This window comes from Cricetulus griseus, chromosome X (genome assembly GCF_003668045.3).
Source record: "Cricetulus griseus strain 17A/GY chromosome X, alternate assembly CriGri-PICRH-1.0, whole genome shotgun sequence".
Lineage (NCBI taxonomy): Eukaryota > Metazoa > Chordata > Mammalia > Rodentia > Cricetidae > Cricetulus > Cricetulus griseus.
This window is the reverse complement of record NC_048604.1, coordinates 125893721-126026651: the sequence shown is the minus strand read 5'-3', so window position 1 is coordinate 126026651 and position 132931 is coordinate 125893721. Positions and strand designations below refer to the sequence as shown.

At 39.4% G+C, this 132931-nt stretch overlaps 3 protein-coding genes and 1 pseudogene across 41 annotated transcripts; 3 read left to right on the top strand and 1 right to left on the bottom strand.

The window, feature by feature from the left end:
* The first annotated feature begins 19107 nt into the window (after positions 1-19107).
* Positions 19108-20458, top strand: LOC107979307 (annotated as a pseudogene).
* Positions 20459-42804: 22346 nt separating this feature from the next.
* Positions 42805-57731, top strand: LOC100765065 (zinc finger protein OZF). Of its 10 annotated transcripts, none has more exons than XR_004771404.1 (8): positions 42805-43338; positions 43786-43844; positions 49140-49266; positions 49472-49564; positions 50273-50397; positions 53756-53843; positions 54668-54798; positions 55689-57731. XR_004771404.1 is itself a non-coding variant. In XM_027432358.2 (7 exons), the coding sequence occupies exons 4-7, from the start codon at positions 48801-48803 to the stop codon at positions 51976-51978; spliced, it is 1929 nt and encodes a 642-aa protein (XP_027288159.1). In that variant the 5' UTR covers positions 42814-43338; positions 43786-43844; positions 47062-47094; positions 48682-48800; the 3' UTR covers positions 51979-53567. The 10 variants fall into 10 exon arrangements, 8 of the variants coding, with proteins under 8 accessions (XP_027288155.1, XP_027288159.1, XP_027288161.1 ...); XR_004771403.1 differs by having other exon boundaries at positions 53963-54798; XM_027432358.2 differs by lacking the exons at positions 53756-53843; positions 54668-54798; positions 55689-57731 and adding exons at positions 47062-47094; positions 48682-48803 and having other exon boundaries at positions 42814-43338; positions 50273-53567.
* Spaca5 (sperm acrosome associated 5) lies at positions 53930-56838 on the bottom strand. Its single transcript, XM_027432361.2, has 4 exons — positions 56694-56838; positions 56145-56303; positions 54134-54212; positions 53930-54029 (listed from the first exon to the last, which is right to left on the bottom strand). The coding sequence occupies exons 1-4, from the start codon at positions 56836-56838 to the stop codon at positions 53930-53932; spliced, it is 483 nt and encodes a 160-aa protein (XP_027288162.1).
* A 2148-nt stretch (positions 57732-59879) lies between the features above and the next one.
* Znf182 (zinc finger protein 182) lies at positions 59880-132705 on the top strand. Of its 30 annotated transcripts, none has more exons than XM_035449960.1 (10): positions 59902-60012; positions 60239-60366; positions 61247-61301; positions 73382-73469; positions 94835-94934; positions 97143-97212; positions 97843-98070; positions 115975-116101; positions 116273-116404; positions 128744-132705. In XM_035449960.1, exons 5-10 carry the CDS (start codon positions 94855-94857, stop codon positions 130351-130353), a joined length of 2247 nt encoding a protein of 748 aa, XP_035305851.1. In that variant the 5' UTR covers positions 59902-60012; positions 60239-60366; positions 61247-61301; positions 73382-73469; positions 94835-94854; the 3' UTR covers positions 130354-132705. The 30 variants fall into 30 exon arrangements, with proteins under 30 accessions (XP_035305857.1, XP_027288133.1, XP_027288121.1 ...); XM_035449961.1 differs by having other exon boundaries at positions 59914-60007; positions 60261-60366; XM_027432320.2 differs by lacking the exon at positions 73382-73469 and having other exon boundaries at positions 59882-60007.
* Positions 132706-132931: the final 226 nt, after the last annotated feature.

Here is a 132931-nt window from a genome sequence, read left to right as displayed (position 1 = left end):
CTATGTGATTTTTGTCTCTTCTTTCAGACAGAGAAAAAACTAATTTCCATAACTAATTACCATAGTTCATTTCTGGAAATTTTTCATTTCAAAAAGAGATAATAGAAAGAATCCCAATGGATAATTCATTATATTGATTATCAGCTAGATAAATATCAAGAATACCAAGAAAGAGTGTTGAGGTCAGTCATTGTCATTAGACATAACACATTAAAGAAGGGTACAAGACTCCAAGCATAATATTTGTGGGTAAATATTTAATGAGTACACACACTTTAACCATTAATCTTTAAAAAATATATTAATATAAAAAACTTGAAATCTAATTCTGATTTGATAAATGTATATTTATTAGAAACATAATTTAATAACATTGCGATGGGAACAATGTAAGAAAGGCTTCCATTGACATATTTGAATGTGAAGGGCCTCCTACCAATAGTGTATTATGTTCTACGCCTGAGAATGAATGTGCCATTCAGACTGAAATGAAGTTTAATGGAGATCGTCCATGTAATGAAGTTCTCCACCATAAACTTAAGAAATTTCAATATAAGACCCAATGTTTATAGTATTATAGAAAGAGTTTTATCATGAAAATAACTTATTATACATCAGAGAATCTATACTAGAGAGAAACCATCTGTATGTAGAAATTGTGGGAAACCTTCAATGAGAAATCACACCTCATCATGCATAAAAGGATCCATACTGTGAAGAAACTCTGTGAATGTACAGAGGGCAGGAGGCCTTCTCTTAGAAGTCATCCTTCAGTATTCATCAGACAGTACCTCTGGATAGAAACTTTGTGAGTGTTTTGGGTGTCCAAAAGCCTTCTTACAGAAAGCACACCTCACTACCCATCAGTGAGCTCACAGCAAAGATAGGCTCTTCATGTGTGGTGAATTATGAAAGCTTTCTATGCAAAATCTCATTTTTTACATACCCTTTAACACACACTGGGGAGAAATTTTATGAATGTGCGGAATGTAAGAAGACCTTTCCTCAGAAGATACAATTCACCATACATCACAGAAAACACATAGGAGAGAATCCCTATAAATGTAGTGAATGTGGAAAGATATTCTTCAATCAGTCTCCCCTCATAGGACACCAGACAACTCATACAGGAAAGAAACAATATGTGTTTTCTGACTGTGGGAATGTCTTTTCTCAGAAATCTCATCTCACTGATCATCAAAGATTTCATACTGGGGAGAAAACATGTATGTGTATTGAATTCAGGAAAGTGTTCTCTCAGAAATCACAGAAATTATATGTCAGAAAATTGATATGGGAGAGAAACCTATGAATGTCTTCAATGTGAGAAGGACTTTTCCTTGAGGTTGCATCTCATTATATATCAGAGATTTCACATTGAAGAAAAGCCATATGAATGTCATGAGTGTGGGAAGGCCTTCTGCAAGAAATCTCTACACTTTCTACATTAGAAAATGAACACTGGAGAGCAAACTTCTGAGTATGCTGAGTATGGATTAACCTTTTCCTAGACATAACAGACAAGACCAATGACATGGAATGAGGACAAGTCTTCCAAGTGCAAGGACTATGGGAAGGCCTTCAACCATGTACATTTCCCTGGACTTCCGAGTCTACATAGGAGAGGAACTACATATAGGTAGCGACCATAGGAAATTAGATCTCATTTCACATGGAAAAGCTCACACTAAACAAATATTTTAGAAATGAGAAAACATGTCCTTTCTTCAAATGTATAACATACATGCACATTCATGAGTGCAGCAGAACTTCATCATATGATGACAAACATTGGAGAGATGGCAAACAGATGAACAGGTTGATGAAATGATCAGGGAAGTAGCTACTGTTGGTGACAGTCAAGAGTTAGTAAAAATGATGATAGCAAAGTGAAGACATTATACAGAATGTTTTAATTATCTTGCACAAATATTACATTTGCCTTTTCTTTGCAAGTTATATGTAAATCTTTTCCCCCATTGTCAAAAAATATGCCGGCATTGTAATTAAGACTTCATTCCTCCACGTTTTCTTCCCTTATGTCATCATCCTTAAACTTTATTTTAGAAAATTATTCAAACAACATGTTTCATGTGGTTTACTCTGGATATATCTAAGCCCTTCTGCTCATCTAAACTTGGAGTTTGTCAAATGATGGAATATCTAGGTTATGCCTTTTTAAAAGTAGTTTTAGAAACTTTAAGCATGTTGTTGTTGAAGTGTGGAATTATAACTTCGTGTGGACTATGGAAAGTAAACAATATGTACTTGAAAGATGCACAATGGCAGAATGTGTGTTTTATCCAGGAACATATTTTTTGTGCTCCTGGTATTGTACCAGAAATGAGTTATTTGTCATTACTTGCTTTTTTATTTTTCAGATTGTAATATACAATGTAATTACATCATTTCTCCCTAATCTTCCCACCTTCAAACTCTTCTATATGCCCCTCCTTGCCCTCTTTAAAATTCATGGTCTCCTTTTTCACTGTTATTGCATGTATATTTGTATTTGTGTATACGTACATATTCCTAACTATAGCCTACTGAGTCTGTATAGTGTTCCTTGTATGTATGTTTTCAGGACTGACCATTTGGTGTTGGATAATCAAACAGTACGCTTCTTCCTGACAAAGGCTATTTCTCCTGCACTCAGCATTCCTTAGTTATCTGTAGTTCTTTGAGAAAGGAACTCTCTGTAGACCAAGATTTCCTAAAATTCATGACAATTCTCCTTCATCAGCATATCAACTGCTGATATGACAATTCTAACCAGCCATGTCTGGTTTCTGAATCATTGAACATATAAATAAATTAATATTATTCCTTGTTCATTTATTGCAGGTGTATTTTGGAATAGAAATTTTAACTTTGAGCATGACTTTGGCCATTTATTGTCCAGTCGAAGAAAGTTCTGTTTTGCTTGTTAAGCCCTACTTGTAGAACAACTGCTTGTTTGTTTTCTAAGTACTTGAGATATTTAGCCCAGTCTGTAAGTACAAAAAAATCTATTTTTTCTTTGGTCTTTCAGAATGTTTCCTATTCCTCATCCTTTTGTCACGTCCTTTAACCTTTTAACACATGGTCCTGATTACCTTTGTACTCTTGTGGATGTGTTCTTTCTGTTTTATGGAACAACAAAAGCAGAGGGTCTTCCAAATGTGTTCAGGAATTGAGCATAATTTCAATATCCATAATACCTGAGACAGTATTTTATTCTCATTTTAGATTTTTATTATTTGAAAAACTGTGCACTAATATACATTAATTAAATACATTCATAGAGTTCAGTTAGTATTTTCAACTGTGGTGGTCTGAATAAGAAAAGCCCCATACGTTAATATACTGAATGAACAGTCAATAGGGAGTGGCACTATTTGAAAAGATTAGAAGAATAGGAACTGTGGCCTTGCTCTCTCTCTCTCTCTCTCTCCTCTCTCTCTCTCTCTCTCTCTCTCTCTCTCTCTGCTGCCTATGGACTGGGATGTAGCTTTCAGCTATGTTCCAGCACCTAACTGCATGTCACCATGCTCCCTGCCATGATAATAATGGACTAAACCTGTGAAATTGTAAGCAAGCCCTCAATAAACGCTTTCTTTTATAAGAGATGCCTTGGTAATGGTGTCTCTTCATAGCAATAAAATAGTATCTAAGACATCATCCAAGCATACAGTTTGCATTGATCAAATCCAATCTACATTTTGCCCACCCTTCCTCTCCACAACCTTCCCAATCTCTAGCAATAATTATTTCTATTTTCAAGTAGACATTTTAAATCACAGAGTTTTTAATTAGTTTGCACTAATCACGAGCACCCTTGTTGTAATGCTAACCATATGCTATCTCCGAGCATGCCTTAAATGGCAATCCATAAGTGTAACCCATTACTAGATTTGTGGTACTATGGGAATGCTGTTTTCTCAGAATGGCATTATCATTGCTCTCTTTAATTCTTAGCATCTATAATTACCCCCACAAGATCTGTAAAAGATTAGGCCTATTTATGATCCATCAAGGAGTGGGGAGAAGGTCATGAGAGGCTTCTCCAATGACTTATAAGCAACTAATGGTTGCCAGGGTAGAGGAGACTGAGGGAATATAGACAGTTAAGAGAGAAAATTTTTGTATTAACTAAATTTGTTCCTTGTTAATTTCATACATGTATATAATGCATTCTGATTACTCTTTATTATCTTTACTATCTCCCTCCCATCCCTGTCAACCCTCACTCTCCCTTACAAGTCCCTTTCCTACATTCATGTCTTTTTGTTATACTTTGAGATCCACTATTTTAACCAGGGCTGTCAATGTGACCATGGGATTGGAACTGTCCATTGCAGCTTGGTAGGCTCACTTTTGGCTATACAACTGAAGATAATGGCTGTTCTTCATGCAAAACCCAACAGTATCCAATAGTTCAGCAAGGAGGGGTAGGGATCTTGTGAGCCCTAGAAAGAACTAGTTTTTTTCAGTAGTATAGTCATTCATAAGTTGCCCTTGCTCCAGTAAGGAACCTCTCACACATGCTCCTGTAAATAGCCCTAATTAAACTCATTGGTTCACTGAGCTAGACTTGAGTAGAATCATTTTGTTACTCTGTTATCGGCACCCTATCTGGAGTGAATACCTATTTGTGTGTCTCCCCTGGAAAAGTTCATCAGCAGATATCACTGGTTAATGCTAGTCAGATTTTTTTTCTGATGTATGGACAGAATTGTCCCACAGGACTTACAAGGCACCTGTGCGTCACAGGCTTAGCATTGGGTTGAAGTATAATGGGTGTGGCTGTGATTGCATAGCTAGGAGAAAGAATAAAGAACTCAACGTTGGTGTCTTATCAAGTTAATTGTCTAATGACACCGGGCGTTGTTGGCACACGCCTTTAATCACAGCACTTGGGAGGCAGAAGCAGGCAGGTCTCCATGAGCTTGAGGCCAGCCTGGTCTACAGAGCAAGTTCCAGGACAAAAAAACTAAAAAAAAATAGGCAAATGACAACCCAGATATCCATTAATATATATCTTTCTGTCCCAAATCTACTGCACGTTCTGCATTGCACTGAACTACTTATTTGGCATGGCATTTCCAGACAAACTTTGTCAGAAGTAAAGTATAAATAACCAGGACTATGAGAGACTGATTGACTTTGGTCACCACTGTTAGGAGCTTTTCAGGCAAGGAGAGTTAAGCCACAAAGGGGGGCTTAAAGATACATGTCATCTGTGCATGGCATTAGGAACCTAGTTGTTCCTTGGGTGTTATCTGGGACTGGTAAGATAGTTCCCTCTCCTGGGTATGAAGCATACATCCAGCTATGATTCACAGAGCCTTGAGTGGAGCCACAGTGTGTAGGTGAAAGTATCTCTGAAGACAATGTGGGTGGTTTTCTTGACCTATACTGGGTGACATGAGGATAGTTCCAGACATGGTGTTTCATGTTGAGTGCACATCAGGAGCAAGAGGACGTGTTTGTGCTTTGGATTCTCTGTGAGATAGGAGGGAAAGATGAAGAATATAAGATGTTCCTTTGCTCTGGATATCAACGTCTGAACTCCATTGTCCACAAAAAGTGATATAGTGATATAGTGCTCCGTGTGTGTGTGTGTGTGTGTGTGTGTGTGTGTGTGTGTGTGTGTGTGTGTGATACATTTGCCTGTTAGGAGATCACTTTCCTACAAATTCCTCAATAGTCCATATTCCAGGGCAGCATCAGATCATAGTAAGATCCTCTCTCTCTCTCTCTCTCTCTCTCTCTCTCTCTCTCTCTCTCTCTCTCTCTCACACACACACACACACACACACACACACACACACACACACACAAAGAGTGGAGAGGGGAGGGAAAAATAACTATTTTGTTTGGAAAATGCTGATAATTTTCCTTTTAGTCTCCAATGTGCCAAAGTACAGGCATTTCTGGAATTCTGGATGAATTACCTCCTTGAGCAGGACAAATGAGCAGAGCCATTTCCTTATGGGTTTTCAACAAGCCCGTGTAGATTGATCCTATAAATACCATTCCCATATTCATAAGTAGGCATTTGTGGCTGACCTGAGGCTAATTCTGTTTTATGTGTCATTGTAGAATCTTATGTTCAGGGTCATAGGCTCTGTTCCAGTGGAGGCTTCAGTTTCCTAAATGACTATCTCCAGGCCAACAGACACCTGTCTTTGGACAAAGGCCTTCAGGCAGAGTCTTGGAAGCACTTATGGCTGCCTGTCTATTTGGTCCAGAAACTTCTGGAAGGCAATTGGCATGGTGGAAAGTTCTAATTACATGTCTTTTCCTCAAGGCACTCACAAGAGAAGCCAATGCCTGTTGCTTGGGTCCACATTGAAAAGTGAAACATTTATAGGTGATGTGAAAGATATAGACAGGCAGGCAGGCAGGGAGGGAGGCAGGCAGACTCAGCAGTATTCAGAAATGAGGACAAGATAATAAAGCTGACTTATTGTCAGGGCATGGAGCAGCCTCCTGTCTGTAAAGTCCATGTACAGTTGCTGAACTATAGAGGTCCCTAACCCAGTGATTAGGAAATGTGAATTATAAAGCTCCAAAGACAGAGAAAATAATAATGTGCCTTTTTGTGATATTTCTCACTGAGTAGAATACATCAACCAAGTCTATTTCTCCACACCATCTCCCCCAGACTGTATTGAATGTTGTAGGTTTGGTGGTGTCTGGTAAAGGAAGTAGTTGTGTTTCCCATTCAGTCATTAAACATTGTTATAACTGGGAACTGCAAATAACGTGATAGGAATTTTCCCCATACTTTCATATACTTTAATCTATGCCTAAGATGGTGCTATGTTTATTTCCATGCACCATGGAAGGTAGGGTGACAGGTTCCTCCAGGTAGTGCCACCAGTAGTGAAAGGATCTCAAGATTACTACATGAAGCAACCTCCAGAGCAAGGGACATTCATTCCAGTGATAGGAAAAGAGACAACTTGGAGGGTAACAACTAGGACAGAAACATCTTTCAGCAAATCTGGACTAGTTGTAATAGCTAAGTGAATGATTCTCCCTGTGAATCCCCTATGTTTGTTACCTCATGGGGTGGTCCCTTTAATGCATGAATTTTTCCTGTAATGAGATTTAATCACTTAGGGACAACAGCATCAGCCAGTAGTATTTATTATCAGGAGCTCAGACCACAGTTAATATGGTAGACAGATGGCTATTTTCCAGAACAGCTCGCTTCTGTGAACTGGTCCCTGAAACAGGCAGGGATCAGGAATAAGGGCAGAAAGAGAGGCTTCCTCTGAAGAGGGAGTATTCTAGGCATGTGTATTCCAATTATTGGACAAAGAATATTCAATTTGATATATTGTTCCTTGGGGTTCAATATAACCTCTAATGGTAGTTTGTTAACATTATTGGGCCATAGGGAAACCAGGAATTTTGTTAAACTCTATTCTTCTGGATGTGTCTAAGGGGGGGCGGGTTATGATGAAGCTAATAGGTCACCATGTCACATACCATCTGTCACTCAATAAGCCCTCTCTGACCTTCCCAAATGAAATAAGAAATCTTTGATATCAGCTAGCATTTTCTATTGGCAGAATTACCAGGAAGTTATGAGGTCTCATGTAAACTGGTAAACCCTTAAACATACATAAATCCCATTCAGGGTAAAATGGCCTGTAATGATAAATCTTTCTGCCAAGCCACCCGAGCCGCGCTGCCACATGGGCAGCCAAAATAACACACAGAGACTTACATTGGATACAATGCTGCTGGCCAATGAGTAGGATTTCTTAATCTATATATTTTATAAAGACTTATCTGATCGGACACCAGCAGCAGGCGTCTTCTCTTGCCGGGATCACAGGGCTGCTCCAGAGCAGAGAGCAGGAGGAAGAGTGCCACTTCCTGCTTGCCCCTGCTTATATTCTGAGTCTGACAGCTATGTCACTTCCTGCCTGGATCACAAGACTTTACTACATTTCCCAGAATCCTCCTTGACTACTAGTCCCACCTAACTTGCTGCCTCATTGGCCAAACAGTGCTTTATTCAACAACCAATAAGATAAACATACAAAGAAGGACATCCCCCATCATCTCCTCTTTTCTGTCTAAATAAAAAGAAGGGTTTTAACATTAACATAGTAAAATATATAACAAAACAGTTATCAAGTAAGAACTATAGTTACGGTATTTAGTTCATTAACATTTAGCAAGATTTAAAGAAAATATTCTATCATCTATCGTATCTTTGTGAGTCTAAGTTCTTATATGTATCTTATCTTTTATAATAACTAAAGAAAACTATAACCAAAACTATCTGTCTTCAACTCCATCAAAGACAACAGAAGGATAATATATAAACTCTAGAACTGAGAGAGACATCTCACTACCTGGACAGTCACCCAAAGTTCTTCTGTAAAGTTGGGGCATCCATCTTCAGCCTATAGGCCACAGTGTGTCTGGAAGACTTCTCAGTGAAGCAGGAATCCTTCAGGACTGTTCATCTTGTTTTTGTAAGTTCAGCAGTCACTTTCTTGTGGGTCCTACATGTCCAGTTTATACAGCAACAAACAGCCAGGGAAGAGCAGTTTCTTGCCCAAATGGTTAATCTTGCCATGTTGAAAGTAAACTCCATAATGAGTTTCTTCGATGCCCATCTTCCTTTCAGACATAATTGGTGTGCCAGGAGCAGTTGTTCACTGCCAAGAAAAACCCTAAACCATTTAAATGCCATATATTCTGTAGGTCTTTGAAAGGTTTGAAGAATATCTATCCATCTCAAATACATCTCTGTATATCTAGAAAACCTAACTAACCTAACTGTAAGTTCTGACTATTATATGTGATTATATAATATGTATTTAATGATGCATTACATTTTCAAAGATCTGTATAAACACAATACTTAAATAAGAGGAGAAATATACATATCACAAAATTAACCTTAAATTTATATCACTAAATAAAAATCCATACTAATGTATTCATTTCTATATCCTATTTCCCTTTTTTCCTTTAAAAAGAGATTGACTGTGATCATTACCATTTATAACCAACCCCATTTAAATGAAAACAAACATTTATAAACAATATTTGGGAAGTTGGGTGTTGTTCATTCCAAACTGCTTCCTGTTTGTCCCTGTTTATATTCTGAGTCTGACAGCTATGTCACTTCCTGCCTGGATCACAAGACTTTACTGTATTTCCCAGAATCCTCCTTGACTCCCAGTCCCACCTAACTTGCTGCCTCATTGGCTGAACAGTGCTTTATTCAACAACCAATAAGATAAACATACACAGAAGGACGTCCCCCATCAGTGGCCTACAGTCAAAATAATCCCGTGGTTGTCTTTCTAGTTTCCACACTGATTGTACAAAACATGTACATCATTGCTCAATCCTACAATTAGGGAAGACCTGTGTTACATCAGTCCCTCACAGGCAGTCAGACATCCCCTTCTCATTTAGTTCCTGGTCCATGACCTGAAAATAACACTAGGCCCCAGGGGAAGAAAGACAATGTCTCCTCCTTCACATGAGAAGTTGAGTCTTCTGTGTGAACCCCTACTTTTGACTTTTCCAGTTTGTAGGTAGCTACAGCAAAGGAGCACCACTATCACAGTGGTATTGTGTCATCTGTTTCTCCAGAAAGTTCCAGTATTCCTTCTATCTGGTAATTGGGAAGGTTGGGTTCTCAGTAAAAAAAGTAACAGTGAACTACGCTGGTTTGTACTGAGTAAAACAACTTTTATACATAGATAGACAGAGATATGTGCTTCCAATTATTTGGGTGTTTGAGATGGAAACCAAGGCTTCATACATGGTATGCAAGCTCAACTTTGTTAATTTGTCCTTAGGAATTTAAATAAGCATTAGCCATCCCATCCAAACTCTGAGTTCTTGATGTGTCTCTGGAGAGGAACTAGATCACACACAGCAGATCCAAGTGCAACAACCACAGGATCATGCTATTGACAAAAATGTCTCCTTCTGGTGCTGGCCAGATGACTCAATAGGTAAAGGCATTGGCTTTGCTGTCAAAGCTTATGAACTGAGTTCAATCCCTGGAACACACATAGTGGAAAGGTAGAGGTGACTCCCAAAAGTTGTCTTTTGACCTCCACGTGTGTGCCATGAGGTATGCATGTGCAGACAGACAGATAGAGAGGGGGGATAATTAGAATGATTTTCTAAAGGCCTCCTCCACTTCTTTTAGACATTCAGTCTCAGAAAGGTGTCTCTGCCTTGCAATCTTCTTTACCAGTCACACGTTTTCAGGGTTCCTCAACTCAGCAGCCACATATGGAATACCTCCCACTATAGCCTAGGGGATCAAGGTAGTCCACACATGCTTCAGGGCCAAATTGCTTCCCTCTTAATGTTCAGGTGCACAAGACACACAGTGTCTCGCATCTGGCTATTGAGTACACAGATGTGTGACTTACCTGTGCTTTAGAGTAGTTTCCCCAGAATTAAAACAGTCCTTCCAGGAGGAGAAGCTCATAAGACTTTGGAGGCAAAAGAATTTCATATGTCTCAGAAAGCTGAAACTTCCAAGAGTTAGGAGAAAGTTCCTCTACAGAGTTATGGAAGCGCTAAACAACAACAATGGTTGTAGAAAGAGATTCTGACCATCTGGGAGGAGGTTTCTTGAACTTACTGATTTGCTTTTGTGTAGCACACATTCTTGTTAGTCTTTTTTTTTTTCTTTTTGGTTTTTCGAGACAGGGTTTCTCTGTGGCTTTGGAGGCTGTCCTGGAGCTATCTCTCGTAGACCAGGCTGGTCTTGAACTCACAGAGATCGGCCTGCCTCTGCCTCCCAAGTGCTGGGATTAAAGGCGTGCACCACCACCACCTGGCCAAAGATTTATTTATTATGTTTACAGTGTTCTGCCTGCATGCCAGCAGAGGGCACCAGATCTCATTCAAGGTGGCTGTGAGCCACCATGTGGTTGCTGGGAATTGAACTCAGGACTTCTGGAATAATAGTCAGTGCTCTTAACCGCTGAGCCATCTCGCCAGCCCCTCTTGTTAGTCTTAATAATAAAAACCCAGAGACAGATATTAAGATTAATGCTGAAGATCAGTGAAGCAAAGTGGCTAGCCACTAGAAAGTTCTTACCCCTACCAAGACTCAGTCCAAAAGGGGCAATCCTGTCCTCAGACCACCTCTTCAGACTGCATCTGTCTCCAGCAAACCTCAGACTGCACTGAGTTCCTGTCTCCTCCCACCCTATATTACTCTCTAGTGCTGGGATTAAAGGTATGGGATCCCAAGTGCTGAGATCATTTTTGTCTGAGCTCTGATTCACTTTTAGACTGGAACAATTTCATGTAGTTCAGGGTAGCTTTGAACTAACAGAGATACATCTGCCTCTGTCTCCCAAGTGCTGGGATTAAAAATGTGTACCACCAACACTGCCTGACCTCTATGGCTAACTAGTGTGGCTGCTGGGATTAAAGGTGTATGCCATCACTGCCTGGCCTCTATGGCTAACTAGTGTGGCTAGCTTTGCACTCTGATCTTTAGGCAAGTTTTATTTGTTAGATCATAAACAAAATATTACATTTTCCCTTTTTTGTCTAAAATAAAATGGTATAACTAATATAAGGAAAAACTATATACAAAAAGCACATACAAATAAATACATCAATAAATACAATGCAATTTGTCTATTTGTATTTGAAAACTTCAGAGAAAATCCTCCATTATCTATCCCAACTTTGTGGGTCCAAAAGATTGTATCTAATTTAATTTATATTCTAATTTGCATTAGCAAATTATCTCTTAATGTCTGTCAACCTTATATACTTTACACCCCTTTAGTGCATTTCTTTTTGTAGTCTTGTAAACAAGGAAATCTATAACTATCTGATCTTCAACTCCCTCAGAGACCCGAGAAGGAAATAATATTACTTGAGCAAACAGGAAGTAGGAGGAAGCGAATTCCAAAAAAAAAATGTGAGAAATGACAAAAACAGCTGGCGGCCAGGATAGTCAGCCAAGGTTCTTCTGCAACATTTGGGATCCATCTTTTGCCTACAGGCCTAGCATCTCTGACAGATGTTTCTGTGAAGCAGGATATTCTGAAGGGCTGTCCTACCTTGCCTTGGCAAAGTTCAGCAGTCCTTTCTTTTGTGTCCTGCTTGTCCAATTAAGACAGCATACTGTCAGCAGTTGAGGCAAGGGCACTTTCTTGCCCAGTGTCTTACATTTGCCACAAAGAAAGTAAACTCCATGTGGAGTTTCTTAGACTCCCGTCATCTTCTCTGAAGTAGTTTGGTGCTGCAAGGGGCAGACATGTCCCATTGTCATAAAAAAAAGAAGCTGTGTTATTAAAGCATCTTAAGTTTCACATTCTGTAGTTCTCTGAAGTGTTTGAAGATGACCTATCTACCTAAACTATATCTCTTTTGACCTTGAAAACATACCTAATATGACTACAAATGTAATAGGTGACTAATTACTAACCAGCATTTCCTTATTATCCTAAACAATAATAATAACTTTCAAGAACTAGAAATTTGCACTACATTGTCAATGAGCTGTTTAGGTATAATACCTTGAACTAAAATCATGTGTACATATGTTTTAGCAAAATTAATCTCAATACACGAAATTTGTGGACAATATACAATAGTCTAATTCAATGTAAAATATTTAAAACTAGTAGGTACTTTTTAAATTAGATTCAATAATCCACCTTTTATCTTATCATACCTATATCCTTCCTTTTTTCTTTTCAGAGTAGATTCAATAATCTACCCTTTTATCCTATCTATCCTATCATATCTATATTCCCATTTTTTCTTTTCAAAACAAGAACCCTGACACTAATCTCATTTGTTAAGCTTTTTTCCTGACCATTACCAATAACAACTTGTAACCAACCCCCTGAAAATGACAAATATCCATAACCCAATAAAAGACCAAAAACCACCCAACCCACCTCTTGGGAATGTAGGCATTATGGTTTTAAATTTACTTCCTGCTATCTGGGGGAAATGGCATCTTTGGGGGATGCTGAAAAGAAAAATTTGGGTTAATTGTCAAGTCATGGGAGAGGTAGCTGTATCATTAGTTGTCCAGTCTCTGCATAATGGGATAGCGCAGGCCTGCCTCAAGCCCTGGCTAGAGTAGTATGTGAGGCTGGATCATCTCAGCAAGCCACCTCGAAATTGTTCTGAGCAGTTTGTAGTCCAAAGATGATCTTTAGTTGGTGTTTTTCAGCTTAGTGGTGTTATCATAGTCCTGGTGTAATCATCATTGTGGGATTCCATCATCTTTTTAGAGACTTCAGAGACCACATCAGGTCAGATTATTCCTTTTCTTGGTAATTTTTTCCATGTAGTTCTCCCTTCTTCTTTGGATGTTTATTTGTCCAATGGTTTTAAATTCCTCAAAATGCTTGGTTTTCTTTTCCTGAAAAGACAAAAACAAATCCCTTTCCCAAACCTAACTTTGGGGAGGTTCCTAATCTAATAATTATCAATTTTGTTTTATGGCTTCTCCTGAATTTTTTGTTTTGTCTCCTAAAGCTCTTCTATCATCCAGAGCAGTATGGTTTTTTACAATAGGCATTAGGTTCTTTAATTGCTCTTGGAGTTTCCTCTACAATGACAGGAAACAACTGAGCCAAATTTGGCATGGGGGCCTATAAGAGGACCCTCAGGAGTTTCCCAATGTCAAAGGGTTACCTTGAATGTCCCTTGTTGATTTACATTCATTAGTCCAATGTCTGCCTTTCCACACCTTCTGCATAATCCAGAAGGAAGGGGCATTCTGTTTGGATTATGCTTAGAAAGAATATTGTTTCTAGGAACATCCTGTTTACAATCCCTTTTAAAGTGACCATGTTTGCCACAACTGAAACAGTTGACATTTTAATTTTTCTTCAACCTCTGAAAGTCACCTCTCCTATCCAAGCATCATCATGGTCATGCGATTCAATATTGATTCTACCTCAGATCTTTCCTACAAGGGGGCTGACCTTGCCTTAACAGCCTAACTGCCATTCTGCATTGTGCATTAACATTTTCAAAAGCTAGAGATTCAAGTATTATTTTTCTATCTTGTAAATTTGGCATCATTATATTTACTGCTGAAGTCAATCTTTGCAAGAAATCCATGAAGGCTTCCTTTGGGCCCTGTATAACTTTAGTAAATGACTCAATTTTCTTTCCTACTTCTCCAATTCTGTCCCAAGCATTCAAAGCTGCTGCATAGCATAAAGCCAAGAGGTGGTCACTGTATAGACATTGCCTTTCTATACCAGCATAATCTCCTTCTCCATGAAGTTGATATTGGGAGATATCCATACCTCTAGCTCTACTCCATAGTTCAATGGTCTTAGCCTCTTCTCTGAACCAGGTACTCTATTGTAATTGAGGACCAGGCTCTAAAAGAGCTTTAACCAGGTCTTTCCAGTCTCTAGGGATAATTCTACTACAAGTAGAATGAGTTTAACATCTGCTTCACAAATGGTGAATGCATGCCATATGAGACTATTACTTCCTTGACTCTCCTTAAATCTAACATTGCCACAGGAGTCCATTCAGCTCTTATAATTTGGAAATTCCTGTAAGGCTACTAGATATATCAAGGTTGGCTGTTTGATAACCTTAAACTGTTCCTCTCTAACCTTATAATACAATGCTGAAATTAGTTCTCCTTTAAATCACTCTCTCTGGATTTGAATATCTCTATGATCTGTTTTATTAAGTTTTTCTAAGGCCTGTATCTTGGCACTCATACCAAACAATTTTTGAAAAGCTAGACCAAGAACTATCAAAATTACAAAAAGGATTATCAAGTGATAATTAACATTATGTCAATCCCAGTTAAGTCAATTATCTCATCATTTAATTGTTCCATTTTAAATCAAGCATTACCTAATCATAGAAAGACCTAATTTTCTCTATCATAATTGTGTTTCCTAATTCTTAATGTGGGAAAAAACTCTCTTTAAACTAACTCCTCCCTTTAAAAATTCCCAATTGTCTCACCAAATCTGCTGAAAATGACGATGAAGATGTGAGGTTGACTGATGCTATGTAGAACAGTAAAAACCTGACCGGATTTTAAGGGAGCTACCTAGTTTGGCAGCAGCCTGAAAATGAGGTCCAAGGAAAACCCACCATGAGAGAAGAAAGGAAAACCTGGCCAGCAGGGCAGTAACTCCAGCTGCATGTAGCTCCAGCCTATGCCGGTGGCTGCAAAGCCACAGGCAAACAGCTGTTTTGTGAATTCATACCTCAGAAGTTAGGCACCAGATGTACCATGAATTCTAGATAGTCTTAATAATAAAAACCCAGAGACAGATATTGGGGTTAAAGCTGAAGATCAGAGAAGCAAAGCAGCCAGGCACTAGAGAATTCACACATCTACCAATGTTCAGACCAAAAGGGTGATCCTGTCCTCAGACTGTATATCCAGAATGCATATGTCTCCACCAAATCTCAGACTTACTGAGCTCCTGTCTTCTCCCACCCTATACTCCTCTCTAGTGCTGGGATTAAAGGTATGGGATCCCAAGTGCTGAGATCATCTTCATGTAGTTCAGGGTAGCCTTGAACTAACAGAGACACATCTGCCTCTGTCTCCCAAGTGCTGGGATTAAGTGTATACCATCACTGACTGGCCTCTATGGCTAACTGGTATGGCTAGCTTTGCACTCTGATCTTTAGGCAAGCTTTATTTGTTATATCATAAACAAAATATCACCACACTTTTGAATGTAGTAGTTTTATGAAAATGGCCCCATGATAGAGACTGTTACTATTAGGACCTATGGCCTTGTTGGAGTAACTGTGGTCTTGTTGGAAGAAGTGTGCCCTTGTTGGAGGAAATGTGTCATTGGAGGCAGGCTTGGAGGTCTCAGAAGCTCAAGCCAAGCCTAGTGTGTCTCGAACTCTTCCTGCTGCTTGTAGATTCAAATGTAGAACACGCAGCTCCTTCTTCAGCACCATGTCTGCCTGCAAACCACGCTTCCCACCATAATGAAAAGTGATTAAACCTATGAAACCGTAAGCCAGCCCCAATTTAATGTTGTTTTCCTTTATAGTGTCTCTTCACAGCAATAGAAACACTGAGACAGAAGTTAATTCCAGGGACTAGGGTATTGCTGTGATAGGCCTGACCATGCTTTTGTTTGGAGGAATGTGGACTTTGGGACCTTGGATTAAAAAAGCAGTGGAGCCGGGAGTTGGTGGTGCATGTCTTTAATCCCAGCACTCGGGAGGCAGAGGCAGGTGGATCTCTGTGAGTTCGAGGCCAGCCTGGTCTACAGAGTGAGTGCCAGGATAGGCTCCAAAGCAATATAGAGAAACCCTGTCTAGAAAAACAAAAACAAAACAAAACAAAAAAAAAGCAGTGGAATGCTTTAAGGGTAGTTTAATGGGCCATCCTAGTGGGGAAGAAGGAAGACAGTGGTGTTGTAGATGATTTGAACTGCAGGGGCCTGGCTCAATAGGTTTCAAAGGAGAATCATAGAATGAATTCTAACTAGTTTTAATAATAAAAACCCAGAGTCAGATGTTGGGTTTAATGCTAGAAGATCAGAAGAGCAGCTAGCCACTAGTTCTTACCTCTACCGAATCCTCAGACCAAAGGGGCGATCCTGTCCCTACAAATCCTCAGACTAAATACAATGAGCTCCTGTCTTCTATAATGATGCTGATACATGCAACCAAGGTTAAAGTAAAGTATTAATGGGAGTCAATAGAGGAAATCCCAGTGGGACTGCCTTCCTCTGTGTGATTCGAAGTGGCATGCCTTCTTTTAAGAGTGCATTTCATGCCATGACTAGCGAGATTCCCTAAATAGTATCAAGGGTTTATAACAAATTTGTGGTCCACAGAAGTAGCACATAAGGGCAAACAGTATCAGAAAACTGCCATAGAAGTTGGCAAGCTGCTACTATGTATGCCAAGAAATGAATCTAAGTCTAAGATGCTTCTCAGAGGGGAAATTGCTTGTGTAAGAGAAGATGGAATGGAGGCGCTGTCTTGTTCTTTCTTATGATTGACAGGATATGCAGAAAGAGAGTACAAGTTATATCTGTCCTAAAAAGCCCCTCCTGGGATCCACAATTTGGAAGAACTAGACAGCAAAACCGGAGAAAGTGGGGTAATAGTGATAGTAAAGAAACTGGGGATAAGAAAAGTGGTGTTTTCTTCCCAGTTCCCCAGGCCAAGTAAAACTATGTTAATAAAAGAGGTTTTAATAAAGTTGATTCTGCAGGAACCTCAAGACTAGTGTGGAGCTTTATAGGCTTTGTTAAGTCCCATGGTAGAATGTAATATTCACGGAGTAGAAGTTTTGGCAGACCTGAATGATCTAGAACAGTTTATGAATTGAATCCTTAAGGTGGTAAAGCACTTGAGAAATAAGGAAAGGAGTAAATGTAATGGGTTCTGCCCATGTTACTCCAAGGCAAATGTGGCAATATTTGTAGAGCTGGATTTCCTAGGGAAATTTTTGATTAAAAAACAACAACAACAACAACAAAATCTGTGCTTGAGAGTCTTTTAAAGAAATTAAAGCCTGATGAAAAGCTCACCAAAAGTTTAAAAGGGGTTGAACACAGGGAGTTACATGTCACCCCACTGCACCTTCTATTAGAGGAATAAGATGTTTTGGATCAAGAACCATCCCAACTGATCCTCTGATGTGGCTGCTAAGTTTTTCTTGATGTGAGTGCCATACATTGTAACCAGAGGACTTGTGTTAATTATATCTTCATTGATTGCCTACTAATGTTCAAAATACTTGGGCTTTAATGAATACTGGAACAGAATGGAATTTAATTTATGGGAATCCCCAAAACCATCAGGGTTAATGAGCAACAGTAGGAGAATATGAAAATATAGGGCTACGCAAATAAAGGGACCAAGCTTATCCTAAGGTTGTGAAATTATACCCCTGAAGAGTATATGGTATGTTTGTCTCCACTGAAAGGGAGTAGACTGGTGGGTGGACATATTCCTGGGCACATCCTACATACCAACATTGGAGAGTTTTACATGAGAACACAGAGAGCAAAAGAGACTATGAATGGCTGAACAAAACGGGGACATGTAAAATTTCCTACCCCAAGTAGTATGGTGAATATCTGTGGTGGTTTAAATAAAAATGTCCCCCATAGTCCCAAAAGGAGTAGCACTATTAGGAGGTATATTCTTGCTTTAATGGGTGTGGCCTTGTTGGAGGGTGCATGTCACTGGGTGGTGGGCCTTATGGTTTCAGATGCTCAAGCCAGGCCCAATGGCTCACTTGCTCTTCCTGCTGCCAACTGATCCAGATGGAGAGCTCTTGGCTCCTTCTCCAGTACCATGTCTGCCTGTGCATTATCAAGCTTCCCACAATGACAAACATGGACTAAGCAAGCCCCAATCAAATGTTTTTCTTTCTAAGAGTTGCCGTGGTCATGGTGTCTTTTCACAGCAATAGAAACCCTAACTAAGACAATATAAAACAAGACAGACTGTCTGGAGGCTATGATGAAGTTACAGAAAAAGAATAAATTATTTATGCAGCACACAGCACTCTAAAGATCCCAATGGGGCCTGTAAAGAAGCAAGGTGGGCCCTGGAGAATAATTGTGGGTTATAGGAATTTAAATAAGTCTCACACCCCCATCCATGCCTCTGAGTCTAACATTACTCTTTTGGCTGAATAACTGATGCAGTTGATGTTTTCTCATGCTGTAGTGGACCTTGCTAGTACATTCTTTATTATTTCCTTAGCTGCTGAATCCAAAGACCAATTTTGTAGTCACTGGAAATAGTAATGGAGTATTCTTCCAGAGTATTCTTTCAAGGTTACTTTCATACTCCCACTGTCATGGGATGGTGGCACAGGACCTTGTTTTATTATCCTGTCTGACCCTCTGTGAAAATGTTTCATTATATAGATGACATAATGCTAACCTCTGAGTATTTCACAGGCTTAGAGAATCATCTACGAGTAGCAGTGGCACTGAGTCCTGTGTGCAGGTGCTCCCAGCAGTGCAATTTCTCAAGCAGTGGCTGCTCTCGCCACAATATCAAGACATGTCTCATGCCTGTGTGCATCCAGAGATATCTTTCTCATTTGACTCAGCTACAGAAAATTGGACTGAAATGACTACATTCACGATGGAGAGAGAAAAGGAATAGTTCTATAAACTATTAGTGGCTTAAGCTTTGAAACCACAGAAGAAATTTTGGAGAAACTACTGCAAGCAATAGGGAAAATTCAGAGTGTTATTATGAAGGATCCTGAAACCAAAAGATAAAGAGAAATTAGTTTTATAACTTTCTCATCCATGGCCAACGTTGAGGCTGTCATGGCTACAAGACCTCATTCCATTGATGGGAGGGTAGTTAAGCCACAATGTGCTGTAGCAAGAGTGAAGTCAGGCAAAAGTTGCTACATGACTGTGAAAAGTTGTTTGTTGGTAGAATTAAGATACTAAGGAACACTATCTTAGAGATTACTTTGAAGAATATGGTAAAATTGATACTATTGAAATAATTACTGATAGTCTGGAAAGAAAAGAGGTTTTGACTTTGTTACTTCTGATTACTATGATCCTGTGGATAAAGTTGTATTGCAAAAATATCACACCATCAATAGTCACAATGCAGAAGTTAGAAAGGCATTGTCAAGACAAGAAATGCAGGAGATCCAGAGTGAAGAGCCCCCAGGCACAGAACGTACCCAGACACCAAATTCTCAGCACAAAAGGAAATTTTATTTACATGAGAGGGAACAAGCAGAAGTAGGGGTGAAGTGGGGGCTGCTTCTAGATGGGGCAAAGACAGCAATGGCACATGGCCATTTTAAGGGTTCTAGCTCAGGGAAAGAAAGAAAGGGAATGCTCCCATCTCGAGAGGGTTGGGGTGGCTGTCTCTGATTGGCAAGAAGGAGAATAAGAGATGAGGTGGTGGACTATGCTCATGTAGCTCACTGCTATTTTATGAGGTAGACTGGTGAGTTGAGAGACTGTATCAGGACCAACACAAAGTTATAAGAGTGGAGGAGAAAGAAACATTGGTTTGGGGGATTCTCAAAGTGGCGGTGGCAATTTTGGAGCAGGATCAGGAAGCAACTTTAGGAGGCAAATATCTAACAGATATGGAAGTGGACATGGATTTACGGATGGCTATAATGGGTACTGAGGTAGATCTGGAGGTGGCCATTTTTGGAGGCAGCCCTGGTTATTGGGGAAGAAAAGGAGAATATGGTGGGTGAGGACCCATGTATGGCAATCAGGGTTGGGGCTATAGAGGTGGTTATGACAACTATGAAGGAGGAATTTACATAAGTAGAAATTACAATGATTTTGGAAATCATAACCACCAGCCTTCTAACTATGATACAATGAAGGGTGGAAACTCTGATGGTAGCAGGAACATGGGAAGACAATATGGTGGAGGAGACTATGGTTCCAGAGGAAGTGGAGAAAGTGGGCACTATGGTGGGAGGATGGGAGCCCAGAGGTAAAAGAACAGCTTCAGGGTATCTAAATATGCAGTGACATTGCAGAAAAAACCAGAGCAGATGCAGAAAGCCATTTTGTGAATGGATTGGATTATTTAATAACATTACTTTACTGGGGAAGAAGGATTATAAAAATTCTTTGAGACAGTTTCTTATCTTTCTAATGGTTGCTTCTTTCTAGTGGTCTGCATAAGAGTGTAGAAGCTTTCCTTCTTTGATGTTAATTTTTTAAATTTCAGGTGGCATGTGAAACAGTTTTTAAGATTTTTCTCAAAAATTTTGAAATGCTATTAGCCAGGATCTTGGTGTAACAAGACATACCCTTTTCCTTGAAAAACTTAGGTGCATGTGTAGGGTTAAGAAGCTATTGTACATTTTTATTTAATAAAATAATTCTAAAGGAAAAAATCATCTAAAAGATCTGCAGGTAAATGAATGAAGATGTGAGATGAACCCCACACAAGGTGTAAGAGCCAGCTACAGCTATTAAATTCCTAGTACAATGGCCTAGTCAGATGTATACAATAACTGACAATGCTATCAAGAAAAATCCTGTAACAACCCATACTGTAAATGTAAAGGAGCTGTAGAAATGCTTGGGGCTCCAGGATATTAGAGGGGTTTTCATATCACTCCTTGCCCAAATTTCTCATCTCCTGTATAACTTGATAAAGCGGGCTATTATTTATATAAGATGCAACAGAAAGGATCAAGAGGCTTCCAGGCAGGCTCAGATTCTTAGAGAACAATTTAACATGCTGTGTGCCCCATTATCCCAGTGTCCCTTTGTGTTACAAGTCACTAGAAGCTCAGAAGGCTATAGATGGGAGCTAACACAAAAACAACTTGAGCAAACTATTCCAATAGGGCAGTGGTTCTTAACCTTCCTAATGCTGCAACACTTTAATATACTTCCTCGTGTTGTAGTGACCCTTAACCATAAAATTATTTTTGTTGCTATTTCATAACTGTAATTTTGCTACTGATATGAATCATAATGTAAAATTTTGTTTTCCACGAATTTTGTTTTCTGGTGGTCTTAGGTGGCCCCTGTAAAAGGACGGAGAGGCTCATTCAATAACTGAACCAACAGCTAAGCCAGATGAAATGTTAAAGGGACACCACACATCCCTATAGATATCTGGTACATAGATTATGAATAGGAGGAAGACCAGACATGAATGAGCAGCTAGAGCAATACAAATGCACACAGATGAGTTAGGCTACCTACAAACCTTTTCTTTCTCTATCCCCATAGACCCAACGCCTCTCAGTCTCATCCCTAGTGCTACAACAGACCACCAGCTGCAGCCTACCTTCTCCCTGACCATATCTCCTATGGATTTCACAGACCACCTACCCATAGCCTCCCTCCCCTGCTAATCATTGTATCCCAACCCTCAACTCAAACAGGTGCCACCTGCTTAACCACATGCCATGTCTGCCCCTCTCCTATCTCTCTGTTTCCCAAGACCCAATCCTTCAGTTTCAACCCCAGCACTGCAACAGACAACCAGCTACAGATTTCCTTCCCCATGACCACATCTCCTGTGGATCCCAGACCCTCCTAACCTTCCTCCCCCAACACATCATTGTATCCAAGCCTCCAAAGACACCAGGCATTCCCTGTGAACACACGAGCTGAACAAGTCAATAAAACAGGCACACACAGCCATCACACTCTCTGAAAGCCCAAAGAGGAGACAGAAACCAAGGAATAAAATACCCAGCCAACGAAGACAAAATCAGAAATCAGCACCTAGACCTATATTCATCCCAAATCCAGGTGCTTAGACACGAGTATAAGCACACAGTCAATAACCGTCAGCACAATATGTCTCCAATATCACCCAGCTATCTTATCACAGCAGGCTCTGAATATTCCAACATTGTTGAAGCACAAGAAACAAGACCTTAAAACTAGCTATATTAAGATGATAGAAGCCCTTAAAGAGAAAATGAAATCCAGGAAAACACAAGCAAACAACTGGAGGAAAGGAAAAAATCCTTTAAAGAAATCCAAGAAAACAAACAATTGAAAGAAATTATAAATCCCTTAAGGAAAGCCGAGAAAATGCAAACAGATAAAGGAAATGAATAAAACTATTCAAGATCTGAAATTGGATATAGAACCATTAAAGAAAACACAAACTGAGGGAATTGAGGAAATAAATTTTAGGAATTCAGACAGGAACTACAGAGGCAACTTTGACCAAGAAAATACACGAGATGGAAGAAAGGATTTCAAGGATTGAATATTTGATAGAAAATGACTACAACAGTCAAAGAAAATGTTAAATCTAAAATATTCCTGACATAAAACATGCAGGAAATCTGGGACATTATGAAAAGTCCAAATCTAAGAATAATAGGAATAGAGAAAGGAGAATAATCCCATCTCAAAGGCTCAGAAATATTTTCCTTTTTCTTTAAAAATGATTTTTCATTTTACATACAACCCCAGTTCCCCCTCCCTCCCCCTTCTCCCAACCCTCCCACCGTTCCCACCCTCCTCATCCATTCCTTAGAGTGGGTAAGACCTTCCTTGGTGAGTCAACCAAGTCTGGCATACTGAAATCAGTCTTAATTGATGCATAAACTATTTTCAACAAAATCACGGATGAAAATTTCCTAACCTAAAGAAGGGGGAACAAGAATCTTTCAGAATGCCAAATTGATTGAATCAGAAAAAAGTCTCCTTCTCACTTAATAATCAAAACACTAAACATAAAGAACAATGAAAGAATATTGAAAGCTATAACGGAAAATGAACTAGGAAAATACAAAAGCAAACTTATTAGAATTACACCTGACTTCCTGAAATGACTCTAAAAGCCAGAGGACCTGGACTGATGTACTTCAGACTACTATACCCAGCAAAACTTTCCATGACTATAGATAGAGAAAATAAGATGATAAAATCAAATTTAAAAAATGGTTATCCATAAATACAGCCCTAAGAAAGTGCAAGAATAAAAACTCCAAACTAAGGAGGTTAACTACACCCATGAAAACACAGGAAATAAACAATATCACACAAGCAAAACCAATAGAAGGGACAGAAATGCACAACAACAAAAACAGCAAAACAATAGGAATCAACAATCATGGGCCACTGATACCTCTCAATATCAATGATCTCAATTTCCTAATAAAAAGACACAGACTAACAGAATGAATGTGAAAATGGAATCTATCCTTCTGCTGCAGCCAAGAAATACACTTCAACATCAAAGATAGACATTACCTCAAGGTAAAGGGTTGGGAAAAGATATACCAAGCAAATGGATCTAAGAAGCAAGCTGGCATAGTTATTTTAGTATCTAAAAGAACACAATTCAAACCAAAACTAATCAAGAGATAGGGATGTGCTCTTGTGTGGTGCAGCAGGGCATCTGCGAGCCAGGAGCACCTGTGGAGAGAGGGTGCTTTCCCAGCGTAGGCCCACAGTCCCGGTGGGACCCACAGGCTGTTCCAAATGGAGTCAAGATCCCGCTCCTGACACCAGATAAAATGGGAAATTACCAATACGGAGTCAGGTAGAAATACAAGAGTATTTAATAGGGAAAAGCCTTACTTACAGAGCGACCTAGCCAGCTGGCATGGCAGCAGTCTGTAAAGCAAGGCGAAAAGTGAAACCGAAAGTGAAACCCAGCCACCTGAACCTCTCACTCTACATCACCCTGACCACGCCCTCGAAGGTGTGGCTACAGCTACAGGGCTGTGCCCTACATACTCACCAAAGGAAAACTCAATGGAAATGGCATTTCAATTCATAACATCTATGCCCCAAACACAAGGGCACCCAAGTTTGTAAAAGAAACACTATTACAGGTTAAATTACATACAGACCTTCACACACTGATAGCTGGGGACCTCAATATCCCACTCTTACCAATGGGCAGGTTATGCAGACAAAAACTTAACAGAGAAATACTGAAGCTAATAGACATTATGACCCACATAGACCAAACACATAGTTACAGAAGACTTCAAACAAACACAAAAAGAATGTACCTTCATCTCAGTACCTCATGTAAGTTTCTTCAAAATTGACTATACACTCAGACACAAAGCTAGTCTCAACAGATACAAGGAAATTGAAATAACTCTCTGCATCCTATCTGACTACCAGAGACTAAAGCTGGATTTCAACAACATCAAGTTTATAAACTCATGGAAACTGAATAACTCGCTACTGAATAAAAAATAAGTCAAAACAGAAGTAAAGAAAAAAGTAAAGACTTTCTATAAGTCAATGAAAATTAATACATATCTAAACTTATGGGACACAATGAAAGCAGTGCAAAGAAGGAAGTTCATAGCACTAAGTGCCTACATTTAAAAATAAAGAGATCTCATACTAGCAACTTGACGGCACACCAGAAAGCTCTAGAACAAAAAAAAATCAAACACACACAAGAGGAATGGACACCAAGAAACAATCAAACTGAGGACTGAAATCAATAAAATAGAAACAGAGTAATATGAAGAATCAATGAAACAAAGAGTTGGTTTTTTCAGAAAAATCAACAAAATAGGCAAACACTTATCCAAACTAAAAGACAGAAAGATAATATCCAAATTAAAATCAGAAACAATAGGGACATAACAGACATAAAGGAAATCCAAAGAAACATTAGGCCATTGCGATGGCTATCTCTGGAATGAGCTACAATCCAGAAATGAAGGGCATAGTTGTGGTCTGGATCTTGAGCAGGAAGACAATATGGCTTTAATCCTGATCATGAGGCAGGAAGGCACACCTTTAATCTACACAACACATTCTGCTGGAAGCCTATATAAGGACAATGGAAGAAGAAAGGGATTGTTCATTCTTTACCTCTTGCCCTTGCCTTGTCAGCACACCAATTCCTTTGCTGACACTGGAGCCTACATTTTTGGTATTCCAAAATATACAGAAGACCAACTAGACCAGAAGCCACAGACTCATGGGACTGAGCAACTATTGGTTTCTTGGACTTTCCATTCACAGCTAGCCATTGCTGGAATATAGCCTGTAGTCATTCCAATTGTACATACATACATACACGGAGAGAGAGATTCATTCTATAAATTCTATGACTCTAAAGAATCCTGATGGATGCAGTTATACTTTAAAAACCTGCACTACACCTAACTGGAAAATCTAAGAGAAATGAGTCATTTTCTCAACAGGAAACACTTACCAAAGTTAAATCAAGAGCAGATAAACAATTTAAATAGACCTATAGCTATTGAAAACATTTGAGGGCCTGCCTCAAAAGCTTTCACTCAAGGTACAAAAAGAGATGCCACAATAAGCGTAGGATCTAAGTCTGAGGGCTATAGAAGAGAATCTTCTCACTCACATTCTTACTATTCATGTGCTTCTTATTGTTTCCTCTTTATTGTTCTCTATTCTAAGTTTTGTGTCCTAAAATTCTATAATTTCTGAGCTCTAATTCTCTGTCTCAATTCTCATTCCAATTCTGATTCTCTGCTTCATTCTTTCCTTTATTTTCCTACATACTTATTTTTATTAATTCTTATCCTTTTACATTTCTACTAACGTCTACCAGCTTCTTCCTCCAGCTACTATCTCTCTGTCACCTCTCTCCCAATCTCTCCAGGCCTAGCCCCATGCAGGGCTAGAGTTTTTTAGGGTCATAGAAACAGATAAAAGTTTTACACAAAGCAGTAACTGTCAAGTTTTCTCTATGGCTCAGAGTGGAATGACTTAAGCTTTTAAGAACTTCTTAAAGAAAGTTAACTAAGAGAGAAAGTAAGTCATTAAGAAAATCTAAGAAGGGTGACTAGATAATAGACCAAGGTAAAAATAAGTACAAAGAGTTAAAGATTTGCTTTAAGGTTATTATGAGGTTAGCTTGGGACAGCACTTCCCTATCTGCTGGCAGAGTGAATGCAAGACATTCTTGTTCTCTATCTCTCTGAGTGCTATGGCTCAACAACATTAGACATGCCATAATTCTTGTCCTGGGGCATCTGTGAATGTCTCAATTGAGTTCACTTTTGCCTGGACACTAACACTGACCAACTGTCCACCAAGGAAGATAACTGCAGGGGGCAGACTTCCAAGTTTCCACAATGACCTGGTTGAGAGAGTAAGGGTATTGATTATTGTGATTACTTTATTTCCAGAATCATGCATTGCCTAGGGAGTCATCCAATATACCAATGCATAGGGGAATTGTGCCTAGTAAATGATTAACATACTGTAGTGCTGTGGGAATAATCCCCAAGCTGTAATGTGAAGTAAAGATCTCTTCACACAAGAAATTTGCAATAGGGACAGCTTTCACATTCACAAGGCAATATTCCTTATCAACTTAGAGATAGAGTAAATGAGCTGTGCATCTCTGGTCACAATATTCCTTATCACCTTTCTAAATGGGGTGTACCCTCCATGAGATATGTATCTCTGATGAGTTGACACCTGAAGTATGTGCTGAATTCCCACTGAATAATTCTGCAGTCCATAGTATATAACTCCTAGTGATACAGAAGCAATCATTAAAAGCACCCCCACCAAAAAAGAGACACCTTGACCACAGCAACTCTTACAAAGAAAAACATTTCATTAGGTATAGCTTATAGTTTCAGAAGTTTAGTCCATTATCACCAAGGCAGGACATGTGGGCATGCAGTCAAGCTTTGGTGCTGGAGAAGGAGCTGAGAATTTTCTACATCTTGATCCACAGGCAACAGAAGGAATTATGTATACTGGGTGTAGCTTGAGCATATAAGATCTCAAATCCAGTCCCTATCATGACATACTTCCTCCAACCAGGCCACATCTACTCCAACAATGCCAAGCCTGCTAATAGTGCCATTCACTACAGGGTCTATTTTCTTTCAAACCACCACATTCCACTCCTTGGCCCCCATAAACTTATAGCCATATCATAATGCAAAAATACTTTCAGTCCAACTTCAAACATCAACAGTCTCAAATTATTTAAAAGTCTAAAGTTCAAAGTCTCTTCTGAGATTAATGTGTTCTCATAACTGTGATCCCCTGTAAAACGAAAATCAAGACGCAGATCATATATTTCCAACATATATAGGATATATATTACTGTTCCAAAAAATAGGAAAGGAGACATAGTAAGGAAATACTGGACTAAAGAAAGACCAAAAAGAGGCTGAGCAAACTCCAAACTCTGCATGCCCAGAGTCAAAACACTCTTCAGAACTCAACTATTTTCAGCTTTGTTGACTACAACACACTTCTTTCCCTTAAGTTGGGTACTCTCCCTCTTAGAAGCTCTTCTTAACAGGTATCCCAGGGCTCTGGCATCTCCAAAATCTTGAGGTATCCAAGTCAATTCAAGCTTCAACTCCACAGCTTCACACAATGGACTCTCTAGGCTTCCATTCAGGGACACCTCTGACACATACCTAGCCAGGTTTTCCTTAGTAATGGAGGAAAATTCCATAACCCCTTTCCTGTAACCTTGACTCTAAAGCCAGAACTACATGGCCAAAGCTGCTCCTTGGTGGGGCTTGAACATGCCCCTTCATTCAAATACATTTTCACCAGCTTTTTGTTTTCCGTGGTTTCCTTCACTGCTTAAGTTTGGTTGTCCTGAGACAGGATCTATAGACCTGGTCAAGCTCCCTTATAAACACAAATGCAAAAATACTCAAAATACTACTGGCAAAGAAAATCCAAAAACACAGCAAAAAGATCGTCCACCATGATCAAGTAGGCTTTATCCCAGAGATATGGGAATGGTTCAATGAACAAAAAATCAATAAATGTAATCTACAACATAAACTGAAAGAACAACTACAAAAAAATGACCATCTCATTGGATGTAGAAAAGCCCCCCCACAAAATCCAACACTTCTTTGTGATAAAAGTTCCAGAGGGATTGGAGATTCAAATGACATACCTCAACATAATAAGGCAGCTAAGAGACAGCCCATAGCAAACATCAACTTAAATGGAGATAAACTCAAAGCAAGTCCACTAAAATCAGGAACAAAACAGGGCTGTCCACTCTCTTCATACCTATTCAATAGAGTGCTTAAGATATTAGCTAGAGCAATAAGAAAACTAACAGAAATCAAGAGGATACAAATTGGAAAGGAAGAAATAAAAGTATCATTATGTATACATAAAATGATAGTATACACAAAGGAACCCAAAGATTATACCAGAGAACTCCGACATTTGATAAACACTTTCAGCAAAGTGGCAGTACACAAGATTAACTCACAAAAATCAGTAGTTCTCCTATATATAAATGACAAATGGACTAGGAAAGAAATCAGGGAAAGACCTTTTACAATAGCCTCAAATAACATAAAATATCTTGGGGTAACTCTAACCAAATAAGTGAAAGATTTTTATGATAAAAACTTTAAGTCTTAAAAAGGAATTGAAGATGTTATTAAATGATGGAAAGATCTCCCATGTTCATGGATCAGTAACATTAACACAGTAAAAATGGCCATCCTTCTAAAAGCAATGTACAGATCCAATGAAACCCCCATTAAAATCCCAACTCAATTCTTTACAGACCTTGAAAGTACAAATCTCAACTTCATACAGAAAAACTATAACAGCAACAAAAACCAAGAATAGCTAAAGCAACCCTGAAGTGCTAGAGGTAACACCATTCCTGTTTTTGAGTTGTACTACAGAGGTATAGTAATAAAGACTGATTGGTATTGGCATAAAAACAGACACCATGTTCAATAGAATCAAATTGAAGACCCACACATAAATACAAACACATATGGACACATAACTTTTGATGAAGTTGCCTTAAATACACACCAGAAGAAAACATCTTTAAAAAAAATGGTGCTGGTCAAATTGGACACCTACATTATAAGAATGTAAATAGAACAATATTGATGCCCTGCACAAAGCTCAAGTTCAAGTGTATTAAACCTCAACAACAGCAACAACAAAAAAACAAATACACTGAACCTGATAAAAGAGAAAATGGTAAATAGCCTTGAAGACATTTTCTAAGCAGAACATCAAAATGGTAGACACTAAGCTCATCAGTTAATAAATGGGACCTCATGAAACTGAAAAGCTTATGCAAGGCAAAGGACACCACCAATCAGACAAAATGGCAGCCTACAGAATGGAAAAAGATCTTCACCAACCCTACATCAAATAGAGGGCTAATATATAAGATATATAAAGAACTCCACAAGCTAGGTATTAAAAAATCAAATAATTAAAAATAAGGTGCATGCATAAACAGAGAATTCTCAATAGAGGAATCTCAAATGCTGAGAAATGCTTAAAGAAATGTTCAGCATTCTTAGCCATCATGGAAATGCACATCAAAACTACTTTGAGATTCCATCTTACATCTGTCAAAATCACTAAGATCAATAACACAAGTGACAACTCATGCTGGAGAGGATATGGAGCAAAAGGAATACTCCTTCATTGCTGGTGGGAGTACACATTGTTCAGCCACTATGGAAATCAATATGGCAGTTTCTCAGAAAATTGGGAATCAAACTAACTCCAGACCCACTCTTGGGCATATACCCAAAGAATTCTTCATTCTACCACAAAGGCACTTACTTGCTCAATCATGTTCATTGTGGCTTTACTCATAATACCCAGACAATGGAAATAACCTAGATGTTACTCAACAAAAGAATGGATCCAGACTACTATACCCAGAAAACTCTCAATCACTATAGATAGGGAAAACAAGATATTCCATGACAAAACCAGATTTTCACAATACATATCCATAAATCCAGCCCTAGAGAAATTACTGGAAGGAAAACCCCAACCCAAGGAAGTTAACTACACTCACAAAAATGTACGCAATAGATAATCCCATTTTACCAAAGCCAGAAAATGGGGGAAAATTGACACACAAATACCACCACCAAAAACAAATTCAAATCAAACAAGAATCAATAATAAATGGTCATTAATATCCCTCAACATTAATGGTCTTAATTCACCTATAAAAAGACAAAGGCTAACAGAATGGATACAAAAAAAGAATCCATCCTTCAGCTGCATACAAGAAACATACCTCAATTTTAAAGACAGACATTACCTCAGAGTTAAGGGATTGGAAAAGACTTTGCACTAAGATGGCCCTAACCAGCAAGCTAGTGTAGCTATCCTAACATCTAACAAATCAGACTTCAAACAAAAATTGATCAAAAGAGATGAAGAAGGACATTTCATATTCATCATAGGAAAAATTCATCAAGATGAACTCTCAATTGTGAACATCTATGCACCAAATAAAAAGACACCAACATTCATAAAGGAAATATTACTAAAATTCAAATCACACATTAAACACCACACACTTATAGTGAGAGACTTCAACACCCCTCTCTCACCAACAGACAAGACCACCAGACAGAAACTAAACAAAGAAACAAAGGAAGCCGGATGGTGATGGCACATGCCTTTAATCCCAGCACTCAGGAAGCAGAGGCACACGGATCTCTGTGAGTTCGAGATCAGCCTGGTCTACAAGAGCTAGTTACAGGACAGCCTCCAAAGCCACAGAAAAACCCTGTCACGAAAAACCAAAAAGGAAGGAAGGAAAGAAGGAAGGAAGGAAGGAAGGAAGGAAGGAAGGAAGGAAGGAAGGAAGGAAAAAAGAAAGGAACTAACAGAATTTGTGACCCAATTGGTTTTAACAGACATCTATAGAACACTCCATCCACATGCAAAACTATATACCTTCTTCTCAGCACCACATGGAACCTTCTAAAATCAACCAAATCCTCATCAATAAAACAAACATCAACAGATAAAAAAAAACACGAAAGATTGGAATATCCCCCTGTATCTCATTGGACCAACATGGCTTAAAATTAGAATTCAACGACAACACAAATTGCAGAAAGCCTACAAACTCATGGAAATTGAACAATGCTCAACTGCATCAATCCTGGGTAAAGGAAGAAATAAAGGAAGAAATCAAAGACTTCCTAGAATTCAATGGAAATGAAGATACAACATACCTAAAATTATGGGACACCTTGAAAGCAGTGCAAACAGGAAAGCACTAAGTGCCCACATGAAGAAACTAAAGAATAGCCACACTAGAGAATTAATAGCACACCAGAAAGCTCTAGAACAAAAAGTAGCAAACTCACCCAGGAGGAGCAGATGCCAGGAAATAATCAAATTGAGAGCTGAAATCAATAAAGTAGAAACAAAGAAAACAATACAAAGAATCAATGAAACAAAGACTTGGTTCTTTGAGACAATCAACAAGATAGACAAACCTCTATCCAAACTAACCAAAAGGCAGAGAGAGAACATGCAAATTAACAAAATCAAAAATGAAATGGGGGACATAACAACAAGCACTGGAGAAATCCAGAGAATCATCAGGTCATACTTTGAAATCCTGTATTCCAAAAAGATTGTAAAATTTAAAGGAAACGGACAATTTTCTGGATAAGGTATCACTTACCAAAATTAAATCAAGAGCAGATAAGCAATTTAACTAGACCTATAACCCCTAATAAAATACAAGCAGTTATCAAAATCTCCCAACCACAAAAAGTACAGGGCCAGATGGTTTCAGTGCAGAATTCTACCAGAACTTCAAATAACAGCTAATATCAATTCTTCTCAAAGTATTCCACACAATAGAAGCAGAAGGGTCACTACCAAACCCTTTTTATGAGGCTTCAATAACATGGTACAAAAGCCACACAAATATACAACTAAGAAAGAGAACTACAGACCAATATGCCTCATGAACATTGATGCAAAAGTACTCAATAAAATACTGTCAAACTGAATCCAAGAACACATCAGAGAAATCAACCACCATGATGAAGTAGGCTTCATCCCAGGATGCAAGGCTGGTTCAACATATGAAAATATATCAATGTAATCTACCATATAAACAAACTGAGAAAGAAAAACCACATGATCATCTCACTAGATGCTCAAAAAGCCTTTAATAAAATCCAATACCCCTTCATGATAAAGATCATGGAGAGATAGGGATAACAGGAACATACTTAAACATAATAAAAGCAAAATACAGCAAGGTGACAGCCAACATCAAACTAAATGAAGAGAAAATCAACACAATACCTCTAAAATCAGGAACAAGACAAGGTCATCCACTCTCTCCATACCTCTTCAATATTGTCTTTGAAGTTCTAGCCAGAGCAATAAGACAACAAAAGGAGACCAAGGGGGTATAAATTGGAAAGGAAGAAGTCAAACTTTCACTATTTGCAGATGATATAATAGTTTACATAAGTGACCTAAAAACTCTACCAGGGAACACCTACAGCTGATAAACACCTTCAGAAAAGTGGCAGGATACAAGTTTAACTCAAAAAATCAGTAGCCCTCCTATATATAGACAATACATGGGCTGACAAAGAAATCAGAGAAACATAACCCTTTACAATTGACAAACAACATAAAATACCTTGGGGTAATGGTAACCAATCAAGTGATAGACCTGTATTGCAAGAAGTTCGAGCCTTTAAAGAAAGAAATTAAAGAAGATACCAGAAAATGGAAAGATCTCCCATGTTCTTGGATAGGATACTATTTCAACATAGTAAAAATGGCAATCTTGCCAAAAGCAACCTATAGATTCAATGCAATCCTAATCAATATCCCAGCACAATTCTTCACAGACCTTGAAACAACAATTCTCAACTTTATATGGTAAAACAAAAGACACAGGATAGTCAAAACAACCCTTACAATAAAGGATCTTCCAGAGGTATCACCATCCCTGACTTCAAGCTCTATTATAGAGCTATAGTCTTGAAAACAGCTTGGTATTGGCACAAAAGTAGACAGATAGACCAAGAGAATCAATTGAAATCCCTGATATTTACCCACACACGCATTTTGACAAAGAAGCTAAATTATACAATGGAAAAAAGAAAGCATCTTCAACAAATGGTGCTAGCCTAACTGGATGCTGGCATGTAGAAGACTGCAGATAGATTTATATCTATCACCATGCACAAAACTTAAGTCTAAATGGATCAAAGACCTCAACATAAATCCAGCCACAGTGAACCTCCTAGAAGAGAAGGTAGGTGGTACCCTCCAACAAATTGGTACAGGAGACCACTTCCTGAACATAACACCAGTAGCACAGACACTGAGAAGGACAATTAATAAATGGGACCTCCTGAAACTGACAAGTTTTTGTAAGGCATTGGACACAGTCAAGAAGATAAAACGACCACCCACAGAATGGGAAAAGGTCTTTACCAACCCCACATCTGAGAGAGAGCTCATTTCCAAAATACACAAAGAACTCAAAAAGCTAGTCACTAAAACACCAAATAATCCAATAAAAAAGTGGGATACAGAGAATTCTCAACAGAGGAATTGAAAATGGCTGAAAGACACATAAGAAAGTGCTCAACATCCTTAGCCACCAGGGAAATGCAAATCAAAACAACTCTGAGATACCATCTTATATCCATCAGAATGGCTAAAATCAAAAACACCAATGACAGTTTATGCTAGAGACAATGTGGAGAAAAGGGATCACTCCTCTACTGCTGGTGTGAGTGCCAACTCATACAGCCACTTTGGAAATCAATATGGCGGTTCCTCAGGAAAATGGGAATCAGTCTACCACAAGATCCAGAAATTCCAGTCTTAGGCATATACTCAAAAGATGCACATTCATACAAGGACATCTGATCAACCATGTTCATTTCAGCATTATTTGTAATAGCCAGGACTTGTAAGCAACCTAGATGCCCTCAACTTAAGAATGGATGAAGAAAATGTGGTACATTAACACAATGGAGTACTACTCAGCAGAAAAAAATAATGGAATCTTGAAACCCACAGGCAAATGGGATGCAACTAGAAGAAACCATCCAGCTTGAGGTAACCTACTCACAAAATAACAAAAATGGAATGTACTCACTCATATTTGGATTTTAGACCTAGAGAAAAGTAGTAGCCTACAATCCACACTTCCAGAGAAGCTAGGAAACAAAGAGAACCCTAAGAGAGACATGCATGTCCCCCAGGATAAGGGGAAATGGACAAGATCTCCTAAGCTAATGGGGAGCCTTGGGGGAGGGGAGATCGAATTATGAGAAAGAGAAGGGGAGAAGAGGAGGGGAAAGGAGGACATGAGGGAGCAGGAAAATCTAGTAAGGGGAAGAGGAGAGCAAGACAAGAGATAACGTAATAGAGGGAACCATTATAGGTTAAAAGAGAAATCTGCCACTAGGGAAATGTCCAGAGATTTACAAGGATGACCCCAACTAACAATCTAAGCAATAGTGGAGAGGCTACCATAAATGCCCTTCTCTGATAATGAGATTGATGACTACCTTATATGCCATCCTAGAGCCTTCATACAGTAGCTGATGGAAGCAAAAGCAGACACCCACAGATAAACACTGAGCTGAACTCTGGAACCCAGTTGCAGAGAGGGAGGAGTGATGAGTAAAGGGGTTAAGACCAGGCTGGAGAAACCCACGGAAACAGCTGACCTGAACAAGGGGTTGCTCATGGACCCCAGACTGATAGCTAGGAAATCAAGCCCCTGAATGAGGAGGTCAGTTTGGACGTCTGGACAATCTATGGGGCCACTGTTAGTTTATCAGTATTTACTCCTAGTACACAAATGGACTTTCGGTGCCCTCTCCACATAGAGGGATACTCTCTCAGCCCAGACACACTGGGGAGGGCCTAGGCCCTGCTCCAAATGATATGACAGACTTTGAAGATCCCCATTGGAAGGCCTTGTCCTCCCTGGAGAACAGAAGGGGGTTGGGATAGGGAGTCACTGGGGGGCAGGGGAGGAGAGGAGGGAGAGGGAACTGGGATTGACATGTAAAAGAAGATTGTTTCTAATTTAAATTAAGGAAAATAATTCTACCAAGGAAATCGTACAGCTGATAAACACCTTCAACAAAGTGGTAGGTACAAGATTAACTCAAAAAATCAGTAGCCCTATTATATAGACAATAAAGGAGCTGAGAAAGTAATCAGCGAAACATCACCCTTTAAAATAGCTACAAACAACATAAAATATCTTGGGCCAAACAGGCCCAAAGACCTGTATTACAGGCACTTTGAGTCACTAAAGAAAGAATTTAAAGATACCAGAAAATGGAAAGCTCTCCCATACTCTTGGGAAGGTAGGATCAACATCATAAAAATGGCAATCTTACCAAAAGCAATCTACAGATTCAATGCAATCCCCATCAAAATATCAGCACAATTCTTCACAGACCTTGAAGGGACAGTACTCAACTTCATGTGGAAAAACAAAAGACCTAGGACAGCCAAAACTACCCTGTACAATAAAGGAACTTCCCAAGGTATCACCATCCCTGACTTCAAGCACTACTTTAGAGAAATTTTAATGAAAACAGCTTGGTATTGGCACAAAAATAGACAGGTAGACCAATGGAATCTAATTACAGACATTGATATTAACCCACATACCTATTAACACCTGATTTTTGACAAGCTAAAACTATACAATGGAAAAAAGAAAGCATCTTCAACAAATGGTGCTGGCATAACTGGATGTGGACATGTAGAATATTGCAGATAGATCCATATCTATTGCCATGCACAAAACTTAAGTCCAAATGGATCAAAGACCTCAACAATAATCCAGCCACACTGAAACACTAGGGAAATGTCCAGATATTTACAAGGATGACCCCATCTAAGAATCTAAGCAACAGTGGAGAGGCTACCTTAAATGCTCTTCCCCTATAATGAGATTGATGACTACCTTAAATGTCATCCTATGGGGAAAAGTCTACAAAGCCTCAACCCTCCACAAAATATGATAGGCAACTGAGGAAAGCTGCAAGCAGGAGGGATGGTCTTCCCCGGGGAAGATCACACCATTTGGTTGTCTAGTGACAAATGGTCAGCCCTGAAAACACATACAAGTAACATTGTATGAACTGAACAGAATATATATATATTATATATATATATATATATATATATATATATATATATGCATACAATAACAATTAGTGATAAAAGAAGCCATGTATTGAAGGAGAGCAGGGATGGATACATGGGGTGGTTTTGGAGGAGGAAAGAGAAGGGGAAAATACTGTAAATATAGTATAATCTCAAAGATAAAATACAATTTAAAAAGGTAGTTAGAGCTGACCAAATCATAACAGAGAACCAAACCAAAAAAAAATGCCATCCTAGAGCCTTCATCCAGTAGCTGATGGAAGCAAAAGCAGAGATTCACAGCTAAGCACTGAGCCAAACTCCTGGAATCCTGCTTCATCGAGGTAGGAGTGATGAACAAAGGGGTCCAGGCTACACAGGGAAAACCCACAGAAACAGCTAACCTGAGCAAGTGGGAACTCATGGACCCCAGTCTGACAGCTGGGGAACCAACCAACATAGGACCAAACCTGTCTCCCTGAATGTGTCAGGTAGGAGCACTGGGCAGTCTATGGGGCCTCTGTCAGTGGAACCAGGATATATCTCTAGTGCACAAAAGGTCTCTAGGAGCCCATTTCCCATGGTGGGATAATCTCTTAGCCTAGATACACAGGGGAAGGCCTAGGCCCTGCCCCAAATGACTTGACAGATTTTGATGATTCCCTCATAGAAGGCCTCACCCTCCCTAGGGAGTAAATAGTGGATGGGGGGATAGGTGCAGGGCATGGGAGGATGGGAGGAAGAGGGAACTGGGATTGATATGCAAAATAAGATTGTTTCTAATTTAAATAAAAAATTTAAAAAAGAATAATAGGTAAAGAAGACCGATTCCAGCTTAAATACACAGAAAATATATTCAACAAAATCATAGTAGAACATTCTCCCAACCAAGAAGGATAACCTGTGGAGGTACTATAAGCTTACAGAACACCAAATAGACTGAACCAAAAAAACTTTCCCAATGACACATATTAATAAAAACACTAAAAATACAGAAAAAGAACGAATATTAAGAGCTGCAAAGTAACATATGAACATATAAAGGCAGAATTACATTCAACTTCTCATTGGAAACTGAAAGCCAGAAGGTCCTAGGCTGACATTTGCAGACACTAAGAGACCATGGATGCTGACCTAGACTAATATAACCAGCAAAGCTTTCAATCACCAGAGATGGAGAAAACAAGATATTCCATGACAAAATCAGATTTAAACAATACCTATCCATAAATACAGCCCTACAGAAAGTGCTAGAAGGAAAACTCCAACCCAAAGAAGCTACCTACACCAACGAAAACACAGGCAATAAATAACCTCACACCAGGAAATCCCAAAGAAGGGACACACACACACACACACACACACACACACACACACACCACACTACCACCACCACCACCAAATCCAAAAATAACAGGAATTAATAATCACTGGTCATTAATATCTCTTAATATCAAAGGACTCAATTCACTGATTTAAAAAAAGACACTGGCTAACAAAATGGATATGAAAATACAGGCCAACTTTCTGCTGCATACAAGAAACATACCTCAACATCAGACGAGATCAGGCACATTCACACATTCAGGGTGGTATGGCCGTAGACTATCTCAACTTCAAAGACAGACATTACCTCAGAGTAAAAGGCAGGGGAAAAACTTTCCAAGCAAATGGACCTAAGAAACAACCTGGTGGAGCTATCCTAATATGTAACAGAATAAACTTCAAACTAAAATTAATCAAAAGATATAGAGAAGGACATTTCATATTCATCACAGGAAAATCCATCAAGATGAAGTCTCAATTCTGAACATTTATGCAGTAGATACAAGGGCACCCACATTTGTAAAAGAAACATTACTGAAACTAAAATCACACATCAGCCCCACACAATAGTGGGAAACTTCAATACCCCACCAATGGACAGTTCTGCCAGACAGAAACTTAAAATAGAAATAAGGGAACTAACAGATGTTATGACTCAAATGGGCTTATCAGACATCTATAGAACATTCCACCCATAAAAAAGGATATACCATCTTCTCATAACCTGATGGAACCTTCTCTAAAACTGAGCACATACTTAGTCACAAAGCAAACCTCAACAGATGCAAAAAAAAAAAGGAATAAACCCCTGTATCTTATAGGATCACCATGGCTTAAATTTAGAATTCAACAACAACACAAATTAAAGAAAGCCTACAAACTCATGGAAACTGAATAATGCTCAACTGAATTACCACTAGGTCAAGGAAGAAATAAATAAAATAAAGACTTCCTAGAATTCAATTTAAATGGGGGTACAACATACCCAAACTTATGGGACACTGTGAAAGCAGTTCATAGCACTAAGTACCCACCTAAAGAATTTGGGGAAATCTCACACTAGTGACTTAACAGCACACCTGAAAGCTCTAGAACAAAAAGAAGCAAACTCACCCAGGAGGAGTAGACACCAGGAAATAATCAAATTGAGGGCTGAAACAAACAAGATAGAAACAAAGAAAACAATACAAAGAATCAATGAGACAAAGAGTTGGTTCTTCGAGAAAGTCAACAAGATAGACAAATCTTTATTCAAACTAACCAAAAGGCTGAGAGAATATATATATTAACAAAATCAGAAATGAAAAGGGGGACATAACAACAGACACTGAGGAAATCCAGGTCATACTTTAAAACATGTACTCAACAAAATTGTAAAATATAAAAGAAATGAACAATTTTCTGGATGGGTACCACATACAAAAATTAAATCAAGACAAGATAAACAACTTAAACAGCCTATAACCCCTAAGAAATAGAAGCTGTCATTGAAAGTCTCCCAACCAATAAAATCCCAGGACCAGATGGCTTCATTGCAGAATTCTATCAGAATTTCAAAGAAGAGCTAATAATGATACTCCTCAAATTGTTCCAAACAGTAGAATCAGAAGGAACATTGCCAAATTCTTTTAATGAGGCTGCACAAAAATATACAAGAAAGAAAGAGCTACAATCCAATCACCTTCATGAACATTGATGCAAAATACTCAATAAGATAGCGGCAAATCGAATCCAAGAACACATCCAAAAAAAAATCACCCACCATGATCAACTAGGCTTCATCCCAGGGATGCAAGGATGGCTCAACATACGAAAGTCTGTCATTGTAATCCACCATATAAACAAACTGAAAAAGAAAAAGATCATCTCATTAGATGCTGAAAAAGCCTTCAAGAAAACCCACCATCCCTTGATGATAAAGGTCTTGGAGAGATAAGGGATACAAAGAACATACCTAAACATAATAAAGGCAATAAACAGCAAACCGACAGCCAACATCAAATTAAATGTAGAAAAACTCAAGACAATTCCACTAAAATCAGAACAAGACAAGGCTGTCCACTCTTTCCATATCCATTCAATATAGTACTCGAAGCTCTAGCTAGAGCAATAACACAACAAAAGGAGATCAAGTGGATACAAGTTGGAAAGGAAAAAGTCACCCTTTCACTATTTGTAGATGTTATGATAGTATACAAAAGTGACTCCAAGAATTCTATCAGGGAACTCCTACAGCTGATAAATACCTTCAGTAAAGTGGCAGGATACAAGATTAACTCAAAAAATTCAGTAGCCCTCCTATATATAAATGATAAAAGGGCTGAGAAAGAAATCAGAGAAACATCACCCCTCATAATAGTCACAAATAATATAAAATATCTTGGGGTAACTGTAGCCAAATAAGTGAAAGACCTGTATGAAAAGAACTTTAAGTCTTTGAAGAAAGAAACTGAAGAGGATATCAGAAAATGGGAAGATTCCCTATGCTCTTGGATAGGTAGGGTCCACATAGTAAAAATGGCAATCTTACCAAAAGCAATCTACATATGAATGCAAGCCCAGTAAAAATCCCAACACAATTCTTCACAGACTTTGAAACAATACTACTCAACTTCATATGGAAAAACAAAAAACCTAGAATAGCTAAAAAACAAAACAAAACAAAATCCTATACAATAAAGGATCTTCTGGAGGCATCACCATCCCTGACTTCAAGCTCTACTATAGAGTCCTACTCATAAAAACAGCTTGGTATTGGCATAAAAACAGACACATGAACCAATGGAATCAAACTGAAGACCCTGACATTAACCCACATACCTATAAATACCAGATTGTTGACAAGAAGCCCAAACCGTACAATGGAAAAAAGACTAAGCATTTTGCCTGAATGCTGACAGCCACATGTGTGGCTGTGGAACCCTGGAAATGTTGGAAATGATAACAGAAAGCACCTTCAACAAATGGTGTTAGAATAACTGGATGTCAACATGTAGAAGATTGCAAATAGATCCACATCTATCCTCATACACAGAACTCAAGCCAACGTGGATCAAGGACCTCAACATAAATCTAGAACCTCTTAGAAGAGAAAGTGGGAAGTGGCCTTGAACACATTGGCACAGGAGACCACTTCCTGAACATTACACCAGTAGCCAGACACTGAGAACAACGATCAATAAATGGGACCTCCTGAAACTGAAAAGCTTCTGTAAGGCAAAGGACATGGTAAGACAAAAGGCCAACCAGAGAAACTAGACACCAAAATACCCAATAATCCAATTAAAAACAGATTTAAACAGAGAATTCTCAACAGAAGAATTTCAAATGACCAAAAGATAAAGAATTGTTTGCTCAACATCCTTAGTCATCAGGGAAATTCAAATCAAATGACTGAGATACCATCTTACACCTGTCAGAATGGCTAAGATCAAAAACACATGACAGCTCATGCTGGAAAGGATGTGGAGTCAAGGGAACACTCCTTCACTGCTCGTGAGAGTAAAAACTTGTACAGCCACTTTAGAAATCAGTATGGCGGTTTCTAAGACAATTGGCAATCAATCTGCCTCAAGACCCAGAGATACCACTGTTGGGCACATACCCAAAGGATGCTCAATCATACCACAAAGACATTTGCTCAACAATGTTCATAGCAGCATTATTTGTAGTAGCCAGAACTTGGAAACACCCTAGATGACCCTCAACTGAAGAATGAAAATGTGGTACATTTACACAATGGAGCATTACTCAGCTGTGAAAGAAAGAAAGAAAGAAAGAAAGAAAGAAAGAAAGAAAGAAAGAAAGAAAGAAAGAAAGAAGAAACAATGACATCATGAAATCTGCAGCCAAATGGATAGAACTAGAAAAAAAATTGAGATAACCCAGACCCAGAAAGACAAACATGGTATTACTCACTCATAAGTGGATATTAGATGTAAAGCAAAGGACAACCAGACTACAATCCACAGCTCCAGAAAAGCTAGGTAACAAGGAAGACCCTAAGAGGGACACATTGATCACCCTGGGAAGGGGAAACAGATGAGCACTCTTGGGTTATCTGGGGAGGGGGGCATTAGGGGGTAGGGGTTGGGGGATGAGAACATGTGGGAAAGGGATGATGGTGGAGTTGGGGGAGGGATGGGGTGGTAGAGAAATGAAAGAAATTTCTTGATAGAGGGAGCCATTAGGGGCCTAGGGAGAAACCTGATGCTAGAGAAATTCCCAAGAATCCACAAGGATGACCCAAGCTAAGGCCCCTAGCAATGGTGGAGAAGGTGCCTAAAGTGGCCTTCCCCTGTATTCAGATTGGTGATTACCTTAACTGTCATCACAGAGTCTTTATTAATGAGGAATATATAAAAGACAAGGAAGAAGGGTTAGATCCCATCCCCCCGCTCCCCGCCCCTCCCCCCAGCCCCCCCCCGGCCCCGTTGTAATAGCCACCAAGAAATCACCTCCTTGGTTGTCCCTTGCATGATAGTAGAATGTGTCTGAAGTCCAGAGCTGGAACAGCCTCCTGCTGGTTCCTCAAGGACTCTAGAAGCCCCTGAGGCCGGTTCCATAGGACCCAGAGCCTGGCTTATACACTTTCTCAAATCTCTCTGCCACAGGTTCCCAGAAATGTGGGCATGCAGGGACGAAGGGAAATGGTCACTGTCAGGACTTTGTGGATTCTCCCTTCGTCTCTAAGACACAATATCGTTAGGGTCCCTCCCTCCCTGAGTTTCTGTCTCTGACTCTCCCAGCACCTGTGTTTACTGATGTCACTTTCTTCACGTATCTCTTTCTCTGAGCACAGAATCTTACGACCCCCGGACTTGCCTACATCCGCATCCTGGTATTTCCCACAGAGGATCATACCAATCTGAATCTTCTTAACAGCTAGCCTAATAATACCTACCTCTCTAGTTCCTTGAAGGAACCACCAACTACACGATCTCTCCCCCATCCACACAGCGGTGGCTGTCTTTAGAGGAACGTAATGTTCTCTGCTCTGATTTACACCGAAGAGTTCCCAGGAAGGGTGGCGGCGTTCCAGCTATCCCCCATCTCCGCAGTGGTATCTCCCTGCGGAGGGTAAGGGTTGGGGGAAACAGAGGCGGGGCCTGTAGCACTCAGTTCTAAAAGCTGCCGGTCATTAGTATGCCTTTGTACAAAAGTCCTATTCTTATCTCCAAGTGTTCAAATTCCTCACAAAATCACATCTCTTCAAACACCGAGATGCAGATTTTCTCCATTGTACGGAATGGCAAAGGATATAAAGATGTCCGCTCCCTGAAAACGCGGCTTATTGGCGCATCCATTTTTCCTGCCTGCAAATTTGATCCTTGTGGTAATCAAAATATTTAGGACTGCTAGCGCAGATGGCTTCGGGAAGCACTTCTGCGCATGAGCAAGTTTAGTGTGACTGACAGTATCCAAGGCGGGGTAAAGGACTAATAAGTGGCCGTCACAGGAAGTTATGAATGATTTGGGAAACATTAAAGAGACTTTGCCGGCATAATAATTCAGATTTTAAGATCGAAGGGAGTGAAAGAGAGCGGAGTTCACTCAGAGCGGAAGTGAGAGGGCTGGTACTCTGGCAGGCGGAGTGAGACAGGCGAGTGTGGACTCTGCAGAGACGCAAATTTACTGGGTGAGTACTTGGGGAGGGGCTCAAACATGAGTAATGAGAATCTGGGCAGGGTGTTTCTAGCAGAGAGATGGAGATACGTTGAATGAGTGGTAGGGTCTGTGGAGGCTTTGGTTGAGGCGGGCTGTGGAGTGAATGATGAGAATATTTGGGGCTTGTGATAATCAGGCTCAGTAGTGTAAGTGATGTGGGGTATTGTAGAATATATGATTGGGGGCTTTAAGTCGGCGCTTGGGAATCTGTGATAAATATGCAATGGCCTATGAGGTGTTGTTGGTTGATGGGAATCCCTGGGGGAAAGCAAATGCCCTTTCCCTTTTTTTTCTTAGCTATACCGTTACCATTTTACCACATGGCATTTGTGGATTTCTGGCCTGGTGATTTGGTGAAATTTCAATCTGGTTATCCTTGCCGTCTGAAGCTCTTCTCTTTTCTTCTCCCTCTCAACAGTTCTGCCTTTTTAGGCCGTTGCCTTCCCTCCACAACAGTCAGTCATGACTGAGTCCTGGGTAAGTTCTTACTTGCTTCTCCCAGTTACCCTCTGCCCATATTAGGATAGAAGCAATATTGGATGGTGGTAAAGACTATAGAATCTGCAGCTAAATTGCTCTTACTAGCTTTAGGAGCTTACCAAAGCTCCTTGGTTTCCTTAACTCTAAAATAGGAATGGTTAGGATGATAATAATACTTACCTTTTATGGTGGTTGTGAAGGGCAATTGAGCTAATGTGTTTAGAACAATGCCTTGATGCATACATCATAAACCTTATATATGAGTATATGGATTAGTGTATTAATTATTCTATAAATTGATATGTATAAACACAAAGTTTAAGGATATATATAACAAGACCAGCACAGGTGTGAAATATGTATCTGTGTGTATGTATCATAGAATTTTATATATTTACATTAAGGTACAGTTACTTTTCTGAGCTTTCTATAAGCCACAACACAAAGGGAATCAGACATATTTACTTGATTTAAGTCACCCTTACAGACAGTAAATCACTTCCACAGGTGCTTAATGTTTTCCTAATGTTGATCAGACAGTTCTCTGATGGGTGGCTTCAACTTCCTATTAGAAAACTTATGATAAACATAGGGTTAATATTGCTCTGTTATGACTTAAATTATCTTCCTGTAAACCAAAGATGTCCTGCTAGAGCAAAACTAAAAGGGATGTGACTGTTCATGAAAGCCAAACCAAGCCTACACAAACATGTTCTGGACTACATGTGAATAAAATCTCCATGGCCAGGAAGATGATATAAGCCATATGTACTTCAAATTATTTTCCAATAGAGTTTTTTCATTTTTACTATCTAGGAAACCCATAGGATTGTCCTTTTACTTTTAGTCTCAGAATTCATAACATTCCAGACCATTTTACGTTCTTTCCCTCTGCCCTTCTTTTACAAGTCTGTATTGTTTCACCTTTGTACAAAAGTGAAATAGCAATGGCATCAAAAATTCAAACTTCTCTAGTGAACATAGTCACACATGTTTATTATTCCAATTTTCAGGAGGTAGAGGCACAATGATCAAGATTTTGAGGGTAACCTGGGTTACCTAGTGAGTTCCAGACCACCCCAAGCCATGTAGCAAGACTGTTTAAAAAAAACCAAGGGTTAGTTAATTATACACCCCACCAGAAAGAGGAGGAGACAGAGAGAGAGAGAGAGAGAGAGAGAGAGAGAGAGAGAGAGAGAGAGAGAGAGAGAGAGAGAGAGAGACTGAGGGTAGTTTGTCTAGTATGCAGTGGGCCTTGAATTCAAACCTCAGTGCAGGAAATAAACTCTCAAGGACTTTGCAGTCTAGAAGAGGAAACTAGGACTTGTATGTAGTTCATTTGGCAGAGTGCTAGGATGGCCATTTTTTATCCTCCCAGTAAAACAATAATGATATAATATAAAATAAATATGCTGGGCTTTGGTGGCACACGCCTTTAATCCCAGCACTCGGCAGGCAGAGGGAGGCAGATCTCTGTGAGTTCGAGGCCAGCCTGGTCTCCAGAGCAAGTGCCAGGATAGGCTCCAAAGTTACACAGAGAAATCCTGTCTCGAAAAACCAAAAAAATAAATAAATAAAAATAAAAGGGAAATTATCACATGATACCGTATCACCAGTCATTGCAGATCATTTGAATTTGGCTAACTTCTTCCCTGTCTGCCTTGTTCTTTCTTTCTATATTCACATACATTTCTAATACAATAATATATTTCTAATATAAAAATAGTTAGCATGCATTCCTCTTGTTAAAATTTACTCATTAAATAAAACTTGCAACTCTTTGTCTGCCCTTTACAGAGTAATATTGGTTACTATTAGTATTCAGGTATCTGTACTGGCCTGTCCTTGGGGTTCTGACAGGATACGCCCTCAGCTGCAGCTGCAGCCACTAAGATCACCACCTATGCATATTCACTATGTTCCCTTTTAAAAGGGCACTGCCCACCTCCCATCCTTCCCTCTCTCTTTCTCTCCCTCTGTTCTACTCTCTCCCTCTCCTCTCTCTCCCCTCTCTCCTCCCTCTTTCCTCTCTTTCCCCCTCTTTCCTCTCTCCTCTCTCCTGCTGCTCCTGTCTCCAGAGGCTGGCCTCCTCCCTCCCCTTTCCCCTTTTTATGATCCCTTTCCCTAATAAAAAACCCTCTGCTTGAACCCTGTCTCATGGCATCTTTCTCTTGCATGCTGCTTATCTTAAATTACAACAGTCACAGCAGTACAAAGTGAGCACTCCTAAACTAAAAACCTAAATTTTCCAAAGCTACAAAATATGCAACTTTGTGCTTCATGGACATGATGCCTCAAGGAGAAAATTCCACAACTGGCCTTATGTGATGATGGGTCATGGCCAAAATGCAGGCATCCTGAAAGTATTTTACAAAATTGCCTTAAGCAGTATGTATATGAATAAAGGAATTCCATGTATACATTTGGATCTCATCCCAAAAATATCTTATTATGTGAAGATATACAAATACTCAAAAATCCCAAAATTAAACTACTTCCTTCTCTCAGCATTTTAGGTAAGGTCCGTTCAATCTGTAGTGATAATGATGATGACAAAAACGCATAGTGATGCTAATGCTGATAGGAGTGGTAGCAAGTGAGCACAGCATTATACTAAAAATACTTTATATGCATGGGCAACTTTAATACTCATAATAGCACTATGAAATAGACACAATTATCATTCATATCTTCCAGGTGAGGAACAGAGTAGATGAGCAAATTACATGGATTTTCACATGTAACATGTACTGGCACAGCTGGAATAAGATAGTCCCTACTAAATGAATACTTTTTTACAGATGTTTCAGTATCAGGGACACAGAAGTTTTTGTTCTTTGTGTTTTTTAAAAGCAGCACAGAGGATGGAACCCAGGGTCTCCTATGTGCTAGGCAAGTGCTCTACCACAGAGCTACACTTCTTGCTAATTGAGATTTTATTTTGTTTTATTCAAATTTTTGTTTTAGTTTTGAGATAGTGTTTCATACATGTAGCCTCAGCTGACCTTGAACTTGGAATTCTCCTGCTTCAGCCTCCTGAGTGCTGAGATTATAGGTATATGCCACCAAAGCTGGCTCACATAGGAATATTTTAAACAGCTATATTTTTTCTCATGTATTCACACAACATGATTTATTGATGAACTTCATGTTGAAGGACCTCTGTGTAATTTCTTTTGGTGTGGTGGTGATCTCTTGTCATCTTTGTTTTCAGAGATGAGCATTTCTAAAGTGTCTGTTTGAAAAGGTGGGTGTGTTGTGAACTTGCATAGATATTACCAAACTGCATATTTAAATGTTAATACAAGTTGACAGCTTCTCTAATAATGAGTGGAAGGACCCTTTGAATCCTCTTGTTATAGTTTTAAGGTTTGCAATATGATAATTGGAAATAAGTTTTGGTTTGTGTTTATCAATATGGTTGAACAACTTCATCTTTTTCTTTTTTTATATTTCTTTTGTGAATTTTTTTCAAATACTCTTTTCTTTTTCCACTGGCGGTTTAAAATCCTTGTCTTCCTATTTTTAAACCTTTGTGGAAATATAACTTAGACAAAAAAATCTTATGAGGTAGATTTATTGAAATATAACATAGGTAGAAAACCATATAAAGTATACAGTTTTATGAACTTCTACAGATTGAAGCAATACCTGAATCAAAAGGAGGAAGAAATGGCGTCCCTTCCAGAAGCTTCCATGCCATTTCCAATCATTGTTTTTTTTTTATTTATAGTAACCACTTTCTAATTTCTATCATCATAAATCATTTTTTCTCTTCTTGAATTTCACATAAATGGAAATATACATATTATTCTTTTGGATCTGACTTCTTTCACTTGTCAGGATTTTTTTTTTGTGATGCTGGGAATGGAACCCAGGGCCTCACAAATGTTACATAAGCTCTTTTCCATTGAGATACATCTCTAGCCCATCATGGTTTTTTAACATTTTTCTTTATTTTTAATTTTTAATTTAAATTAGAAACAAGCTTCTTTTACATGTCAATCCCAGTTCCCTCTCCCTCCCCTCCTCCCCTGCCCCCCACTGACCCCCCTATCCCAACCCTTTTCTGCTCCCCAGGGAGAGTGAGGCCTTCCATGGGAGAATCTTCAAAGTCTGCCATATCATTTGGAGCAGGGCCTAGGCTCTCCCCAATGTGTCTAGGCTGAGAGAGTATCCCTCTATGTGGAGAGGACTCCCAAAGTCCATTCATGTACTAGCAGCCCATCATGTTTTAAATATGCATCCTTGTTACATTAGGTGTCAGTAGTTTGTTCTATTTCTGTTATTGTGTAACATTCTATTCCATAAGTAGTTCAAAATTACTCTTCGAATCCATTGCTGATGGATGTTTCTATTTTGGCTATTATAAACAATATTTCTGTGAATATTTTTGTTTATGTATTGGCGAACCTGTATACACATTTCCATTAGATATATACCAAAGAATGAGTTGCAACTTCATAAATTAGAAACATTTTCAGTTTCTCAGTTTTAATAATTCCACCAAGCCATTTTCCAAAGTGTCTATACCATTTTACTCCTACCAGCAAGATATGAAAATTCCTGTTGTTCTACATCACTGCCAACATTTAGTTTGTTATTCTTAATTTTAGCTGTTCCATTGGAAAATACTAGTATCTCAGTATAACCTAAGTGTGTGTTTCTCTAATGGCTAATGATGTTAAGCATCTTTTTGTATGTTTAATCACCATATGGATACTGTCTTTGTGAAATATCTATTAAATATTTCATTTTTCCTATTTGATTATCAATATTTATCTCATTAGTTCTTAATCGTTTCTATGGTGTAAGGGTCCTTTGCTTTGATTAGATATTGCAAATCTTGAAGAAGGCTGCTGCAGTGCTGAGGATGGAGCTTGGGGCCTGTGCATGCTGGTCAAGTATTCTACCACTGAGCTACACCCCTAGTCCCTAAGAAGGACTTTTAAAATGGTAAAACAGTAGCTTCTCCTTGAAGAATATTTTGTTTATCATAAAGAATATTATCACTTCAATTAGCCTGGTCTGATATCTCTCTCTCTCTCTCTCTCTCTCTCTCTCTCTCTCTCTCTCTCTCTCTCTCTCTCTCTCTCCTTTTCCTTCTCCTCCTCCTCCTCCTCTCCATCCCTCTCTCTCTCACACACACATCATATTGTAGTCCATATGTTTAATTATTTTAAAGTGTCAATTTTTAAAAGAATATTAAAACAAAGGTTTACTAACATTTTAAAAGACATAGTGTTACTTTAATTTTTACCAAACTAATTGAATGAAACTATGCAATTACAGGGATCAGTGTCATTCGAGGATGTGTCTGTGGACTTCACCCAGGAAGAGTGGAATCAACTGGACCCAACTCAGAGGAGCCTATACAGAGATGTGATGCTAGAGAATTATAGCCATCTTGTCTCTCTGGGTGAGGATGGCTTGTTGAGTAATTCATTGTGTCTGTCCCTGAAGTATTTCAATACTTTGTGTTCTAGGGATTAAATTTCTTATTTCCTCTTAAACAAGATGTTAATCACCTATGTGAAGCATACTCTTACTAAAACACATCTTACTAATTTTTTGAGCCGAGTGTCAAACAGAGTACCCAAGTCTTGTATGATTTCCCACTACAGGGTATCCTATTACCAAACCAGAAGTGATCACCTCTTTGGAACAAGGAATGCTTGGTACCATAAAGAGAGAAATCTCGAGTTCAAGTTGCACAGGTAAGAAAGGAGAATTGAAAGATGATGAGAGCAAGACCTTAGATGCTTTGGTAAAAGTTTTACATTTTAAAATCTCTTTACATTTAAAAATATCTTCTTAAATTATATATATATATATATATATATATATATATATATTGTTATTGTTCTTTACAAATTGTTAGTTTAGTAGGTTTGTCTCATGGCAACATTTGAATGAGCTGTTTAAAAACTGAACCCTATTCTGGCTTGCTCATTCTGTTTCTTTTTTTCATTTACTTCAATTATCCCCAGCCTTTCTGAAAGGATCTTTGTATTCTGGGTCCCTGACCCCAATCCTGTATTTACTTTCCTTTTAGTATCTCTTTCCCTATTCATGGCTCTCTGAACCTGTTTTTAGTTTCTCCAGTTTTAAGCTAACAGTTATATTACTTATATTTATTGTTATTTCCCTGTTCAATGTCTGTTGGATCACCTTGTGTTTTATTCACTCAAGCTCTGAGTTTAAGAGAGATATATGCTTGGAATCTTTTTCCTGAGCAGTACATAGACTTAGAAGAAAATAAAGGTCAACATCATCAGAAGCCTGCTTCTGACTAGGTGTATTTACAGACACTGATTATTTCTTCTTCTTCTTCTTCTTCTTCTTCTTCTTCTTCTTCTTCTTCTTCTTCTTCTTCTTCTTCTTCTTCTTCTTCTTCTTCTTCTTCTTCTTCTTCTTCTTTTTAGAAGATGGCCAAGCTGAAGACTACCTGGAGTGGCATCAGAAAAACCAAGATGTACACCTGGAGCATGCTATATCCATTATTGAGAAAAATGTGACTGAAGAAAGAAGCTATGGATTTGATGAATTAGTAAGCCCACTTCCTCAGAACACATGGGTAGTTTCTTCAGGACCCACACCCTATATGAATAATTCATTTGGGAAAAGTGTTAACGATAATTTAAGTTTACTCAATCCTAGTAGTCTGAGCTTTACAACTCAGGAGTGTTATGAATGTAATAGATGTAGGAAATTATTAATTCCTGGCAGACAGGAGATAAATGATGGAATGAAATCCCATGACCATAATATGTATGGTAAAGATAATATTTATAGCTTTGTTCAGCATGACTTGACTCAACTTGGAGACAAAAGCTATGAATGTCCTGAGTGTAGAATAACCCTCAGCCCAAGTTCATTCCTTATTGTTCATCAGATCACTCGCACAGGAGAAAAGCCTTATGAATGGGCAGGATGCAGAGAAACATTCAACAACACAACACACCTCAGTCTACATCAAACAATGCACACAGGAAACAAACTCTTTGAATGTAATGAATGTGGCAAATCCTTCAGAGAGGAATCAACACTACATATACATCAAAGAACACATACAGGTGAAAAACCATATGTTTGCACCGAGTGTGGCAGTGCATTCCAAGAAAAGACAAATCTCATCATACACCGAAGAACACACAAAGGAGAGAAACCCTATAAATGTACAGATTGTGAGAAAACCTTCAACCAAAAGGCACATCTAAATGTACATCAGAGAACGCACACAGGAGAGAAACCCTTTGAATGTACCGATTGTGGCAAGTATTTCAGAGAGAAATCAACACTGAATATACATCAAAGAACCCATACAGGAGAGAAACCATATGTATGCAATGAGTGTGGCAAAGCCTTCCGAGAAAAGACAAAACTCATTATACATCAGAGAACTCACACAGGAGAGAAACCATATGAATGTTCAGAATGTGGGAGAGCCTTCAACCAAAAGGCACACCTTAGTGTACATCAAAGAACACACACAGGAGAGAAACCTTTTGAATGCAATGAATGTGGCAAAGCTTTCAGAGAAAAATCAACACTACGTAGACATCAAAGAATTCATACAGGAGAAAAACCTTATGTGTGTTCAGAATGTGGAAGAGCCTTTACCCTTAAGCTGAGCCTCAGTGCTCATCAGAGAATTCATACAGGGGAAAAAACAGATGGATGTAGTGTATGTGGAAAAGTCTTCTCCCGAAAATCATACCTTATGTTACATCAGAGAGCTCATACAAGAGAGAAATTTGAAAAATCCTATGAATGCAATGAATGTGATAAAGCATTCTTCCAGAAATCATATCTCATTATTCATCAGAGAGTCCACACAGGGGAAAAACCCTACGAGTGTAATATATGTGAGAAATCTTTCTCCCAGAAATCATATCTCATTATTCATCAAAGAACCCATACAGGAGAGAAACCCTATCAATGTGATAAGTGTAGCAGAGCCTTCAGAGAGAAGTCCAAACTCACTGTGCATCAGAGAACGCACACAGGAGAAAAACCTTATGACTGCTCTGAATTGGAAAGAAACTTTCCAGAGGTCAAAGTTCATCATGGATTAGAGAATTTAGAGATAAGAGAAAACAAAGAATTGAAAATGGAAAATCTGTCATAGTAAAGTCCAAGAAAATGAAACTGTGCTGTAGTTAGGATGCTTTTCTGCAGCTATGTCAGTTGGGCTTAAAATTTAGCACCAGCCATATTGAGAGAAGATTATTCTGGGTAAAAGGAATAGGAAGACCCTCTTTCTTAAAGCAAAAAACTTGGTCTTTGTACTTTTACATCATGGATCTATTGAATGATCATGTTCCATCAAAGAGGTTGCTCAATGCTGACATTGTTTGAAGTCTTTGAATGTATGAAAACTGTCAGTTGGAAAACAAACCTCATCATAAATGTGGACATAAGTATCAAAGGAAACTCGACTAATTTCAATAAACATATTTCCTCAGAAGTGAAATAAGGGAAATAGATGTTTCCAAATTCATTATCAAACTCATAGAAAAATAGACAAGCATGTATTAGAAAAGGTTGTTTACCAGACAATTTTAAGTTAAAGAATTAAATATTAACATTAAAGGAATAACAAAGAAGATATTATAAAATTCCAAATTATTATAATAGTCCAAACAATGTAAAGAAGATACCACTAGAATATCAAATTCCAGCTTTAAGCCGTAATAACAGTTGATAATGCCAGTATTTTCACCCCAGCCTGATCTGGGAGGACTATAAACTTCCAAGAAGGACCATAAGCTGCCTAATATACTTTAGAAGAACTTTTTTTACACAAATTTATCAGAGTTTATTCCTACTGTTTTGATGAATGCCTACCACATTTAGAATTCTGTCAATAGCCAGCATGGTGGCACCCTTTAAGGACCCCCATGAAGATGTGAAATTTGGTTATCTATACTGATTGGGGAAAAATATAGGGGAATTCCAGTTGACATTAAGGAAGGGATCTTGAACTCTCCTTGCCATACAGAGACAGGTAGCAATTTTTAATAATCATTCCTGTTTATTTTTATGAACACTGAAAGCAAGGCATTGTGTAGCTGAGTAGCCACCCCTGACCTTGGACTACAAAGGACATAAGCAACTACTTCCTGAGAATAGCTACTTCCAATAGGACTGCCCAGGGAAATGAGAGCAAGTGGGAAATTCTTAACAGCTCTGTTCGAGACACAAACTGAAACCCAGGATATCTGTAAAAAGAAATTATTGATTTGTGTATGCATTGAATTCCTTGCCTAAATTCCAAGTCTGTCATTTGCAACTTTGGATTTTGATTATGAAAGAGGTAATGGGAGGTTGGGGCTTAGAGTGGTAGTATTTGGGAAAATGTGGAAAATGTGAATATTTTCAATTCTCAGTTCAAACTATGTAAGCTGTATTTAATTTCATTCTCCCCTGAAGAAACTGTAAATGTCTTAAATAAAGACCCTGTAAATGACCTCATCTGAAAATGATGCTTTTTAAGGTAAGATATCTTTCATATCCTTACACCCAACGCCTCTATCCAAATCTGCAACTGACCTTTTTTAAGCAGAGTCTCACTATGTAGGCATGTTGGCCTTATGCATGTGATCTTTGAGTGCTGGTATTATAAGCATAAACTATCCCATGCAGATCTTTAATGGAATTTTTATGTAAGCACTATATGTGTTTTCCAAATATCAGTTCATTAAATCCTCCAAATAAGCCCATGAGTTATTGCTCTCATTATTATCCCCATTTTTCAGATTTGGAAACAGGCAGAGAAAAATTCAGTGAGTCTTTAAATGAAGCACAATCAGTAAGTGGTAGATACCATATTTAAACCAAAGATAATCTATGCTCTTGATTACTGTACCATCCTCGCCCACCCCTAAGTGATCTTGTATCTCCAGATTAGATCTATGAAGCTGTGGAGGAAAGGATTGAATGGGAATACTTTCAGACTCTGGAAAACATGAAGAAAATGAAAGCATCTGACAGGTAGTATATCTTGCATTATTTATAGATGCCATCTTTTATTAAACAAAAAAAGAAAAAATGAAATCTCGATTCTTATGAAATCTGAGTCACCAGTCGGTATCGCCTGGGTCTTTTTTCAGATGCACCTCACATCCCTTGAGCCATTCAGATAAATCATGACCAGAACAGTGCCGGCTCCAAGAATCCCTGGGAAATGAAAGGAGAAAGGGAAAATGAAGTGGACAAGTTGATAGAATAGTAGGATCACTCTTTGTGACTGTCCAAAATCCAGACCATCCCAATGAACTTACCAGGCATTCATACTCTTGTGTAAGGTTACAACCCGCTTGGCACACATGATGTCATCCAGAATATGGCGGTTGAGCAGGTCTGGTTGGGGAGAGAGAAGGATGGGGTGACCTGGTGCACTAGAGTGTTTGAAGGCCCTAAGATTTCTGGATCCCTTAGGGCCCAAATAACCTTAAATAGCTTTCATTCTTTGCTAGATAGTCATAAACTGTTTCACCTGCCATGTTGACTGGTGTTACACAATCTTAACTCACGTTGAATGATCCTGTTTGACTTTGACTATCATGTTGGCTGGTTATGAATAATCCCAACCACCACAATGAGACCCTGGACACCCTCCAACTGCACATTGGCCAACTCTAAATGAATGATGTCAACTATAGGTTGGCTGGTCTGGCTTCACCTCAACTACCATGTGACTAATTGGGAACCTACTTTCTTTCCATGTTGGTCATTCCTAATGACTTCAAACCCTGTGTGCTTAAGTCCTTGATAGGTTAAACTCCTATCTGACTGCTATAAATAAACTCAATCAGGGCTGAAGAGATAGTGCAGCAGTTATGAGCACTTGCTCCTTTTGAAGAAGACCTACATGAACCCACAACAATCTGTAACTCCAGTTCCAGAGGATCTGACAACCTTTTTCTTAACCATCTACAAGTACCAGGTATGGACATAGTGCAGATATATGCATGCCCATAAAATATTCATACACATAAAATGAAAATAAATAAATCTTTTAAAATGAATAAATAAATGCCCTTAATCCTTATACTGGCCAGCTGTGTTCAGTTTTACCCATCATAGTGCATAATTCTACATGATCTGAACTGTCATGTTGGCTAGACCAGGAAAATATTTATTTTCCATTTGCCTAATGATTTCAATAACCATGTTGACTAGTCCTGGAAAATCTTATTTTTATTATTTATATGTATGTGTGGGTATATGCCACAATTGTCAGGGTACCCATGGAGGCTAGAAGAGTGTATCAGATCCCCTGGAGTGGAGTTAGAAGGAGTTCTAAGCCATCCACCATTAGTGCTAGGAACTGAACTTGGGTCCTCTGGAAGAGCATCAAGCACTCTTACTCACTGAGCCATCTCTCCAGCTCCCTAGATAATCTTAACTACAAATGTGACTAGTTATAATTTGTCCTCTGTTTTAGCTAATCCTAAATGATCTTAATGGTCATGTTGTCCCAGACTGACCACTTTAATCTTCATTTTACCTACTCATTTAAAAGCTCATTATTCATTTGCCCTGTCTCAGTTCATCTGAGATTTTGAACCACCTCAACCTTCAGTCGTGCCAATCTTTGATGACCTACTCTGTCATGTTCACAAGACTTAGATGACCTAAACCTCCACTTGGTCTGGCGTCAGATAACCATAGTCTCCATTTTGGCCTGTTGTAGACCTCAGCCTTAAGAGAAATTTCAATTTGTATTACATTTTTCCTCAACAGTACCACATTATTGTCTGGAGAGTTCTCGCATTTCATTCCTAGGGTAGTTTGATTTTGTTCTGATTTCCATGCTTGTGCTTCTTTCCTCAGGAGCCTGGATAGCCTTCATCCCAAAGCAGAACATTCATCCCCTCTATTTCACATGGAGTAAAGTTTCTTGTTCCCCAAATATCAAGAAAATTTCAGCTTGCATTTTAAGTGAGGTTGGGGGTGGTAGGTATTTGCACTATTTCTGACCTCTTGGTATAGACTGGTTAAGGATTCAGGAAGTTTTATCTATCAACCCAGAGAATTTCTTCCTTGCCCATTATTTTTCTGCCTCAGCAAAAGATTAAGATTTAAAAGATATTCCTGCCAGATGTGTTGGTACTCCTAACATTCAGGAGGCAGAAGCAGGAGAATCTCTGAGTTTGAGGCCAGTCTGAAGAAAGACCCTATCACAAAAAAAAAAAACAAAAACAAAAACAGCAACAACAAAAGAAATTGCTTTATGTGTGTGATATGGGGGTCAGACAGGGCTTCTGTATGTCCCCAGGGTTGCCTTACCATTACAATTCACGTGGCAGAGGTTCTGAGTGGGTGTGATACCATTGTTACACCACCACGCAGAGTTCAACTGGAAAATGCCATATTCACTGCTGCCATCTGGATTGTGGTCCACAAAGGAGGTATCAAAGCCACTTTCATAGTGTGCTACGCACAGCCCTGGAACAGAGAGAGGGTAGTTAGGAGGTGGGCATACACATAAGAACAAGGACGGCTAAGAGAAGAGGGAAGAACACAGATATGATTATGAAGCTGGTGGTCTTGGATTGGTTGTGGATTGTTGATTCTGGTGACCTATCATCAATGCTATGAATGGTGATAATTGTGATGATATTTATGATAATGATGGTGTGGATGGTAGAGACAAAGATTGTAAAGAAAGTGGTGATGATGACTTTGCAGTTGAATTAAACTAGTCATCATAATCAGGTGGTGACTGAAAAGATTGTGTCCTGGCCCCAAAAGATGAATAATTACAAAAGAAGCCTAGGTCTGGATGAGGTGGATGAATTGGGATATGAATAAGACTTAGGGCAAAGGGAATCTTACAGTCTCCAACAGTGTAGCCTTTGAAGCCATTGAGGCCAGCCTTCTCCAGCCTCCTTGCCAGCTCACACCGTTCATAAATCTTGGCATCCACAGTGACAACCATCAGTGTGGCCAAAGTCACTACAAAAGTGCCCCAGACCTGCATGGCACCCAAAATCCCTCCTATCTGATTCCTTTCCTCAAACTCATCCTGTGATGATCAAAAAAGGGACATTCTGGAACTCTGGGCTCTATGATCACTAGTCTGAACTATAGATTCTGGAACACAGAAGGTAGAGGGCTGGGGACTGTACCACTTTCCCTAATGACAACTCTGTTAGGAAACAAGAGACACAAAAGAAAGAAAAACATAACATATACACAATAATAAAGGGAGATAAAGACAGGTAGAAACTCAGAAATATCAGAAAGAAACAGGGAGAGAAGGATTGGGTATATACAAAAGGTAACGGAATGTACCAAACTTGGATACAGGGTCCTCACAGTAGGCCAACATTTCTCTACATTCTTTAATACTGTCCTACCTTGTCCTACCCATGATAATCCTACTCTACCACAAGACTGCCTCCTTTTGTATTCACTCTGATGCTTGGTGCCTCTGTTACCCCCTCTGCTGAATGGTCAGTTCTGTCTTCTCTACTGCCATCCCTATGCTCTGTGGAACATGACTACCATGCCCTCCCTCTACCCCTCATTATCTTTACCTACTCATAGCTTCAGTCTGTGTGTACTGCTGTAGCAGAATACCCAAGACTATGTAATTCATTAAGAACAGAAATACATTTCTTCATAGTTTTGGAGGCCAATAAGTCCAGTAAGTGATGGCATCTGATGAGTGCTTTCTTGCCTTATTCTCACATGGTGGAAGGCAAAAGGACAAGAGAGTGAACCCATTTCTAAAAGCTCTTTGGTAGTTGTCTTAGGTTTACTAGTGCTGTTATGAAACACCATGACCAAATAATTTGGAGATGAAAGGGTTCATTTCAATCACAGTTCCATTTAACAGTTCATCATCAAAAGCAGTTAGGGCAGGAACAGAAACAGGGCAGGAACCTGGAGGCAGGAGATGATACAGAGGCCATGGAGGAGCACTGCTTATTGACTTGCTCCCCCATGGCTTGCTCAGCCTGCTTTCTTATAGAATCCGGGACCACCAGCCCAGGCACCACCCACAATGGGCTGGGCCCTCCCCCATCAATCACTGATTAAGGAAATGCCTTACAGGCTTACAAGCTGTGTATAATTCCAATCTTGTAGGGGCATGCATTTCTGAACACGTTGATCTCTTCCCACCCCCAGCTTTTTGGGCAGTAGGGTGAACAGACCATTAGAACAATACTAATTAAAACAATGTGAATAAAAGATATATCAGGTTGGTACCAGAGTGAAGTGGATGCTGCTGTCCAGGGAGTGTACCCAACAGCATGTATATGCATATGGAATATTATATACATGTGGGTATGGTGAAGAACCATTTATTAGAACTGTTCTATACTAGCGTGTAAGTGTCCTGATATACTTAGACCTACTAATAAAAGTGAAAGCTAATAATGTACAAAAACTCAAAAAGGGAAATTGTGAGTAGGTGAGAAGAATGTCTTCAAGCACTATTCTATGGAAGATTTTGTTTATCTCAGTGTTTGGCAGGAATAGGCACGTGGTAGCCGCAGCAGATGGTACATTTTAGTGGCAGAGTTTTTATTCAGGCTTCTAGTATGTGAACCTTTAGTTCTATAAGTATTTTCTCTAATCATGGCCATTTGCTTTAGACAATCATAGCCTTGCCTCTTAGCACCAGTCACAGCTATTGTGACCTGTGTTTGAACCAACTACAGCCTTGCCTCTTCAGCACCCATCACAGCAATCCTACTGGTAGGCCAATTGAGGAAATGTTCCACTTCAAGTTGGTGGATTTTTCTGAATTCTCCAGGTTTCGTGGTAGCAAAAGCTGTGATACAAACTGTCTCAAACAAGCCTTTTTGAAGCTGTGCCACCATCTGCTGCAGCAACCACCTGACTTGCCGTCAAACACAGAGGAAAAAAATTGCCAAAGACCACTAATTGGAAATCTTCTAACTTGCCTACTACTTCTGTCTGGGGAAAGGCCCCCCAGCTAGCTGGTAACACTAAGACTTGAGGCTATTTGGGCTATTCTGCACCATTAAAAAAGAACAGTTTATTGAGTATGCTTCAAGGGAGCAGTGAAGTGGGCAATAAGTAACTGCTTGCAGCTTTATATGTAATTTTCAGCTCAGTACATTGTTATTTAAGGTATACATTGTTAGATTTCTTCATCTCTCTTAAGGTTCCCCATGATATCCAGAATATAGTATGAAAGCCCTGTCCCTGGTTCAGAAAGTCCTACACCATATAGTCAATGTCCACACCTTTCCATTCCCAAAACAATGATAGCCTGCTTTCTCTGGAGAGGGAGAGGCACTGTCAGCCACCACTAGTACACTGCAATACTCTTCTCAGTTTATGTTTGTGGCTCAATGTGGCTGTTAATTTTCCAGCTTGTTGCCTGCAGAGTCCTATGGTCCTTTATATACTAGAACACAAACTCACAGTTCTAGACAATGGATGGAGCCAGGGGCTTTCACCTAAACTCCTACTCAAAGCAGGTGAAGTATTTTGCCCGCACTGTCTTCTTGTTAATTACATCTACAACCCCGTGGCTGCCCTCTGAATTCACCACGCGAAATTCCTCCGTTAGAATGTTTTTCTTAATTAGACACTTCCTTTCTCTAACGCGCGCACACACACACACACACACACACACACACACACACACACACACACACACACACACACACACACACACACACACACACACACACACACACACACACACACACACACACACACACACACACACACACACACACACACACACACACACACACACACACACACACACACACACACACACACACACACACACACACACACACACACACACACACACACACACACTGTGCGGGACATCTTAGAAATGTTGATCTCTGCAAAATGCACACCAGCTCTATTACGCTGCCCGGGGAGAATAGGAGTGACAGCACAAGCAGACAATTCTTTCCCGTCATTACGTCACAGAGGCTGCCCGCTACACTCTGCGCCTGCGTTAGGTCTGGTCGCCTTCGAGGCGCCATGTTGGCTATTGGCAGATGCGGTCTCAAGGGGCATCACTGAGCATGCGCAGAACTAACTGCCGTCCCAGTTTAGGAGGCAGGGACAGCTAGTAGGTCCGAAGCGGAAGTGTTTTCTCTGGGTCGTTCTCCTAATGGTCTGCTCAACATCCCGCAGAAAATCTGGTTGAGTAAGGTTGAGGGTCTAGCACATGGGGTCGCGAGCTGTTTGGTGGGTAGTTCCAAGGGATGAATGAAGGGAGGTTCGTGAGTGTCATTGATGTGGGAGACTGGGAGGTGGAATGATGGGAGCATGAGAGAGCAGTGAATCCGGGTGTGCAGACTTAATAGTAGAGTTATGAGGCTAGTTAGGATTAAGTAAGTCTTATTAAACTTTGGCTTTTACACATTTTCCAGCACAGTGTTCTCCCCTCTTTAGACTCGCTCCCACGTCTCCGTCTGCCAGTGTAACCCTCGTGGGAGTCGCAGGGAAGGGTGTTGGATTGAATCTAAAGACTTCTTTGCGTCGCCTGAGCCCCACTGAGGTGAGGGAGAAGAAAAAAAGCATCTATGGAGCCTTAGCAAGCTTTGGAAAGTTTGAGGTCTGAGAGAGATAGAGAGACACTAAAGTATGTGAATTAAGGTGCCATTTGGATAATAGGTAGTTTTGAGTGTCTAATAAGTGATATTTGAGTTATAAATTAATTGGAAAATAGAGGGGAAGAAAACAGGAACTAATTTTATCCCTCAATCAAATGTCTTAGACATACAAAAGCTAAATCTCACTTAATAGTTAACATTTAATTTGTACATCAAAATGTATTTCTGCGATTTTATAAACCTTTTTAATTCAGAAATTTAATTTGACTTAACATTTTTATAACATATTCTGAACTTTGATTTGAGCTTAGTGTACCATAAAACTTGTAAATAATATGTGTACAGCTCCATACATTATTTTAACAATCATGTAGCATTTCATCCTGAATTTCTCCTTAGTATAATATTAGAAGTTATATAGATAGGATTTCTTAAATTTGACGTTACTAAATTCAGTTCTAGTCATCTCAGTGGTATAGTACTGGCTTAGCATGCACAAGGCCCTAGGACTAGGTTCTATCCTCAGTATATTACAAGGACATTTTAAAAATACAGGCTGTTATTAAAACTTAATTGCTTCTGGACATGATGATGCACCCCTGTAATTCTAGCACTCAGGATGCACAGACAGGTAGATTTCTGTGAGTCCAAGGCCAGCCGGGGCTATTTAAAGAGACTGTCATAAAAAAAAAAACTTATAATTGCCCATAGTCTTCCAGAGAGTGACCTTCTGGCCAGCTCATATGAGGTGATTTCTGGGCAGATGATTGTGAGCACTGTAAATCTAATGGTGTCTACTCTGCTATTCTACTCTGCTCATTCCAGGTCAACTTTCATGTATCTGTTTTCCCAAGAAAATCAGGAAATGGCCAAACCCCAGGTAAGTATATTGTCTATCTGTTTCTATATTTTATCATAGATGTAATGAGTTATATAGGAGTCAGTAGCACAAACTAGGAAACTATAAATTACTGGGATCAGAGAAACTGAAAAACTGCCAGTTAAGGTCAAGTCTTTGAGTATTTAAGTGTAACAGATACAGATGCTTCTTCACTCATAATGATGTTATAACCTGCAGTTATGTCAACCTAAAATTAAAAATTCATTTATTACCCCTTTATCCCACTAAACATGGTGGCAACATGGAATATAGTGGTTTGTATAGTTTCCTAGTGATGACAGCGCTGTTTCTCAATGCTGCTGCCTCATATCATGAGAGAGTAGAGTATCACTTATCTTTAGCCCAGGAGAAATCAAAATTCCAAGTATGGTTTCCACTTAATGTATACTATTTTTCATCATTGAAAGTTAATTCTTTAGCCAAGATTATCTGTGAGTTCCCAGTTTGTCGTTGAGCTTTCTGATGGATTTGTAGTCAGTACCTTGGCTTGAATTATTCATTAGAATAGAGCACACCAAGGCCTCAACCAACATTTTCTGAAGTTGTGTTTTGGTGCATTTATTTGATGTATCTTCATGTGGAATTGTCTTCAATAATAGACTGGTAATAAATTTGTTCCTGGTTTCCTGCAGTTATTTACCACAACATTCCCCAGAGAGAATGAAGATAGATTGGTTTGGGAATGAAATCACTTAGGAAAGCTACTTCTCTTTCAAATGATTTTCCTGAAATAATTTCCTCACTTGGATTTTGAATTCTCTTGCATCCAGAAGACAAATTCCTCGAGATATTTAAAACGTACCATCTTTTTTTTTTCAGTGGTCCTTGTTTTTATTGCAGTGAAATATTGCAGTTGTAGAAGTTGATAAGTGCTAACAAATGTGGTTTGGTGTAACTAACAGATTAGTGAGATGGAGGATAATTTTATCTCTCCCCAAAGCTGTCTCATGCTTCTCTCTTTTTTATTTTAGAAATAATCTTATTTTACATATCAATCCCCAATTCCCTTGACCTCCCATCCTTCATGCCCCCACCAACCCACCCCCCCACCCAGTCTCCAAGGACAGTGAGCCTTCCACGGGGGATCATCAAAGTCTGTCACATCATTTGGGGGAGGGCCTAGAACCTCCTTCCTGTATTGGGGCTTCAATAGTATCCCTCCATAGGGAATGGGCTCCCAAAGTCCATTTGTGCTCTAGGGATAAACACTGGCTCCACTGTTAGAGATCCCAGAGACTGCCCAGGTCTCTTAGCTGGCACCCACATTCAGAGGGCTTGGTTCAGTCCAATGCTGGGTCCCCAGCTTTACGACTAAGGTCTCTGTGCTCTCACTAGGTCAGGTCAACTGTTTCTGTGGGTTTCTCCAGCACGGTCTTGTCGCATTTGCTCATCCCTCCTCCCTCTCTACAACTGGATTCCAGGAGTATGGCTCAGTGTTTAGCTGTGGGAGCCTGTTTCTGCTTCCATCAGCTACTGGATGAAGGCTCTAGGATCGAAATCAAGGTAGTCATCAGTCTCATTATAGGGAAGGGCATCAAAGGCAGCCTCTCCACTACTGCCTAGATTCTTAGTTTGTGTCATTCCTGTGGATCCCTGAACCTTTCCCTAGTGCCAGACCTCTCTCCAAACTTATACTGGCTCCCTCTATTAAGGTATCTCCTTTCTTGCTTTCCTCTATTCCTCCCCTGTCTCAGTCTTCTTGATCCCTTTTGTTCTCCTCCCCCCTCCTCTTCTCCCTTTCTCTTTTTCCTACCTGTCTCCTCTCTCCCCACCATGCTCCCAATTTGCTCAGCGGTTCTTGTCCCTTTCCCCTTTTTCGGGGGACCATGTTTTTCTCTTGGGGTCCTCTTTGTTTCCTAGTTTCTCTGTTGGTGTGGATTGTAGGCTGATAGTCATTTGCTCTATGTCTAATATCCATACATGAGTGAGTACATAACATGCTTGTCTTTCTGTGATTGGGTTACCTCACTCAGAATGGTTTCTTCTAGTTCCATCCATTTGCCTGAGAATTTCAAGATTCCATTGTTGTTGTTGTTTTCTTTTCTTTTTCCGCTGAGTAATACTCCATTGTGTGAATATACCACATTTTCTTTATCCATTCTTCAGGTGAGGGACCTCTAGGTTGCTTCCAGGTTCTGGCTATTACAAACAACGCTGCTATTAACGTAGTTGAATAGATGTCCTTGTGGTATGAATGTGCATTCTTTGGGCATGTGCCCAAGAGTGGAATTGCTGGATCTTGTGTTAGACTGATTGCCATTTTCCTGAGAAACTGCCATACAGATTTCCAGAGTGGCTGTACAAGTTTGCACTCCCACCAACAATGGAGGAGAGTTCCTCTTTTTAGGTGCTATTCTCTTATAGCAACATAGTCTCCCATCTGGTAAACTCAGGCAACTATAGATCTATTCTGTGTCATTTTGTTTTCTCAAGTGTGTCACATAAAATGGAACATGTATTTAGAACCTTATTTTGAAATTATATATTTGCTTTTTAGACGTTTGATTTACCTACAGTTTGAAGACTATGTACATACAGTTCAAAGGTAATGCAGAGAGGGCCTCTATAACCATTTATTACATATTTAAGAACTATAGAAAATATCACAGATAGGATATTGACATGACTAGGCCCAAAATATTGCATCTCTTTAAGGCTCCTTTAAGGCTGCATTCACTGTTCCCTAACCCCCACCCCAGACCTAGACTGCTGGAAAGTCCTATCTGTTCTATATTTTAGGAGTTTGGTTATTTCATGAATCTGATATAAATCAGATAATCTAGTAACAAAACTCAGACTACATAAAACCCTGTCTTACCTCTACAAATCAGTTGTCTTCTGGGCAGGATGACATTTAGCTGTAATCCCAGCACTTAGGAGGCTGAGACAAGTGGATCGTGAATCCTGGGCTACCCTGAGCTACATAGCAGGATCCTGTCCCCAAAATGCAAATGCTGAGGATGTATCCCAGTGGTAGAACACCTACCTAGAATGGGCAAGACCCTAGAATGGGCTCAATTCCCAATACTACAAAAAATTATTGGTGGTATCTTTGTTCTGATTTTTAAAAAAGAATATTGAGTATAGTTCTATATATTTACTGGATACTGTGCTGGCTAGTGTGTTTGTTAATTTGATATAAACTAGAGTCACCTGGAGAAGGAGGCTTAATTGAGGAAATGCCTCTGTCTGATTGGCCTTATGGGGCATTTTCTTAATTAATGATTGATGTGGGAAATTCCAGCCCACTATGGATGGTGCCACTTTTAGATAGATGGTCCTGGGTTATATAAGAAAGCAAAGTGTTAGGAAACAGATTAAAAATGATGCTGTTTACATATTGTGGAATGCTTAGATCAAACCCAACACACCTATCACATCAAATACTTATCATTTTTAATCCTGTCTGACTGAACATATTCTATACTTCGACCAATGTCTCCCTAATCCCCTCCAGCCTCTGATATTAACCATTCCACTTTTTTGCTACTATTTAGTTTGGTTTTTTTAGATTCCACATGTAAGTGACAATATATAGTATTTGTCTGTTTGGTTCATTTCATTTAGCATAGCAGCCTCCAGGTTCATCCACATTGTAATGACACAATTTCCTGGATTTTTTGAGATAGGGTCTAACTCTGTAACCTTGGCTAGTCTGAAACTCCCTATGTAGATCAGGTTTTCAGGCTGTCCTCAAACTCACAGATACATGCTTGACTCTGCCTAAGTGTTGGGATTAAAGGTATGTACTCTATCTTGAGTATTGTGACTAGTGCTGCCATGATGTTGGGAATGTAGATGTCTCCTGAACATAATTCAAATATTTTGTCTACACATGGAAGACAAATTACTGGATTATATGGAAATTCTATTTTCAGTTTCTTTTGAAAATCTTTACATTGATTTCTATAAGGGTTGTACTAATTTACATTCCTACCAACCATGGACAAAAAGTTCTCTTTTCTTTATGTCCTTGCTAACCCTTGTTGTATTTTCCATAATAGTCATTCTGATAACTCATAGTTCTAATTTGTATTTCTGTAATGACTAGTGATATTGAATATTTTTCACATTATCTGTTGGCCATTTGTGTATCTTTTTCAGACAATGTTACAGACTAGCATTGAACTTGCTATGTAACTTCGGCTTGCCTCCTAAGTGGTGGTTTACAGATGCATGTCACCATGCTTGCCTGTGTCTTTTATCTTAGAAATATATGTTCAGATTACTTACTCGGTTTCTTTGTTACTTTTTATTTATTTAAAAGTTTTTTTTCATTTTACATACCAACCACAGTTCTCCTCCGCCCCCTCCTCCCACTACCCCCTATCTTTCCCCCACCCAACCCCCATGCACTCCTCAGTAAGAGTAAGGCCTCCCATAGGGAGTCAACAAAGACTGGCATATCAAGTTGAGGCAGGACCAAGCCCTTCCCCCTGTGTTGTTTACTTGCTATTGAGTTCAGTTAAATTTTTTGGTTATTAATAATTTATCAGGCCAGGCGTTGTTGGCGCACGCCTTTAATCCCAGCATTTGGGAGGCAGAGGCACGAGGATCTCTGTGAGTTCAAGACCAGCCTGGTCTACAAGAGCTAGTTCCAGGACAGCCTCCAAAGCCACAGAGAAACCCTGTCTCGAAAAACCAAAAAAAAAAAATTATCAGAAATAATTGCTTTTAAATAATTTAAATATAGTTTTAAATATTTTCTCCCAATCTAAAGGTTTACCTCTTCACTCAGTTAACTATTTCTTTCTAATGCAGAAGTTTTTCCATTTTATCCTACTTACCTATTATTATTTTTGTTGTTGAGCATTAGAGGTCAGATCCCAAACCAATTACTTCCCAGACTGATGTTGTATAGTTTTAAACCTATGTTTCTTAATTTTTTTTAAAATTTTTAAGGTCTTGATATTTAACCCAGTGTGGTAGTTTGAATGAAAATGGCCCCATAGGCTTACAGGGACTGGTGCTGTTTGGAAGTGTGGCCTTCTTGGAGGAAAGTGTGTCACTGGAGGCAGGCTTTGAGGTCTCAAAAACCCAAGCCAGGCCTAGTGCATCTCAGTCACTCCCTGCTGCTTACAGATCCAAATGTATAACTCTCAGCTCCTTCTCCAGCAGCATGTCTGCCTGCATGTCTCCATGCTTCCTGCCATGATGATAATGGACTAACCCTCTGAAACTGCAAACCAGCCCCAATTAAATGTTTTCCTTTATACGAGTTCTGGTGTGTCTTCATAGCAATGGAGACCCTAACTAAGACCCACACACACACATAGGCCTGAAACTGGCTGTATTATCCTGTCTAGCCATAAACTCTTGACCCTCCTGCCTCTCAGCATTTGAGCATTGTGACAACAGACATGTGCCACCACGGCCAGTTCCTGTGTTTTCTTCTAAGAATTGTTTGTATATTTTGTTCTGTTGATTTGTATATCTGTCTTTCATCAGCATTACAGTGTCTTCATTAATGAAGCTTAATAATAAATCTTAACATTAGGTAATGAGAATTCTCTAACTTTATTATACATTGCCAAAATTGTTTGGCTATGTGTGTTCCTTTCCTTTTGTCTTCCTGCATAGATTTTAGGATAATCTTGATGATATGTTTTAAAATATCTTGCTAAGACTGTGATAGGAGTTAAGTAACATTAAAAGTCATTGTTTTGTTTAGATCTTTTTTTTTCTTTTTTTCCAAGAAATTTTTTCATTAGTTTGAATGAGAAACAAGCCTGCTTCACGTGTCAATCCTGCTCCCTCTCCCTCCCCTCCTCTCCCACCCCCCCACCAACCTCTGACCCCATCCCCCGTCTGCTCCCCAGGGAGGGTAAGGCCCTCCATGGGGGATCCCCAAAATCTGTCATATCATCCTGGGAAGGGCCTAGGCCCTCCCCCATGTGTGCAGGCTGAAAGAGAATCCCTCCACATGGGATGGGCTCCCAAAGTCCTTTCTTACTCCAGGGATAAACTGATCCACTACCAGAGGCCCCATAGAGTGCCGAGGCCTCCTCACTGACATCTACATTCAGGGGTCTGGGTCAGTCCCATGCTGGCCTCCCAGACATCAGTCTGGGGTCCATGCACTCCCCCTTGCTCAGGTCAGCTGTTTCTGTGGGTTTCACCAGCCCGGTCTTGATCTCTTTGCTCATCACTCCTCCCTCTCTGCAACTGGGTTCTAGAGTTCAGTTCAGTGTTTAGCTGTGGATGTCTGCTTCTGCTTCCATCAGCTACTGGATGAAGGCCCTATGATGGCCTATAAGGCAGTCATCAGTTTCATTATAGGGGAAGGGCATTTAGAGTAACCTCTCCACTATTGCTTAGATTGCCAGTTGGTGTCATCCTTGTGGATCTGTGGGAATCTCCCTAGTGCCAGATCCCTCCTCAAACCTATAATGGCTCCCTCTATTATGATATCTCTTATCTTGCTCTCCTCTATTCTTCCCCTGACTCAACCTTCCTGCTCCTCCATTTCCTCCTCTCCTCTCCTCTTCTCCCCTCTCTTTCTCCACATGTATTTTTGTTCTGCCTAGGCTACCATGAGAAGATACCACAGTTGATAAAGGTATAGTTCACTCACCAGTACCACTAAAAGTGACTTAAACAAACCAAAACACCTTGTCTTTGGTGGCTCTAGAGACTGGAAATACAAGATCAGATGTCAGTAGGGCTGTTTTCTGGTAAGGTGTCTTCCTGAGTTTCCTGTGACTGCCCTTTTGCTTGTCCTTACATGGCCTTTCTTGTCTGCATGCCATAGGGGGAAAGGAGGGCAGGGAACTTCATTTGCTGTCCTTCCTCTATGGACTCACTCCTGTGAGATGAAAACCCACCCTTCTGACTTCATATAACCCTAATTATCTTCTTAATCCCCCCACAAACCCTACCAAGTTGTGGGTTAGGATTTAATTTTTGAAGGATACAGTTTCAGTCGATGATGATACTATACATTGTAATGAATTTGATTACGATCTTTTCATTACCTGTGTATGATGTATTTTGATCATTTTCACTCTACTTTACCATCTCTTGTCCCCTTTCCACAATGCTCTTACTTTTATCAGATAGTCCCCATACTTCAATATCTTTTTTTTTCTTTTGCTCACCCAATGAGTTTCATTAAGGTTATATAGAGGATCATAGGTGAGAGGTTATTTACTGGAGCATGGTGAACACCTTGCCAGTGGCTACCCCACTGAAGAAAATGCCTCTCTCTCCACAGCAACCATTACCTGCCTATAGATCCTTAGAGAGGAGTGGGTCTCATTAGCCCCTCCCCCTAGAAAACCATTTAAAAATTCTCAGAGAATAACCACAGATGTGTCAACAGATGCAGAATAGACTTTGAAAAATTCATAAGTGTTTCATGATAAAAAAAATCCTCAGAAAAATAGAAAAAGAAAAAATTTTGTGGCCTTGATATAAAAAATCTTTAATACTTCTAGATTAAATGATCCAAGTCTAGATTCAAACACAAGACCAGCATGTTTCCTTTCCCCCATTGCTACTAAACAGGCTGGGAAAGCCAGCCAGTGCGAATGTGCAGGAAAAAGGCATCATGAGTTTAAAAGTATCTCTGTTCAAGGAAGACATGATTAGAACATGACGAAAACTCCAAGGACTCTATCAAGAAAAATATGTAAGGCAATTAAGGGAGTTCAGCTGAATCACAGGATACAAGGTCAACAAACAAAAATCAATCACAATTCTACAGACAGATGGTGACTACTGAAAAATAAGCATTTAAAAACAAACCATTATAATAACTTTAAAAATGAAACATATACATATATATAGAAGAAAACACATCATTATTTGGTATTATTAACCCACCCAAAAGCCTGTGGCTGGGGAAGTCATAGGCACTAGAAGGTAAACTGCAGCAATTTTGCCAAATGAACATGATATGCCTGTCAAATTGACTTCCAAATAGTTCTGTTTATCCCCATAGATTTGTCAGTTTTGATCAGAGATGCTTCTTTTTACAGTGAGCAACAATTGTATAATTCTACTGATTAAATTTTAAATATAGAACCATGTTTGGGTCCCTGAAATGAATCCTACGTAATCATGGTATATTATTCTTTTTGCAAATTTGTAAGTCCAATTTGTTAATATTTTAACAGTCACTATTGTTTTCATGAGAGATGTGACTTTGTTCATTTGTTTGTTTGTTTGTTTTTTGAGACAGGATTTCTCTGTGTAGTCCTGGCTATCCTGAAAGTCTGAGCCATCTCTCCAACCCTATGCTTTTAAACTAATCATCCTTTCTTTATTGTTTTGTCTATGTTGTTTTTCTATTTCAAATTTCATTTGTTTCTGTTTTCTATTACTTCTTCAGTTTGCTTTGGGATATGGTCTTCTCTGTTGACTTTCTTAAGAATTAAGCTTAGATTATTGATTTAATTTTTTTCAAGAGCTGGCAAAATGGCTCAGTGGGTAAAGGCACCTGCTGCCAAGCCTGATAACTTGAGTTTAGTTCCTGAGACTTGCATAATGGAAGGAGAGAACTGACTCAAATAATATTTTTTTAAGTATAATTTTTTTTCATGGTGCTGGAGATAGTTCAGTTGGTAGAATATTTACCCAGCAGCCAGAAAATTCTGCGTTTGAGCTCCAATATCACATAAAACAAGATATTGTGATGAATGCCCATTACCACAGCACTTTTAATATAGAAGCAGGAAGATCAGGAGTTGAAGTCCAGCCTGGAATATGTGAGACCCTGTCTCAAAAAATAATTTATTCTTTTAGTGCTGTAAGATTTAAGCTCATTAGCTATGTCTCACACATTTTTATATTTTCATTCTTGTTCAGTTTAAAATATGCTCTAATGTTCTTTGTTGTTTTTACTTCACATATTTTAAATGTCTTTTGTTATGTACATATACTTTTAGGAATGGGGGTGGTAGTAGTGGTTTTTGAACCAGAGTCTTGCCATGATGCTCAGAATGTTGTTTGGAAGAATGGTATGTAATTACAGAATGTCTAGAAATTTTCCTTTTGTCTTTCTACTTCTGTTGTTTCTTAATTTCTTTCTGATCTGATAGCATACTTAGTATGATTTCAGTTATTTTCAGTTTGTTAAAGCTTGCTTTGTGATAGAGTCTCCTTTGTTAATAAGTCACATGTACTTGAAAAGTCTGTTTTTAGTGGAGTGTTCTGGAAGTCATTTGCATGCAGCTAATGGTGTTAACTTAATTCCATATCCTTGTTAAATTTTCTGTTTACTGGTTCCATGAGGTCCTAAGAAAGGAGCACTCACTGCAGTGTCTAATTTGTCTATTTCTCCTTTCAGTTTCAGTTTTCAAGTAGTGTGTGTGTGTGTGTGTGTGTGCGTGCGTGCGTGCGTGCGTGCGTGCGTGCGTGCGTGCGTGTGTGTGTGTTTTATGCATATGTGTTCACATATGTGGATGCATCTGTATGTGAATATGAATGTACAGTCAGAAACCAAATCAGGTTTCTTCCTTATGCTTGTGTGGTAAGACCTTCAGTGACAGATACCTTCCCAACCCTGCTTCACACATTGTAAAGGTCTCTTGTTAGATACAAACATTTCAGGAGCAGTGTTGGAGGTGGTGTGTTTTTAGACAGGGTCTTACTGTGTAACTTAGGCTGGTCTCAAACTCCCTGTGTCCTTCAAGCAAGCCTTGATCTCATAGTCCTTCTGCCTCAGCTATTGTAGCATGAGGATTACATGCATGTGCAACTATTCCTGGCTTTGGGACTGATGATTTTTTGGTTGGGTTGGGTTGGTTGATTGGTTGGTTGGTTGGATGGTTGGTTGGGTTTTGTTTTGCTTTGCTTTGTTTTGTTTTTGGCCTTGTTACCCTTATGTAGTGTCAGACACTCTCCTGGGTGATTATTTTTTCTTACTTTCTCATTCAAATTCTACTTTGCCTGTTATGAATATAGTCACTGTAGTTTTTCTTTGATTAGTATATCAATAATATACTTTTTCCATCCTTTTAAAACTTTTTTCATTAATTTCATGTATATAGGTGTTTCATCTGTATCTATGTCTGTGCACCATGTGACTTTCTTGGGGGCCAGAATAGGGCATCAGATTTCTTGGAAGTGGAGTTACAAATGTTTGTGTGTATCGGGAATTGAACCCAGGTCCTCTGGAAGAAAGGGCCATGCTCTTAACTGTTAAGCCGTCTCTTCAGACTCATCCCTTTTTGTTGACACAGTCTCTCTATATCCAGTCCTAACTGACCTCAATCTCACTGTTTACTCCAGGCTGGCCTCAAACTCAAGATCCTCATGTCTTTAACTACCAAATGCTGAAATTACAGGTGTGCACCACCTTACCTAGCTGGTCCTTACTTTTTATACAACTAGTATTATTACATCTGAAGTGTGTTCTTGTGGATAACATATAGTTGGGTTCATTAGTCTGTTGGAGCTATCATAACAAAGTACCACAGAATAGGTGCTTAAACATCAGAAGTTTCTCTTTCAACAGGTCTAGAGGCTGGGAAATCCAAGATGAAAGTCTCTCTGATTTATTGTTTGATTAGGGCCTGCTTTCTACTTGCAGGTGGCCTACTTGCTTTGACCTTGCTTTTCTACTCTTCACACTGTTCCTCTTCTTATACCAGATCTTTATTGGCTCTGCTTTCATACCTTCCTTTAACTTTTCCTTTTCCTTTTATGTCAGTGCCTGGGATTGAACCTGGGGCTTTGTGCTTGCTAGGCAAGCACTCTACCACTGATCTCAAGCCCCAACCATTCATTTAAATTTTAATTACCTCTATAAGTATCCTATCTCAAAATGTTAATATATGAATTAGGCTCTAATATATGAACTGAGTAGCATACAATTCAATCCCTAATAATGGATAATATTTTTAATCCACTTGAAAATTTTGGTTTAATTGGTGTATTTTAGTCATTTTACCTTTAGTGTAATTATTGATACCCTTGGATTTAGGTGTACCTTTTCATTATTCATTCACTGCTTTTTTCCATTTTATTTGGTAGTGGTTCCTCTTGTGTTATAGAATATTATATTATTTTAAGGTGTGTTACTTTTGTTTATGTTCTGGAACATTTGTTCAATGATGCAAAGATGTGTTTGATTAAATAAAATTCACTGTGGTCAGGAGTCTGGGTCAGCAACTAGCTGATAGGAAGTTGTAGAGAGGAGCCAGGTGAAGAAGAGTTTATAAGGAGGGATGAGAACAAGCTCCAGGACTTCTTGGGAGACACAAAGATATGAGCTAGGTGAGCTGCTTGCTATTCAGCCTCTCTGGGAAGCAGGATTTAACCTCAACCTTTGAATCTTGAGTTCTCTAGCGGGATGGAGATTTAAATAAGTTTTCTTAGGAGCTTTGAAAGTGTCAGTTCATAAGGGAACAGAATTTCCTCAAGCTTTGGCTCTTATGGCCTAGCTGCTGCTGGTAGCAGCAGAGTTGCATTTGCTGACTAGGATAGCCATAACTTAAAAGGCAGCAACAATTAAAAAGAAAGACAACACTCAGCCGGGCATTTAATCCCTGCACTCAGGAGGCAGAGGCAGGCGGATCTCTGTGAGTTCGAGACCAGCCTGGACTCCAGAGCGAGTGCCAGGACAGGCTCCAAAGCTAAAAAGCTACACAGAGAAACCTTGTCTCGAACACCCCCCCAAAAAAGACAACATTCTTGCTGTCTTTAATTTTTTAAAACATTTTAGTATTACATAGTTAATTATCTATCTGTGTGTGCTTAGAATTGAACCCAGAACCCCTAGTATGCCAAGCATACTTCTCCACTGAGTATTCTGTATTATTTTTTGAGACAGGGTCTCAAATTATGTTAAGTTTGTCAAAGCTTGTTTCCCAGTTCATACATACTTGAAAAAAATGTATGCTCTGCTCTTTAGTAGGGCATTCTGTATGTGTTAGCAAACCGTCCATGGTATTATGTAGTTGTATACTCTTTTGTTTGATTGGTTGGGTTTTAGTTGTTTTGAGACAGTCTCACTCTGTAGCCTATGAATGGCCTTGAACTCACAGAGATCTGCCTGCTCTGCTTCGTGGGTGCTGGGATTAAAGTCCTGTGTTGACTGTTTCTTTCTATTTCAGGCTGTTTTGGAACTTGACATATGGCCCAAGCTGGTCTCAAATTTATGATCCTTCTGCCTCCTCTGCTTCCTAAGCATTGATGTTGCAGGTAAGTACCACCACACCTGGCCCTATATTAGACTATAATTGTTTACATAATTTGTTTTGTGTTTGTTGTAGAGGTTATCATGTGTACTTTCCTTTATACAATATGATTAATGTTAATATTTGTACTTCTTTAGCAAGATGTATGAACTTGGCTATTATGTAAGTCTCCTTATCTGGTTCCCTTTCTGTTTAGTTTGTCATAGATCTACATTCATTGAAAATTACACTGGATACTATTACATTGTTTTTGTCTCTTTGTTTGTATTGGGGGTATTGTTTTTATGTAGAGTTTCACTATGTTGGCTGTGAAGTCCCAATTTCCTAGGTTCATTTGATCTTCCTGCCTTGGCCTCTTGAGTAGATGGCATGGCCATGTGCTACTACATATGTCTTTACATTGTTAATTAGTGCTTTCAACATTTTCATATTTTAGAGAATTGAAGAGAAATGACATTATTTTTATTTAAATTAGAAACAAGCTTCTTTTTTGTGTACTGGTCCATATTTTGGTATTTTTTTATTTGAATTAGAAACAAGATTGTTTTACATGACAATCCCAGTTCCCTTCTCCCTCCCGTCTTCCCCTACTAGCCCCCCCAACTAAAACCCTACCTATCACATATCCTTTCTTCTATTCTTCCCCTGACTCAAACTTTCTGCTCCCTCATGACCTCTGCAACCCTCCTCTTCTTCCCTTCTCATTCTCCTAGCTCCCTCCCCCCTCTTCCCATGCTCTCAATTTGCTCAGGAGATCTTGACCCTTTCGCCTTCTCCAGGGGATCAAGTATGTCTCTCTAAGGGTCCTCCTGAAACAAGCTTCTTTTACATGTCAATCCCAGTTCCTTCTCCCTCCCTCCTCCACTGCCCCCCACAAATCTCTATCCCATCCATTTTCTGCTCCCCAAGGAGGGTGAGGCCTTCCATGGGGATCTTCCAAGTCTGTCATCATTTGGAGCAGGGCCTAGTCCCTCCCCCGTGTATCTAGGCTGAGGGAGTATCCCTCTATGTGGAGAGGGCTCCCAAAGTCCATTCATGTACTAGGGATAAATACTGATCCATTACCAGAGGCCCCATAGGTTGCTCAGACCTCTAAACTGGCATCCATGTTCAGGGGGTCTGGATCAGTCCCATGCTGGTTTCCCAGCTATCAGTCTGGGGTCCGTGAGCTCCCCCATGTTCAGGTCAGCTGTTTCTGTGGGTCTCTCAAGCCTGGTCTTGACCCCATTGCTCATCACCCCTCCCTCTCTGCAACTGGATTCCAGGAGTTCAACTCACTGTTTACCTGTGGGTGTCTGTGTTTGCTTCCATCAGCTACTGGATTAAGGCTCTAGGATGGCATATAAATTAGTCATCAATCTCATTATCAGAGAAGGGCATTTAAGGTAGCCTCTCTACCATTGCTTACATTGTTAGTTGGTGTCATCCTTGTAGATCTCTGGACATTTCCCTAGTGCCAAATTTCTCTTTTAACCTATAATGGTTCCCTCTATTTTGGTATCTCTTTTCTTGTTCTCCTCTCTTCTTCTCCTAACTCCATCTTCCAGCTCCCCCATGTCTTCCCCTCCTCTTCCCCCCCTTCTCTTTCTCCTAACTCGATTCTCCCCTCCCCCAGTGATCCCAATTAACTCAGGAGATCTTGTCCCTTTCCCCTTCTCCAGGGGTCCATGTATGTCTCTCTTAGGGTCCTCCTTGTTTCCTAGCTTCTCTGGCGGTGTGGATTGTAGGCTGGTAATTCTTTGCTCTATGTCTAAAATCCATATATATTAGTAAGTACATACCATGTTTGTCTTTTTGTTACTGGGTTACCTCACTCAGGATGATTTCTTCCAGTTCCATCCATTTGCCTGCAAATTTCAACATTTCATAGTTTTTATCCACTGAGTAATAATCCATTGTGTAAATGTACCACATTTTCTTTATCTATTCTTCAATTGAGGAGAATCTAGGTTGCTTCCAGGTTCTGTCTATTACAAATAATGCTGCTGCGAACATAGTTGAACAAATGTTGTATGAATGTGCATCTTTTGGGTATATGCTTAAGAGTGGAATTGCTGGATCTTGTGATAGACTGATTCCCATTTTCCTGAGGCACTGCTATACTGATTTCCAAAGAGGCTGTACCTCTCCACTCCCAGCAGCAGTGGAGGAGTGCTCCCCTTTCTACACATCCTCTCCAGCACAAACTGTCATGGGTGTATTTGAATTTAGCCATTCTGACAGGAGTGAGATGGTATCAGATATGTTTTGATTTGAATTTCCCTGATGGCTGAGGATGTTGAGTACTATCTCAAGTGTCTTTAAGCCATTTTAGATTCCTATATTGAGAATTCTCTATTTAGTTCTGTACCCCACTTTTTAATTGGATTATTTGGTGTTTTGGTGACTAGCTTCTTGTGTTCTGCCATTTTGTCTTGTTGACTGTGTATTTTGCGTTACAGAAGGTTTTCAGTTTCAGGAGGTCCCATTTATTGTCAATCTCGGTGTCTATGCTACTGGTGTTATGTTCAGGAAGCAGTCTCCTATTCCAGTTCATTCAAGGTTAGCTCCCACTTTCTCTTCTAAGAGTTTCAATGTGGTTGATTTATGTTGAATTCTTTGATCCATTTGAACTTAAGTTTTGTGCATGGCAATAGATAGGGATCTATCTACAGTCTTCTACATGCCAGCATCCAGTTATACGAGCACCATTTGTTGAAGATGCTTTCTTTTTTCCATTGTATAGTTTTAGCTTCTTTGTCAAAAATCAGGCGTTTGTAGGAGTGTGGGTCCATATCAGAGTTTTCAATTTAATTCCATTGGTCTACCTGTCTATTTTTGTGACAATACCAAGCTATTTTCAGGACTATAGCTCTATAAAAGAGCTTGAAGTCAGGTATGGTGAGGCCTCCAGAAGTTCCTTTATTGTATAGGGTTGCTTTGGCTATCCTGGGTCTTTTGTTTCTCCATATAAAGTTGGGTATTGTTCTTTCAAGGTCTGTGAAAAATTGTGCTGGGATTTTGATGGGGATTGCATTGAATCTGTAGATTGCTTTGGCAAGATTGCCATTTTTACTATGTTGATCCTACCTATCCAAGAGCATGGAAGATCTTTCCATTTTCTGGTATCGTCTTTAATATCTTTCTTTAAAGACTCAAAGTTCTTGTTATACATGTCTTTCACTTGTTTGGTTAGTGTTACCAAGGTATTTTATGTTGTTTGTGGCTATTGTAAAGAGTGATGTTTCTCTGATTTCTTTCTCAGCACATTTATCATCCATATATAGTAGGGCTACTGATTTTTTTTTAGTTAATTTTGTATCCTGCTACTTTGCTGAAGGTGTTGTCAGCTATAGGTGTTCCCTGGTATAGTTTTTTAGGTCACTTATGTAAACTATGATATCATCTGCAAATAGTAAAAGTTTGACTTCTTCTTTTCCAATTTGTATCCCCTTGATCACCTTTAGTTGTCTTATTGCTCTAGCTAGAACATCAAGTACAATACTGAAGACAAGGCAGTGGACAGTCTTGTCTTATTCCTGATTTTAAAGGTATTGTGTTGATTTTCTCTCCATTTAGTTTGATGTTGGCTGTTGGTTTGCTGTATATTGATTTTATTATGCTTAGCTATGTTCCTGTTATCCTTGATCTCTCCTAAGTCCTTTATCATGAAGGGGTGTTGGATTTTGTCAAAGGGTTTTTGAACATCTAGTTAGATGATCATGTGATTTTTCTTTTTTAGTTTGTTTATATGGTGGATTACATTGATGGATTTTCATATGTTGAACCACCCCTGCATCGCTGGGAAGAAACCTACTTGATCATGGTGGATGATTTATCTGATGTGTTCTTGGAATGAGTTTGCCAATATTTTATTGAATTTTTTGCATCAATGTTCATGAGGGATATTGGTCTGAATTTCTCTTAATTGTATCTTTTTGTGGCTTGGGTATCAAGGTTATTGAAGCCTTGTAAAAAGAGTTTGGCAATGTCCCTTCTTCTTTGTGTGGAATACTTCGAGGAGAATTGGTATTAGCTGTTCTTTGAATTTCTGGTAGAATTCTGTACTGAAACCTTCTGGTCCTGGGCATTTTTGTTGGTAGACTTTTGATGACTGCTTCTATTTCCTTAGTGGCTATAGGTCTATTGAAATTGCTTATCTGTCCTTCATTTAATTTTGGTAAGTGATATCTATCCAGAAAATTGTCCATTTCCTTTAGATTTCCGAAATTGTGGAGTACAGGTTTTCAGAGTATGACCTGATGGTTTTCTAGATTTCCTCAGTGTCCATTGTTATATCCCCCTTTTCATTTCTGATTTTGTTAATTTGCATATTCTCTCTCTGCCTTTTGGTTAAGTTTGGATAAATGTTTGTCTATCTTGTTGATTTTCTCGAAGAACCAACTCTTGATTTCATTGATTCTTTGTATTGTTTTCCTAATTTCTACTTTATTGTTTTCAGCCCTCAATTTGATTATTTCCTGGCGTCTACTCCTCTTGAGTGTGTTGGCTTCTTTTTGTTCAGTTGTTCTGTCAGTTCTCTAGTGAGACTATTCTCCAGTTTCTTCATGTGGGCACCTAGTGCTGTGAACTTTCCTCTTAGCACTGCTCTCACAGTGTCCCATAAGTTTGGGTATGTTGTGTCCTCATTCTGATTGAAGTCTAGGTAGTCTTTTATATATTTTTAATTTCTTCCTTGACCCTAGAAATGAAATTATTATATTTATCATTTTAAACAACCAAGTTTGCTGTTCTTCCTTCGTTGTTGATGATTCACATGTCTCTCTGTGATCAGTTGCCTGTCTGTAAAGTGCTTTTAGTAATTATCTTCAGATGAAGTCTACTGGCAACATATTTTTCCTTGAGTTGAATATCTTTATTTCACTTTTATTGCTAAAGGAAATTGCCATATCATATATAGATTTTTTTCAGTGTGCCATCATTTCTTATATATATTTACGTTTTATGTGTGCATACATTGTGCTTATGGAGGACAGAACTTACAGAAGTCAGTCCTCTCCTTCCATGTAGGTTTCAGGGATTGACCTCAGGCCATCAGGCTTGGAGGCGAGCATGCTTACCAGATGCGCTATCTCACTGCACTAAGCTGTCATTCTTTTTGGTACTTCAACACGTTCTACTTCCCTCTGCACTCTGTAACTTCTGATAAGAAATATACAGTCGTCGGGTGTTGGTGGCGCACGCCTTTAATTCTAGCACTAGGGAGGCAGAGGCAGGAGGATCTCTGTGAGTTCGAGGCCAGCCTGGTCTACAGAGTTCCAGGACAGGCTCCAAAGCTACACAGAGGAACCCTATCTCGAAAAACCAAAAAAAAAAAAAAAGAAAGAAATATACTGTCATTTGAATAGTTAATTCCCCTATATGTATTATTTGCCTTTGTGTCTAGTTTTCAGCAGTTTTATGATAATGTTTCTGGGTATAGAATCCTTTGGGTTTTTTTATCCTGTTTCATATTGTTCTACCTCCTGAACCTGCAGATCCTGTCTTTTTGTCAAACTTGAGGCACAATGAGGAATTATTTCTTCAAATACATTTCTGGGTTACCCTCTTTCTCCTCTACTTCTAAAACTCTGATAAACTGAAACTGGTATTATCCTTCATGCTCCCAGACATGCTCTTATTTCCCTTGCCCACCCTAGTACTTCCTTCCCTGTTTTCCAGACTGGACAATTTGTGTTTACCTTGAGAGCTTTTGCTACTTTTCTGTTTTTTTTTCTACTGTCTCCATTGTCCTATTGTGTCATTCCAGTGGGAGCTTAGTTTAGTTATTGTCCTCTTCAATTTTATTTATTTTTTAAATTAATTTTTATTTCAATTAAAAACAATCTTATTTTACATACCAATCCCAGTTCCCTCTCTCTCCTGTCCTCCCGCTCCCCCCACCAACCCCCCATCCCACCCTGTCCTCTTCAATTTTAAAAAGGTCCCATTTGTTCTTCATTAGATCTTTCGTTTCTTTGCTGAGACCCTAATGGCTCCCTAAGCATTTGTCCTTCTAAATGTTTTTAATACTAGATGCTATGAAGACTCTTTCAAATAATTTTTTGGTTTTTCGAGACAGGGTTTCTCTGTGTAGCTTTGGAGCCTATCCTGATACTCGCTCTGGAGACCAGGCTGGCCTCGAACTCACAGAGATCCGCCTGCCTCTGCCTCCCAAGTGCTGGGATTAAAGGCATGTGCCACCAACACCTGGCTCTTTCAAATAATTTTAACATTTTTATTAATTCATGTTGGAGTCAGTTCTTTGTCTTCTCATGTGAGTTAAGATTTCTCTAGTTTCTTGAATATATACTATGTAATTTGGGGTTGTGTTCATAAGTTTTATGAAATTCCATTTTTTTGTGAATCCTAAGGAGAATGTTAATTTTCTGTTTGTAATAGGCAGTTAACACAATTTAGTTCAGGCTGCAAGTTGTAGTTGCTGTCTATGGTTCAGTTTTCTATGTCTATTCAGTTTTCAAACCTTAACAATTTCATTTGGACCTGCCGTGTATGCCTAATAGCCTATTCTGGCATGTGGCTGCCCTTTGTTAGTTCAGTTCTCAAAATGTTTGTTTTTCTGTTTCAGATTAGCTACCACATCCACAGCTTAAGGGTGAACACAGTAGCTGATAGTGATTTTATGGGATTATGTTCCTAAATAAATGTTCCTTCTCCCTGTAATTTCTCATGTACTTTTTAGTCCCCTGCAGCCCCTGTTTACTATCCTCTGTAGAACACTGGCACTGTAGTGTCTCAGGAAAGGGACATTTTCATCCCTCTTTTAAAATCATCACATTTAGTAGGGGTGAAGCGAGGCACACATTTGCCATGGTACTTGTATAAAGGTCAGAAGACAACTTGTAGGAATCTCTTCTTTTCTTACATCATGTGATTTCTGGGCCTGAATTCAAGTTGTCAGGCTTGTTAGCAAGTGCCTTTTCCTGCTGAGCCATCTTGCTGGCCCCTTCTCTGGGTTTTAGGCGACTATACCAGATTCCACTGCTGCTGTGTGTTCTGTTTTTTCTTTTATCTTTTGGTTTTTCGAGACAGGGTTTCTGTGTTTAGCTTTGGAGCCTATCCTGGCACTCGCTCTGGAGACCAGGCTGGCCTCGAATTCAGAGATCCGCCTGCCTCTGCCTCCCGAGTGCTGGGATTAAAGGTGTGTGCCACCAACGCCCAGCATGTGTGTTCTGTTTTTCCAAGTGAAGCTGCTGGGTTTTCTGCTGTTTGATTGTGAGGAAGAGGATGGATAAAAATTCAGGGATAAACATTAAAGGTTCCCTTCACTTAAAGCCAGACAAGAAGGTCACTTTTAGAAATCTTTGTCTATGTCCATACCATCTTCTTTGCTACGCTACCTTTATCCTGGGCCAGAGAATACCAGAGAAATGTTGAAAATCACAATCCATTAAGTTCTGGCATTTCCTCTTAATCTTCCTGGTACGTATTACTTTTTAGATTCATCTAAATGCTGTTTCCTGCCTTCTGTCCAGGTTTCATGCCTATACTAAGTGGGAGACACAGGGGGAGTATGTTCACTGCATTTTACTTGGAAGCACAGATCCTAGTGTTATGCAGCACTGGGCTGCCCACTGTCCACGGGTACATGCTTTTATATTTCAAGTGCATGGATCAACCTGATGGGACCTCATCATGCACTATTCTCAGCTGTTGTGTTGCTGGACTGCTAGGCAGATGTGGAGGGGGTGGGAGTATTCATATTGTCTGTTTCATTCTAATTTCGGTTGTGAGAGATCTCTGATCTTAGGTATTTTCTCTTTAAGGAGATAGAAATCTTTGTCATTAGAAATGAAACTGAAGAACCCTACAAACAAATCTAAACTACTTAGGAAAGCAAAAGGGAATTGAATATCAAAAGGTGTGATTGATAAAGTCACCCTCTAAAGAGGGCTTCTCTTCCTGGGTGACCAATGCCTCCAAGGAAGTTTGTTCTTTATATAACTTTGTTCATTGCTCTCCATCCACCCCATTTACTTCCATTTTCCTCCTCTGTATTTGGATCTAGTTAGTCATCTTTCTGAGCTATGTACTGTTTTTCTTCCTGGTATTCTACAAACACTCTTATAGCCTTCATGTTTAAAGAACTTCCTTTAGATTTTGTTTTGTTTTTAGGTGGAGTTCTCACCATGTTTCCTGGAATGGCCTTTAAACTCCTGGCATAAGTGATCCTCCTGTGCTGGCTGGCCTTCCAAGTTTCTAGAATTACAAGTATGTTCTCCCATGCTTGATTTTGGCTTTTTTTAAATTTTGTTTCAAGGTTTTAATTGAAAAGAAATGGTGATGAAAAGAGAAACAGGTAATCCATGTCCTGTTACTGGAGTTTGTTTCCAGCCTGGTCCCCCAGCCAACTTACCCCAAATAAACACACAAAGACATATATTAATTTCTAAACTCTTGGCCGATGGCCAGGGCTTCATACTGGCTACCTAGCTCTTAATTATTATCCCATAACTACTAATCTATGTATTTTTTTATTTTAGTAGCACTCTTATTTACATATTAATTCCCCCATTCCCTCGCCCTCCCATCCTCCCATGCTCCACACCATCCCCCCACCAACCACACCTCACCTCCTATCCAGGGATAGTGAGGCCCTCCATGGTGGACCATCAAAGTCTGTCACATCATTTGGAAGAGGGCCCAGGCCCTCCTTCCCATATCTGGGCTGCAATACTATCCCTCCATAGGGAATGGGCTCCCAAAGTCCATTTGTGCTCTAGGGATAAACACTGTCTCCACTGTTAGAGATCCCAGAGACTGCCCTGGCCTTAGCTGGCACCCACATTCAGAGGGCTTGGTTCAGTCCAATGCTGGTTCCCCAGCTTTACGACTAGGGTCTCCATGCTCTCACTAGGTCAGGTCAACTGTTGCTGTGGGTTTCTGCAGCGCCTTCTTGGCTCCTTTGCTCACCCCTCCTCCCTCTCCACAACAGGATTCCAGAACTATGGCTCAGTTTTCAGCTGTGAGTGCCTGTTTCTGCTTCTATCAGCTACTGGACGAAGGCTCTAGGAATGGTAAACAAGGTAGACATCAATCTCATTATAGGGGAAAGACATCAAAGGCAGCCTCACTCCCAATGCCTAGATTCTTAGTTGGGCTGATCCCTGTGGATCACCTGACATTTCCCCTGTGCCAGACCTCTCTCCAAACCTATACTGGCTTCCTCTATCAATGCATCTCCTTTTTTGCCCTCCTCTATTCCTCCCCTGTCTCAGTCCTCCTGTTCTCTTCCCCCCCTCCCCTTCTGTGTGTTTTGTGCTTTAGCAACGTTTCTTTTACGAATGTGGGTACCTTCGTATTTGGAGCGTAGAAGTTCAGAATTGAGACTTCATCTTGATATACTTTTCCTGTGATGAATATGAAATGCCCATCTTCATCTCTTTTGATTGATTTAATTTGAAGTCTAACCTTTTAGATATTAGTATTGCTACACCAACTTGTTTATTGGGTCCATTTGATTGGAAAATCTTTTCCAACCCTTAACTCTGAAGTACAGTCTGTCTTTGAAGTTGGGGTGTGTTTCTTTTCTTTTTTTTTTCCAACTTTTTTTTTATTTGAATTGGAAACAGGATTGTTTTACATGACAATCCCATTTCCCTTCTCCCACCCATCCTCCCCTACCCACCCCCCCAACTAAAACCTTATCTGTCACATATCTTTTCTGCTCCCCCTGGATGGTGAGGCCTTCCATAGGGTGTCATCAGAGTCTTTCATTTCCTTTGGGGTAGGGCCTAGGCCCACCCCCGTGTGTCTTGACTCAGGGAGTATTCCTCTATATAGACTGGGCTCCCAAAAACCACACCTATGCTAGGGATAAATACTGGGCTTCTACAGGAGGTCCCATAGATTTCTGAGGTTTCCTCACAGAAACCCATGTTCCTTGAGTCCTGATCAGTCCCATGGTGGTATTCCAGCTATCAGACTGGGGAGCAAGAGTTCCCGGATGTTCAGGTCAGCTGTTTCTGTGTGTTTCACCAGCATGGTCTGGACCTCTGTGCTCTTCACTGGTCCTTCTCTGCATCTGGGTTCCAGTTCAGATCAGTGATTAGTTATGGGTGTCTGCTTCTACTTCCACAAGCTGCTGGATGGAAGGCATATAAGTCAGTCATCAATCTCATAATCAGGGGAGGGCATTTAAGGTAGCCTCTCCTCCAATGCTGAGATAGTTAGCTGGTGTCATCTTTGTAGATCTCCAGACATTTCCCTAGTGCCTGATTTCTCTGTAAACCAAAAATGTCTCCCTCTATTATATCTCTATTCTTGTTATCGTGTACTCTTCCCCTGACTCATATTTTCTGCTCCCTCATGTCCTCAGCATCCCTCTTCCTCTCCCCTTCTCATTCTCCTAGCTCCCTCCCCCCTCTTCCCGTGCTCCCAATTTGTTCAGCAGATCTTGAACCTCTCCCCTTCTCCAGGGGACCATGTATGTCTCTCTTAGGGACCTCCTTGTATATTAGCTTCTTTGGCAGTGTGGATTGTAGGCTGGTAATCCTTACTCTATGTCTAAAATCTGCATGAGTGAGTATATACCATGTTTTGTCTTTTTGCGATTGGGTTACCTCCCTCAGAATGGTTTCTTCTAGATCCATCCATTTTCCTGCAAATTTCAAGATTCCATTGTTTTTTTTCCACTGAGTAGTACTCCATTGTGTAAATGTACCACATTTTCTCTATACATTCTTTGGTTGAGGGGCATCTAGGCTGCTTCCAGTTTCTGGCTATTACAAATAATGATGCTATGAACATGGTTGAACATATGTCCTTGTTGTATGAATGTGCTTCTTTTGGGTAGATGCCTAAGAGTGGAATTGCTGGATCTTGTGGTAAACTGATTCCCGTTTTTTTGAGGAGTCGCCATACTGATTTCCAAAGTGGCTGTACAAGTTGGCACTCCCACCAGCAGTGGAGAAATGTTCCCCTTTCTCTGCATCCTCTCCAGCATGAACTGTCATTAGTGTTTTTGATTTTGGCCATTCTGACAGGAGTAAGATGCTATCTCAGAGTTGTTTTGATTTGCATTTCCCTGATGGCTAAGGATGTTGAACACTTTCTTATGTGTCTTTCAGCCATTTTAGATTCCTCTATTGAGAATTGTCTATTTAGTTCTGTACACCACTTTTTAATTGGATTGTTTGGTGTTTTGGGGACTAGCTTCTTGAGTTCTTTGTGTATTTTGGAGATCAGCCCTCTGTCAGATGTGGGGTTGGTGAATATCTTTTCCCTGTCTGTCGGCTGCCGTTTTGTCTTGCTGACTTTCTCCTTTGCTTTACAGAAGCTTCTCAGTTTCATGAGGTCCCATTTATCAATTGTTGACCTCAGTGTCTGTGCTACTGGTGTAATGTTCAGGAAGCAGTCTCCTGTACCAATTAATTCAAGGGTATTTCCCATTTTGTCTTCTAATAGGTTCAGTGTAGCTGGATTTATGTTGAGATCTTTGATCCATTTTGACTTAAGTTTTGTGCAAAGCAACAGGCTTGGGTCTAACTGCAGTCTTCTACATGTCTGCAACCAGGTATGCCAGCACCATTTGTTGAAGATGTTCTCTTTGTTTCATCGTATAAATTTGTATGCAGCAGAAGGATGGATTCTGTCTTCGTATCCATTCTGTTAACTTGTATCTTTTTATAGGCAAGTTAAAACCATTATCATTGAGGGATATAAATGACCATTGATTGTTGATTCTTGTTTGTTTTGATTTGTTAGTGGTGGTGTTACTGTGTATGGGTCCCCCCTTTTTTTTCCTTTTGGTGTTTGGTAAAGTGGGATTGTCTATTGCCTATGTTTTTGTGAGTGTAGTTATCTTCGTTGGGTTGGAGTTTTCCTTCCAGTACTTTCTGTAGGGCTGGATTTGTGGATATGTATTGTTTAAATCAGGTTTTGTTGTGGAATATCTTGTTTTCTCCATCTATAGTAATTGAAAGCTTTGCTGGGTACAATAGTCTGGGCTGCCATCCATGTTCCCTTAGTGTTTGTAGAGCATCTATCCAGGACCTTCTGGCTTTCAAAGTTTCCATTGAGAAGTCAGATGTTATTTGGATATGTCTGCCTTTATATGTTACTTGGCCTTTTTCTTTTGCTGCTCTTAATATTTTTTCTTTTTTTCTGTAAGTTTGGTGTTTTGATTATTATGTGGCAAGGGGATTTCTTTTTGTGGTCCAGCCTATTTGGTGTTCTGTAAGCTTCTTATAGGTATATCCTTCTTTAGGTTGGGAAAGCTTTCTTCTATGATTTTGTTGAATATGTTTTCTGTACCTTTGAGCTGTATTTCTTCACCTTCTTCTATACCTATTATTCTTAGGTTTGGCATTTTCACACTATCCCACATGTCCTGAATATTTTGGGTTAGGGATTTTTTGGACTTGAGATTTTCTTTGGTTGATGACTATATATCCTCTAGTGAGTTTTCAACACCTGAGATTCTTTCTTCCATCTCTTGTAATCTATTGGTTATACTTATGTCTGTAGTTCCTGATTGTTTACCCAGATTTTCTATTTTCTATTTCCAGAATCCCCTCATTCTGTGTTTTCTTTATTGTTTCTATTTCAGCTTTCAAGTCTTGAACTGTTTGAATTGTTTCCTTCACTTGTTTGGTTGCTTTTCTTGGCTTTCTTTAGATTCTTTAAGAGATTTATTTCTTGAATTTTTTTGTCTTTTCCTCCATTTCATATAATTTTTGTTTTTTTTTCTATTTCTTTAAGGGATTTTCTAGTTTCCTCTTTAAGGATCTGTATCATCTTCATAAAATAGATTTAAGGTCGTTCTCTTCTGCTTCATCTGTATTGGGCTTTTCAGGGCTTGCTGGTGTGGAGTCCCTAGATTCTGGTGGTGTCATATTGGTCTTTCTCTCCTTATACTGTCTTCTTCCCATCCCTTCTTCGAATGGGTGCAGGTGGGGTCTCTCCCTCTCCTCTATTCTCCCTGTGGCATATGTGGGCCAAGACTTCAGTGTCTGCAACTCTGGATGGTCTGGACTCTCCAGGTATTCTCCTCACTCAAGCAGAGGGCAGAGGGGGGCTAAGAGTGAGGTGTGGCCAGGCTCAACACAGTCCTACCTGTCAGAGTGGGTCCACTCTATGCAAGGAGCGAGTCCAGGAAGATTCAAGGTGGGGTAATGGTGGAGAGTTGGCGCCCAAGCAGAGCCCACACTCACCTTAAGCAGAGGACAGAGGAGGAGCCAAGAGTGAGGTGTGGCCAGATTCAGGGTGATCCTTTCTACCTGGGTGGGTTCACTCTACTTGAGATGCAGACCCAGGAAGATCCAAGGAAGGGGGATGGCGGGAGTTGGGGCCCAAGCAGAGTCCACACTCACCTCAAGCAGAGGGCGGATGGGGGGCCAAGAGTCGATTTTGGCTTTTTTCCCCTTATTTATTTATTTATTTATTTACTTATTTTGCTTCTGTCTTCTGATAATGTTTTTTTTTTTTTTTTACTTTTCCTTATTTGAATTGGGGGGAGGGATTTGAGACAGGATTTCTCTGTGTACCTTTGTAACCTGTCCTAGAACTCACTCTGTAGACAAGGCTGTCCTCAAACTCACAGAGAACTGCCTGCCTCTGGCTCTGCCTCCGGAATGCTGGGATTAAAAGTGTGCACCACCACTTCCCAGCTGAAATATTTTAGTTTCCTTTTCTTTCCTGAGGAATAACAATTTGTGATTAGAAATTTTTTGTTTCTTTTAGCATTTGAAAAGTATTAAGGCTATCTCTTCCTGACCTCCTTCCATGAGCAATCTGTCATATAGATCCTGCTCCCTTAAAGGTAATGCACTTTCTCTCTGGCTGCTTTCAAGATTTCTTTGTCTTTACTTTTTTTCCATTTTTTAAATTTCATTTTACATTCCAACCACAGTTCTCCCTCCTGCCCTCCTCACCTCTCCCCTAGCCCACCTCAAGTCCATTCATTCCTCCTCATGGGTAAGGGCTCCCATGAGGAGTCAACATAGTCTGGCACAATAGGTTGGGGCAGGGCCAGGCCCCTCCCCCATGCATTAAGAATGAGCATGGCATCCCACCATAGGGAATGGGCTCCACCAAGCTAGCTCATGTGTCTTGATTATATTTTGGTCCTATTGCCACTGAGCATGGCATCTCACCCTAAGGAATGGACTCCAACAAGCTAGCTCATGTACCAGGTTTAGATCTTGGTCCTACTGCCAGGGGCTCCTCTAATAGTTGAAGCTGTACAACTGGCTCCCACATATGGAGGGCCTAGTTCGGTTCCCTGAATTCTCCACAGTTGTGTGTCTAGAATTTTCATGAACTTAGTTCAGCCTGCTCTGTAGATTTCTCCACCATGATCCTGACCTCCCTCTCTTCGACTGGAATCCCAGAGCTTGGTTATTGGTTGTGGATCTCTGCCTCTGGTTCTATCAATTACTGGATGAGGGTTCTATGATGATAGTTGGGGTATTCATCAATCTGATTACAGGGGTAGGCCAGTTCAGGCATCCTCTCTACTATTGCTAGGAGTCTTATCTAGGGTCCTCCTTGTAGATTCTTGAGAGTTAACCTAGGACCAGGTTTCTCCCTAAGCCCATAGTCATTCTCTCTATTAAGTTATCTCTTTCATTGCTCTTCCCCGCCTCAGCCATCTCATTCCCTCCTGTTCTCATCCCCCTCTCCTTCCCTTACCACCCCCAGACTCCCAGTTTGCCCCATAGATCTCATCTAATTTCCCTTCCCAGGGTGATCCATGTGTCCCTCTTAGGGTCCTCCTTGTTACCTAACTACTCTAGAGCTGTGGGTTGTAGTATGGTTATCCTTTGCATTATATCTAATATCAACTTATGAGCGAATGTATACCGTGTTTGTCTTTCTGAGTTTGGGTTACCTCACTCAGGATGTTTTTTTTTCTAGTCCCATCCATTTGCCTGAAAATTTCATTGGGTCATCATTTTTTACAGCTGAGTAGTACTCCGTTGTGTAAATGTACCACATTTTCCTTATCTGTTCTTCAGTTGAGGGGCATCTAGGTTGTTTCCAGGTTCTGCCTATTACAAATAATGCTGCTATGAACATTGTTGAGCAAATATCCTTGTGGTATGATTGAGCATCCTTTGGGTAAATGCCCAAAAGTGGTATCACTGGTTCTTGAGGTAGATTGATTCTTAGAATACTAATTTCCAAAATGGCTGTACAGTTTGTACTCCCATCAGCAGTGAAGGAGTGTTCCCCTTTCTCTGCATCCTCTCCAACATAAGCTTTCTCAGTATTTTTGATGTTAGCCATTCTGACAGGTGTAAGATGGTATCTCAAAGTCATTTTGATTTGCATTTCCCTGATGATTAAGGATGTTGAGCACTTCCTTAAATGACTTTTGGCCATTTGAGATTCTTCTGTGGAGAATTATCTGTTTAGCTCTGTAACCCATTTTTCAATTGGGTTATTTTGTATTTTGATGTCTAGTTTCTTCAGTGCTTTATAAATTTTGGAGATCATCCCTCTGAAAGATTTGGGGTTGGTGAAGATCTTTTCCTGTACTTTAGGCTGCCTTTTTGTCTTATTGACAGTGTACTTTGCCTTACAGGAGCTTCTCAGTTTCAGGAGGTCCCATTTATTGATTGTTGCTTTCGGAGTCTGTGCTACTGGTGTTATATTCAGGAAGTGGTCTCCGGTAACAATGCGTTCACTTTTTCTTTTATCAGGTTCAATGTAGCTAGATTTATGTTGAAGTTCTTGATCCACATGGATTTGAGTTCTGTGCATGATGATAAATATGTATCTATTTGCAATCTTCTGCATGTTAACATCCAGCAATGCCAGCATCATTTGTTAAGAGCTTTTCCTTTTTTCATTGTACCATTTTGGCATCTTTGTCAAAAATCAGGTGTTCATAGGTGTGTGGATTGATATCAGGATCTTCAGTCTGATTCCATTGATCCACCTGTCTGATTTTATGCCAATACCAAGCAGTTTTTATTACTATAGCTCTATAGTAGAGTTTGAAGTCAGGGAAAGTGATGCCTCCAGAAGTTCCTCTATTATACAAGATTGTTTTAGTTATTCTGGATTTTTTTTTGTTTTTGTTTTTCCATATGAACTTGAGTATTGTTTTTTCAAGGTCTGTGAAAAATTGTGTTGGGATTTTGATAGGGATTGCATTGAATCTACAGGTTGCTTTTGGTAAGATTGCCATTTTTATGATATTGATCCTAACTATCCAAGATCATGGAAGATCTTTCCATTTTCTGATATCCTCTTCAGTTTCTTTCTTCAGAGACTTAAAGTTCTTGTCATACAGGTCTTTTACTTGTTTGGTTAGAGTTACCCCAAGATATTTTATGGTTGTGGTTATTGTTTTCTCTGATTTCTTTCTCAGCCCCTTTATCATTTGTATATAGGAGGGCTACTGATTTATTTGAGTTAATCTTGTATTCCACCATATTACTGAAGGTGTTTATCAGCTGTAGGAGTTCCCAGGTAGAGTTTTGGGGGTCACTTATGTAAACTATCATATCATCTGCAACTAGTGATAGTTGCACTTCTTCCTTTCCAATTTGTATCCCCTTGATCTCCTTTTGCTGTCTTATTACTCTAGCTAGAACATCACATACTATATTGAATACATAAAGAAACAGTGGACAACCCTATCCTGTTCCTGATTATAATGGAATCACTTTGAGTTTCTCTCCATTTAGTTTGATCTTGGCTGTTGCCTTGCTATATATTGACTTTATTATGTTTAGGTATGTTCCTTGTATCCTGATCTCTTCAAGACCTTTATCATAAAAGGGTGTGGGATCTTGAAAACTTTTTCAGCATCTAATGAGATGAACATGTGGTTTTTTTCTTTCAGTTTGTTTATATGATAGATTACATTGACAGATTTCTCTGGGATGAAGCCTACTTGGTCATGGTGAATGATATTCTTGATGTGTTCTTGGATTGGGTTTGCCAGTATTTTTTTAAGAGTTTATTTACTTATTATGTATACAACATTCTGCTTCCATGTATATCTGCACACCAGAAGAGAGCACCAGATCTCATAATGGATGGTTGTGAGCCACCATGTGGTTGCTGGGAATTGAACTCAGGACCTCTGGAAGAGCAGTCAGCACTCTTAACCTCTGAGCCATCTCTCCAGCCCGGTTTGCCAGTATTTTATTAAATATTTTTGCATCAATGTTCATGAGGGAGATTGGTCTGTTGTTTTCTTTCATTGTTGTATCTTTGTGTGTTTTGGGTATCAGGGTTACTGTAGCCTCATAAAAGGAGTTTGGCAGTGTTCCTTCTCTTTCTATTGTGTAGAACAATTTGAGGAGTATTAGAGTTATCTCCTCTTTGAAATTCTGATAGAATCCTGTGCTGAAAGCAACTGGTCATGGGATCATTTTGGTTGGGAGACTTTTAATGACTACTTCTATTTCATTAGGGGTTATAGCTCTATTTATAGTATTTATCTGGTCATGATTTAATTTTGGTATGTAGAACCTATCTAGAAAACTGTCCATTTTCTTTTAAATTTTCCAATTTTTTGGAGTATAGTTTTTTGATGTATCATATGATGATTCTCTGGATTTCCTCAGTGACTGTTGTTATGCCCTCCTTTTCATTTCTGATTTTGTTAATTTGGATATTCTCTCTCTGCCTTTTAGTTAGTTTGGATAAGTGTTTGTCTATCTTGTTGATTTTTCTTAAAGAACCAACTCTTTGTTTTATTGATTCTTTCTGTTGTTCTGTTTCTATTTTATTGATTTCAGCCCTCAATTTTGATTATTTCCAGGTGTCTACTCCTGGGTAAATTTGCTTCTTTTTGTTCTAGAGCTTTCAGTAATTTTGTTAATTTGCTAGTGTGGAGTTTAGTGCTATGAACTTTCCTCTTAGCACTGCTTTCATAGTGTCCCATAAGTTTGGATATGTTGTACATTCATTTTCATTGAATTCTAGGAAATCTTTAATTTCTTTCTTTCTTCCTTGACCCAGTGGGCATTATGCAGTTTCCACGTGTTTGTAGGCTTTCTAGAATTTGTGTTGTTGAAAATTAACTTTAAGCCATGATGATATGATAAAATATAGGGGTTATTCCAATCTTTTTGTGTTTGTGGAGATTTTCTTTGTAACCAGTTATGTGGTCAGTTTTAGAAAAGGTTCCATGGGGTGCTCAGAAGAAGGTTATTCTTTTGTGTTTGGGTGGAATGCCCTACAGATGTCTGCTAAGCCCATTCGAGTCATTACATCTGTTGGATCCCTTATTTCTTTCTCTGTTGATTTTCTGTCTGGCAGTCCTTTCCACTGGTGAGAGCAGGGTGTTAAAGTCTCCCACTATTAGTGTTTTGGGTTTGGTGTGTGATTTAAGTAATATTTCTTTTACGAATGTGGGTGCCCTTGCATTTGTGGCATATATGTTCAGGATTAAGACTTCTTGATGGGTTTGTCCTGTAATTCATATGAAATGTTCTTCATCATCTCTTTTGATTAATTTTAGTTTGAAGTCTAATTTATTAGATATTAGGATAGCTACACCAGCTTGCTTCTTAGGTCCATTTGATTGGAAAGTCTTTTCCCAGCCCTTTACTCTGAGTTACCATATGTCTTTGAAGTTGAGGTGTGTTTCTTATATGCAGCAGAAGGATGGATCCTGTCCTTGTATACATTTTATTAGCCTGTGTCTTTTTATAGGCAAGTTCAGTCCATTGATATTAGAGGATATCAATGACTAGTGACTGTTGTTTCCTGTTTTTGGTGGTGCAGTGTGTGTTTCCTTTCCTTAGGATTTGCTTGTATGGGGCTATTTATTGCCTGTGCTTTCCTGGGTACCTCTGACCTCATTGGGTTGAGGTTTTCCTTGTAGTGATTCCTGTAGGCTTAGATTTGTGGATAGGTAGTTAAATCTGGTTTTCTCATGGAATATTTTGTATTCTCCATCTATGGTAATTGAAACTTTTTCTGGGCGTAGTAGTCTGGGTTGGCATCCTTGGTCTGCAAAACGTCTGCCCAGGACCTTCTGGCTTTGAGGGTCTCCATTGAGAAGTCAGGAGTTATTCTGATGGGTCTGCCTTTATATGTTACTTGATCCTATTCCTTTGCAGCTTTTAATATTCCTTCTTTATTCTGTATATTTTGTGTTTTGATTATTATGTGGCAAGAGGATTTTTTTGGTCCATTGTATTTGGTGTTCTGTCGGCTTCTTGTATTTTCATAGGCTTTTCCTTCTTTAGGTGGGAAGGTTTTCTTCTATGATTTTATTGAATATATTTTCTGTGCCTTTGAACTGGTATTCTTCTCTTTCTTCTATCACTATTATTCTTAGGTTTGGTCTTTTCATGGTTTCCCAGATTCCATGGACATTTTGTTTTATGACTTTATTGGTTTTATGTTTTCTTTGGCCAATGAATCTATTACCTCTATTGTACTTCAACACCTGAGATTCTTTCTTCCATCTCTTGCATTCTGTTGATTATAGTTCCTGTTCATTTACCAAGATTTTCCATTTCCAGAATTCCATCGTTTTGTGTTTTCTTTATTGCCTCCATTTCAATCTCCAAGTCTTGGGCTTGTTTCTCTTCCCCCACCCCCTTGGTTTTCTTTAAGGGATTTATTGATTTCTTCCAATTTTTTGTTTGTCTTTTCCTCCATTTCTTTAAGGGAATTCTTCATTTCTTCTTTAAGGATCTCTATCATTTTTATTAAGTTATTTTTAAGGTCATTTTCTTCTGCTGCTTCTGCCTTGGGATGCTCAGGTCTTCCTGATGTGATACCACTAGGTTTATTGTGTTGCCATGTAACTCTCTAGGTTGTTGAATGTATTCTTGTATTGACATCTACCCATCTCCCTTCCCATTGGTGCAGGCATTGTGTTTGCCTCTTGATCCAATCCTCTCAGTCCTCTCTCTCAGTCCTCTCTGTGCAGTAGATGTCTGTGTCTAGTGAGCTGCTGAGGTCACTGGGGATGGATGGTATTGGGGGCAGAGTGGGATTTTTACGTTACAGGGTCCTGTGGGGGGCTGTTGGTATAACCTTTCTGCAGGAGTCTTTCCTGATGACTTGCTAGTGTGGCTAAGATGGGTGGGGGAAGGACCACGGATTTTGCCCTGGGGCCTAGGTTCTAGAGGCTCTGTGGTCCGGATGGGAAGCTGGTCACTTACCTCTCAGTCCTCTCTGTGCAGTAGATGTCTGTGTCCAGGGAACTGCTGAGGTCATGGGGGATGGGTGGTATTGGGGGCAGAGTGTGATTTGTAGGTTACAGGGTGTGTGTGGGGGGATTGGTGTAGCCTTCCTTCAGGAGTCTTTTCTGCTGACCTGCCAGTGTGGCTGAGATGGGTGGTGGTATCATTACTTTTTAAGAGGTTTCATTTTTGACATCTTGGCATGAAATGTTCAGCCATTATTACTTTGAATATGAATTTTATTGTTTGTTTTGTTTTTCATTTTGAGACTGGGTCTTACTGTATAGCTTAAGTTGGCTTCATATTTATTATCCTCCTGGTTCAGTTCCTAAGTGCTGGGAATATAAAGGTATGCACTACCATGCCTGGCTTGCTATGCACATTCTTTGAGCTGCATTGTTCTATTTTTGTGGGATATCATTAATATGAATATTGGAGTTTTTGTTAAAGTCCCATGGGCCCCTGAATTTCTGTTCCTTTTTAAATATCTGTTTTCTACATAGTCATTGCAGCGCTTGGTATTGTACCCATAACCTCATCATGTTAGGCACATGCTCTATCACTGAGCTACACTCTCAGCTTTCAGTCTAGTTTTTTGTTGATTTCAAGATTAAATAAATTCTGTTGATATTTACCTTCAAGGTCACTGATTTTATCTTTTATTGTTACCACACAACTAGTGAAGTTTTTCTCTTGTTTATTTTTGTTTTTGTGAAAATGTTGGAAAGTAATAGGGACTTGTGCATTATAGGCAAGTTCCCTCCTGCCTGTTTAGTATGTTTTATATTTGTTTATTGTATTTTTTCAGTTCTGTAATCTCTGGTTCTCTCATAATAATGTCTGTTTCTTTGCTGAGATTTCCTCGTTTTTGAAGGAATTTTTTACTATTGAACCATTTTTTGTTGGCTACTTTAAATTTTTGTAGTGTTTTATACTTACTTGTATCCCCCAATACATTTGTTTGTATCAGCAGTAGGACAGACCCACAATAGTCCCACAAAGTTGTTTGACTTGAGACACCAGCCAAAAATGGCTACCTTTGTCTATGCCCAGTTACAAATTTGGGGTTGTATTATATAGTTTTCTCATTGCTTTGTCCAAATACCTGACAGATAAGAAAATCATAGTTTGAGGGTGTATTCTGTGCTAGAGGGAATGTCGTAGAGCATAAAGACTGCTTGCCCACAGATTAGAAAGCAGAGAAGGGGAATACTGGTGCTCACTTGAACTTGATCTTCTCCTTTGTTCCCTTTCTATTTAGTCTGGCATCTCGGCCCTTGGATGGTGCTGCCCACATTCAGGGTAGTGCTTTCTTCCTCAGTTAATCCACTCTGGAATTGCCTTCATGGATGTGCCCAAAGGTGTGTTTCACTAATGAGCTAGCATTCAAGTAGAGAAGCCAAAGCAATCATCATGGGACTAGAAGGGGTCACCACACACTATCCTATACAAATTCAATAGTGTACTTGAATAACTCAGAGAACTCAGTTAGGCACGGCCTGCAGTCATGTCTGTGGGACAGTTTTCTTGATTATAGATTGATGTGGAAAGATCCAGCTCATTGTGGACAACGCTACTCTTGGGCTGCAATTCCTGCTCCTGGTTGACCGATGGATTGTGATCAGGATTGTGATCCTTCCTAAGTTGCTTTTGGTCATAGTTTTTATCTCAGAAAGAGAACAAACTAGAACAGAACAACAAGAACCAAGCTAGAACAAGGGTACGACTTAGGAACAACCAAATGAAAAAGATATATAGAGCACAAGATGTGGAGGTGAAGAGCTTCCTTCCACAGCCTCTGAGTATGCCACCCTCTGAGTACTTCAATGTTAACTAAGCCAGAAGTTCCCTTACTTTCATCCCTATCACTTAGGGTTGTTGCAAGGGTACAATTGGTTAAATAATTAGCCATTGATAACCAACCCAATTTCTAGCCCTTCTCCAGGACCAGGATTGAAAATCCTTACCCTCAGTAATCACATGTTGGCTTCTTCAAGGCCCTATCTTGCAGTCCTCAAGATATCCATGAGTAAATTTGAAGTTTAGGGGAGCATACACAAATACATTTTTCTATAATTATGCCATAGGGTATTATGCTTTTTTTCTAATTTTAACTTGAGTTACACACACACACACACACACACACACACACACACACACACACACACACACACGTATACCATACACATCTATACATATAAACACACATACAAAAAGTAGATAGGAAGAATGGATCTGAATTTGAGTAGAGTACTTGCCTTTTATCCACAAAGAACTGGGTTCATTTCCAGCACCAGATAAAACTGGCCATGACGGCCCATCTCACCACTTGGGAAGTAGAGTTGGTAGGATCAGGAGTTCAAGGCAAGCCTTGGCTACATAGTGAGTTTAAGGCCAGCATGGGATACATTAAGACCCAGTGTACTGGCTAGTTTTATGTCAGTTTGACAGAAGCTAGAGTTATCTGAAAGGAGGGAATCTCAGTTGAGAAAAATCCCTCCATGAGATCCAGCTGTAAGGCATTTTTTTAATTAGTGATTGATGGGGGAGGACCCAGCCCACTGTGGATGGTGCCATCCCTGGGCTGGTGGTCCTGGGTTCTATAAGAATACAGGCTGAGCAAGCCATGGGGAGCAAGCCGGTAAGCAGCACTCCTCCCTGGCCTCTGCATCAACTCCTGCCTCTAGGTTCCTGCCCTGTGTGAGTTCCTGTCCTGACTTCCTTCAGTGATGAACTACAGTGTGGAAGCGTAAGCTGAATAAACCCTTTCCTTCCCATTTTGCTTTTGGTCATAGTGTTTCTTCACAGCAGTAGAAACCCTAAATAGGACAGAAGTTGCTGCCAAGACAGTGGGTTATTGCCATAACAGACTTGACCATGTGTTTTGGGGAAGATTGTGGAACGATTTTGAAACTTTGGACTAAAATAGCCTTTTAGTCTCTGTGTTGAGAGCTCAGTGAGCTTTGAAGATAAGAATGTTGCAGGCAGTGTAGACAGTGGAGGCCTGGCTTGTGAAATTTCTAAGGGAAGTTTAAATACTCTGTCCGGGCCATTTGTTATTTTGAATTAAGATTCTGTGGTTTGGTTAGCTCGAGATGAATAATTATCTGTGATTAGCAGTTTACCAGAACTACTAAAGTGAAGCCTTTGTTGAGATACTTGATACTGGTCAGCTGGAGCTGAAAAATTAGTGGTGATTAAGAAGAGACCAGCATCACTGAGGTGAAATCTTCTGGAAAGTGTTTCCTGAGAGTCAGCACACAGAAACTGTGTTCCAGTTGTACCTTGTGGTGGCAGCTGAACTTGGCAGTGTAAGAGTCACCCAGGTTTTGAAGGTGTGAAGGGGTCATGGAGAGCAGCTGAGGCTTGGCACTGTGTGGCAAGGCTGGAGTCCTGAAGAGAGCCGTTGTGGGAGCTCGATCCGTTTAGCCAATGACATTTGGGGTGACTATCCCTATGTACTTTTTTTAAGCATGCTGTAACCTGTTTAGAGGGTTTTTTTGTCTGAATCTGTCTTTATTGTGTATCTGTAATCCCTTTTTTGATCATTGCTTTAAACTGTTAAGCAGGTGTGACTTAGGACCAAAGTGGCGGCTTTGGCTACTGGCTTCACCCAATCAGCTTTCCAACATAGCAAAGGTACCCCTCCTCCCCACCTCTGGGATCTATATTGCCACCAGATAGCATGCAGCTGGCCCACAAACCTTTTTAGTCTGTATGAGTAAGATCTAAATCCACCACGCAGCACGCTGTGTGGCTTGGAGATGCCTCTGTGCTCAAGCCTGAATGCCACAGTGCCTTTGTACTGAGGCCTACATGAGAGACACAATTAGGAAGGTGTTTTGGGCTCCATTTATGTGTTCTAGAACCCCTTTTTATTTTAAGCTCTCTCAGGCCCTATGGAAATTTGAGAGCCCTACGTTGGGTGCCAAATGTAACCAGGGCTTTTCTTTCCTGCCTGCCAGTCCACAACCTCATATAAAATAATCACTCAGAATCTTAGTATTAATTATAATTATTTGGATGATGGCTCAGGCTTATTACTGTCTAGCTCTTAATATAAATTACCATTCCTATTAATCTGTGTGGCCTATGGCTTACCTGTGCTGCTCCAACATCTTTCTCCTTCTGCGGCTGCTGGCGTCTGCCTAGACTCTGCCTTATTTCTCCCTATATGTCTGCTTGGATTTCCCACCTAGCTATATTCTGCCCAGCCATAGGCCAAAGCAGCTTTATTCATCAACCAATAAAAGCAACACATATTCACAGAGTACAGAAGGACATCCTACATCAGAGCACCATGAGGGACAATTGGTGAAAGTTCGGCCCAGTTGCAGAAGACCCCAGCATTTTGGAGATGCCAGTGCCATGGGAGGACCAGCAAGAACAGCAGCAGCAGTGGAGTGGAGCCATCCAGAGCCTAAAATTCCAACGGTGCATGCTTCAGGGGGTGGAGATAAAGAAGTGACCCAAGCCCTTAGAGAAGCCCAGAAGATTGTGAGTGACTTCCAAATAATTAGACATTAGGTTATTTACACTTTTGGAGTTTGGTTCTGCTTTGTTCAGATTGATACTATGCACTGGTTCTTCCCTCTTAAAGTAGTAAAGTATTTAAATTGAGTATTCTTTTTACAGGAGCCCACAGTTGAGAGACTTTGAACTTTAAAATCTTAAAAGACTTTGTATTTTAAAGAGACTGAATTTTTGAGTGTTTTAATTTTTAAAGACTGGGATTTTCAAAACTTGGAATGTTTATATCATAATGTTAGGATACCCATGGATGCTTACCACATATGTTATATTTATAGCTATGTACTACTAATAGTGGATGCACCCATTTGTTTAAACACTATGAGGGAATTTAATTGTTTGCAATATTTTTTCAATTAAGAGGACTAATACAATAAATTACTTTGTGCATATGCTTGTGTTGCCTTTTTGTGCAGTTATATCTTCTATATAAATTCCTATATATGGCAATACTAGATGGCAAATAAATTTCTTGTTTGGGGAGCTATTGTTACATTCTTTTTTTCTTTTTTGTTACATTCTTTTCTATTAGTGACTATCCTATTTTCCATTATCACCAACAATGCATCATAGTGTCACTGCATAAACACAATACATTGTTTACCTGTAATTAATCTCATAGATACAAAGTGGCATCATTCTAATCTCTACTGGTTCTGAGTGAAGCAGAGTGTCTCCCCCGGCCCTTTGGTGTGAGTGTTCTACATGTATGCCTGCAGGCCAGAAGAGGGCACCAGATCCCATTATAGATACCATATGGTTGCTATAAATTGAACTCAGGACTTCTGGAAGAGCAGCCAGTGCTCTTAACCTCTGAGCCAACATCCAGCTCGCTGAATATCTATTTGTATATTTATAAACTCTTCAAAGATCCTTGATTTTTTTTAACTAAGCATGATAACATGCCTTTAATCCTAGCACTTGGAAAGCAGAGGCAGGAGGATATCTGTTAGTTCAAGACCAGCCTGGTCTACATAGTTCCAGGACAGCCAGAGCTACATAGTGAAACCCTGTCTTAAAAAAAAATTCCATCAATTACTTGGTCTTTTTTCTTGATCTTTAAGAGTTACTTATGTATCAAAGATACTGACTTTTTAAAAATTATTGACTTTATTTGTTTATTTAGTGTACAGATGTGTCTTGTGTGTATATGTATTTGGCATTTGCACTGTAGCATATGTGTAGATATCAAACGACAACTTGTAGGAGTCACTTCTCTGCTTCTACAATGTGGGTTCCAGAGATCAAACTCAGGTCACCAGACTTGGTAGGAAACACCTTTACCTGCTGAGCCATCTTAGTGACGGGATATAAACTTTTTGCCTGTAACATGTGCTGCAGCAATTTTACTCCTAATTTGTTATTTGTCTCTGGATTTAAGTCTTTGAAAAAGGCTTTTTAAAAAGTTTTTGTGGTTATATTTAGTCGGTCTTTAATTACAACTGGATTTTTATTCATGGTTAGAAAGTCCATCCATAAAGTCAGGTCATGGGTACACTATCCTGTATTCTTTCAGTACTTTTGTGTGACTTTTATATTTGTATATTCTTGAACATAGAATGGTATGCAGACCTAATTTAACTTCTTCTAAATGATTCTCCAATTTTAGCACCTCTAGCACCATTTGTTAAAAAGTGAGTTTTATGTGCTGGACACAGTGGTCCATACCTATAAATCCACAGTACTCAGCTGAGGCAGGAATATAGGGACTTCATGGCCAGTCTGGGCTACATAGCAATACCCTGTCTCCAAAACAATGTGGGGTTTTTTAAAAATTATTTATTTATTTGTATTCTGTGTGCATTGGTGTATTGCCTGCATGTATGTCTGTGTGAGGGTATTGGATCCCCTAGAACTGGAGGTACAGACAGTTGTGAGCTGCCATATGGGTGCTAGGAATTGAACCCAGGTCCTTGGTGCTTTAAGATTGGTCATTTTATTTTTGCTGCAGTATTTTTCTAACTAGTCTTACACAATTTATTTTCTGTTCCAGTATTTTTTTAATAGCCTTATGCAATTTGTTTTTGTTTTCTTGAAACAGAATCTTTGTATCCCAGTCTGGCCTCGTATATGCCGTATATGTAGCCCAGGCTGCCAAGAATTCATGTTCCTACTGCCTTTGCCTCTCAAATGTTGGAGCTGTGATGCATATTACCATACTGAGCCTTGACCTTATATTTTTTCTTTTTTTTATTAGTTCAAATTAGGAACAAGCTTGTTTCATACCCTCACCCCCATCCCTCCTCCCCCAGCCCTGACCTACCTCACACCCCATTCATCCTCTACTCCTCAGGCAGGGTAGGACCCTCAACCCGGGCTCCGCAAAGTCCACCACATCATCCTGTGCTGGTCCTGGGCCCTTCCCCATGTGTCCAGGGCAAGAGTGTATCCCTTCACATGGGATGGGCTCTCAAAGTCCCTTCTTACACCAGGAAAATACTAATCCACTACCAGGGGCCCCTGGAGTGCAGAGGCCTTCTCATTGACATCCATGCTCAGGGGTCTGGATCAGTCCTGTATTGGCCTCCCAGACAGCATCTGGGGTCCATGTGCTCCCCCTTGTTCAGGCCAACTGTTTCTGTGGGTTTCTCCAACCTGGTACAGACCCCTTCGATCATCATCCCTCCCTCTCTTCAACTAAATTCCAGAGTTCAGTTCAGAGTACATCTGTGGATGTCTGTCTCTGCTTCCATCAGCCACTAGATGGGGGCTCTAGGATGGCATAAATGTAGTCATCAATCTCATTTTAGGGAAAGGGCGTTTAGGTTATCCTCTCCACCATTGCCTGGATTGTCAGATCGTGTCATCGTTGTAGGTCTCTGGAGATCTCCCTAGTTCCAGATCTCTCCTCGGACCTATAGGGGCTCCCTCTACTATGGTATCTCTCATCCTGCTCTCTCTCCTCTATTCTTCCCCCAACTCAATATTTCTGCTCCTCCATTTCCTCTCCTCAACTCCTCTTCTCCTGCTCTCAATCTGGCATCTCCCTCTCCCCTACCCTCATGCTCCCAATTAGCACAGGAGTTCCTGCCTCTTCCCACTCCTGGAGTTCATTCCTTTATCCCTTAGATTACTTCATATTTCCTAGTTTCTTTGGTGAAGAGGATTATAAGCTGATAATCCTTTGCTCTATGTCTAAAATTCATATATGGATATAAAATTCATGTTTGTCTTTTTGTGACTGGGTTACCTCACTCAGGATGGTTTCTTCTAGTTCCATCAATTTGCCTGCGAATTTCAAGATTCCATTGCTTTTTTTTCTGCTGAGTAGTACTCCATTGTATAAATGTACTACATTTTCTCAATCCACTCTTCACTTGAGGGGCATCTAGGTTGCTTCCAGGTTCTGGCTATTGCAAACAATGCTGCTATGAACATGGTTGAACATATGTCCTTGTTGTATGAGCGTGCATTATTTGGGTATATACCCAAGAGACGAATGGCTGGATCTTGAGGTAGACTGATTCCCATTTTTCTGAGCAACCACCGTACTGATTTCCAGAGTGGTCTTACAAGTTCACACTCCCACCAGCAATGGAGGAGTGTTCCTTTTTCTCCACATCCTCTCCAGCATAGATTGTCATTGGTATTTTTGATTTTAGCCATTCTGACAGGTGTGAGGTGGTATCTCAGAGTTGTTTTGAGTTGCATTTCTCTGATGGCCAAGGATTTTGAGCACTTTCTTAAGTGTCTTTCAGCCATTTCAGATTCCTCTGTTGAGAATTCTCTATTTAGTTCTGCACCCCACTTTTTAATTTCATTGTTTGGTGTTTTGGTGGCTAGCTTCTTAAGATCCTTGTATATTTTGGAAATCAGCCCTGTGTCAGATGTGGGGTCGGTAAAGATCTTTTCCCATTCTGTGGGCAGTCATTTTATCTTACTAACTGTGTCCTTTGCCTTGCAGAAGCTTCTCAGTTTCAGGAGGTCCCCTTTATTAATTGCAGACCTCAGTGTCTGTGCTACTGGCGTAATTCCTTCAAGGGTATCTCCCACTTTCTCTTCTAGAAGATTCAGTGTGGCTGGATTTATATGGAGATGTTTGATCCATTTGCACTTAAGTTTTGTGCATGGTGACAGGTATGGATCTATCTAGAATCTGCTGCATATCCGAATCCAGTTGTGCCAGCACCATTTGTTGAAGATGCTATCTTTTTTCTATTATATGGATTTAGCATCTTTGTCAAAAATAAGGTGTTCGTAGGTGTGTGGGTTAATATCAGGGTTTTCAATTTGATTCCATTGGTCTATCTGTCTATTTTTGTGTCAATACCAAGCTGTTTTCAGAACTATGGCTCTATAATAGAGCTTGAAGTCAGGGATGGTGATGCCTCCAGAAGATCCTTTATTATACAGAGTTGTTTTGGCTATCCTGGGTTTTTTATTTTTCCAAATAAAGTTGAGTATTGTTCTTTCAAGGTCTATGAAGAACTGTGATGGGATTTTGATGGGGATTGTGATGACTCTGTAGATTACTTTTGGCAAGATTGCCATTTTTACTATCTTGATTCTACCTGTCCAAGATCATGGGAGATCTTTCCATTTTCTGGTATCTTCTTTAATTTCTTTCTTTAAAGTCTCAAAGTTCTTACTATACAGGTCTTTCACTTTTTTGGTTAGTGTTACCCAAAGATATTTTATGTTGCTTGTGGATATTGCTAAAGGTGATGTTTCCATGATTTTTTTTGATTCTTTTAAATTTTATTTTTTTCAGTATTTTTGTATTAACACTTTAAAATTATTCTTAGAAATTTTCTCTTATCTATTTGTGATGGTGAGAATCAAGCCCAGCACCTTGTACATGGTGTCTTAGTCAGTGTTCTGCTGTCATGAAGAACACCATAGCCATGGCAACTCTTATAAAGGAAAGCATTTAGTAAGTTTCAGATGTTCAGTCCATTATCATGATGGTGGGAAGCATGGCTGCATGAAGGCAGACTTGGTGCTGGAGAAGGACCAGAGAGTTCTACATCTTGATCCACAGGCAGCAGAAAGAGAGAGACACTGGGCCTTGCTTGGGCTTCTGACATCTTAAAACCCACCTCCAGTGGCATACGTCCAACCAGGTCATGCCTACTCCAACAAGGCCACACTCCTAATCCCTTTCAAATAGTACCGCTCCCTGATGACCACTCCCTGATTCAAATATATGTGCCTATGGATGCCATTCTTTTTTTTAAATTCTTTAATTACTACTCATATTTATATATCCATCCCCCATTCCCTCGCCCTCCCATCCTCCCATGTACCCCACTAACCCCCCCAACCCACCCCAACTCCTCCCCAGGGATAGTGAGGCCCCCCCAACCAGGGACCTTCAATGTCTGTCATATCATTTTGGGGGAAGGCCTAGGCCCTCCTTGCTTATCTGGGCTGCAATAGTATCCCTCCATAGGGAATAGGCTCCCAAAGTCCATTGTGCTCTAGGGATAAAAACTAGCTCCACTGTTAGAGCCATTCTTATTTAAACCACCACACATATGCTAAGCAAGTGCTTCTACTGCTGAGCTATACTTAAGACACTTCTCTATTTAAATGGTGAATTATACTAATGAATTTTTCTTTTATTGGGCCATCATTGTACTCCTAGAATAAATTTCATTTGGTTGTGTTGTACTATTGTGTTAATGTGGTTTATATTTAGAAGTTTCACAGGGGAAATCCTAAGTGAAATTGGTCTGCTATTTTCCTGGTTAGTACAATCTTCAATCCATTTATATACCAACTTGATATGTGTAAACTGTGGAAGCTTTTCATTGTCCTTTCTCAGGAAGAATTTCTGGTAGTGTTGGAATTATCTTTGAAGGTTGGGTAAGATTCCTATGTGAGACCTTGGCAGGTTAGTTCCTTGATAATTATATAAGGGAGCCTAATCCACTTAAGCTGACTTTCTTCTTTTTTTATTTGAGTCATGAATTTATTTTTTTAATTTTTTTATTAGTTCAAACTAGGAACAAGCCTGCTCCACATGTCAATCTCTTCTCCCTCTCCCTCCCCTCCTCCCAACCCCCCACCTGCCCCCCACCCCATCCACTCTATACTCCCCAGTCAGGGCAGGGCCCCAGAAGGTGGCTCCCCAAAGTCTACCACATGATCCTGGGCCAGGCCTAGCCCACCCCCCATGTGTGCAGGCCAAGAGTGCTTCTCTTCACGAGGGATGGGCTCCCAAAGACCCTTCCTATAACAGGGAAAAACACCAATCCACTACCAGGGGCCACCCAGAGTGCATAGGCCACCTAATTGACATCCATGTTCAGGGGTCTGGATCAGTCCTGTGCTGGCCTCCCAGACAGCAGTCTGGGGTCCATGTTTAAGATGACTTTCTTTGCCAGGATAAATTTTGTTCATTTGTATTTTTTAAAATATCTATTTATCTAGATTCTCAAATTGATAAATGCTAAAATATGTGACAACATTTTTTAAATGTTGCTAATTTGATCATCATCACTTCTCATATTTATAATATATTTGCACGTTTTTCTAATTAGATCAGCTAGTGGCTTATCTATATTTTGATGTTCTTTTAAAGAGGTAATATTTTAATTTCACTAGTATATTATTGGTATATTTTGTTGACATATTGTTTTTCTTAAAGTTTTGCTTAAATCTCTTAGTTCTTTTAATAAGTCTGATTTTGCTTGCTCTTGTGGGGGTTCCCCTAAATTTTTTTAATTGGAAAATTTTCCTGTTTTTATTCTTCTTCAGTTGGCATTTAACGCTTTGAGTTTTCTTTTATCCACTGCATTCTGTATCTCATAAAGTTTGATAAGGAGCTATTCTTACTCTCTTTAGAAATTTTGGATCATATTTCCCTTTCCCAGGGGAGTTAATAGAAGTTTGATTTAATTTCAAGTAGAAAATATATTACTACCATTTTTAATTTTACTACATTTTTATCACAGTAATATCGCTATAGCAATAGAGCCTACTGGTTTGTTACTCAATGTATGGTCCATTTTTGTCTATGACATTAAGAAAAAATTTATGTCCAATATTATAAAATTTACCTTAGCTAAAATTATAGCTTAGGTCTTCAGTAATCAACTTTGTCTACATCATCTGACTTGTATTAAAAGTAGTCCCTCAGTATGAAATTCTAAAAGAAAAAAAGACAGAAACAAAAAGAGACAGTTGGGTAATGGTGGCACATGCCTTTAATCCCAGCACTTGGGAGGCAGAAGCAGGTAGATCTCTGGGAGTTCAAGGCCAGCCTGGTCTACATAGTGAGTTCCAGGACAGCCAGGACTGTTACACAGAGAAACCCTGTCTCAAAAAAAAACCAAAAAAAAGAGTAAAATTTATAATGCAGTTAGCAATTGTACTGATTTAGGGGATTAACTCGGTTTTTGTCTAGGGTCCATCAGCCACAAAGTAGTGAGCCAGGTTTACAGAACCAGGTACAAATTTCCTCTTTGTGAGCAAGCCTTAAGTCCAATTATATGGCTGTTATTTACTCCCAGGATATAAGTGCCACAATTGTACCTTTTGGGATATCTTGTTCTTCTGGTCATTGTTGTGGTATGTATGTATTACAGCTAGATTGCATTTTTTCCTTTGGCAGCTTGTGTAGCTCCTTCCAGTATTATGAGAGTTAGTCCTCAGGGAGGAGGTTTCCAGGCAAGATCCAGCTCTATTCTTCAAGTCCTACATGGTATCTTTAGCAATAGAGTCTAACTTTTAATTATCTGGGAGACAATCAAGGACAAAGATAATAATAGACTATATTATTTTAGAGGTCTCTTGAATTTTTCTGACCAACAACTTGGAAACTCCCTTGCCTGGCACTGGGATTTCTAGGGAGAGCATTGTCACCCAAAGTGGCATAATTGTATTTAAGCTGTGTGTGTATATATATGTATGCATGTATAAACTATATATATGCATACTTATACATATTTTAGATATGTAATTTTAAGTAAACATATGATTCCCTGTAGCTTTGTCAAAATTCCTTAGTAGTATTTATCTTTGCTCGTTCCTTTTCCTCTGTATTGCCCCTTCCCACCTCCCCTGTTAAAATGCCCTTCCCCCATTTTTCCCATTTTCTTCTTCATAATGCAAGTGTCCTCCTAGTTCCCTCTCTAGAGCTTCTACTCCCCTAACCTCCTGGTCCTTTCTTACTTTCCTGTAATCAAGATTATTTCTAGGTTATATACTCACATCTGCAGATTGGGAGCTATGGTCCACAGTTAAGAGAGAACATGAAGCACTTCTCTACCTGGTTCTGTGTTACCTTACTCAATATATCTTCCAGTTCCATTCATTTAACCTGCAAATTTCATGGTTTCATTTTTCATTACATCTGGATAGTACTTCATTGTAAATATGTACTGTATTATTCGTTTATCTGTTGTTTCCATTTCCTAGCTATTGTGATCAGAGGCACAGCTGAGCAAGTATATGTGGAGTAGGATGTCAAGTCCTTTGGGCATTTGCAAAGGAGTTGGATAGCTGGGTCATATTATAGATTTATTTTTAGCTTTCTGAGAATTCTCCACACTGATTTCTAGGATGGCTGCACCAGTTTGCAGTCCAACCAACAGTGAATTAGGGTTTCCCTTTCTGCCACATCCTTGCCAGCATTTGTTGTCAAGTTTTTCTTGATCTTATACATTCTGACTATGGTAATGTGAAATCTCAATGTAGTTTTAATTTGCATTTCCATAATTGCTAAAGATGTTAAACTAAACACTTGAGATATTTCCTAGCCATTTTATTTCTTCTCTGGGGAACTCTCGGTTTAGATCCATAAGGCATTTTCTTTTAGCTTTTTCATGTGTTTTCTTATCTGTTTTTTTTTAGTTCCTTATATAGTTTGATACTAATCTTGTCAGACACTTATCTGACAAAATTTCATTCCCACTCTGTGGGCTCCCTCCTTATTTGATTGACTGTTTCCTTTACTATACAGAAGCTATGTTTTGTTCATTTTATTAATTTTTTGACATTCCAATCACAGTTCTCCTTCCTCCTTTCCTCCCAAACCCTCCTCTACCCCCTCCTCCCATCTGCTCTATGGAGAGTGTAAGACCTCCCCTAGGAAGTCTACTAAGTCTGCCCCATCATCTAGTTGAGGCAGGACCAAGGCACCTCTCCACCCCCACATCCCTGTGTCCAGGCTGAGCATGGTATATCTCCATATAGAATGGGCTCCACTAAGTCAGTTTGTGCATTAGTGTTAGATCTTGGACCCACTGCCAGTGGCCTCATATGTGGTCCCACTTGTCAGTTGTTGGCCTTAATTTGTGAGCAAATTGGTTCCCATTCAGAAAGTCCTTCACTATACCTATATCTTGTGGGGTACTGCCTGTATTATCTTCTAGCAGTTTCAGCATTTCAAGTTTCATGTTGAGATTTCTGGTCCATTTGCTGTTGATTTTTTGCAAAATGATAGATGTAGGTCTGACTCCATTTTTCTACACTGGACATCCAGATTCTCCAACACTATTGGTATCTGTGTCAAACATCAAGTGGCTATAGTAACATGCACTCATGTTTGGGTCTTTTGTTTTATTCCATTTATCTTCATGTCTGTCTTTGTGACAACACAATACTGTTTTTTTGTTTTGTTTTTTTGTTTTTTGTTTTTTTTTTTAGTAAAACTCTGTAATGTATCTGGAAATCTGGTGTGGTAATCTCTCCAGAATTGTTGTTGTTGTTGTTGCTTTATGGTTGTGTTCTCCCACCCCTCCAGATGGTTTTGGCTATCCTGGATCTTTGATGGTTCCATATCAATTTTAGGACTTTTATTTCTGTGAAGAATTTTGTGGGGTGTTTGGATTTAGAATAGCATTGAATCTGTAAGTTGCTTTTGGTAGGAAGTCATTTTTACAACATTCATTCTACCAATGCATGAGCATGGGAGATCCTTCTGTCTTCTAATGCCTTCCTCAGTCTCTTTCTTCAGAAATTAGAAGTTTTCATTGTAGTGGTTTTTATCTCAGTAGTTAAGTTAATTCCTAGATTCTTTTGAGATGAGTATGAATTTGAGTGTACCGATGATCGCTTTCCTGCTGTTTGTTGTTGATATGTGGAAAAGCTTCTGAATTTTGTAAGTTAATTTTGTACTCTGCCACTTTGCTGAAATTGTTGAGCATTACTAGATATTTTCTAGTGGAATTTTGGGGACCTCTTATGTAAATATCATCTGCAAATAGGGATAATTTGACTTCTCTTTTGCTAATTGTATCTTATTCATATCCATCTCTTGGTTGTTCCTTTAACTAGTGCTTCGAGCACTGTATTGGAAAGCAGTGAAGATAGTGGACAGCCATGCCTCATTCCTTATATTAATAGAATTGCTTCATGTTTTTCTCCATTTGGGGTAATGCTGGCTATGAGTTTGTTATATATAGCCTTGGTTATATAGAATTATGTTCCCTCAGTCCTACTCTCTCTAGGACTTGTATCATGAAGAAATGCTGGGTTTTGTCAATGGCCTTTTCTGCAACTATTGAACTATTCATGTGATTTTTTTTTGTCTTTAATTCCATTTATTAGCCTGGAACTCACTATGTAGACCAGGCTACCTTTGACTTCAGAAATCTGCCTGCCTCTGCCTCCCACATGCTAGAAGTAAAGTTGTGCACCACAACACCTGGCACAAAAAGATTTTATTTCTTGTGGGTCTTTTTAGGTTGTTGGTCTCTACTTGGTCTGACTTTGGCTTAGATTAATCTAGAAATTTGTCCATTTTGTTTAGATTGTCTAAAGAAAGTGTTTTTTAAATATCTCCTTATAATATTCATTTATGCCTATTCAAAGATTTGGCCTTTTCACAGTGCCCCATAGCTCTAATTTTTCTTCTGCTATCGTAATCATCATTATATAGTTTGATCTTGTTGTGAATGGGAGTTATTTGAATGATTTTCATCTTTTTCAAAGTATTGAGACTTATTTTGTGGTGTGACGTGCCTGAAAAATGTTCCATGTGATTCAGATAACATAATATGAGAAACTCTTACAAAGACTTTGTGCTAAAATTTCAGAACTCTGGTGTTATTTTTGTTATAAGTTATTACAGGTTAAGGATACTTCAGCCCCAACTATTTGGTAGTGGCTAATTATGGAAGGGTTAAGAACTAGATAATAGTTAATGAAAATTAGCATATGGTAAAAATATAATACAGTATTATACTTTTACAATATTCATCAGAAGCTTAACCAGTTTTAACAAATTCTAACTTGGGTGTATGTACATATTAACAGGGCAGATTTTAAGATATAATTCCAAATTCTGTTGATTGTGGTATATTCATACAGGAAAAAAAAGAAAGCTCAGGGTTAGAAAGATGGCTCATTAGGTCGTTAAGAGTGCATATTTCTTTCACAGAAAGCCCACGTTTCAGTCTCAGTATCCATATAATGTACCTCACAGCTACCTGTAACTCTAGCTCCAGGCCCTCTTCTGGTCTCTGAGGCCACTGTCCTCACACTTGCACATACTCAACCCACGAACACACGTGTACACATAAAAGAGAAAAAGAAAGCCCTTAATCTGTTAGAAAAAAATAATAAAATAGTTCATTTTTTCTTTAATATAGCAACAAAATCCCTTCTCATAAATGTCCTATTTTGGCATTGAATTGTAAATCTTTCAAAAGAGTGTTCCATATGAAAAGAATACTCCATGTATACCTGAAAAAATAATCTATTTTTTTTGTTTTTGTTTTTTGAGACAGGGTTTCTCTGTGTAGCTTTGGAGCCTATCCTAGCACTCACTCTGGAGACCAGGCTGGCCTCGAACTCACAGAGATCTGCCTGCCTCTGCCTCCTGAGTGCTGGGATTAAAGGTGTGTGCCACCAATGCCTGGCAATAATCTATCTTTTTAATTATTGGGTATAGCACTCTATATATGTCTGTTATCTCTAATTGCTTTATACCTTTTTTCAAACTGTTTCTCACTCATTAGACTTCAAATTAACTATAATTAGTAAAGTAGTAATTTGTAGGGAAAACTAGGGATGCCTAGTTTTCTTTCCTGTCAAATTTGCTTTATATTTTGGGGTACATTGTTAGTTTTATATATGCTTAGATGTATTATATCTTCATAATGAATTGATCATTTTTCAATATGTTTGTCACTTTGGAAGTATTTAACTTAAAGTCTCTTTTGTCTGGTATTCAATATAGCCAACCCAGCTATCTTTTAAGTATCAACTTCCATGGAACATGTCTTTTTTTTTCATCCTTTCACTTTCATCCTGTTGATTGTTTATGTTTTTGGACTAGATACTAGTTTCTTGAACATTAAGACTAACAACAAAAAAAAACAGGAAGCAAACAAACCAAAATACCTCTGCTAGACTTTACATATTGCTTCTGCACTTAGGATGCTACTATAATAGTCAGCTGTACTTGTACTGATTCTGTGGGCTAGCCTGAGGTAAAAAATTAGACTCTCCTTAGGTCATTTGTAGTCCTGGCCATATTGGCTTTCTAGATTCCTTGTACCTGGATGTTTTTTTAATATCCTCAATTCAAAAACAACCCCCACAGCTGTTTCCCTCTGGCTGTAGGCATTCTGTTACATGATATATGTTTGGATATCATCTTTTGTCCCAGGCAGTTTCTTAACATTATTAACTTGCCTTGCGGTCTTGTATTTTAATTTTAAAAAATTTCCTGTGTGACTTTATGTGTATGTGTGTGTGATGTGTGTGTATGTTCATGGGTATGATTGCAGGCGCACACATGCCACAGCACATAGCTGTCAGTTCTCACCTTCTGCCTTTTTTGAGGCAGGGTCTTTCTTTTGTTGTTCATTGCTGTATATTCTAGTCTAACTGGCACACGAGCTTCCAGGGATTCTTCTCCCTCCGTCTCCCATCTTAGAAACCCTGGGCTTTCAGACACATGCTACTTTTTTCACTTGGGTTTTAGGGTTTCAAGCACTTTGCCCACTGTGCGATCTCCTGGTCCTACCCTGTAGTCTTTTAGAGCATTGCCCACTGCTTTTCTACTCTGAATCAAAGGTAGATAAAAACAGAAGAAACCACCTGGCATCAGTTCTTATGGTAGTCCCAAAATAGGTTAGGAAAGGACATACTCATTTATTAATAAAGTCTTCTCTGCTCCCTCTACACCCAGGACTGGGTAAACACAAGCTACTACTACTGGTCATCAGTAGGAATAGAGCAAGGACAAAGGTAAGCAACTATGATGGAAGGCTTTCCTGCAGCCTTTGTGTTGCTTTTCCGGGGGGGTGTCTATCTTTGTGTGGTTGCTGCAAAACTGTGACTGTTTTCCCAGACTTAGTTACATTTGGTTTGGTCTCTTTCTTATTTTTAAAATTTTAATGCACTTATTTATTTATTTATTTATTTATTTATTTATTTATTCAGTGTGTGTGTGTGTGTGTGTGTGTGTGGTGTGTGTGTGTGTGTGTGTGTGTGTGTGTGTGTGTGTGTGTGTGTGTGTGTATCCAGGCATGGAGGTAAGAGGAAAACTTATAGGAGTCAGCCTTCTTCCACCACTTAAGTGGGTCCTGGGATGGAACTCATACTGTTAGTCTTGGTTGTAAGGGCTGAGCCATTTAACTGCCCTCTCATTATTTGTTTAATTACTTCTGTGAGAATGAGATCTAAGAGTTACCTACTTTGCTGTTTTGATGCCATCATTGTGGGTTGAATTTTTGGTAGCCTCAAATGATTTTAGAGCGGTTCAGTGTTGGGAATTGATCTTCGGTTTATACTGCTGAGCTATATCCCCAGCCCAGTCACAAAATAACATCTTATTTTCCATTGTTCTTAACAAAGTTTTGGTCAGTTTGTTGTAAGGACATCCTGGAATTCAAGTGGCCTCCATGATGTTTAATTCAAGATCTGGCAGTGAGGTATAATGAAGCAACTTCAATGGATTACTTTTGCTTTGGGCACTAATGAGAGGGATTTTTTATAATCTAACTTGGTTTTGTTTTATCCCATTCTTTGTGTAGCATTGTATTCATTATTTTTCCTGTTGCTGTGAAAAAATACCTGGCAAAAGCAGCTTAATAGATAAGGCTTTATTCTGGGTCGTCATTTCAGAGTGTCTCAGTCCACAGTGGAGTTTAGTGCAGTATGGCTGTATGGTGGAAGCAACCAGAGCAGGAAGCAGAGGACACAGACCAAAACCAGAACCAGAAGCAAATATAACCTTAGAGCCCTACCTTCTAGTAACCTACTTTCCCCAAGAACCATTTCCTAAAGGCTTCATAACCTCCTCAAACAGTGCCACCAGCTAAGGAGCAAAAGTTCAAAGCATTGTGGGGTACATTTCATATTTGAACCATAAATGCATGGCCCTAATTTCCCACTTCTGTGTTTTTCCTGCCACTACCAAATCTTCAAATGCTCCTTTATTCCTTTGTTTACATTTTCCCCTTTGGAAGTAATGTTTTTCATGATTATTTCCTTAGATCATGCACATTTTTCCTACAGCCAGCAGCTCTTTGCTATAGCAGATCAGGTTTTTTTTATACCTCCATGCACATAGATGGCAAGGCACTGGGCATCTTTCTAAACATAATCTCAGCTTCATTTACCCTCTCTGCTCTGGCCTTTCAGACCCTGCTTGTATTCCTGAATAGTTCATGGCAAGAGTTTGAAAGACAACTGAGGTGGATGTTTGTTTTTTGTTTGCTTGTTAGTTTGGAGTTTGTAGGTAATTAGAGCATTTTGTAGTACTCTCTAATTTGTATTATACATTATACTGAAAGTATTGGTTATGAGTGGTACTGTGTGTTGTGTTATGCAGCAAAGCTTATTGGGAAGTCTATGGAGCTATTTGGGTGATTTTTGTTAAGTTGAGGTTTTTTCCAAATGCTGAAGATTCATCCCAAGCCTCTGTGCATGCTACACAAGTGCTCTCTGCTACAGAGCTACATCTCAAGCCCCTATATGGAAACGTTTGGATTTATTAAAATGTATTTATTCTAGACTACTTGAGAGCTCCTTATTTTTAATTTTAAGAAGCTAAGATAGAATCTACCTGCAATCAAATAGATCCTTTGAGTGTATAGTTCTGTTAACCCATAGCTGTCTAACCACCACCACAATGGAGGCAAGAGCTCTGTTACTCCCTTGGTAGTCAGCCCTGCTGCACCTGCCCTTCTAACCACTGCTATATTTCCTGTCTCCGCAGTTTTGAACTTTCCCATTAGTTACATATGTGGGACCATACAATAGATACCCACTTGAGCCTGGCTTCTTTCATTTAGCACAGTACATTTACTATCTGTATTAATACCTGTGCCATTAATTCCCTCATTTTTATTATTCAATAGCTTGCCATCATGTGGATTCAAGTTTGTCTATTTGCTGACTGAAAAGTGCTTAGGTTGTTTCATGTTTGGGTGATTAAAAAATAAGTGTTCATTTCCAAGCTTTTGGAGGCTGTGTGACTTCCATTTCACTGGGGTAAATACACCTAGGAACATTATTATTGGATTGATCAATAGTATATTCTTTTTTTGAGACAGGGTTTCTCTGTGTAGCTTTGGAGCCTATCCTGGCACTTGCTCTGGAGACTAGGTTGGCCTCGAACTCATAGAGATCCACCTGCCTCTGCCTCCCAGTGCTGAGAATAAAGGCGTGCACCACCAACGCCCGGCAGTCAATAGTATATTCTTAACTGCACAAACACTCGGGAAACTTTCCAAAAGCCTGTGCTGTTTCTACCTTCATGTCTATGAAAACAGAGATCCAGCTGCTCCATATCTATATTACTTGATTGTGAGGTCGCCTATTCTAACAGGTATGTGGTGGCATCTCATTCATTGTGGTTTTAATTTGCAATTCCCTCATAACTAATGATGTTGAACAACTTTTTATGTATTTATTTGCCATTTATATGTCTTGTTTGGTGAAATCCTCTGCTTTTTTGTTTTAATAGTGGTTTTTTATATTTATAGGTAGTTGTTATATCTTATATGAGTTTTATACTCTCCAATAGTCTAATAGTACTTTTTATGTTATTAGGTAACTGATCTATAATATTTACTTCTATTCTGTGACTTGCCTTTTCATTAAGAATGAGTATCTGAGCCGGGCAGTAGTGGTGTATGCTTTTAATCCCAGCACTTGGGGGGAGAGGCAGGTGGATCTCTGAGAGTTTGAGGCCAGCCTGGTCCACAAGAGCTAGTTCCAGGACAGCCTCCCAAGCCACAGAGAAACCCTGTTTCGAAAAAAAATGAGTATCTGAAATTTTTGTTTTACTTGGTTTACCAAGATTTAAGGGATTTTTTCCTATACTTTTCCCCTACAAATACTATGGGTTTAAATACTAATTTATGTCAGTGGTGTGTTTTTTAGGGTATTTTTATGTTGCAGTTATTTTAGAATCACTTGTTAGAATAATTTTCAGGAAACTAGAGGGAGGAACTGAAGCAAAGACTATGGAAAAATGTCCCTTGTGGGCTTGCTCTTTCTGCCTTGCTTGACTGCTTTTCTCATACACTCAGGGCTACCTGCATAGGGATGTTGCTGTCATAGTGGGGTGGGCCATCACCCATCAATTAGCAATTAACAAAATGCACCACAGATATGACTGTAGGCCAAATCTAATGGAGGTAATTACTCAATTGAGATTCCTCTCTCTAGGCAAAACCTAATCAGTACACATATATTATGGTATATTAGTTGACATAATTATAACTTTTCTGGCAAACACAGTGATGTCTCAGTGTGGCTTAAATTTTCACTTACCTGAATATGGCTTGCCATTTCACTGTTATACTTAAATCTTGCAACACTTGCACATCTTTTTCTTTATGAAGAGCGATTTCATGTTTCACAATTTGGCCTCTGGAAAAATTTGTTTTTTAAAAAATTTCCTGTATTATTGTTTTGTCTTGCTGAAACACAGCTTAAATTGGGCAAGGGAATTCCCTCAAGGAAGTTCCCCAATGTGTTTGGAGATAAGGCCAATCAGAGCACTAAAGAGGTATTGGATTAAGCAGGTGATCTGCCCCAAGAATTTATTAAGGAAACTCCTCACAATGGGTAGTGAGATAAAGGGACAACCAATGGATATGTCTGCATTGAGTAGGTCATTGTACATGGTTTATTTGTGGGCTTAAGGAATTTGGGGTAAAGTTCTTCCAGAGTTTGAGGCAGTAATCTAACTATATTTAATCAGTATCTGATAATGTTGAGGGCCTCATCTTGGGTTCAGTCCTGCAGGGAAGAAATTTTGGCTAGCTGGATCACAGAGCAATCAGGGTACTCTGATTTTTGGTCAAAATAGGAAGCTGTTTGGAGATGGGATGGTTACAGATGGACAGATTAATGGAACTGGGAAGCCTTCCAGGCATTTTATAGATACCTGATTGCTACTTCTCAGATTACACTTAGGGTTTCCCTGTAGCTAAAGGCAAAGGAGGTTCAGTTTTGGTTTTCCCACATATGTATCCAACAATACACTTGTGTTTATTGAAGAGCTCCTTCTTACTGCTTACTGCACCAACTTTTATCATAAGTCAGCTGTCTATACATATTTAAATTCCATTTTGAAAAGATTTATTTTTAATTTATGAGTATGTCTGTGTGTGCCATGTATGTTCAGGTACCCACAGAGGCCACAAGATAGGCTGTTGTGAGCTGCTTGATGTATGTGCTAAGAAGCAAACTTAGGTCTTCTGGAAGAACAGCAAACACTCTTAACCATGAGCAATCTCTCTAGCCCCTGTACACACTTGGATTCTGTTGTTCTCCTAGATACCTATCCTTATGATAATATGATATTTTTATTGATTTGTAATTCTCCTTCAAAGTAGATTATTAATGTGTTGTGAAGAAGACAGCTTGATGAACTGGGAGCTCAATTCGAATTTTCCTCATATTATTATCACTCAGTCATCAGTGTTTTAGAATAAAAGAAATTTCCTGTTATAGGAACTAGTGACATTTGAGGATGTAGCTGTGGATTTCACCCAGGAGGAGTGGCAATACCTGAACCCTCCACAGAGGACCCTGTACAGAGATGTGATGCTTGAGACCTACAGCAACCTTGTCTCTGTGGGTAAGATGGCATCCTCAAGTAATTTTTTATGGTTATTATATTCAGTGGGGGGATTTTGCTTGATTGATTTCATATTTTTCTTTCCTTAAAGGAAATGCAAAATATTGGTTAAATTGTATCAAGTGATAGGTCCCTTGTGCTGACCACAAACTGCAAATTCTTCTGTTTCAGGCTCTGAAGACCAAGGAGGTATCTATCACTTGTCATCCTTAGAACAGCAGGTTACTAAACCAGATCTCATTATCAAGCTGGAGGTAGAAGAACCAGAGCCAGATGGGGAAATTTCAGTTTGGAACTTTTCAGGTAGTATCTTAGTGCAGCCCTCTGTCCTGTTTTTCTAGTGAACTAGATCAGATTCAAGGCTGGCTTTCTTCTCTTTTTCCTTCCCAAGTATTTCCAATAGGAGGTATGTCATACACAGTTGTCTCTGTTTTATGCTATTAGTTATTGATAATTGCTGATTAGGCCACTTAATTCAGTAATAGCTGAAAATGGTGAATTTTTAATTTTTTTATTCTTGAGAATTTCATACATTCATACAATAAAATATGATTACACTTACTCTACCATTTCCCAATTCCTATTCCTCCCATAGTCCCCTCAACAGATCTTCCTCCCAACTTTGTGTCTTTTTTTCTTGCAAATATGTCCAGTTACTGCTGTCCATATCTTCATGGATATAGGGAAACTCTAAACAGTTGTGGTTACCTGCAAAAGATCAAGCCAACCCAAATTGCAGCATAAATAGAGGGTAGGTGATCACTAATATCACTCCTTACCAATGAACTATTGGCTGGAAGAGGGAGACTCACTCCTTTGAGGATATGGCCATTGGTAGGGCTCCCATGATTCAATGATGAGATTTTAATTCTCTCTCTATTTATTATTTAGCTAGAATACTTCTATAAAGACAAATTGTCAAGCTCTGGCATGGTGGCACATGCCTTTAATCCCAGCACTCGGGAGGCACAGACAGGGCCAGCCTAGTCTACATGAGACTCTGTCTCAAAAAGATGGAGAAATTGTCGCTCAATTATTATTTGGTTACTACCAGTTACATATTCTACAGAAAAGAGAGGAAAATAATTCATGTTTTGTTTATCATTATTCAAAATAATTTTTGTGGGGCTGGAGAGATGGCTCAGCAGTTAACACCACTTGCTACTCTTCCAGAGGACTTAAATTTGGTTCTTAGTATCTCATGTCAGTAAATTCACCAACATCTATAATTCAGCTCCAGGGCATCCAAAACCCTCTCTTTGCCTCTGTGGTCACCCATAGTGATGTACACATACCCACACATGGACACATAAACATAAAAAGTAAGTAAATTTTTAAAACAATAATATTTTCCTAAGACAGGGTTTCTCTGTATAGCCCTGACCATTCTGGAACTCTCTCTGTAGACAAGGCTGACCTTGAACTCAGCCATTTGCCTGCCTCTGGAACCCCAGTGCTAGAATTAAAGGGATGCACCATTACCACCTGGCAAAAAATAACAGTAATTCTTTTTTTGGTTTTATTTTTTCGCATAAATTTTTTTAATTTTATTTTTTTATTTTTTTGTAATTAAATTTTAGTTCAAATTATGAACAAGCTTGCTTCACATGTCAATCCCTTCTCCCTCCCCACTCCCTCAACCCTCCTCCCCAACCCCCCACCTGCCACCCCACCCCATGGACCCTCCACTCCCCAGGCAGGGTAGGGTCCTTGATGGGGCTCCTCAAAGTCCACCACATCATCCTGGGCCTGGCCTAGGCCCTACCCATGTGTCCAGGGCAAGAGTGCATCCCTTTACGTGGGATGGGCTCTCAAAGTCCCTTTTTACACCAGGGAAAAATACTAATCCACTACCAGGGGCCCCCTAGAGTGCAGAGGCCTCCTCATTGACATCCATATTCAGGGGTCTGATTCAGTCCTGTGCTGGCCTCCCAGACAGCAGTCTGGGGTTCATGTGCTCCCCCTTGTTCAGGCCAGCTGTTTCTGTGGGTTTCACCAGCCTGGTACCGACCCCTTTGATCTTCATTCCTTCCTCTCTGCAACTAGGTTCCAGAGTTCAGTTCAGAATTTTTAAAATGATTTTTAGCAATGTCTGAAGGTGACCAGTGGGTTATATCTTTTTTAATTAAAGTTTTCATGCAAGCTTATATTGTATGTTAAGCATATTTCCCTTCTGACTTAGAATTACTATTGCTGTGATGAAACTCCCTGACCCAAAGCAAATTGGGGAAAAAAAGGTTTATTTGGCTTATACATACACATCACTGTTCATCGCTGGAGGAAGTCAGGTCATGAACTCAAATAGGGCAGGAACCTAGAGGCAAGAACTGAAGCATAGGCCTTAGAGGGGTGCTGTCTACTGGCTCACTCCCTGTGGCTTTCTCAGCCTGAGTTCTTACAGAACCCAGGATCATCTGCACAGGGATAGCACCACCACAATGGGTCGAACCCTCTGACATCAATCACTACTTCAAATTAATTTCACTTAATTTAAAATGGGTTTGCTGCAGCCTGTTCTAAAGGAGTCATTTTCTCAATGAAGGTTTTCCCTTCCCAGAAAACTATAGCTTGTGTCAGGTTGACATAAAACAAGCCAGCACACCTTCAAACTGCTCCACTTTCCCTTTTCTTGGTTTTTCTTTTGTTTTTTTGGGGGTTTTTTTTTTTTTTGGTTTTTCGAGACAGTGTTTCTCTGTGGCTTTGGAGGCTGTCCTGGAACTAGCTCTTGTAGACCAGGCTGGTCTCAAACTTACAGAGATCCGCCTGCCTCTGCCTCCTGAGTGCTGGGATTAAAGGTGTGTGCCACCAACGCCCAGAAATTAACACTTTCCCTTTTCTGACCCTTTCACCTCCCACTAGTCTCCTTGTTCCCCTAGATGGTTTTGCTTCTACTTTCACACTGTGTGTGTGTGTGTGTGTGTGTGTGTGTGTGTGTGTGTGTGTGTGTGTGTGTATACATATATGGTTTTATGTATATGCATAAAAATCTAAGAACCACAAATGAGAGAAGATGCTTGGCATTTTGTAGACTGGCTAAATTCACTTATTATGATTATCTCTAGTTATTTTCCTGAAAATGGCATGATTCCATTATTTCTAAGTGAAAAAATCTATTGTGCATATATACTCTTATTTTCTTTACCTACTTCTCTGTTGGACATGGTAGGTTTTCCTTAAACTCTTCATTTAAATTAAAATTTAATTTAACTTATGAGTAGTGCTACAGTAGACTTTGATGTACAAGGATCTCTGTAAGTGGAATGTTTCTGTCCCACCAACCAGTTCCCAAATAACCACACAGAGAGTTATTGCTAATTATAAATGCTCAGCTGATAGCTCAGTTTTCAATAACTAGTTCTTGTTAACTGAAATTAACCCATATTTCTTATCTATGCTCTGCCACATGGCTTAGTACCTTCTCTCAGTATAGCAAATTCATTTCCTGCTCCCTGTGCATCTCCTCATGACTCCTCAGACTCCTCCCTTCATCTACTTCTTCTCATAATTCTCTTAGTCTGGTGCTCCCACCTAACTTTATCCTGCCTTGCTATCGGCCAGTCAGCTTTATTAAACCAGTCACAGTGACATACATTTTACACAGTATATAGGAATATTCCACAGATCTCTGTGATATGTGTGATATGATTTGGAGGTCTTTGGCTAAATACCCAAGAATTGCGTAGTTGTGTTAAATTATATTTTTTTCTGTGTAGCATGTATAGCTTCCCAGATGTAAGCATTCTTAAGTCCTTTTTTGTGGCAGGTTCCCAGTGTTTTACCCAGGCTAGCATCAAACTTATAATCTCCTGCCTCAGTCTCAACAGTACTGAGATTACAGATATGACTCACTGTGACAGGACAAACATTTTTGTCATAAGGAGTTGCCTTGGTATTATTATGAGTCAAACTGTCCCACCTTCGGTTAGTGGAAACCCTTCAAGTTGGCCACCATATCACCCATCCAAGTCATAATACACAAAGACAGGCCAGATCGATAAGACATGACATAAGCAACAAAGACAACAATAACAGTTGTGTTGCACAGAAGTTTCACCAGTCTGACCAGGAGAATTTAAAAGATAAGAGGCTGTTTTAGTTGCCTCCTTGTATACCCTCTGGACTGCCTGACGTCCCCACAATGGGGACTCAATGCCATTGCCATTGGGGCATGAAATCAGAGATCCAAGGTAGGTCAGAAAACAACTGGTTGCTCTAGCCCAACTAACCAAAAATAACCAGAAGGTTATGGAGCATCTCCCTGTGCCCTGAACAGAGGATTTTGTATGTCTCATCAGACCCCTTTCATCCCGAGGAGGGCACCCCAAAACCAGGATCCAGAAACCAGACAGGAAAGTGTCACAGTGCTAAAAGAAAAGAAAAAGAGCTTCTGTGGCCTCCATAAAAATGTATGCTACTTCCTTTTCTGAGCATGGGCATTCACCGTGGGGAAGCGGGCAGTTCTCTGTGTAACAGCCCTGGTCATCCTGGAATTCTCTTTGTAGACCAGTCTGGCCTCAGACTCACAGAGATTGCCTATAAAGGTGTGCACCATCACTGCCAGGCTTTATGCTGTGTGTGTGTGACTGTGTTGTTTCTGTATGAAGCTGAAGATTGTGCTTTCAAGATCTAAGAAAAATTGTGTTGAAATTTTGGTAGGGATTGCATTGAAAATGTAGATTGATTTTTGGTAAGATAACCATTTTACTATACTAATCCTAATAGTCCATGAGCATTGGAGATCTTTACATCTTCTGATATCTTCAATTTCTGTTTTTTTTTTAGTTTTTTTTTTTTTTGATACAGGGTTTCTCTGTGCAGCTTTGTAGAACAGGCTGGCCTCAAACTCACAGAGATCCTCCTGCCTATGCCTCAAAAGTGTTGGGATTAAAGGTGTGCACCACCACTGCCCGGCTATCTTCAATTTCTTAAAGTTTTTTTTTTAATCATACAAGTATTTCACTTGCTTAGTTAGACTTACCCCAAAATGTTTTATATTATTTGAGGCTATTGTAAGAGGTGCCACAACCTGAATATTAATGAAATCTCTTTTAGACATTTTTCATTCATAAGGGTTAGCAACTATGTATAAAATTCTTTAAAGAAAAAATCCTCATGTCTTAAAATTGATACTTCTAAATCAAATTCTAGGTTTTTTTTAATTTTTATTACGTGTGTGTGTGTGTGTATGCTATGCACACACATACATCTTTAGACACACATGTATGTCATAGCATTTGTGTGAAGGTCAGAAGAAATTTTTCAAAAGTGGGCTCCCTTGTTACATTATGTGGGTCCCCAATGAGCTAACTGAGGTAATGATATTGGTGCCTCTGAGAACTGAAACTTCTCACTGGGAAAGAGAAATGACAAGGTATCTACCATTATTCAGTTTTGCTGATGGTTATTATAATGTTACAAACCTGTTTACATGGTTCTGAACTGAAATCTAGAAAACAAGGTTATTAAGAGCAGCTTGGGGCTGGGGAAATGGTTCAGTGGGTAAAATGTTTGGTGCCAAATCTGATATCCTCAATTCAGTTCCAAAAACCCACAGGGTAGAGGGCAAGAACTGACTTCTGCAAGTTTTCCTTGGGCCACCACATTTATGGTGTGGTGTGTGTGCCCCCAACATACTAAATAAATAAATAAACAAATGTGAAATTTAAAGAGGATCAGTGTAGCCTCTTTCCCTCTCTACCCTACTAATGGGATTTAGTTTATCTTCCCATTACAACAGTGACCCTTTATGAATATACCTAAATATTGACATATTTCCCTAAAATTATACTCTACTGTATACAGAGTTTTTGTTTCATTTAGTGTGATATTTAGACAGGGTCCCATTGTTTAACCCTGGCTGATCTGGAATTCACTATGTAGACCAGGCTGGCTTTGAACTCATGGAAATCTTCTGCATATGCCTTCCAAGTGCTGAGATTAAAGATGTGCATCATCATACTTTGCCCCTATGCACAGTTTAATTTGCCCCATCTCACTTAGTACTTGAGAATACATCAAATGTGTACTTGTATATGTATATAAATCCATTATTTCTTTTATAATAATATAGTGTGGCTCTACATAACTCATAATAACAGTAGTAGTTTGGTTTAGTAAACATTTTAAGTATTTCATTTGTACCGTATAAGTTGTATTGTATTTGAATTCCCATGAATATCCATTTTGGTGAGCACTGTTTTTAGATGGGAAAATTATACAAGTAGATTATATCAAGTGAAAAGCTGAGTCGGGATTTATTCCTGAACTAGATATTCCACATGACCTAAACCACAGGGGCCATACTACTTATGACCACCTAAGGAGGTTCTGATTTAACAGATCCTAGGTGGGGTTGGACTCCCTCTAAATGAAACTAGTGAGACCCCTTCCTATGATTCAATGTCCATCACTTGCTAAGAACTTGTACTTTTCTGTATAGAGAAAGGAATTCACAGAAATGGAAACCACAATCATGTCACCTTTTTAAAAAAATTCATTGCTACTGTACTACAGAATCTAAGTAGAAACTTGACTAGTAGCTGTACTCTACGTGTTTCAATTTTTCTCCATGCTTGAAGGTTTTCATATACAGTCTTTGAAATTAAGAGGCTGGAGATGTTGCTCAGTGCTTAAGAGCACTTGTGTTATTCTTTCATAGGACCTGGGTTCAGTTGCTGGCATTCACATGGTGGCTCACAACCATCCATAATTCCAGTTCCAGGAGATCTTACTATTTCTTCTGACCTCTGTGGGCACCAGGCACACCTGGTACACATACATGCAGGCAAAACACTTAAAAACATAAAATAGATAAGTCTTAAAAATTAAGTAAACAACAAAACATAATTCATATATATGTACAAAACTGTATGCTACATTTTGTTGTATTCAGGATACCATTGGTTTTAAGACATGCCACTAAGAAAGAAATATTGCCACTAAGTTATGGCATGTGGACAGCATTGATTTTAAGGTGCATTTGGATTCAGAGATGATAAAATATAAAATGTTTTATAGATGATGAAATATGAAATTAAAGGAACAGATTTGCAATTTAACTGGTTAAATGAGTGGTACAGATTATTAAGTATATTAGGTGGTAATAAAAATTTTAATTATATAGAAAGGTCAGAGCAACTTTTGTAAAATAACAAAACTGCCTCTTGAAAGTTATCAAGATTCTGAATATAGCAAAATATAGAAGGGGATAATGTAGATAATTAAATATCACAAGTCATAGGTTAAAATAAGCAAAGTTTTTATTTATTAGTATATATATATATATATATATATATTTGAATTACAAACAAGATTGAATTATATGACGATCCCAGTTCCCTTCTCCCTCCCTTCCTCCTCTACCACCCCCCAACTAAAATCCTACCTATCATATGTCCTTTCTTCTAATCTACACCTGACTCAAAATTTCTGCTTCCTCATGACCTCTGCATCCTTCCTTTTCTTCCCTTCTCACTCTCGGAGCTTCCTGCCCCCTCTTCCCATGTTCTCAATTTGCTCAGGGGATGGTGACCCTTTCCCCTTCTCCAGGGGACAAAGTTTGTCTCTTTTAGGGTCTTCCTTGTTTACTAGTTTCTCTGGCAGTGTGGCTTGTAGGATGGTAATCCCTTACTCCAATCTAAAATCCACATATGAGTGAGTACATATCATGTTTGTCTTTTTGTGATTGGGTTACCTCGCTCAGAATGGTTTCTTCTAGTTCCATCCATTTTCCTGCAAATTTCAAGATTCCATTGTTTTTTTTTTCTGCTGAGTAGTACTCCATTGTGTAAATGTACCACATTTTCTCAATCCATTCTTCGGTTGAGGGGCATCTAGGCTGCTTCCAGTTTCTGGCTATTACAGATAGTGCTGCTATGAACATCGTTGAACAGATGTCTTTGTTGTATGAATGTGCTTCTTTGGGGTAGATGGCTAAGAGTGGAATTGCTAAATCTTGTGGTAGACTCATTCCCATTTTCTTGAGGTGTCGCAATACTGATTTCCACAGTGGCTGTACAAGTTGGCACTCCCACCAGCAGTGGAGGAGTGTTCCCCTTTCTCCACATCCTCTCCAGCATAAACTGTGTTTTTTATTTTAGCCATTCTGACAGGAGTAGGATGGTATCTCAGAGTTGTTTTGATTTGCACTTCCCTGATGGCTAAGGATGTTGAACACTTTCTTACGTGCCTTTCAGCCATTTTAGATTCCTCTATTGAGAATTGTCTATTTAGTTCTGTACCCCATTTTTTAATTGGATTGTTTGGTGTTTTCGAGAATAGCTTCTTGAGTTCTTTGTATATTTTGGAGATCAGCCCTCTGTCAGATGTGGGGTTGGTGAATATCTTTTCCCAGTCTGTGGGCTGTCGTTTTGTCTTGCTGACTGTGTCCTTTGCCTTACAGAAGCTACTCAGTTTGAGGAGGTCCCATTTATTAATTGTTGATCTCAGTGTCAGTGCTACTGGTGTTATGTTCAGGAAGCGGTCTCCTGTACCAATTAATTCAAGGGTATTTCCCACTTTATCTTCTAAGAGGTTCAGTGTGGCTGGGTTTATGTTGAGGTCTTTGATCCATTTTGACTTAAGTTTTGTACAGGGCAAAAGGCTTGGGTCTATCTGTAGTCTTCTACATGTTTGCATCCAGTTATGCCAGCACCATTTGTTGAAGATGTTCTCTTTGTTCCACTGTATATATTTGGATTGTTTGTCAAAAATTAGGATGGTTTGTAGGTGTGTGGGTTAATATCAGGGTTTTCAACTCTATTCCATTAGTCTACCTGTCTATGTTTTTTATTTATTTATTAGTTCAAGTTAGGGAACAAGCTTGTTTCACATGTCGATCCCTTCTTCCTCTCCCTCCCCTCACCCCCATCCCTCCTCCCCTACCCCCAACCTACCCCCACCCTACACCCACCACTCCCCAGGCAGGGTAGGGCCCTCAACGGGGGCTCTGCATTGTCCTCCAAATCTTCCTGTACTGGTCCTGGGCCCTTCCCCATGTGTCCAGGGCCAGAGTGCATCCCTTCATGTGGGATGGGCTCTCAAAGTCCCTTCTTGCACCAGGGAAAAATACTAATCCACTACCAGAGGCTCCCTGAAGTGCAGAGGCCTCCTTATTGACATCCATGTTCAGGGGTCTGGATCAGTCTTGTACTGGCCTCCCCGACAGCATCTGGGGTCGATGTACTCTCCCTTGTTCAAGCCAACTGTTCCTGTGGGTTTCTCCAACCTGGTACAGACCCCTTCGCTCTTCATTCCTCCCTCTCCAACTGAATTCCAGATTTCAGCTCAGTGTATATCTGTGGATGTTTGTCTCTGCTTCCATCAGCCACTGGATGAGGGCTCTGGGCATAAAGAGAAGTCATCAATCTCATTTTAGGGGAAGGGCTTTTATGTTATCCTCTCCACCATTGCCTGGATTGTCAGATCGTGTCATCCTTGTAGGTCTCTGGAGATCTCCCTAGTTCCAGATCTCTTCTCGGACCTATAGTGGCTCCCTCTGATATGGTATCTCTCATCCTGCTCTCTCTCCTCTATTCTTCCCCCAACTCAATATTTCTGCTCCTCCATTTCTTCTCTACTCTACTCCTCTTCTCTTGCTCTTATTGTGGCAGCTCCCTCTCCCCTACCCTCATGCTCCCAGTTAGCACAGTAGTTCGTGCCACTTCCCATTCCTGGGGACCATTTATCCCTTAGAGTCCTTCATATTTCCTAGTTTCTTTGGTGAAGAGGATTATAGGCTGGTAATCCTTTGCTCTATGTCTAAAATTCATATATGAGTGAGTACATACCATGTTTGTCTTTTTGTGACTGGGTTACCTCACTCAGGATGGTTTCTTCTAGTTTGATCCATTTGCCTGTGAATTTCAAGATTCCATTGCTTTTTTCTGCTGAGTAGTACTGCATTGTATAAATGTACCACATTTTCTCTATCCATTCTTCAGTTGAGGGGCATCTAGGTTGCTTCCAGGTTCTGACTATTACAAACAATGCTGCTATGAACATAGTTGAACATATGTCCTTGTTGTATAAACATGCACTATTTGGGTATGTACCCAAGAGAGGAATGGGTGGATCTTGAGGTAGACTGATTCCCACTTTTCTGAGCAACCGCCATAGTGATTTCCAGTGTGGTCTTACAAGTTGGCACTCCCACCAGCAATGGAGGAGTGTTCCTTTTTCACCACATCCTCTCCAGCATAGATTGTCATTGGTATTTTTGATTTTGGCCATTCTGACAGGTGTGAGGTGGTATCTCAGAGTTGTTTTGAGTTCCATTTCTTTGTTGGCCAAGGATTTTGAGCACTTTCTTAAGTGTCTTTCAGCCATTTCAGATTCCTCTGTTGAGAATTCTCTATTTAGTTCTGCACCCCACTTTTTAATTTCATTGTTTGGTGTTTTGGTGGCTAGTTTCTTGAGCTCCTTATATATTTTGGAAATCAGTCCTCTGTCAGATGTGGAATCGGTGAAGATCTTTTCCCATTCTGTGGGTGGTTGTTTAGTCTTACTGACTGTGTCCTTTGCCTTACAGAAGCTTCTTAGTTTCAGGAGGTCCCATTTACTAATTGCAGAACTCAATGTCTGTGCTACTGGCATAATGTTCAGGAAGCGATATCCCACTTTCTCTTCTAGAAGCTTCAGTGTTGCTGGATTTATGGTGAGATCTTTGATCCATTTGCACTTAAGTTTTGTGCATGGTGACAGGTATGGATCTATCTGCAATCTTCTGCATGTCCAAATCCAGTTGTGCCAGCACCATTTGTTGAAGGTGCTATCTTTTTTCCATTGTATAGATTTAACACCTTTGTCAAAAATAAGGTGTTCGTACATGCGTGAGTTAATATCAGGGTTTTCAATTGGATTCCATTGGTCTATCTGTCTATTTTTGTGCCAATACAAAGCTGTTTTCAGAACTATAGCTCTATAGTAGACCTTGAAGTCGGAGATGGTGATGCCTCCAGAAGATCCTTTATTGTATAGAGTTGTTTTGGCTATCCTGGGTTTCTTATTTTTCCAAATAAAGTTGAGTATTGTTCTTTCAAGGTCTGTGAAAAACTGTGTTTGGATTTTGATGGGGATTGCATTGAATCTGTAGATTGCTTTTGGCAGGATTGCCATTTTTACTAGGTTAATTCTACCTATCCAAGAACATGGGAGATCTTTCCATTTTCTGGTATCTTCTTTAATTTCTTTCTTTAAAGTCTCAAAGTTCTTATTGTACAGGTCTTTCACATTTTTGGTTAGTGCTACCCCAAGATATTTTATGTTGCTTGTGGATATTGTGAAAGGTGATGTTTCCATGATTTCTTTCTCATTGAATGTATCATCTGTATATAGTAGGGCTACTGATTTCTTTGAGTTAATTTTGTGCCCTGCTACCTTGCTGAAGGTGTTTATCAGCTGTAGGAGTTCCCTGGTAGAGTTTTCGGGTCACTAATGTAGACTATCATGTCATCTGCAAATAGTGAAAGTTTGACTTCTTCCTTTCCAATTTGTATCCCTTTGATCCCCCTTTCTTGTCTTATTGCTCTAGCTAGAACTTCAAGTACAATATTGAAGAGATATGGAGAGAGTGGACAGCCTTGTCTTGTTCCTGATTTTAGAGGAAACGCTTTGAGTTTCTCTCCATTTAGTTTGATGTTGGCTATTGGTTTGGTGTATATTGCATTTATCATGTTTAGATATGTTCCTGTTATTCCTGTTCTCTCCAAGATCTTTATCATGAAGGGATGTTGGATTTTGTCAAAGGCTTTTTCAGAGTCTAGTGAGAAGATCATGTGGTTTTTCTTTTTCAGTTTGTTTATATGGTGGATTACATTGATGAATTTTCATATGTTGAACCATCCTTGCATCCCTGTGATGAAGCCTACTTGATCATGGTGGATGAGTTTTCTGATATGTTCTTGGATTCGGCTACCTGTCTATTTATAAGCAAAGTTTTTTAAGTGAAGTAAACAGTAGCAGAGACAGTGGTGTTAAAAAACTATATGCATTGCGGGAGATATACTTGTGAAACCCAAGTGAGAAAATTTTAGTTTTGTTGAGCTTACTATTCTAGATTTAATGTCATATGTATCCAGGATTATTAATATTGAGTTTAGGAAGTGCAATGCTACATTTTTCCCTAGATGGAGGCAGTATATTTCAGGTGTAGTCAGAAGTTCATATAACTATGCCAGTTGTGTTGGCACGTGTCTTTAAAGCCAGCACTCAGAAGACTAAGGCAGGTGGATATCTGTGAGTTCAAGGTGAGTTTCAGGCGACCCAGTTCTACATAGGGAGACCTATCTCAAAGAACACTTCATATAGCTAAGAATTAAGAGTGAGAGATGAAATAATAGGAGAGATAAGAATCTGAAGTGTTATAGGAAGTTTTTCTTCGTCATAAAATAGGTAGTAGATGAGAATTTATAAGATCTACTCTCTCCCTTGGCACTCTGATAAAATGATGTGATAGTATCATCTAAATCACAGAAAAAGCTCTTACAAGGTGCACTTAGAAGGAGCTAAACCCAATCTAAGTTCTGCTAGATCTGCATCTAAGGTGGTCAGTATCAGTACAGCAGTTGAGATCATGGCATTTCTGAAAAAGGTCTATTCCCAATAATGACAAGTATACAAATGATTTATTGTGCTTTTTTCTAGAATTCTGCCAAGTTAATGAACAATTTGAGAGGCAATGTCAGGATAGCCAAGATAAGTATCTGTTGATGCAAGTTGGATTCCCTGATGACAAAGTAATTACCAAGAATGACCAGAACTATACTGAATTTGGAAACACATTTCATCTGAGCACAAGTCTTATTGTTCCAATGCAAAGGTCCCATAAATTTGAATTGTTTGGAAATAATATGGTGGACAATGTAAGCCTATTTAATGGATGCTCTCCAGAAAATAAATATGATACTGGGTGTGCAAAATTATTCTTCCATACAGAATATGAAAAACCTAATTTCATAGTGAAACCCTATGGATATAAAGAATATGAAAAAAGCCTCAGGCGAAAGAAAGGTCTTAGCCTTCATCAGAGAATTAAAAATGGAGAAAAGCCTTTTGAATGTACTGCATGTCAGAAAACCTTCAGCAAAAAGTCACACCTCATTGTACATTGGAGAACTCATACAGGAGAGAAACCATTTGAATGTACTGAATGTGGGAAAGCTTTTAGCCAAAAGTCTCAGCTCATTATACACCTCAGAACTCATACTGGAGAAAGACCCTTTGCGTGTCCAGAATGTGGCAAAGCCTTCAGAGAAAAGTCAACTGTCATCATACATTATAGAACTCATACAGGAGAGAAACCTTATGAATGTAATGAATGTGGGAAAGCCTTCACTCAGAAGTCAAACCTCATTGTTCATCAAAAAACTCACACAGGAGAGAAAACCTATGAGTGTACCAAGTGTGGGGAATCTTTCCCGCAAAAACTTGACCTAATTATACACCATAGTACTCACACAGGAAAGAAGCCTCATGAATGTAATGAGTGTAAGAAAACATTCAGTGATAAGTCAACCCTTATTATACATCAAAGAACTCACACTGGAGAGAAACCTCATAAATGTACTGAATGTGGGAAGTCTTTCAATGAGAAATCAACCCTCATTGTGCACCAAAGAACTCACACTGGTGAGAAGCCCTATGAATGTGATATATGTGGGAAAACTTTCACCCAAAAGTCAAATCTAGGTGTGCATCAGAGAACCCATTCAGGAGAAAAACCATTTGAGTGTAATGAATGTGAGAAAGCCTTCTCTCAGAAATCCTATCTCATGCTACATCAGCGAGGCCACACTGGAGAGAAGCCTTATGAATGCAATGAATGTGAAAAGGCATTTTCTCAGAAGTCCTATCTCATTATACATCAACGAACTCATACAGAAGAAAAACCATATAAATGTAATGAGTGTGGAAAGGCCTTCCGAGAAAAGTCAAAGCTCATTATCCATCAGAGGATCCACACAGGAGAGAAACCCTATGAATGCCTTGTGTGCTGGAAAGCTTTTAGCCAGAAGTCACAGCTCATCATCCATCAGAGAACACACACAGGTGAAAAGCCCTATGAATGCACAGAATGTGGCAAAGCATTCAGGGAAAAGTCCACATTCACTGTACATCAGAGAACACACACTGGAGAGAAGCCTTATAAGTGTGCAGAATGTGGGAAAGCCTTTACCCAGAAATCCAACCTTATTGTACATCAGAGGACCCATGCAGGGAAGAAAGCCCATGGAAGAGGCCAAACCCACAAGTAAAGCTCACTACACAATACGGAGCAAAGCAATAGTGTCTTTCATATACCCCAAAGGAAAGATGTGTTGATTTAATGTTTAAACAAATTTCTTTTCATCTGTTTTCACCCTAATGCAGGTTGAAAAAGAAACAGATGTGTGATTTCTTTGGAAACCACTGCAACCAGTGGGCTGTCAGACTAAAAGGCAATCATACACAAGAGCAGGAGATTTCAGGGCTCAAAAGTGAATAGCTAAGGACTCTCTCCTGAGGATTGAGTTATACTCTAAGATACATGACCAGAGACAGCTGTGACAAAGACTGTGAGGCCTGAGGAGACACATGCAGACAGACCTGATATTTACAGAAAGTCATCTGACAGGTATAAGGAACAGGAGGTGGGGAAGCTGGGGACAATAAATGCATATAGTTGGTCTTGTTTACTGATTTGGGGAAAGAAAGGTCGAAAAGAACTAACATGAGGGGTTTCTCGGTTGTTTAGAAAACTCATCTGTCTAGAATATGGCCCTGGCTTCTTACCTCTGGCAAACTGCAAGTCCAGGAGCAACTCTTCTCATTCAAAGAAAGACATTTAAAAGTAATCAAAAATCACAAGTAAATTTCCACTTCTAAGAATACATACACTCACATGTGTAGAAAATGATCAAAACATGCAGGGTTTGAAAACGAAAGATTAGAAGCTATCCAAATGGCATCACCTGGATTCTGCTTCCTGAAACTGTGATATATTCATACAGCAAACTCAAGAGACAAAAAATAAACAAAAAACATATGGATATCATTTCTGTAGTGATTTGGGGTAGTCTCCAAGTTACTCATTTGATAGGAAAAGCAAGGTGCAGTGAGTATGATATGCTACAATTTGTATATAAAAAGGAAGAAATGGTAAGTACAGAATGATTGTATAAGCTGTTTCTGAAAATTAATATAAAAATCTGATTACCATTATCTTACTGAAGAGAAAGGGACAGTAGGTGAATAGGGAGATGAAACCTGGAGACACCTGTGTATTCTCTCCTAGCTTTAGAAAGTTGTTCAGTGTGAATATACTACCTTTTTTGAAAAATAAATCTTTAAAACCGTATTTTATTCCTTTAATAATTAACTCTAGGTACAGAATCCATAACACTTAATGTATATAAGCTCAACAGATTTTATTTTCAGTGAATAAATTGAATAATGTGCAAACAGAGGAGCAAATATTCAGTCAATTCCTAAGGTATGTAGGTATTTTTCCCTAGGAATCATGTAAAGTGATTCTAAGGTTACCTGAGACCATATTACATAAGCCTAAAATAGCTGAAACTGGAACACATTTCATATTTAGGGTGAACAGTGACACCTGTGAGAAGTTATTAAAGTTCATAGATATCTTTTCATATCTTAAAGTGATTTAAATGACTCCATATACACATACACTGTTTTCACAAGAAGCATGAAACACCAATTCAATGGGAAGCAGAATAAGTTGCTCCAAATATCTAGTGCTAGTAACGTGATTTTTCCAAGATCAGAGATGAAATTGAGACTCATGAGAACACTATAACAACACTTACTGCAGAACAAGAGGTCTTGCTTGTGAATTGCTGTATTTATAGCCCTCTTGCTAATACGACTGGCTATTCATTCATTCAGTCAGTCAGTCAGTCAGTCAGTCAGTCTGTGTCTAGCATTAGAAGACAACCCAACTATGTAAAACCTGGAGGTCAGTGGGGTTTGTACTTATTAGAACAGATAAATTAGACTTGAGTCTGTGCCTTTCTAGACCACCTTTGTTTTTAAAGTGTGTGAGTGGGTGTGCATGCTCATGTACATGTATATATGCATGTTGAGACCAGAGAGTCACTCTCCCAGCTTATGTTTTGTCTATGCATGTCCATATATATTTTCCAGAGTCAAATCCTAGGAGTTAAATTGCTTTGACATAGATTTCTAAATTGCATTTAAAAAGTTTAATACAACTGCTCTCAATGATGTACTTCATGTATAAAGATTTGCCAAACTTGGGCCCTCTGTAAGAGATCTCTTAACCACTGGGCCATCTTTCCAGCCTCTTTTTTATTCAATTCTGGAAAAATGTGAATGGTAGGCTCAGATTGTGGGGGGTGGGGGTGGTTCAGTGCTGGAGCTCAAACATAGGATTTGCACATGTAAAGAGCTCTCTGCTGCATCCTTGTTCTCACTTTATTTTTGAGCTCTGGAATCACGTATGTCCAATTGTAGAAGAAATGTAGGGCTGACTAGCTTGTTCCTGGTGCAGTCTGCAGAAAAGATGTTCAAGGGAACTGTAAGTAGATTTTTAAAATTTTTAACCAATAGAAAAATCATCTCCATTAAAAGTTATTCTGCATTAAGGTGAGGGCCCAGCTTGTACCTTTTCCTGTGAATTTTGTATACCGTCCTATGCCACAGATGGCAGCTTGCTACGTGTGGGCAAATTGAGGTGAGAGGCATAGACCAAAGAGGAAGAAATGAGGATGAACCACAGGAGGCAAATATGTTGAACTTAGAGGGAAAGAGGAGAGTAATGAAGCACCAAGTGTGGGTAAATGGGGCCAGTAAAGGGCAGAGTTGGGGAGT

Excerpts from the sequence above, each read along its gene's own strand:
- LOC100765065 (XM_027432352.2), top strand. Across the intron at positions 49,267-49,471 it reads TAGCCATCTTGTCTCTCTGG|GGTATCCTATTACCAAACCA; the intron begins GTGAGGATGGCT and ends TTCCCACTACAG. Across the intron at positions 49,565-50,272 it reads CTCGAGTTCAAGTTGCACAG|AAGATGGCCAAGCTGAAGAC; the intron begins GTAAGAAAGGAG and ends TCTTCTTTTTAG.
- Spaca5 (XM_027432361.2), bottom strand. The coding sequence starts at position 56,838 with ATGCAGGTCTGGGGCACTTTTGTAGTGACTTTGGCCACACTGATGGTT. Across the intron at positions 54,213-56,144 it reads CTGCCACGTGAATTGTAATG|ACCTGCTCAACCGCCATATT; the intron begins GTAAGGCAACCC and ends CTCCCCAACCAG. Across the intron at positions 54,030-54,133 it reads CACAAGAGTATGAATGCCTG|GGATTCTTGGAGCCGGCACT; the intron begins GTAAGTTCATTG and ends TTCATTTCCCAG.
- Znf182 (XM_027432320.2), top strand. The coding sequence starts at position 59,977 with ATGGTCTGCTCAACATCCCGCAGAAAATCTG. Across the intron at positions 98,071-115,974 it reads TTAGAGAAGCCCAGAAGATT|GAACTAGTGACATTTGAGGA; the intron begins GTGAGTGACTTC and ends TTCCTGTTATAG. Across the intron at positions 116,102-116,272 it reads CAGCAACCTTGTCTCTGTGG|GCTCTGAAGACCAAGGAGGT; the intron begins GTAAGATGGCAT and ends CTTCTGTTTCAG.